Below are 144,179 nucleotides of genomic sequence, written 5' to 3' on the forward strand. Positions count from 1 at the left end.
GATAGATGGAATTAACATATAAAATGAAATTGAATAAAAATAAAACAAAAACAAGCTATACCACAACAAAATTATTATAGGTCGTGTGGCGGGCTGTCAATAACAGGGAGCAGTTATCAACAGATCTAGTGGGACTGTTTAATAGATCACAAAATTGAAATGATCCCTTTGAGAAAAATAAATAATAAGCAGTTTCTTTATTTATTTTTGGGATATATACTATCATCAATCAAACTTTATTTATATAGCGCTTTTCATACATAAAAATGCAACACAAAGTGCTTTACAAAAAATAAGAAAAATACTTTTTGTCTATACTATACTAGTATAGACAATATATATACTAGTCTCCAATGTTTGCTGCTACTGGTTTTATTTTGAAGGCGGTCTCCGGATGCTCTGTATCTCATCGCGTGCTCTTGCCTCCAGTGGGCGGAGCCTGCTGGTGCCAGTCGGCTCCGGGTCTGATGCGGGGATGAAGTCCTCGGTGACCAGCGTACAGCAGTCAGCCTTACGAGCGACTTCAGCGGACAACTTTTAGGATCCGCTGTCCGCCCGGTCCGCTGACAGACCCCGAGAATACAAGCCAGACATTTCCCCACAGTTACAGTCTCATCCCTGCCTCTTAATCCAGGCCAGGCTAGACGTGTCGCGCAATATCCCCACCACCTTTCGTGGATTTTTTCCTCTTTTTTTTTTTTTTAACCCCCGAAGCCAAATTGTCTGGTGCTTTAAGGGAGAAAAAAAAATCGGTGGATTGTTCACCAAACATGACGACAAGATGTGGAAGTAGGTATGATGCGACTGATAATGAGGATTATTTCTGCAACTAACACATATGCAGTGAGGTGCCCTGGTTGCGGATTGAGCCTGCTCGGTCATCGAGCTGAGGGGGAGAATTTGGGAGAAGTCGTGTGGAGCACAAAGAGCGTCTTAAAGCCGAGGATACAACAAGTTTGGAGCATGCACCCCCAGTGCTGACAGAGGACTGATGTGGTAGAGGAGTTGAAGAAGCTGCATCTTGTTTCTGTCTGTTGTTTTCACCACAACACAAAGTTGGACAATGCAAAGAAGTTTCCAGCCTGTCCTTGCTATTTAAAGGAGCTGCATCCAACCGGTGCTTTCATATTCCCAACCAAACCGCACTTAGACAAAGTGTATTTTTACTGCAGTGTTTTGACCACAGTGTGAGGCTCTCTGAACTGAAGTCCACTTTAAATGCGGACTGGTTTGCTGCCAGTGAGTGCACAGCCGAGCTGCCAGTGGCACTTGATTGTTAATTCAAGGCAAAACAAAAGTCGCTTCATTATTTACCTTTTAGTAACATCACTATGGAGGTGACATATGGGAGCATTATCCTGCTGGGCTGCATCATCCTGGACTGGGTTCTCCTGGCTTCTGCAGAGGAAGGTGAGTCTGGAGTTTTTCTTCTTAAATTCTGCCTGGACTTGTTTTTTCTGTGGTTACATGGCTGAGTGAGATCTCCAATTAGTATTGCATCCTGTTCCTTAGTGCAGTAAAGCCACACAAACACATGCTATGCAAAGATGCTCAAGAACTTTACCCAGATCTCAAGAAAATAGCTTAATCATTCAAAAGAAGTACTATATGTTGCTTTAATCCTAATAGTAATGGCACCATTTAAGTTTTTTCATTTTATTTTGAAAGGATTCCTTCCACAGATTTGCCAAAGAAAAAACAAAAATATATGTTCCCTCTCCTGACATCTTCAGGAAGTCAATTTCTAAGACCTAATCACTATCAGTTTTCACTTTAGAGTCTTTAAAAGGGTCCCCGGCTGCACCCAAGGGACCAGCTCACCCTTAAAATCAATAATAAGACATCCAGTGAATTGAGGCTAATGCAGGGCTGATGCTCATGTAATGGTAAGGAGATCTATGTGACACATTTCAGCTTTTTACGCTTAGAGGAAAAACATCAAACACTTTGCATCAAATATATAATCTGTATCATTATTCCTATGAGTTTCTGGCAGCAGACTTGACATTTACAAGCAATTTTTTCCTGGATCAGCTTTGTGAACCCCGGAGGGACAAATAAGACAGTCTGAAATTAGCTGTCATAATGTTAAAGAAAATGATGCTTTCATGATGTCTGGTTTTTACAGGCGAGTATAGCTCGGCATCATCAGCATAACAACACAACCAGTGTCTGGATAATTGGCTTAATGCAGGGGTGGAAGACTGAGCCTCAGTCAGCCGTAATTGATGAATCAGAATCAAGCAGAAGGCCGGGGTGTTTATTTAGTCTCAGTCGCCTGTCATGTCTTTTTGTCACATTAATGGGAAAATTTCACGTCTGTGGAGTAAACTTAGAGTTCATTAAATAATGAAAATTGGACAATATTCAGGCCTGTATTTTTTTTATTTATTTTTTTTACAGAGGATCAAAGTATGGGTTTCTTTAAGAGCTGTTGAACTGCAGGGTTTTTAAAAGTACCTTTCTGCTGTGTAGGCTGCATGCTGTTGTGTTCCTGTGAAAACTACTCTTCGTTCTCCATCATGCTATTCTTGGTTGGTGCTGTTTTCGGCTTCCACACAGCGGCCTAAGGTGACTTTGTGGCGTGAAAAGCATGTTTTGTAGAGCTCTATTCCCCTCACTGGGTAGTGTCACGATGTGAAGAAGAATGGACACAGATAGCAGGGGTTTCAGTCGAAAATGTATCAGTAATTGTGTTTGATTTCATTCATCAAAACTGGGTTTAGTGTGGTACTTTACAGAAGAATATGGTAAATACTACAATTGGCAATATATAGTGTATCTTTTTAAAAAAAGGAGAAGAAGAATTTGAAAATAAAATTGACAGTTGTCATGGTGTAAAACAGATAATCTGTTGATCTTTGTGTATCAAGACTTGTCGAACAATGGTATCAGCTTCAGTAATTCAAAACAGGAGAAACTTTGTGCATCTATTTGATGTATGAGAGGGTTGAGTGGATAAAAAAACCTAGAAGAGTCTCACACATTAGCCATTTTTCCATTAAATTCAAAGCAAATTTTGAAGCGAAATTTTGAAATGTCGCATTAAAGAACATGCAAATTAGGGACGTTTCCATCAACTGGTTTAGATCAAATAAACAAAGCTGCATGAACATACTTTGGTCAGAAGATGGCAGTGTAATGTATTGCTGCAGGCTAATCCGTCAGTAAACAGGAGAAGAAGTAGAGAGAAAAATACAACAACAAAAAAGAGGTTCTAAACGGACAACCCGCGAGAGAAAATGGAGAGAAGTCTTCAGGAATTGGAATTAATTGGGCAACTTATAATTATTCTTTCATGTCAGTTTGGAAACAGCTGATCAGTCATGTGAGTTAAATATTTGCTACTTCACAACTTATTTGGAAAATAAGTGGGGATTCTTCTAAATGCGCACAGAAATCCGTTGATGGAAAGAACTGTCTAACATGCCAGACATATATTTATTGCAAAGTTTTGGGTGCTAGACCTTCATCAGGAAAATGTTTTGAAAATGAGAAGTAAATAAAAAACATAATTTAGCATTAAATGACACTAGACAAGATAATCTAGGGTTGGTTAGACCGAACACTGTCTATCAAAATCATTAAAAAAAACAAAACAACTTAACCCAAATTCTGAGAATCTTGACACCCTTAACATATGTACATTAACTTAACACAACAGCCATTTCTCTGGCTGGTTCCCAGTTTGCACTGCTACATGAGCTAGGTGTTTTGTGACTAAAAAAAATAAATTTGCCATGAAAACAATGGGCTCTTCAACAATGAAACTTTTCCCCAAGTTTGTTCATTGCAATCAATAGTTGCTGTAAACAGGAACACCATGAACATGCATGACTTCACATGCTCTGTGGCAGGAACATGAATCTGTCAGCTGCTGTTGGTTGGAGTCTGGACGTCATGTATCCGCTGGTTCTAAATGTCCTTTCATGGAGGAGTGGTCTTACAATGTGACTTGCACAAACACATGCATGCAGGGTACAGTGTGTGGCTGCACCCTTGCTTTTCTTAGGCGTGTTTTGAAGCTTTCAGCTTGCACACAATCCCATCAAAAGATGTTAAATTACCGCAGCTACTGGGAGGCTGAATTCTTGCGGGAGAAACGTTGTTGACTTTGTATTTCAAGAGAGAGGTTTGGGATTTTCCCAGGCATTTAACATTAAGGCCGAGTTTTCTCAGGGCCAGACCATTAGAGGAGCTTCTTCTTCAGCAGGGGGCTGCAAGGTTCACAGCTGTGACCCCACTTCTGACTCAACTCTGAGTTTTTGTTCTTCTTTCTTTCTCTCTGGGACATAAGAGATGCTTAACCTTAGATCTATGTGTGGGAAGCGAGTGGCAGAATCATCAAACACGTCCCTTTAGAAAATAGTCTCAGTCGACTTGGCTCCGGTTCCCTGCTCGCTGATGTTTACAAGATGCTGGATCCAAACAGGTGCAGCGCAGGCTCAATGTGGAGGACTGAATTGTAGACGCGAGCGGAGGGGTCGTAGCGCTTTGCCGACTGACATCCCGAACATCTGTGCCTCGCCAAGTGTGAACAAGATGTCTGGTTTCCGTGTCTTGGGTAATGGCCCGATCCTCTGCCAGCGCACTCTGGATCATCCTCCCTCTTGTTCTCCACCTAGTAGGGAATTCTGTAATGAACTGATGGGAGGGTAGATGAAGCTCACAGCTGCCAAATCTCTCCTCCTTTTCCAACGAAAGGATAAATGAATCACTTACACACACCACTTGCTCGTTCAGCGCAATGGATCCCTCTTCCTTCTGTCTCCATGAAGATTAAAACGCAGACCTCTTGATCAGATAATTACTTTGGCTAGAAATTAATGACAAGCTATGGGTGGAAATTAGTTATGAGGATACACACAGAAACACCTTTTCCCTGCCTCGCCTTGGAAATAAAAAATGTACAGAAAGTAGAACCACCTTAAACTGAGAAGGCATAAGCTTTTTATCCAGTATTAATAATTACCACTAATGCAGCAGGGCTGCGTTTCTAAAACATATTTGACATTATAAACGTAAGCTATAAATGTTCCTTATCCTCCCACACACAAGCTCAACCTGTAAAGTACCCATTTTGTATTTCTCCCTGCCCCTCGTTATTCCTTGCACATACAGTTTCCCTCTCTCACAAATGGCAAGATGCAGCCAGTGACAAAAGCACTGCAGTCATCTCCACCTGCTCAGGTCCACATCTCAAATTATATTGTGATGCAAACTTGTCGGCACTCATCCAGACTGTAAGGACAATTATACACCCTGGTGGATGACATATTCTGTTCGGTCCTGTCTCATTTGCATGGCTCCAAGACAATTTTTTGAGAGCTAGTTCTGCCGAATTACCTGTGTGCTCATCTGAAGTGTGACTTAATATCAGTAGTCAAAGTTTCCATCTAAACGAAGCTCAAATTTTAACCAAATTTCTAATGAATCTGAAAAGGAAAAATTCTAATAAATGCACTTCTCCATCCATTACTGTTATGCAAATAATTGGAGCTGTCTGCATCAAGAAACAGTTGGTGGCGCATTCTCAAGTGGAGTGCCATGAATAATTTCAGAAGAAAAGGACGCAACAAGGCGAGAGAATTAAAAGAACGCCAGTCAAAGCTCAAATGAACAATAACAAAGTGGAAAATGTGATGGAAATACAGCATTTATTTTTCTTTCATATTAATTTGTGGAAGGTTACAGTTTCCTGATTGCTTCACACTGATGTGCCGTAGTTGTAAGTCTTTTCAGTGGAGTGGAAGCTATCGAATTGGTTTGCTGCCCATTTCTGCAGCAAATGAAAAAAGTAAGCCTTGTGATTGGGAAACAAAAGATCTCAAAATAATCACTAAGTATCTCAAAATAATGACTTACTAGATACTAACTATTGTTTTGGATAAAATAAGCTTGTTCCTTCCTCAGAATAATGTGAAACTTTCCAAAAAATAATTGATTTGAGAAAGTTTCTCATCATTATTTTGAGATTTCAGTCATTATTTCAGGAAAGTTTCTCATTAAAATTCCATCCTGGATTTTTTCTGTACAAGCGTAAAAACTTTTTGGGAATATTTCCACTTTTCGTTTTTCAATTTTCCTGCATTTATTGCAGATATTTAAAATGTGCATAGCACATAATTCTTTAAAATGCACCATGAGGCTCTTGTCATGTTGCCTGTATAACAGTTAAGGTGCAGAAACAGCTGAGACTGTGCAGTAGATGTGTGACTGTCTGCTGAACACTGCTATAAAATAAAGGCACTGTCTCTTTAGCAAAATTGATTATTTTTGGCCTGGAGGCTTGCACTTAGTGCTTATAGTTTTTACAGCGTTGTAAATCCATCTTTGTATAGACTTGCAATCTTCTGCTCCTGCAGTACGCCACGTTACTGCAGCTGTTACCTCGTTCCATTTACAAATCATCTTTCCACATAGTTTGCAGCAACAGAGTGCAGCTGCCAGCGCGGTTTGTTTAGCAGAAGCACCAACTTGTTGTTGGGTTTGAAAAAACATCAACAGCACTTTTTAGCCTCCTCTGATGGAACGAGGGGTGAAGTGTCATCCTGTCTCTGGCAGAAATTTACACACAGCAGAGGTTTGTTCCATATCGCACCATATCTCCCAAACAAAAGCCACCATATACAAAAGAGTTAACATCTTTTGTTCTACCATGAAATGACACGTGCTGCCTCCGCCCTAAACAATGAGCTCACACAGCACGTAGATGCAATAGGGGCCAAGTGGGAATAAAGATAACGGAGTGATAAATTCAATTTCCACGTAGAGTTACAGGTTTGAACCCTCTGGGGTCGCCACCAATCAAATCACATGACTTCTTCATGACGTCATGACCTAAAAACGAAGCAAAGTAGAGCCCTACCATCAAATTCCCTCTAAAGTTCTGGCTTGAAACTCCTTGCCAGTTTGTGTTTATTGGTGATAGGCCAGGTAAAACAGAGATATGCTAAGATATTGGAACATTTAAATTTCATCATTGAGCATTATTGTGTTTTTGAAAGTAAAACACATCCATTCAAAATCAAATTCTAGGTTGGTGAAAGTAAAAAAACAATTCTATGGGGTTTTTTGTTGGGGGGTTGTGTTCAAAATGTTGATCCAGTCAGTCAAAGTGAAAAAATAATTATTAGGGCATATAGGTGAGGTTGTGCTGTAAAAATGACCCCAACATGGCATGGTAAACTAGTGGTGGAGTGCAGAATGTCAAAATAAGTCCAAAAGGGCCAAAAATCTTTTTTTTTGCAGATCATTTCTATGTGCCGTTGTTGTCTTATCCCTTGCTGTGCTTTTCTCTAAAATACTGGCTTGAAACTCCATGCCAGTTTGTGTTTCATCATGATAGGCAGAGTCGAAACCAGAGATAAGGTCAAATATTGCAACATTTCAAATTCTTCATTGAAGATTCTTGTGTTTTTGAAAGTAAAAAAACAATTCTATGGGTTTTTTTTGTTGGGGGGTTGTGTTCAAAATGTTGATCCAGTCAGTCAAAGTGAAAAAAATATTATCAGGGCATATAGGTGAGGTTATGCTGTAAAAAAAAATAACACCAACATGTCATGGTAAACCAGTGACAGGATACAAATGGCAGGCAGAATGTCAAAATAAGTCAAAAATGGCCAAAAATCTTTTTTTGCAGAGCAAGGCATGCCATTGTCTTGTGCCTTGCTGTGTTTTTGTTGTTACATTCAAAAGTCTTGGAGAGGGGCCCAGTGGTAGAATGCAAAAGGCAGGCAGAATGTCAAAATAAGCCAAAAACGGCTTAAACTCCAAAGGGTTAAACCATAAAACAATATCTCCATATGCATTTGCTGCAGGTGAAAAATCATAAATGCTGATTTATCGCCAAGCTCTTATGTGAGTGGGTTGACAAACAAGCGCTGGCTCAGTGAGAATGTTGTGCATTGCAGCTGATTGGTGATGGTTGATCGGAAGCAATGCACATCTGTATGTTTCTCACTGAAACACTCACCAGTTGATTATATCTACAGGCTTATTGGCATGGAATCATCCAAGACTTATATTTATGCAATCTTCTGATAAACCGCTTTAAGGTGGAGGGAAAAGGTTGACATCAAGCCTCTAAAGTATCAAATATTCTTGCATTTTCTACACATCTGTACTCCTCCGTGACTTAACCAGCGTCATGAATAGCATGATGCTTCTCAATCTAAACTAAAACTCACTAAGTGTCTCACATGCAGAAAGGATGTTTTTATCTACGGGGCCTTACTTGAGCCTCAATCCCTTCTTTCACAGACATGTAGCCTTTTCTTTTGCTACTCTTTCCACGTCCTCTGTCTCCTTGATGTTTGACTGGTGCTATGCTGTTTTCTCTTGCTGACTGTCTCCCCTGCCGTGGAAATGTGGATCGTTTCCCAGAAATCCTTTTAAACGGAACCGATTTTTATAAGAAAGGGATTTGCATTTAAAGCAACCTCCCCCCTCTCTGAAAGCCTGTAGCCCATCATCCTCAGTACCTCAATCCGATGATTAGCTTCCTCAAGAGTTAAACAGGCATCCGAGTGCCACAAGTACTCTCAGTCCGTGTCTTTCTCCCTCTCTCTCTCTCTCCTTTCCCCCTCTCGCTGTGAAGGATGCATATGGCAGCCGGGAATTGCAGGTGGATGATAGTTTAGCTCGGTGAGAGGATACACCCCCAGCCCATACATCCATGTCAGGCATTCACTTTGGAGAGCCAGCCTGTCCTCCACCCACACGCTACTCTCTGAGAGTGGGACACAATGGGGACAGGCTGCAGCAGAGAGGGAATGAGGCCACAGCCTATCAGCCATAAGCACCAAGGAGAATGGCACTTTTAGAGGGATGGGGGGTTCTCTTTGAAGTGAGTCAAGGAGAGATGGGGAGACCGGCATGAGTCGACGAAACAGAAAGAGCAAGTGCAGAGAGGGCGAGGAGGGTGCACGTTTGCACACAGCATAATGAGCAAAGTATGTATATTTGCATTCTGTAATCACACACACCTGGGGCCAGATATGTGAGATATATGTGATTATAACAAAGGGATTAAAAAGGCCTTTAATTAGGAGACAACAGCTGAGAAGGAGCTGTTTATCTCAGGTCCATCGTTCTCATTTATCTCGCGCACTAATCATGGCTGTTATGCGAGGCACACGGAGCATTGTGTGGCAGACAAATCTTTTTTTGCGGCGCATTTCTACGTGTCATTGTTGTCTCGTGCCTTGCGGTGTTTTTGTCGTTACCTTCAAAAATAGAAAGAAATCTTGGAGAGACGTCTGAGGCTTGTTGTGCAAGAATTGATTAAAAAAAGGCAACCTTGATGTAAAAAAAAATTCCCAGCTTGAAGCATGCACCATCAGTAGGCTTGATTCGATTTGAGTCTGGGATATTTTCTTCCCTGCGTCATGGGTTGACCTACATCCTGCGTTTGATATACCCGTTTTAAGTTAAATTGCAATTCACTTGGTTTGACATCAACCTGGAGACTCACATGCATATTTCGCCTCCACCTTCATGCATGCACACGGCTTCAGCATGTCTCCCAGGGCCTGCTTTCATATACCGCACTGAACCAACAGCATAACAGAGACATTCCTGCGAGCTAGCTGCCCTCCTACAGCCTGCACACAGCTAAGAGCTTTAAGAGGGAGTCATGCTCTAAATAGGAGTGGGTCAGTTCAGTTAAAGAAGCATTGAACACCTTTTTTTGGCAGCTTGGTATCTTATTTTTAAGAAGTGCGGCACACAAAATGTTCTTTCCCTCATGCTCTTACATATCACCATTGCTTCAATGATAACGGATTGCTTTCTCCGCTCAACCCTATCCAATCATTTGAAGAAGAGTCATTGTATTATTAAACCCAGTCCATTTTTCAGAGATTGGACAAAAGTGTGGTTTTGAAATTCAGCTTGTAAACGACTGAATTCACCCCTCGCTGAAAACATAATGCAACCGGCCGATGATGGGAAAATGATGCTCTTTGTACTCTAACAAATGGTTTCACATTCAAAAAGAGGAATCTAGCTGTATTTTAGATATCAGCCACCGCCACACAAACACACAGTTGCATACTCAATGCATAGGATGATGAAGAGAATTAGCTTCCAGTGTTGATGTTTGAATATGAAAAAGCACGATGTGTCAGAATAAAAGAGGAAATTCTCGCAGAGAGTCTGTTTCCTTGTATCTCTACTTAGATGTGTCAATCCTTAGATGGTTTATTTAGCTGGAGTCTGCACTGTTAGCTTCAAGCTGTCCACCTCCCACTGCAGATTAGTCACTGAAAGCTGTGTGTGTGCGTTTTTCTTCGGCAAGATCCCCCCTCCCTCAAAAAAAAATGAATTGTAGATTCTGCTTTAGTAAAGGCTTTGATAACAACCCTGTTATAAGTACAGCAGTCGACATTTTTAGGGCTCATTGAGAGTTCGTTAGATGCATCACAGCAGTAGATGGAGCTATGTGGGTTTTTCATCTTGCCAGATTTGAAATAAGATAGGTCACCTGTCATATATTAGTTTATAAAAGCTGACATTTCCATGCCTTCTTTAGCTTTTAAATGGGAGCATAGTTTGCTGCTGCAACTCTATAGAATATAATTGGATCCCAGTCTTTTCTGTTCATGATGAAAGACAAACATGCTAATTATTAATCTACCAGTAGTTATCTATCTGGCAAACTATCTGGTCCAGTTATTGGAAGGCACAGCCAACACAGGGGTGGGCAGAGTCTCCTGCTGGTAAGGAAGATCATCCCAGATTTCAGCTCTGTGTGTCTCCAAAGTGTTCGCCCTGCAGGGGCGCCAAAATCTATGGCTGACCCCGACCTTTAGGCCTCCCTGTGGACAGGAGAAGACAAGACGATGAATATCCTTTTGAAGGGATTCGAGAGAAAGTGTTTGGAAAACAAGCACATAATCTGCACTTTCTCATGGTGTGATGACACCGCTCGGCTCTCCTGCTTCACAGACGATCAGCTGCCTTCAAGCCTTCTATAAAGGAGATTGCAACTCGAGGCGGGTTGGTTTGTAGAGGGCAGCTCTGACCACGACGTGTTGATGTATGATGGCTCGCAGCTAGAGAGCAGGAGAGTGTCTGTATAAAGTTGTCAGACTTGAATTTAGTTCACGAGGGTTTTGGTGCTGTGGTAGAATAAACTCAGACATATTGGCAGCTTTCTGTCTCAGTGCATGTTCTTTTCCTTCCAGGATGATAGTAGATCTTTGTATTTTATTACTGAATGAGCCACTTTTCTCAATCTAAACATTGTTTCCAAGTAGATGAGTGTGGCTTTGAGTTTGTGTTTAGCTCCTTTTCTCTTCTACTCTGCAGCTGCACAGATTACAGCCTTTGACAACATCTAACAAAGTCAAACCTTTTACCAAAAGCATGCCTATGAAGACCGTCATCACAGAAATTGTCTTTTAAAAAGACCAAAGTGCTGAAATGTGCTGTGCAGCCCACATCTGTTTACTAAAGCACTTGGCTTTCATTCTTGGAGAATCGAGGTCTCTGAAAAGAATAGAAAGATTTTTTTTAAAACTCTGTGGTAGTTTCAGCACAGGTTTTAAAGAAGACAAGATGGAACATGCTCATAAAAACAAGGCATTCCTGTTCTCTCTGTGTTTACACTTGATGCATGTTTTTGATTAAATAATAGAGAATAATATTGTAGAATTCCGGTGTATTGACATTAAGTCACTTCAGTCACACTCTAGATAGCAGCAGATAACTTCACATGAAGATGAATATAAATGTGTCTGGCACATTAATCAATACATGTGACCCATATTTCTAGGAATTTTCCTCCTCCTGTTTACAGCAGTGTAGGGGATTAAAGTAGAGCTATAACTACAGAAATACAATGAAATGTTTAATATTGGTTGGGAAACTTTGTATATTTATATAGTTTCACATTTAAAGCATTTAGTTGATATAGTTCAGAAGCATAGATTCTTATAATTGTCCTCAGACAGGAATTTTAGAAATGAAGAAATAATGGATAATAATAATAGAATGAAAAGAGAAAATTTAAAGCAAATTTTTGATATGTTGCAAAAGTATAATCCACCAGTAGTAGAGTAGGACTACAATAATGAAAACTGCACCTTGTGTAAATGAGGCACTATTTATAGATTATTTTAAGAATTATTTTAGTATAAACAGAGTTGCCTCTGCCGTCGCCATTTTACCCAAGAGAGAATTTGTGTTTCACGTCAGTTTACTGCTGTCCAGAGAAGACAAATCACTTTATTATCCAGGAGGATGGTGACAGCAGGAACACTTGATTAGTTATTTCAGTTCAGTGTTTGCTGCTCAGACCTTCTTTCAGCACAGGCGCTACCGTTTCCCATTATCGCATCAACTCTTTTTCAAAAAAAGGCAACAAAAAAAACAACACCTCAAATAAGCATAATGAGGAAGTTTTTCCAAATTTTGCCGTTTTCATTCAGCTTTTTCTCTTATGTGATACTTCAAAATGTGCATAGAAATAGGTGAATGGGAGCCCGGCTAATAAGAGAAGATGATTGAAAGTCTATTTAAAAAAAATATGAAGCAATTTTGATTGTCATTTTTCAAGCACAAAAGCCAAACATCTCCTGGTTCCAGACTCTCAAATGTGTGGAAATTATGTTTTTTTTTTGTCTTACATGATAGCAAATTGAATATCTTTGGGTTTGGGTATTCTAGTCTGACAAAAAAAGACAGTTTTATAGTTTAATGAGTCTTCAGTTTACAGTTTAAATGACTAATAGGCTTGGTCACACACACCACTTTCTACATCATGGTTTTCTTAATTTAAAGACAGCATGGCTTGTGGAAATGCAGAGGTCTTAAAAAGTGCAATATACCCTCCCAAAATATTCTGAGTTGATAAAAAGTCTTTTTAACTTTTCCTTTGTAATTCATTCCTCCTCTTATAGGATTCTGTATCAGGAAGCCACCAGGGAGTTGGTGTAGCCTGCAACAATGTTCTCAAGAAGCCTTTCAGTTTTTCACAGAGTCGGGTTATTTTTGAAGAGGGATTGAGAAAGCGGTGCCCATAATTGGAAGTAGCGGGAGGTGAATTCTCTCAGTGGCAGATCAATATTCCAAAGTAGCTCAAAATATGCTGTAGAGCACAGAAATGTAATCAATCACACTGTATGAGAGATAGTGCAGCAAATTATGTGTTTAAAGCTGCGGCGTTTTTAAATGTGTCTACTTAGAACTGAATGATTAACAATTTAACCGGAAAAAAAGAAGCACAATCTCTTTCCTTTTTCCCTGTTGTTGGATTAAATGTTAAAATCTATTGCCTTCACTTCTTCTTCTTCTTCTCCAGTATTAGTCAGTTCCTGTTGTACAGACAGTAAACACTTTCTATCATAGCACTCTAATCTATTGGCAAACAGTCAAATATGCCACTTCTCTGTGGATAATGTTCTTTTTTCATTTGCTATAGTCTCTTTGGGAGTATCTTTGGCCTGTTTGTCTGAGGGAGAAAGTCTGTTTGAGTCCAAGATGCACAAGTGCTGTTCAGCAGCCGACACCGCGGGTCAAGACTCATTACTCGTAGGCAGCGTTATAAAAAGTCAGCTTCCCATATCCTCTTAACCTCAACCTCTTATTTTATGTGAGGGTCAAAACTTTTATACCACCGTGATTAAAGTAAATATTCGCTTTGAGCTTGCGCTACTTGAATAATGCAACAGTTTCTCCCCTCCACTTTGCCACATTTAATTAAAAGGCAATGGCGATGAATCATAGATGTACCTCTGGGTGGGTGCCTGTATTAATCAACATTTGTTTTGTGTTCCAACACCACAGAGAAGCTTTTTTTTGTGTTTGTGTGAAATGCTTTCCTCTGTTATGAAACACAGATGTATTCATATTTAATAGTGTGCAACAATTACAAAAGGTGATTCGCCCGGGGAACAGAACATATGTTTGTGTGGAAACGGCTCGAAATCAAAAGAGTTTCAGTGTTGTGGTGAATTTATTATTAGAGGAACTGTGAGATTGATAGGGGGAAAACACACGTTTCACTGGAAATGTTTCTGTTTGCTGAGTCTCTAATGACTTGTACTTAATCCTCAGTGCTTTGGGTCAGTCAGTTTCATTCACAGCAGTGTTACATCTTTGGTTTCTGTCCAGCATGAAGCTCCCTCTTTAACTAGGTCACATCCTGTCCCGGGACAGAGACCAACCACAACACGTATTGTTGTGCGTCCTCACAGAAAAGTGTCAAACATTAACACCTTTTCCTTTTCTCACCTTCCCCCTCCTTCATCTCACTTCTCCAGTTAAAGATGAGCTCATCCTCACGTGGAGGCTTTTGTTATACAGTAGACCAGTAGTTCTCAACCTTTTTGAGTCGCGACCCCAAATTTAATATGCATGTTGTCCGCGACCCCCGCTCACTGAACAGAATCTCACACGCACAGTTCAGATCACCCAAAAAAGACACAAAATGACAAGAAAAGACACAAAATGACAAGAAAAGACACAAAATGACCAAAAAAAGACACAAAATTACCGAAAAGACACAAAATGACCAAAAAAGACACAAAATGACCAAAAAAGAGACACAAAATGACCAAAACAAGACACAAAATGACCAAAAAAAGACACAAAATGACCAAAAAAAGGAAACAAAATGACCACAAAATGACCAAAGAAGACACAAAATGACCAAAAAGACTAAAACACATGAACACTTTAACACAGTGGAGACAGAGCTGACTTCCAAAATGATTTGGCGACCCCCAGAAATCCTCTCGCGACCCCAATTGGGGTCAGGACCCCAAGGTTGAGAATAGCTGCAGTAGACGAGGGGTTAGAAACAGTGAGCGTGTGAGTGATGCACATGGTGGCAGCCGTCCCCTCCTCAAACCAGACCAGGAGACAGGAAGGGGACGGGAACTACAGGAAGCTACACTCTAATCTCAGTAGACATAACTCTGTCAAGACATACAAACAGAAGCTTGTCATTCACATACACACACCAACAGACGCTCACAGAAACAACGCCGGGAAGCTTCAGTTTTTCATTTGCATTCTTCACGTGCACTAGATAACCTGAGTGCCAAGGACGTCCAAAATTAGCATTTTTAAAGATTAACCATATTATTTTGTATCATGCTCACTAATACCTGCAGGACAATCACTCCTATCATATAATGAATACGATAATCTCGCAAAGGAATTATTTGAATACAAACAAAATGAACTTCACTCACTTTTCAAGAAGCAGCTGTAATCCATCCAGCTAATGTTGACACAGGCAACCTCGTTTGCGAGCCTTGTATGAGTGTTGGCCTCACTTAGAAACATCTGCTAATGGTAATTTTGGAGAGAAACCACACCATTCCACTGCTGAAACATGTTTTCTTTAAAAGACGGCCAAATCACTGTTTATCCTAGAAAGAAACTGTGAAAACAGGCATTATAGACGGAATTTGAACTTTCTGACGCTCCTTGAAGGGATCATAGGTTATGAAAGTAAGCAAAACAAAGCTTAAAATGGTGATATTTCTGTCAACATCACTAAATACTACATGTCATATTTGAAATATTATGAAAATAAACAGTTTGGAACATTAAATTCTGCTCCTCAGCGACACTGTGAAGCCATAATTAAATCTGCTGAGGAGAACGGTAACGTGATAAATACTCACTGAAAATCTGTTTACACAAAGCGGAGAGGAGAGGACAGGAGAGGTTGAAAAAATGCAGAAAGTTCACTATGTATACCATGTGGAGAGCCAATTTGTTCTCCCCAGTATTCATGATTCTTGGAAAAGTGTTGTATATGTACATTTTATTCCAATTGTTATCATGTACATAATTATAACTGTTATTCTGCACAAAATACATTTTCTGAGTTGTTCCTAGACATAATTGTGCTGATCACATAGAGCTGCAGGTCTTATAAACAGCTTCAGAGGCTTAACAAGCACCAAAAACTGACAATAAAGACCTAGTGGTGACGAAGGCAGACTGTTGGGCGAAAAAGTTGCACTTGAACACCGTGTTAGAAAAATTGCATGAGTAAACCTTGAAAATGGAATTATCTGACACCAACAGGAAAATACCTCACCAATTATTTCTGCGCAGTCTTTGATGGGGAAAGGATGAGCTGGAGACGTCTGAGTTCTCAGTTTAACATAGTTTTATTACAATATGTCAAGAAATGTGAATTACAGAGCTCTGGGATTCACTTTAGGAATCAGTTTAACTGTCCCTGATACACACAGACAGGTTTCAGGTCATGAAGTCTGAAAACCTCGTCTCTACTCCTGCAAAAAACCCCAGTTTTACACTAACAAAGCTTACACCCTCCGCTGATTCGCCAGTCTTCTTTCATTCCGTCACACGTCAGGCCACCTGGGCAACTCAATCACTGCTGCCCAGGACAAGGCCATGTGGCCTGCTAACAAACTTGTTATGACGAACATACTGCCTTGTTATGTCCTACAGAAATATAACAAGAGCCCAACTATTCTTCAATATCTACATGTTCTTTTAAAGTTTAAAAATATAAGACAGACAATGCTATTTTTGTGATTATAGAATCTTAATTAGTTTAAGCCAATGGAATATATGTAATTAAAGTAATCATAGTTTTCTACATCAATATTAACACAAACACAATCAATGTATCAAAATCATATTACCTGATTAATATAAATGCATAGAGATAGACATTATCAAGGTTTAGTGAATAGTGACCTGTGATGACTGTTGGGAGAAAAATCACAAAGAGGAAAAAGAGAGGAAGACAGTAACATTTCATTTTCAACAAGTATAATATTCAAATTATTCTAACAACCGCCTAGCATGTACATTCTGCAGCAGTGTGAGATGACATAATATCCATAGCAGCAGGTGGCTTTAGTCTGTTTGTGATTCAAAAAGGGAGGCGGGAAGAGCTAGGACTGTGGATATACCAATCATTGTTAGGATACAAACAAAGCAGGATTTGCCTCCCATTTTGACACAACCATGTGAAGTTATTTCCTGTTAGCTTAGCTTAGCATCAAGTCTGGAACAGACCCAGGCTAGCTGTTTCCAGTCGTTGAGCTAAGCTAACAATACAGACACGAGAGTGGCATCAATATTCTCATCCCACTCTTCCCAACATGTTGAACTATTTCTTCCATTATAATGCAGAGCATGTAGGTATTCAATTGCCCGAGGCACCGGAGCAGCCCATAAGCATGTCTGATTTCAGAGTATTGGCTTTGGAATCTTAAAACATGTGCTAGCAGTTTTACCCGAAACACACAAGGGTCTGAGTTAAACCTGAAGGAGAATTACTCTTCCATGATATATGGAGCAGCTTTAAGTCCCAACCAACACACGCGTTAGGCAAGCAGATATCATGATCGATTTTATTTAAGTGTTACATATTATTTGGCCCAAATTACAAGAAAACATGTACTTACTGAAACAAGAATAATATCAATGTTTATTTTTATGTTGAAATAATAAATGTGGTTCGTGTTTCATATTGTATGTTAGGAAAGTATTTAGCCCTCTGAAATGCATAACAAGTTGGCATGGGCCTGTCCTGGCTGACAAAAAAAGAGAGAAATTGAGATGAAAGATGACATTGAGAGCAAGTAGCTTGATGAACGTAGTTGTAATATTGGCAAACACACTGACAAGCCCATCCAGTTTTTATTCATTTGTCATCTGTGAATCCTTCTAACGTCTCTTCCCTGTCGCACATTCCCCTTTTTCATTATCCCTGTTCTTCCCCTCTGTCTCCTTTTCTCTAGGTGTATGAGGGTAATTGGCACTCTGTTTCTTTAATTAAAATGAGGTCTAATTGTAGCCGAAGCAGGGCAAATGTTCATAGGCCTATAATTTCCCTATCACACTCCAGAGCCACGGAGAAAGTGTAAAAAGGGAGGGAAAGGGCACACAGGCAGAGAAATTAACACAAAAGTGAACAAGATTCAGTGCAAATGGGTCCTGTTCTCGAATTTGAGGTGGGTTGTTTAAAGCCTGGAGATGGCTCTGTAGAAAATGAGGGTGTAATATTCGCCATATAGTGCCCCCTTTGTGAAAAATACAGGGTCGGGTTTTACATTTCAAAAGAAAACGGTGTAACAACACCCTCTATTGTTGTCTGCCTTTCATACAGAAAACGAAATACCTTCGCCTCGGCTGTGTTTCTCCGACATGGTTAGATTATTAAAATAAAAACTGTGTCTTTACCTCGGGGGGGAAATGTCTTATTAACAATATGTTTTAAAATGTAATTCCAAGGCTCAGATCAGGTCTTGTTGCCAGCTCCAGTATCAGTTTAGACTTCTCCTCTGTCTCCTAATGTGGATGATTGTACTGTAATTACTGTACAATTGTTTGTTTTGGGTGTTAAATATGGCCGGATGACGAGTTTTCATTGTTCCTCCATTTTTCTTGCGCTTAGGGCAATTTTCCGGCGGTGGGTGGCCCGCCGCTGCTGTAAGAATGCAGGGGAAACGCCAGCTTCCTCTAACGGGGCTTAAGTCTGAACCTACTTGAGTGAAAGGCAAGGCCGTGCATGCACATAATAGAAACACTCACCATGTCATCAAAAACACTCACGCTCACACACATCCTGTCTCGTAAACCTTAATGATAGAGCAGCGATAAACAGTGATTATCATGCCGGGGGGCTGGTGTTTCTTCCCTTCATGCAAGTAAATCGGAATATGAAACAGAGGCAGGTTTGTATATGATGGGTGGGAACATTGCACCCTGAGCATTATGAAGGGTTTTTTTTCTTATTATGCTGCAGTGAACCCGAGGTAGACTAAATGTGGAGAAAGCACCAGCCTGAACTTTGTCATCCAATTATCCTCCTCATCCACCTCTGTGCTCTCTTTCTCTCTCTCTCATTCTCTCTGCGACTCCTTTCTTCCTCTTTATCGCCTCAGATTGTTGTTAAAAAGCCGGTGGGCTGGTTTTTGAGGAAGAAGGGGAGAGAGAGGCATGTATGTTTCTTTACTAGGAGTTTGCACAGAGTAGGGCCAGGTATCGTCTAAATAACTACAATACCAGTATGTAATACCAAAGTGATACTGATACCAGTAGAGTACTTCATTTGATACCCGTCATGTGAATGGAAGCATTCAGCTGCATCAAATGCCACCACCACTCCCCAAACAAATTATTTAACACAAATACATTAAGCACTGAACTGCCAATTCCCTCAAATACACCACGCTTGACTTCACAGCAACAAACTCTGTATACAATGCAAAAAAAGACATACAAATAATCATTTTTGGAGAATACAATACTACTTGGTACTGGGTTATTTTGGTTCATAACTTATGCCGTTTTGGTGCGTTTGGTGAGTCTGAATCAGAGTGAAACAGATACTTTTGGTTCGTTTTTGATTTTAGGATTTACCTGCACCAGAGTTCGATTAACCCATTGAAGCCTGGAAATCGTTTACATCGTTTTGTAGTATTTTGTATAAGCTCTCAAATACTTTTTGAATTTCATTTCTATCTGCTACAGAGGCTGAAAAATCTATTATTTAGTAGAAGAGTTCACACTTTTTTTTCCAGAATTTTTCCAGAATTTCCAGAAAATTTGAGGCTTATTTTAAAATCGCCCAGCGGTTTTTCAGGCCTCAATGGGTTAAAATGGACTGAACTTTTGGTTGTGAAAGTGCCCTTAAAGGTAAAAGTACAAATACCCAGCCCTGGCACAGAGAGGACCTTAAGGAGTACATTGTATAAGAGAGACTCCTAATAAATAATACGTTCTTTGCATATAATCTCATACGTCAACGATACCAGCCAAATGTTTATGATTTATGCTGTTTATGGCTGTTTAAATCCGTCAAATCAGGTGACAAAAGGGCTCATTTAAGTCCCTTAAATAGTAGTACATAAAGGAGAGAAGGAGGGGGAAAAAAACTCTGGCAGGAACAGCAGCAGATGTGGCTCAGAAACCTGTAATGTTAAGTCTGGAGGAGTGGAGTCAACTAACATTAAGTTCAAGTATTGCATTAAACACATCTGTGTTGCAATTATAATGTGCTGTGACTTCTCTTTTGTTTTAAGACACAACCAGTGTTTAACCAGGCCTCAGGGAGAAGTTCAGGTAAAAAATAACAGCTGAAGTTTGCTTCTGAAGCATCCTTAATTGAGGTGAAATAGCACTGTAAGAAGACTGTTAATCCAGGCTCCTTAACACACCAACCAAGACTACTGTGGTTCTGTTGTCGTGGATGCAGCTGCACACCAAATATTTATAATTCTTTCTACTCTTGCACACTTTCATCTGGCTTGCCATTTAACGTCCAAATATTATTGTACCGTAAATTGTGGGAAAAATCACTTTCTGATGATAGCTGCTGCATGCCGGCTCATCCAACCCTGTCATGTATAGAGCGACCTTATTCAATACCCTATTCAATGTTTGAGCCCGATACCGATACTGATTTTAGAGCGGGAATATTCATTGATAACCGATAAGGCGGCCGATGTAGTAATTTTCTTGAGATAGAATGAAAATAGATCTTTTTTATGTGGATTGTGCACTAATTTTCAGAGCTACTGTCTCAAACAAAAACACTTGTGTTTTATACAAACAATGCATTCAAATGAAAGCCATTTTTTAAATGATAGCTAAGAGAATAAAGAATAAATAGGAATAAAATAAATTAGTTACTAAGTTTAGGTCAATTGTTGACTATTAAAAAATGATCCATAGAATCCATAGCTAGCACAATTTCTAAATCACGGCAAGCAACATTTTCTGCATTATATAATGTATAAAAAAGGACATATTAGACAGCATATACACTGACTCTGATAGGCCTTTGATATCGGCCGATAATATCAGTCAACTGATGTATCTGTCTGGCTCTAGTCATGTAGTCGCTTTCCTCTATTTCTAATTCAGTAAATATGGATTTATCTGCCTTCCATCAGAGTTTCACTTGTCATATTGACGTCACTACAGACAAGCTATTGATTAAAGTCACTTTTCAGTGTGATATCATGACGAATCTGCAGAAACCCTGATATCAAATCGTTGCTTTCATGAGCCGAGCAGGAGACAGGTCATCCACATGATGGGAACGAGGAAACGCTACGAGAAAGATTGAAATTATTTGGCTGTACGGGAGTGAAAGTGGGGTTGAGAAAGGGATTATTACTGAGTGTGTGTGTGTGTGTGTGTGTGTGTGTGTGTGGGTTGTTAACAGAGGAAGAGTATTAGATTAGCAGAAGATGAGAGCAGCGGTGGGCGTGATCGAGTGATCATTGGAAATTATTATGGGAAAAACGAGGATATAAAGACTCATATTTATAGATGGCACTAGATGTTTCCCACTTGTTCTTTTGCTGCTAATTATTTGCATTATAATGCAGTTTAACATGTTTTTTTTCATCTATGAGATGAATTGCCGTGCTGCGGTATATTTTTTTATAGTAATTACACTGTGGAATGTAGCATAATTAATTAAAAAAGTAAGGACAATAAAAAAGTTATGACCTCCATGAACCACACTGCAACAACAAACTGATTTAACCATGAACTATATGCTTAGAACATGCACATATTTCCCTTTATATTTAGTTTTAAGCATGTAATGATATTCAAACAGCCCATCCCAAGTGGACTGAGCTTGCCCGTCGTATCTGATAACCTAAATTTAACATTCATTAGTGTTTAACAAAAGTGTCAGCAGTAACATTTGTCTCAGCAGGAAGCAGGACTCAGACTCTGCTTTATTTCTTTGTGCCTTCATGTGTATTTCATTGGGATGTGGGCTGCTAAGTGGTAAATGTGATTGCCTCTCACTTTACACAGGATCACAGAGATTAGTAACTGTAGGCGTTGTGGTTATTTTTGTAAAATACTACAAGTGTTGGTGTTGAAATATATTCATAGACTACAAGGAGTCCCTGGAAGCTTTCAGAGCTTCATAATGTTCTGTGTAAAAGATGTTTCCTAACATCCTTTTCTCCTGTTTAGAGTGTTTCACAGGAAATCATTGACATGTGTGTTACGATAATGATTCATTTTCATGGTTCTGGTGGTATAATTTCTCACATGGACACTGGTAGGCGTCAAATGATTGGAAATATGTTGAAAAACTCCATTTTATTGATTTTTTTTCTCATAAAAACCCAACGCAATTTCCCAGAACCCATTTTGTTTCCACAGTGTTTCATAAATATGTTCAATTAACAACAATATAAAACAGAATAAATGAGGAAGTAGAAATTTGTTGGTGTTCTTTTTTGTTTTTCAGCTAATCAGCTCATGATTTAATTATGTCACCACTTCTAACTGAAGTGCCAGATGATTGGGCACATACATTTATAATTGAAGTGTTGTTTTTTTAGACTGCCAGGCCATATCATTTAATTTTTGTTTCATAATCTTCATGATTCTGGTTGTATAATTTCTCACATTGACACCGGTAGGCGTCAAACAATTGCAGATATGGTAAGAAAAACTACATGAGATGCATGGATTTGTCTTTACATTAGGGTTTTCACCAATTTCAAACTTGATACTGACACCCAGAAAAAAATATACTATTAGCATACCATTTTCAATACCACATGGGAAACATGACAAGAGGCATCATTTATTTTTATTTTTATAAACATCAGAACAATACAGATTACATCAATGACAACACAGTGCAAAAAAGACAGTAACACAACTGTAAGGTATGAAAAAAACTGATAAATATAAACAAAAAACAAATACCAACCCACTAACAATGACAACTATTTCCCTAGGTGGTCTGAGGGAGTGAAAAATAAATTAATAAATAAAATAAATCAGAACCCCAACGACGTTCAAATCATAACAATATAAAACTGGAAAAAATGAGGAACTTCTCACATTTGAAATGTTTGAACTAATCAGTTAAGGGTTTAATTATGTCACCACCTCTTAACTGAAGTGCCAGATAATTAGGCACATATATTTATAATTTAAGATGTTTGTTTTTTTAGACTGACTGGCCACATCCATTTTTTTATACACTTAATATATGGTTGTTTATTTTTAGCATTAAAGGATTATGATACACTCCATTGTAGATGTTCAAGAGAACTTCTGTCAAAGACATTCTGGCTTCTTCCTTTCAAAAATACTTTTCACATCATTGTTCAATGTTAAATGTAGCATCAATTTATTATGAGGACAAAAAATAAAGCTAATATTTTGTCTTAAACCCCCAGCGTCATACAACTTTAATTTTTTTTTTTTTTTTTTTTAACAGTGATGTGTATTAAACATCAGTTGCAATACACACTAAGATTAACCATGTTTGATATCAATTAAACGTCTGAGCCCCAAGCAGTTTTAGGGCTTTATTAGTTTTTTATGGGCAGGTCTGAAGTGCAAAAACATTGACATATTAAATGTGATCAAAAATGTCTTACGTGCAGAATAACACAGACTAACACAGAATTTCTATAATTTACGAAAGAAAGAAATTTTTAATTAAATTAATTAAATTTAATTAAACATTTTTAAAAAAAGAGAGAAAGAAACAAAGAAAGTGAATTATGATTCCAGTGCAGTTTTGGCATGGTTTTATTATTTATATGAAGTATGGGTGAAGGGTTGCAGAGGGATGGAAAATTTCCAGTAAATCTCCAGAAACTTTCCATGGGAAGTTCAGCTGGGGAATTTTGGAAATATTGAAAAATGTTAATTATGGGAATTTATGGGAAATATATGGGAATTAATTATTAATTAATTCTAATTTATTTATTTAATTGAAATTTACGAAAGAAAGAAAAAAATGCAATAGTCCTGAGACTCTGGTCGCTCAAATCAGGTTTGAAAGGGTCTTTGGGTCCAGCACAGAGCAGCTCAACGTCACCCGGTGCATTCAAGAACTGACATGCCACCTGTCGCGCCGTGTGGAGGCACTACAACACCTCTGGCTGCACAGCCAAGCCCCCCACCACTGCAGCACAGAACATCACAAAGGATACTAACCTTCCCTGTGGCTGACTTTGTGTTGAGCATCTCAACTTTACAGCCTGATTGTTTGGAAGCTGAAATGAAGCATCTTTTTTTTTTCTTTCTCATGCTTCCACGTTACGTAGCTGCTGATCTGAATCACATGAAACAAACATAAGCTGCCAGTCTGCAGCCTTAGATTTCATTCGGTGTAATGTACATTTCAAAGGAAATGACTTGATAGCAGTGTTGTCTCTGTTATTAAACCAATAGAAGAAGAACGGGGCTCTGTAATCTCCACATCTGAATGAATACAGATGGAATCTGTGTGTAAAATGAGACACTTGATTCTGGCGGGCACGTATTCAGAGCAGATGTTTCGGACGACAAAGCAACATGTTGATGTAGGAGGTGGAGACGACACATATCAAACAGCTGAGAAAAGCAACACTCTGGCCTCATTCAGGATTCAGAGGGAAGCATTTGTCAGATATTTATTTTATGAATGTTAACCCATAAGAACCCAGACCCAATTGTCCTTAAAGGAAAGTTATGGGGGATATACCACTATAACACTATCCCTAAATGTCAAAGATCTGTGATGTGACATAAACATTACATTGGGCGCTTATAGTATTTATGTTTATAATATTTAGCATTTAAATTTTTTTTTAAAATAGACACAAATTTGCCTTTTTCTCTGCATCTCCACAACATCTATCAAAATTGTGACATTATTAGTTCTGTTTAACAACAAATTATTTTTTTAGATTTGTTTTTAAGTAGCATAATAATAATAAATCGATAATAAATAAATACAAATAACCATGTGTCTTTTTGTTTATCAAAATTGTGACTTTAATTTGTTCAGGAAATATGGTCAAAACAAGTTAAATGCAATACTGGACACCCTATTAACGGATTAGAATTGTTAAATGGGTTTAAACTTAGCCTAGTAACAAAAAATAGAAGATTTAACATGTTTTATGGGTTAAAATGTCATTTACATTGGTAGCAGAGTGGTTGCAGTGCATGTCATGTCAGTGCAGCGTGGCTGGTTTGATTCCAGCGGGGCGACCTTTGTTGCATGTTGTACTATACACACTTCCTGTCTCTGTTTTAACTGTCAAAGTGTCCATAAAAGGCAAACATGCCCAGGAAACATTTTTAAAAAAGAGAGAAAGAAACAAAGAAAGTGAATTATGATTCCAGTGCAGTTTTGGCATGGTTTTATTATTTATATGAAGTATGGGTGAAGGGTTGCAGAGGGATGGAAAATTTCCAGTAAATCTCCAGAAACTTTGCATGGGAAGTTCAGCTGGGGAATTTTGAAAATATTGAAAAATGTTAATTATGGGAATTTATGGGAAATGTATGGGAATTAAGGGGAATTAACTGGAAATTGGGGGTCATTTAAAGAAACTATATCATATCTAAACGTTTCAATATATTTATTTGTAAGTAGAACTTTATCATTTTAATTATTTTATTGAACATTTCTTTCATTGAACAACAACAATATTTAAGTTCCCTGTTAAGGGCCAAACTTCAATTTTGTAAATTCTTTACAAATTATTGCGGTTTATTCCCATAAATTCCCATTAATTCCCAAGGAAAGTTTCCAACCCTATATGGGTGTGACGATACATGCATCTGGATTAATATATCGATCCAATCACCAAATATTATCAATGCAAAAGGAAAATATGGATATGCATTATAAATCTCACTTTATTTTTATTCTTTTTCATCTAAATGTCTGGAAGACCTCAGTAATAACATTGTTAAATCATATTTTTTTTCAGTGAAACTGAAATTGATTTTATTGTCAACGTCATAATATAGAATCAATATTGTATTGTGGTAAAAACGTAATATTTACCCTGAAAATGAAGCATTATCACCAAAACCAATAATGTGATGGGAAAAAATATACTACTATACTATACTATTTATATTAATGATGAAACCTAAATTGGATAAAAATGAAAAAGTAAGAGAAGATGTTTTTTTAATGCACTGTGTGTGTGTGTGTGTGTGTGTGTGTGTGTGTGTGTGTGTGTGTGTGTGTGTGTGTGTGTGTGTGTGTGTGTGTGTGTGTGTGTGTGTGTGTGTGTGTGTGTGTGTGTGTGTGTGTGTGTGTGTGTGTGTGTGTGTGTGTGTGTGTGTGTGTGTGTGTGTGTGTGGGATGCCAGACTTTACTGTTGAGCCTTATATTGGGAGCCTAATTCAACAAAACATCTTAATAACCTCAATGATAAACTCACAGTGAAACGCCCATTTCCTCCGGCATCTATTTTCATGCAAGTGCTCTCCTTGATCATGGCACACAGGAGAGCCGCATTAAATCCTGTTTATTGGTAAAACCAAACTGCCTCACCCTTGAGATGAGCTTCTGTGGGGAACACGTAGGGCTCTAAAAACCGGTCTGTGACACAAACCTCATCCCATCACTATGAACACTAGTCACAATTCAGCAAAGACAATCTGCCGAGACAGCTGGGGGGGAGAAGGATGTCCTCACATGAAAAGAAGTCCCTTCACCCTCACCTAACTCTGCACCAAGTTGCATGCAGTTCGGGTTCCCAGATTTTATTGGGATACTGAATCATAGCAGAACTGCTCAGATTGTTTGTGAGCTGGCAGCCTGCCCCTCAAAAGATTACAAAAAATCAATTCTATTGTAATCACAGATCGTGACTGGAAGGGCTTAAATCTTTTTATTTGTGTGTGTTTGAGTGTGTATTTATGTAAGTCTGCTCTGTTCTCTTGTTCCAACTGCTCGTCCCTTCTCTCTCTCTGGACCAAGGCGGGCTCTTCAGCAGGTTTAGTGTGACCACAGGCATGGTGTGTCTCTGGGAACACAAGGGACGTGGGGGGAATAAAAACAAACATGAGAAGAAAGACAATTTTAGGGTAGTGGGGATGTTTCTGTGGACGTAATTGACTGGTGAAACTCCATCTTCTACCGTAATCCCAGTGTAAGCCATAGCTGATACTTGGCAGACAGCTTGGGACTCGAAATATGTTCACTCTTTGATTTTAAGTTCACTCGTGTGTTCCTCTGAATGTAAATGAGTCTTATGTGTGTCATTTTTATAGTTCCTGCTGTGAGTGATATTACATTTTTTTATCTTGTTTTTCTTCTTCCACAGAGGTCCTGATGAACACTAAGACAGAGACTTCTGATCTCAAATGGACAATCTTTTCACATGCCAAACCTGAGGTATGTAACCCCTGCTCCATGTTATCTGTATTACTAACACAGACCTTGTGGTGACGGGGGGATTTTTGGCTTCCAGCTGTGCCTTTGTTACTTTGGCTATAAAAAAAGCTCCTTATATGGCAGGTAACTGACAGAATAAAGGAAAACGCCGGAGTGAATGTGGGTTTCAAAGTACATTGAAAGCAGATGCTTTGATATATCCCATCAACCTTGGAGTTGAAGTTTCTGGCTGCCCACAATTTTGAATACGGCTGCCAGAAAGAGACATATTTGTAATTTGATCAACTGAGGAATGGCTGCTTGGGTATTTTTGCCAACAGCGTCAGTGACCAAAAATACTGCTCAACTGGCTGATTCCTCTGAAGGAAAATGGTTGCAGTGATGCTGGCGAGGAGTTTTCTAGAATGAGAATGCTCAACAAATGCGTCTTTTGATTAAGATGCAAAGTAAAAAACAGGCCGACAGTCCTGTAAATAGTCTGCACAGGTATTTTCATTTGAAGCAGCTCATCAAAAAGCTTCACGTTGTCAGAAAAAATGTCAGGATTGTGTTTAATATCACTAACACTAAAGAGTATAAAAGTGTGATTTAGTCAGTAATGACAGGCAGCAGTGTGGAGGTGCCACAAGCTGTCTGTGTCACAGTTATAAAACACTTAATATATGGTTATTTATTTTTAGCATTAAAGGATTATGATACACTCCATTGTAGATGTTCGAGAGAACTTCTGTCAAAGACATTCTGGCTTCTTCCTTTCAAAAATACTTTTCACATCATTGTTCAATGTTAAATGTAGCATCAATTTATTATGAGGACAAAAAATAAAGCTAATATTTTGTCTTAAACCCCCAGCGTAATACAACTTTAATGATTTTATTTTTTTTAACAGTGATGTGTATTAAATATCAGTTGGAATACCCACTAAGATTAACCATGTTTGATATCAATTAAACGTCTGAGCCCCAAGCAGTTTTAGGGCTTTTTTTGTTTTTTGCTCCTGTTACATTTTGCTCACTGTGGCCTTGTTTTCAACTGCAATATATATAAAATATACATATAATATAATAGTTCCTGACCCTCTATGGAATCACCACAATCAAGTGTGGACTACTCAAAGTTGTCTAATGTGCAAAATATCTCAGTTATATCACCAGAATTTACAAAAAGAAAGAAAAAATGCAAGTTCGATTGATATTTACGAACACTGGGGGGAAAAAACACAACATTTTTCAAGTGAACACAAGTCTTTCCAATATTGGTTGGAAAATGGGGGCCACACACTATACATATTGAACTATTTTCATTTTTATAACTTTTACTTACAACCTCTCTTGTCCGCTCTACTCTGCTCTGTGTAAAAAAATATGCAGTTCAGCCGAAGTTTCACAGAATTTTTGCTGAGGGGCACATAATTTTATGTTCTTTTGCAGGATCTGGTTACTGCAAATAGCTTATTTTTTATTTTCATTTTTTTTTAAATCAGACATGTTGAATGTGAATCATTTGAATAAATTTAGTGATTTTTCCTGATAGAAGCATTCCTTACACATAATTTGTTTTTGCAGGATCTGCTTATTGCAAACAGATTATGTTTGGCAACATTTTAAATGAGACATGTAGAATAAAATGAATAAATTAAATACATTTAGGTAATTTTCCTTAAAAAAAAGCCTTCCTCACACATAATTTGTTAAAGTACAGTTAGAAATTTGAAAATCTGATGATAACTTTTGCTGTTAAGAGTTCCTGACTATGATAAATGGTGTAATTTTGGTTCATAGGGTGAATGCATCTGTCTGCATAAAACATAGTTTGTGTGTGAAATTCGTGTCATTTGCTTCAGTCAGGTCCATGTAACTCCATCAGTCTCACTGTATCTCCATCTGTATGTTAACACATCTCTCTGATTTGCTTCCAGAAACCCATTTTTAAACATTTTCTTTCAATGATTTCTGTCAAATTCCGATGAGCCCTGTGGCTTATTCTGTGCATCTTCATCACAGAAAACATTTTGTTCGGAGAAATGTGTTCTGCCAAAGTCCATAGTATTTATTTTTTGGGATTAAAAGAGAAATTCTCCCCTCGGAGAAATCCAAACCTGGCTCTCAGTGCTCTGCTGCACTGTAATTCATTCAGACCAGTATTCTGCCTCACTCAACACATCATCTGCAAATGGATTTTTAAAGATTTACATATTTACATAACTGAATTTCTGAGCCTCAAGTTCAGCAAATCTGCTAAATTCTGCCCCAAGTATGTTAATTTCTTGCTTGTTTCCCGCTCTTGGGAACATAGTGATGGTGAACATGTTTGCTGTTGACTCAGAAGTCAAACATTAAAGCCTTTTTTGTTGCATTTGGCTCCCCAACAAATGTAGATTTCTGCGGAGGGTTTTCGCTTCATACATATTTGTGATATCCCTCTCTGTATTTTAGTCTAAAAGTGTGTTTGAAGGGTGAAATCTGTGTCTGTCTCGGATGCTGTGTGCAGCAGTGTGCTCTGTTTGACAAGTGAGACTTGTATTCCCACTAGCTGGGCTGCAGCGCAGCAGGAGGAATGATTTAACAACCCAGATTCAAATTTGGGCTGGATCTAAATCCACAGCAGGCCAGATCTGTCCCACGGGGCTCTGACAGGTGCGGAGCAGCAGAGGGCCATCAAAGAATCGCAACATTATTATGATGAATTGGACTCTTAATGTGACCAATATTTCTTTACAGGAGAATTAAAAAAGTTTTCTGGGTCAGATGTCGTTTTCAACCTTTGACAGCTCTTTGTTCTCCTCTTTGCTCTCAGTGGGAGGAAGTAAGCGGTCTGGATGAGGAGAACAACAGCGTGAGGACCTATCAGATCTGTCAGACCGGCAGCGCGTCCAGCCATTGGCTGCGCAGCGGCTTCATCCAGCGGAGAGGAGCGTCGCAGGTTTACGTGGAGCTGCGCTTCACCATGATGGAGTGCTCGTCCAGGAGCACCCACCACCGCAGCTGCAAGGAGACCTTCAACCTGTACTACTACCAGGCCGACTCCAACGAGGCCACGTCCTCTTACCCGCCCTGGATGGAGAACCCGTACACCAAGGTACGCCCGCATCAGTGGTAGAAAAAGTATTCAGATCCCTAATTTAAGTTAAAGTTTTTTCTGGATAAAAAAACCTTCTCCTTCCATATCTGCAAGACCCTTAAAAAACATAATTTTTTTTGTTTTTTGCTCCTGTTACATTTTGCTCACTGTCGCCTTGTTTTCAACTGCAATATATATAAAATATACATATAATATAATAATTCCTGAACCTCTATGGAATCACCACAATCAAGTGTGGACTACTCAAAGTTGTCTAATGTGCAAAATATCTCAGTTATATCACCAGAATTTACAAAAAGAAAGAAAAAATGAAAGTTCATTTCATCAGTGGTAGAAAAAGTATTCAGATCCCTAATTTAAGTTAAAGTTTTTCCTGGATAAAAAAACCCTTCTCCTTCCATATCTGCAAGACCCTTAAAAAACATAATTTTTTAAGTTTCCATCATTTTCAAACTTTCCGATTTGCTTGTTTTGTATACAAGAGTCTCCATGGTCTAGCTCCACCGCCGCTGAATGAATGTATAAAGAAAAGGACTCTGGGAGGTGTTAGCACCAGGGCCCGTGTTAGAGGAGACTGGGAGATTCCCCACAGGCGCACTACGTTCGGGAGGAATTAGTTATTTGTTGTGGGGGGGGGCATTTGGAACAGTCTTCCCTCCACAATAAGGGAATGTCCAACTTACTCTTCTTTTAAAGGAAATCTGAAACAATGGCTCAAATCACATCAAAGGTGTGACCACAAACTGGACTTGAGACGACTTGAACATGACTTTTTATTGCAGTTATATCCTGTCTGGGTCTGCTATGTGTGTGTTGTCTCCTCTATTTGTATCTTACCTATGTACTTGCTGTCTTTTATACTTGTATTTATTTTTAATTTTTTAGGGACTACGGATGCAAACTAGCAGCCTTGCTATAATCCGGCATATTTACAAAGATGTTTATCGATGTTCATTAATGTGCACTGTCCCTATCCAAAAATAAAGTATTCGTATTCGTAAAAAGTACTAATACCACACTTTGAAATGACTCCACTACAAGCAAAAGTCCTGCATTCAAAGTCATTCAAGTATCAGCATCAAAATGTACTTAAAGTATCCAAAGTAAAAGTACTCATTATTCAGAATGGCCCAACTAAAATCATTTTTATATATTCTAAATATAATATTGGATTATTTGTATTGATCACCATTTTTGATTATCTCAAGCTAGGGCTCATTTACTCAATTACTTAGTATAGTACTTTAAATTTTTCATGTTTTTCATGTTAAATCTCAACCTGAAAAGTGTCAGCTAAAATGTGGTAGAGTAAAAAGTATAATATTTCCCTCTAAAATGTAGTGAATTAGAAGTATAAAGATATATAAAATGGAAATACTCCTTAAAAAATGGAACTTTAGTACCGTACTTGAGTAAATGTACTTAGTACTTAGTTAGTGTAGTTATTAGTTAATGTAGTTCCATTCCACCACTGGTCCACACCCTTGATCATTATTCATTGTCAGTATTGTATTCAAAAAGACACTTTTTCTCTCTGCGGTTTGCTTAAATCAAGTTATTTCTTGATTTTTAGCCATTATGTTTCCTTGCCTGAATTTGAATATGCTCCTTAAAAAAAAGCTTGATTTTCAACTTTATCTGGTGTTTAATGTACAAATTCCCTCATGTAATATTTGTTCTAAAACAGTCACGTCATCATATTGTTTGTTGTCTCCTCACACCACACGAGCTCAGCTAATTAGTATAATAGCTAGATGAGTCGTCTGTTGATCCCTTACTCAGGAAATTAGAAAGCATTAAATAATAATGATCAAAACATACAATCTCATGTTAACTAGGGTTAAGTTAATATAAACAGGGGCCACTAAGGCCACTTTGGACGCAGGTTTGAATCCGGCCCGAGATCTTCCCCTTCCATTCCCTCTGTCACTGTCATAATCATAATAATAAAGCTGAAAAATGCCACAACACAGATGGTAAAATAAAATATAAAGTAACGGTAAACATTGATTAGTTTAGATTTAGATGTAAAGGCTTTGAGAGTCTGGAAATGCTTGGTAAGAACTTTTAGGCACTTTTTTTCACAAATTACAGGGCTCTAAAACTAATAAAAAATAATGATACTGTCAGAAGTTAATGCAGTTTATTTTCTAGATTAATTAATTAAGAGTTTAGTTCTGTTTAAAAAAATGTATTCTTAATTTCTTTAAAGTACACAGTGATGCCTTGAATGAGCTTTTCCTCATCTGAACAGTCCAGAACCTAAATAATTGACTTCTCTATATGAGAAAAACATATTGTGGTTCCAGCTTCTGAAATGTGAGGACTTGTTGCCGCTTGACTAATTAATTGATCAACTGATTGCTCTAATTCATAGTTTAATTTCAAGACAACACTGATGTCATCTTGTAGCACCAAGCACCATTTTTAACGTTACAAACTGCAGGTCTGCAGCTTAAAAGATTAAAAAGGTTTACCAGGCAAGGAGGGAACAATAAAATTGAGTTATTGAATTGCATTATAGGAAGTGTACAATCCAGTTTTCTTCATACTGGGACTTAAATAATGGATCTCCTGCGAGTCCATCAACTTCATGGAAGTGCATTATTAAATCACTGAAGCACCCTTTTAATGCATTCAAGAAAAAAAGAACAGCAGTGCATAATTTCCATCTCACTAAGAAGTGTGACTTTGTTACAAAGAAATCTCCATTAATGATCAAAGTTCTTGTCTTTCCCTTTGGCAAAATTAGTCCAAAACTAGAAGAGGATCTTTAAGTTTCATTAATGGACTTTACTGGTTGTTTTGCATCTCAAAAACGTTGCGTTAGTTGTGTATTTATTAGACACATTTGATCACTTTTATTTCTCATCTGAGTCATGTTATAGTCCCACGGGAGCGAGAAACTCTCCTCATCGCTGCATTCAATCTGTTTCACAACCTGCATGTTTGCTTTTTGTTTATCGTCTTGCTTTCATTTTCCAAACGCAAAGCTTGTGAGTGAAGTGCTTTTTTTTCTGCATTTCAGTGTCAAACCTCAGATGTTGCGGCGTCCTTGAATGTGCTGCCAAAAAGAGAGGGGTTGAAAATAAAGCCTGCTCAACAACTTCATTACCACTAAATAACGTAACTTTGACAGAAAAATAAAAGTGATGAAACGTTCGCTATGATTAATTACCTTACTCCTGAGCGTGTTTTAAAGTTGAGGTTCAAATCGTACTGTAGCAATTGAGAAACAATGGCTGCCAGGAAGTTAGGAAATCAATCTGATCTCACAGTGGTACGCTTTGGAAAATGCTCAATAATGTAAAGCATATGTGATGTCTACTTAATGGGCTGGAACGGATAAAACATGCACAACCGCACAAGTCTGGTCCCTTTGAAGAGTGAATCCTGTGTGTTGGACTCAAGCCATTACATAAGATCTTTTCTCTTTCTTCCTGTCTTAGGTGGACACAGTGGCTGCAGACTTTCTCCTGAGGAAGGGCGGGGAGCGGAAATTCAATGTGAAGACCTTAAGGCTTGGCCCCCTGTCTAAGAGAGGCTTCTACTTGGCTTTTCATGCTCAGGGCGCCTGCATGGCCCTGCTGTCCGTCAGGGTGTTTTTCAAAAAGTGTCCCCCACTGGTCAGTGTCCTGTCCTCTTTCCCCGAGACCGTGCCCCGCACGCTGGTGCAAGAGGCGCAGGGTGTGTGTGTGGAGCACGCTGAACTGCAGGGGCCCCGACCTCGGCCACCTAAGCTCTTCTGCGGGGAAGATGGCCAGTGGGTGGGCCAGCCGACCACCTCCTGCGCCTGCATGAAAGGATATGAACCCGCTGAAGGACACACCAGATGCACAGGTGAGGACATAAGCACAAGTATGTATTAGGGTCATCCAATCCAATCCAATCCACTTTATTCATATAGCACAATTTTAGCAAACACAAGGTTTCCAAAGTGCTGCACAAACAATAAATACATAACACAATACAAAGAGATGTAGTAAACAATAGATCAGTAAGATGCAATAAGATAAAATAAATTAAAAATGGGATTAAAATAAAATGTAAAATGTACTGCCCGCACAAAATAAAATATGCATGAATACAATAAAAACAAATAATCATAACGATATATGATGTATCGATTCATCGCTGAACAGACTGCATCTACGCAATGCCCAAACATCAATGCATATCTTTAATATATGCTTTTATTTTGACAATCTCCCTGTTTTGTTTTGAGAAGAAAACTGAGCACACAGACAGAACCAATCTTGGGAATATATTTATAATTGAAAGATCCTCTCGGGCTCTTTAAGTTAAGCCATAAAAAACATTTGCACTTAAATGCACTGTGGCACTTTATAGTGAACAGAAGGTCTATTTTTATTCTTAGTATTAAAAATGAATGGATTTCTTTTCATTTAAAGATCAGGAAGAGCTCAGAAATATAATAATCAAATCAGATTTTAGTTGATTTTTATGTGTTGTGATAAATGGGCATATGATATTATCTCATAGCTCCTGAATCTGAAACTGTATACAGGTGCATCTCAATACATTAGAATATGATGGAAAAGTCAATTTCCAGCAGTTCAAGTCAAATAGCCCCAACCAAGTATTGAGTCATATAGATGGACATACTTTTCAGAGGCCAACATTTCCATATTAAACATACTTTTTAAAATTGGTCTTTTGTAATATTACATTTTTTTGAGACACTGAATTTTGTGTCTTCATTAAACGCAAGCCATAATCATTATAATTAGATAAATTAAATGAATTAAGACATTAAATGTTCCATTCTGTGTGTAATGGCTCGATGTAATGTGTTAATTCCATTTTTTGAATTTAATTACTGACATAAGTAAAATTTTCTATGATATTGTAATTTATTGAGATGCACCTGTAGAAGTCGCACCGCTTTGTCCAATGAATCGATATATATCGTGTCGTGATGAAACCCGCAAATTTACATCACTAGTATGGATATTGACTACGCCCTCATAGACAGCAGAGCAGGCAGACTAAACAAGAAAACAATAAGATGAGGGTGGGGTGCAGTGAGGATACACTGGAGCAGAGAGACGGAGGGAGTTAATGAGGCAGGGGACGGCTGTAACACGGAGCGGACAGAGAGAGGTCAGGTGGAGCAGCACTTATCTCAGAGAGGAAGAGCGGGGTCACAGGCGCACCGCTGCGACAGCTCACGGTTCAGCTAAGTTTCAAGGAGCACAGGGGGACGGGAGAGGTGCAAGGAGGGGGAACGCTCGGGGTAAAGATCATATCACTTTGAGAACATCAAAGCAAAGCAGACGAAAAAAAGAAGCAAGAAGCAGGATGATTCTCTCAGGAGCTGTGCAGCAGCTCAGTTTAATGAGTCCAATTAACAAGCGGCGTGCGTGAACACCCGACACGAGCACACACACACACACACACACCGCATCAACACGGATAAATGTTGAGCGCTAAAAACACAGAGACGCAAAAGGAAATGCAACATTTTCTTTAAATAATGTCTGCTTGCATCCGTGTATGTTTGAAGGTATGATTCAGTTTGATCTCTGTGGGAGGTATAATGACTTTTCATAACAAAAAAATAATTTCCGACATTTTGCTGCTGGTGAAGTGAGGGTTGGCATTTCCAGCGTTCTGTCACTGAACAGAGCTGTGAGGGGAAAAAACACTCACCAGACCATAAAGGGAAATTGCCTTTTATAGCAAGATTGAACAGTTAATTTGCTTCATAGGCCGGTCACTTCAGAAAACCAAATTGACGTCTATGTTTAAAATGAAATTACTTCGGCTATAACGCCATTATCTCCCGTAGACAATACATATATTTTCTGGGTCAAGCACAACTCTTTAACGTAAAACTTATGAATGCTGTCAAGCTGATTTAGTGTTATAGGAGAGCTTCATTAGAATATTTAAACACGTCTTTGAAGTAAAGCTCCAGCAGGCTATAAATACTGCTACATGGGAGGGGTGTATTTCCCCATGTGCCGGTGCTCTACCACTGTTATATAACACAAAAGGGTACAAGTTTACGCCCTCAGTATTCCCAAATAGATTTGAAGTTGAGACAAAATGTGAGCAGCTGTCAACAAGCTCCAGAAATTATTAATATCAGTGTTCATGCTTGAAAGCCACAGCCAAAAGAATATCTTTATTATTTATCCCAGATCGTTTTTAGATAGAAGAAAAGGTCCAGAACAAAAAAGTCACTCAAATGAGCATTGGGCTGCTAAATATTCAGCTGAAGTCATTGAAAAACACTGTGTGGTGAACAATAGTAACAGGCTGTTGCTGTGAATCACAAAGTGTCATTTGTGGGGAGCTCAAAAGCTCCCAGGTTCGTTTCAGACATTTGAAGAACCTTTCACAGGCGAGACATGCAGCAGCACCACTCTCACACCAATACGTTTTTTTCTCACATGTGGGGAAATCCCCTACAGGCAAAATGTCGGGAGGGATCGGCAGGAGCGTGTTGACCCTTTAACAATGCTGCAGTCGGTGTGAAAGTTTATTGTTTTATTCCTCTCATTCAGCAGGTGGAGCTGGACGCTTATTGTAAACATTTTGATGACTGTATGAGCTGTTATAAGACGACACGTCATTACACATTCACGTGTAGGAGAAGTGTGAATCTGAAAGAAGAAGGGGTATTCAGATATCTTACTTCAGTAAAAGTACTAATACCACACTGTGAAATGACTCCACTATAAGTAAAAGTCCTGCATTCAAAACTTACTGAGGTGAAGGTACAAAAGCATCAAAATGTACTTAAAGTATCAAAAGTAAAATGCATAATGACCCCACTCAGATTATTTTATATATTCCTAATATATTATTGTATTATTATTATTATTGATGCATTTATGTAAGCATAATTTCACTGTTGTCCAGGTAGCACTGATTTTAACTACTTGATATGCTGTTATGTTGTTTGATTTAAAAACATGTGTATCATTTAAAATTTTAATGTTTTTATGTCAAATCTTGACCTGAAAAGTAACTGCCAGCTAAATGTAGTGAAGTAAAAAGTAAAATTTTTGCCTCAAAAGTGTAGTGGCGTAAAAGTATAAAGTTGTAAAGTACAAGTACCTCAAATTGTACTTAAGTACAGTACGTAAAGTAGGTAAATGTACTTAGACTAGCGAATATTATGTTTCTTTACTTCTATTTTTATTTGATTGATAAGTCAGTTTTGAAATGTGATAGTGATCCATTTTCAGTGACACGAAACAGAGAAAGATGGTCAATTCACACATTTGAGAAGCTAAAACCAATGAATTGGCATTTTTTAACTGTTTGGCAGTTGCTTTTTCTGTCAGTCAACTAATCAATACTAGTTTAGGCTCATTTCACAGTTTCTTTACAACTGAAATTTCACAGTTCTGTTTTTGGTTAAGAGTACAAAGAAAGTTTATGGCCCTCATTACATGCTTCAGTCTGTCAATCTGCAGCCCATTCTGCGAATGTTTGGTTTAGGTACCTTGAAAGTTGAATTTTACTCTTTAAAAGCTTTAAAAAAAAAAACCTGTGTTAACTTTGAACTTTTAAACCCACACACAAAAAAAACAGAATGTAATGATTTGCAAAGCCTTTCTCTGAGCCTGTGAGAACCCCTGTATAATGTTTTAACTCTTAGGAAGTTCTTCACTAATGGCCGTGCTCTAACAAATAAAAAAGCTAATGTTACTGTTTTTACACCTCAAATTTCACAGTGCTGCTTTTGGTTTCCGACATGCGAGTACAAAGAGAAAAGAGTTGGGTTTTTTAGTGTTGTTATTCAGATATAATCAGGTTGAGTCAATGATAAGTAGCAGGTTAATGTCAATCAGGTTTGTACAATAATTGACTATTTCTATTGGCTCCGTCACTGTGATTGTCTTCAGTTTATGGCCCTCATTACATGGTTCTGTCTGTCAATCTGCAACCATCTGGCACCTAAGCACCCTGAAAAAAAACCCGGCAATGTGTTTGCAAATTCAGTCTGACCCGAGTTTGTCTGGAACACAGTAGGCAGAAGATTTCCTGAAGTATTCACATTACATTTACATTACATTACATGTCATTTAGCTGACGCTTTTGTCCAAAGCGACTTACAATAAGTGCATTCAACCTGATGGTACTAGACATAGACCACAGGAATCAAGTAAGTACACAACTTTAAGAGCCAACTGTCATTACTAAGGAGTGCTATATGTTAAAGAAGAAAAGAAGAGAAAAGAATAAGAGTTTTTTTTTTTTTTTTTTAGTATATCTGTTAGGTGACCATGACTTAACCGAGGTATTGTTGGAAGAGATAGGTCTTCAGCCTGCGGCGGAAGATTCACGACAGGTCATGTCCTGAATCAAGATAATTAATTTGCCTTCATTTGTCCTCCGCAGCTTGTCCTGTGGGTCAGTTCAAGTCGTCCTCGGACGGACAGTGCAGAGGCTGTCCAGGGTTCAGCCACGCCACCACCGGAGGAGCGTCGGAGTGTGCGTGTCGCTCCGGATACTTGCGTGCAGACTCGGACTCTGCCGACACCCCGTGCACGAGTAAGTAAACAGAAAACGGGACTGTATGCAGGCCACATACATCTTCTTTGTTTCACTCCATCTCTGCTGCTGTTTCTCTTTTCCCCCGGTGTCATTTAGCCAGAACTCCTCTTAATCTGCTTTGTGTCCTTTGTCCCCCTGCTGCCCATTCACATGCACATCCTTTGTGACAGGTTGTTGGGGGGGTAGGGCTTCCCACTCCAAAGAGGAGTAGGCATTGATGGTCTCAAGTGACACCTCCATGCGGATTCAGGAATTTCAATTCAGCCACATGTTAGATGTGTGAATGGGAGGGACTTTTTAATTAGGTGCAGTCTTTTGGGGCCATAAAGAGGATGTGAACTAATGTGAAACACAGTCTGGATGTTGACGGTTCCTGTCCTCTGCAGGTGTGATATCAATACCGACCAGAATTAACATCCAATTTCTACTATTACTGATTATTTTAATTACAAAGGATTTATCTTAATTATTCATCACCTAATTAGGCCATTCCTTTAATGTGTTCGGGAGTGCTCGTGCAATTCAGCATATCACTTAATTTTTTCAATTTGTATGCAAAATTGCAAACGAACTGTGCCATCTGTATATCACGCCGACCTTTCCCCTGAAAATAAGTGTTTTTACGTTATGGTGACAGCTTTGGTGATTTTAATAAATTGGATTCTGATTGTTTGGTCGTTAAAAACGGATCACCTCTGAAATATTCTCAAAGTTCAGGATTCATTCGCACCAAGGTTGCCTATGTTGCTGCCCCACTTGGGCTCCCAGTGAGAACACTATTAGCACTTAGGTTAGCTGCAGGCTCAGTGACAAAGCTTTGTCTCCTTGGCAGGAGCAGAGACTCATTCACAGTGGCTGAGTGGTACTGCTGTTTAGTTATGCTTGGCTTGAGGCAACAGCTATCTTCTTACAATTTTCAGACTGCGATCATTACCATCCAGTTTTAGACAAACGTAATTGCATCAGTTAAATTCTGCAACACATATGCTCCCGCTGTGACGCAAAGCCACTGCAGGAGCATTGTTCTGCTTCGTGACTACATGTGCAGACTGAATAAAATGTGTTCAGCGCATAGGGGAAAAACGTAACAAATGGTCTGTGTGGGTCATGGAAAGGTAAGGCGGCAGTAAAGTGACGCAGAAGAGATTAGTCTGATATGATTTTTATACACTATGACTGCCTCAGGGCTAACCAATACAATTTATTACAATGTGATAATATATGTTGGATGACTGCTGGTGCTTTCTGAAGAGTCACAAGAAGAGACCAGCTTCAGACCAGCATTTAAATAAATAGTTTGACATTTCTGGAAGATTTCTTTAGTATGCCTAGGAATCAATACCTCTGTCATGCATGTGAAAAAAAATATAAAATATCCTGGAAATGGGGACAGAGCTTGCCTGGTTTCGTCTAAAGCTAAAAAGAAAATCCACCTACCTTCACCTCTGAAGCTCACTTATGAACATGCTATATCTCATTTGTTTAATCCCCATGGAAAAATGAGTGTAAAAATGGAAATTTGTGTAATTTTTTTCTCACTGTAGGACCTCCCTCGGCTCCACGCAGCATCGTCACCCAGATCAACTACACCACGATCAGTCTGGAGTGGAACGAGCCCCTGGACAACGGCGGCAGACTAGACCAGAGCTACGCCGTCAGGTGCTTCGTCTGCAGGCCGCCCAAAGGCCAGTGCCTCTCCTGCGGGGACAGCGTCAGCTACCGGCCCGCGCAGCACGGCCTGCTGGGTCGTAGGGTGGAGGTGTGGGGCCTGCTGCCTCACACCACTTACACTTTCACCATCCAGTCCCTCAACGGGGTGTCTGATGTCAGCGGCAAAGACCCCGCCAGCGAGAGTGTCAATATCACCACAAACCATGACGGTAAGAGAGGTGACGGGGAAGAGTTAGGAAGGTAAAAATAGTCAGAAATCCGTGTGGTATTTATAATTCTTCTGCCATCTGTGCAGTGCCATCGCTGGTGTCTGTGATTCGGAAGAGTGACTCCACAGAGAGCAGCCTGACTCTGCACTGGTCAGTCCCCGCTCAGCCCCACTACACCATCCTGCAGTATCAGCTACGCTACTGTGAGAAGGTGAGAGCCCCCTGGCAGCAGCTCTCAACTGTCTGGCTTAAAGGTCACACTCTATTCAGGTTTTATGGTTTTATTTTCAGGCGAATTCACCTCAGGATTAAAAAAAGACATGCAATATTTTCAAAGGAATGTTCACAGGGTGGCACAGTGGCTTATGTCTGCTTCACACTACACAACTTTAACCCCTCTAACCCTCAAGCTGTCTTTTTATTTGCTCATTTTACATTTTACTCACTGTGGCCTTGTAATATAGTCTAAATCCTGCAGCAGGGTGAACAAGTCAAAAATGTCTTTCGTACAGAGTAACACACACACACACACACACACACACACACACACACACAAAAAGAAGAATTTCTCTGGGAAATAATGTTTTTAAATCTGGAATAAAATGGATTTTATATATACAACATTTTTCCATGTGCCCACAGGTGTCATAAATGTTGGGGGAAAAATAATATTATTTACCGTACATATTGAATTATTAGAATTTTTTCAACCTCTACTTACAACCTCTCCTGTCCTCTCCTCTCTGATCTGTGTAAACAGATTTTCAGTGAATATTTGTCACGTGACCGTTTGTCAGAATCAATCATGACTTCACAGTGTCACAGAGGAGCAGAATTTAATGTTTCTAACAGGATCTAGTTATTACAAACCGTTTATTTTTGGCAACGTTTTAAATGAGACATGTGGAATAAAGTGATTTTGACAGAAATATCACAATTTTAAGCTTTGTTTTTGTGATCATCACACATGACTCATCAGAAAGGTTAAAGTCTAACATTATTCAGTTTTTGTCGATGATAAATGGTGTAATTTGACTTTTTTCATCAACTTGAATTCCTACAGATGACCCTTTTAAGCTTTTTTTTAGCAATCTTTTTTTTTAAATTCCCACATTCATCTCCTTCGTTTTCTAACTTATTCCTGCTTTATGCTCACTTTTCAACCTTTAGGAACGACGCAGTGAAGATCAGTGCCACTACACAGAAAGTGACAAAAACCAGGCGGTGCTGACGGACCTCCGCAGGGCCACTCAGTACGAGGTGCAGGTTCGGGCGCGCACCATGGCCGGTTTTGGCAGCTTCAGTCCTGCAGCCCTCTTCCGCACGCTGCCTGATGGTAATTTTGCCCCTGAAGAGGGAGTTTCACACACATTTTTTTTCTTCTTTCACACATTTTTTTCATTTCCATCGGGAAGGTTTTTCAGATTCTTTTAAGTCGCTGCACAATTTCTTGTTGAATGGATGCCTTGCCTGTGCCCTTGCATCGAGTTAGTGTCCTTGTATTGAGCCTCTTTAATATTATAAATTCCTGTCATGTTCTTTCTTTCCTTCTCATACTTTTCTTCAACCTCCTGTCATGGCTTCTGTCATTACATTACACTCTGTCATTCTGTCTTCTCTCTCAGGTCACGACTCTGCCGCCCAGTTCTTAGTACCTGGCATCCTTATTGCTGTTGGGATGCTGCTGCTTGTCACTTTTGTCTTAGTGGCCGCCTACTGCATACGGTGAGAACAACGGAGAGGGGAAGAAGGCAGCGAAAAAGACAGATTTGGATGGGAAAAAAGCTGACAGAATAACAGGAAACGGGGGAAAAAGTGGCAGATCGAAATCCAATAACAACCATGACCCCAATTTTACAGTTTTGCACCACTTTGTTCTTCTGTTTATATAAATCATATCTTATCAACAGTGGATTTGCACTCTGTTACCCACACCATTTTTTCTGCGTGAGGCAGTTCACACACAAAGCAATGCTCATGAAGTCTTTTGCTTACCCAGCTAAAAGTTATCCTGCTCATTAGAACGTTTTCCTTAGGCTTCATTGTTTGAGTAAATAGTGTTGGATGCCATCACAGGGAGAAAGTGTGTGTACGTGTGTGTGTGTGAGAGTGAGAGAGAGAGAGAGAGAGAGAGAGAGAGAGAGAGAGAGATGACGATAGAGGTAGAGGGCAGGGAGAGACAGGATGCAGGCGTCCCAACCCTGTTTCCACAGGACAGGAGAACAATAGCTGTGACCTTGTGACACACACACACACACTTACACACACACAAACCAGTGGCTGAGGCCCAGATCTGCCACTAACCGAGGGTGGTGCATTATTGCTATTTTAGGCTTATGAGGTGGGAGCAGGAGAGGAATGGAGGAAGGCAGGGATCCAGTAGCTACAGGGCTGTTACAGTCTTGCAGGGATGAGTTTGCAGCAGCAGAATTATAATGGAGCTGCTTGTGTCAAAGAGCGAAACCATAAGAGAGTTGGCTCAGGTATCCACCGTTACCACAAACCACCGCTTGAGATGGTTGAGGTTCGTTTTACGGTCGACAAAAAGCCGTAAAACAAAGCCGAGCCAAGATGAGAAATGATGGAGGTGTTTTTGGACCAGAGAGACTCTGTATCTCTGCTGGCTGGAGGGTTTTGGCCTATAGCTGAACTGACCTCTGACCTCTCTATAGATGTAGAATATTCCCAGTTAGGATCAATAAATTATCATATTTTGTTATGCTTGCTTGCATGCTAGAAATTTTCAACATCAATAAAAATTATGTGGGATGTGGGATTTTTGTTTGGCTCATTTTTTCTTTTTTTCTTTTAGTCACAGAGGCATCTTATTCCTGTCATTGCGTGTGAACAGTCACAGTGTAGGACCAGGTGTTTGCAGAACATAAGGGCTGATAACACATTAGGAATGCTTGCCAGATAAAACTCTATTCGTCAGATAACTGGGCTGCCAATCCTAATCTTATTTTATTCATCCTGATGTCTTTCAACCTGCAGCAGACACAGCCGAGTGAAGGATCCAGAGATAGGCGACAAAAACAGCCAGTACCTTGTCGGCCAAGGTAACGGATCAAAGACACACACGCACACACACACACACACACACACACAAACAAACCTCGGTTGTTATTGAAAAGTCATGCATATCAAGAAAATCATTTTGAATGTGACCTGGCTCAACATTTCTTCTTTTCCTTTCCCACGACTCTGTTTGTCTTTCTTTGGCAGGGGTCAAGGTTTATATCGACCCCTTCACCTATGAGGACCCTAATGAGGCCGTGCGAGAATTTGCCAAGGAAATTGATGTTTCCTTTGTCAAGATCGAGGAGGTTATCGGTGCCGGTAAGCCCCAGCTCTCGTTATTTGTACTTTATTTTCCCTGCACTCACAGACTTTTCTAAGTGTCCTCATTCGACATGACATTATTAAGAATATATCCAATTTACCAAGTTAAATTGATTTTTAAAACCATTGTCTGTATTCCCTTTATCTGACAAAATTCAATATTGCTGCGTCAATAAAGCAATTAACTGATAAATATGTTAGTTTTATTACCAGCCCTTATTCAATCCGAGGGCACCGCTAGCTGCAGGCAAGCTGTAGGTTAGTCTTCTTCCTAATATGGTGGGAAAAAACAGCCCTAATGTGTGTTTATGTGTCTGCAGGAGAGTTTGGGGAGGTGTGTCGAGGCCGGCTGAAGATCCCGGGGAAAAAAGAAAACTACGTAGCAATTAAGACACTAAAGGGAGGCTACACTGACAAGCAGAGACGGGACTTCCTGTCCGAAGCGTCAATCATGGGTCAATTCCAGCACCCCAACATCATCCACCTGGAGGGGATCATCACTGCCAGCTGTCCAGTCATGATCCTCACAGAGTTCATGGAGAACGGAGCTCTGGACTCTTTTCTACGAGTAAGGAAAATACACACTGAAACACACACTGGAACACTTCAATCGTTCTCCAGCTGAACTGTTTTTCTCCTCCGTAGCTGAACGACAGCCAGTTCACTCCCATCCAGCTGGTGGGGATGCTGCGCGGCATCGCCTCCGGCATGAAGTACCTGGCAGAGATGAGCTACGTCCACCGAGACCTGGCTGCCCGCAATATCCTGATCAACAGCAACCTTGTGTGCAAGGTGTCCGACTTCGGCTTGTCGCGCTTCCTGCAGGAGAACTCCTCTGACCCGACCTACACCAGCTCTCTGGTGAGATGACGCTCCTCTTCACATGATGCTCAAAAAAATCTCTTTCATTAAATTGGATCTGAACATTTGGAGAAATTGGCAGCCATTTTTTGGTCTTTGGCAACCAGTTTTACCATATAAAAATAAGGACAGCAAACAGCGAAGCATGCACCCCAAAATACATTTAATTTAATATTAGTTGCATTTGTGATATTTAAATATTGCCAGAAGCAGATAACACATGTGCGCAGGCTTCTGTTTTAAGAGACAATGGGGGAAATAATTAAGTTGGTGGACTGTGGGGACAAAAGTTTGTTTTAACTGTAAACGGTGGTGAAATGTAACATTTAACAGTACATTTAATGAAGTAATGTACTTTGATGCTGATGCTTTTGTACTTTTACTTAAGTAAGTTTTGAAATCAGGACTATTACTTGTAGTGGAGTAATTTCACAGTGTGCTATTAGTACTTTTACTTAAGTAAAATTAAGTTAAATCTGAATACTTTTTCCACCTTCCACTTAATTACTGGAAATATACTGTAAGTGAACTACACATTTTTGGCACACGAAAGCTGATGCAGACAAAGGTAGTTGAACCCAGACATCTGCCTGTCATATGGTATTTATACTGCTACATTTCTAGAATATAATCATATTCATAATATTAATTCTAAACTAAAAATCACTGCAATAATCCAAAAACAGTCATATTGAGGCTTCAGCAGGTGAATGCATGTTTGGGACAATGATTTGACAATTTTTTTTTTATTATTGTTTTACCTCAAATCCGCCATACTGATGCATGCATTGTTTGCATTGCAAAAGTTTATTTTTGCCTCTACAAGTTGGAAGTTGCTTCTTAACTTTCCTTGTCAGAGCCCTGTCTGACCGTGTTTATTTGAAGTTTTGCACTGCTGACTGTTTCTTTTCTGTACAGGGAGGTAAGATCCCAATCCGCTGGACAGCACCGGAGGCGATAGCCTTCAGAAAGTTTACCTCAGCCTCAGATGTGTGGAGCTATGGCATTGTCATGTGGGAAGTCATGTCTTTTGGAGAGAGACCATACTGGGACATGAGCAACCAGGATGTAAGTTTGAGGACCATTCCGGACAATGACTAAGGTTTTCTTTGGGACAGTGCAAACCAAGCTAAAAAAAAAAATAGATGTAACCTTTGCTCTCTGAAAAAAAGAACAGTCTGAACTTTTTAGATAACCAATAAAGTGTATAGAGTGTGTATGATTAGTTGCTTAACGATAAGACTGCCAAGCAGCACTGTTGTACAGAGCAAATTTAAGTTCAGGATCTCCTAACTTTTTCTTCTTTCCTCTGCATCATTCATTTTTTTCTTCCTGTTTGCATCCTCCAAGCAGCTCAAAGTTTATTGAAATATCATTAAGCTGATGCATTGGTTTGACATTTTTCCTCCTCTCAGGTAATCAATGCCATAGAGCAGGACTACCGGCTGCCACCGCCCCCTGACTGCCCCACCCACCTGCACCAGCTGATGCTGGACTGCTGGCAGAAGGACCGCTCGGCGCGCCCCCGATTCGCGGACCTGGTCAGCGCTCTGGACAAACTGATCCGCAACCCCGCCTCGCTGAAAATAGTGGCTCAAGAAGGAGCGGGGTGAGTGCAAGATGTGTTTAAGTGATTGACAGAAAAAAAACTGCCTGATTAGGTCACAATGGCGGCAAATAACCAGCTTAGGAATGAAGAGAGAAAAGGAAGCATGTCAGGCATTTCTCTTTTAGTGTCCATTGTAACAGTCACAGGACAGTCACTGTCCTCCTCCTGCCCAATCTTATGCACCACCCGAATGTCCTGCTGTGGCCTGTCAGCTACTTGCTGTGCCTATTTCCCTTCCTCCACATTCTGCCTGTCAGCTGGTCCCATACAGACGCGGACACTCCACCCCTGACAAATCCCATTGTTTGTCCCTGTCAGTCACTCGGCCTCAGATTATACCTTTGCATGTCGGCTGGAATGTTGCTGCAGGACATTTATAAGCTCCTTCTTCTGTTGTTTCTCCACTCTGTCCTGCAGGCCGTCCTACCCCCTGCTGGACCAGCGTGCACCTTTATCCCTGTCGTCGTGCGCTTCAGTGGGGGAATGGCTGAGGGCCATCAAAATGGAGCGCTATGAAGACAGCTTCCTGCAGGCCGGCTTCAACTCCGTGGACCAGCTGGCCCAAATCACCACGCAGTCAGTTCCTATCTCCATCTTTTCTTATCTAAACTGACCCATTTTTACTTTTAAATGCATGCTACAAGGTTAACTTTGTAGCTTTTAGTTATGACCACAATTTAACTCTTTCTTTCCAAGGTCTTTTTTTCATTAATTGTCATAATTGTAACTACCTGGATGAAAACAAATGATCACAGAAAAAAAAATGATGGACAAAAAAATGTGTTTACCTGGAAAGTGCCAGGGAAAAGCAAAGCAAAAATAAAAAAACTAAACTAAACACAAATAATAATAAATATAGAAATAATAGAAATAAAGTACACATATGAATAAATAAGACAGGGGAAAGAGATACATAAATAATAATAATAGTGGAGAAGACAAGAAAAAAGCATTTCTTATAGTTACTTAAAGTTTTTTTTTTATTTAAGTGAGCAAGATTTTCATGACTGAAACATTTTCTTAATCTCCATGACGTCTGTGCCTCTTTTTTTATTTCTATCCATCCTGTTTTTCGTTGTTGTTGTTTTTTCACAAAAATGATGATGTCTGATCATTGTCATTCCAGATCATTGATAATTAATGTTGTAAAAAAAATAAAGGATCTCATTCTAAATAAAGTAGATCCACTTTCATCACTGATACTGGGTGACCAGACTCTGGAGACAGTTTGGCATCAATGTGTGCTCCCATATACTTAAAACAGTCAACAGAGTTTGTACAGACATTGTTGATTTTATTTGTAAGAAAGCTAGTCACAGACAGGGGTCTAACTCAGTCTTGACGTTTTTAGAGAAAGTATATATCAGCCTGATGGAGAGCTTCCTTGTTTTTAAAGACTGTACGGTATGGGCCCTAAGCTGAGCAGGATTGTTACAAGACAGCAGGGGAGATAGTCGGCTGCCAACAGAAGCCCTTACATGACCTCCACAGATCAGCTGTACACAGGAAGGTGCTGTCAATCATCAATGACAAAACACATCCCCTTCACCCTGAGTTTGAGTTGACCCCCTCATGGTAACGCAACAGAAATCTCCTGGTAAAGAAAATGATCTACAAGCTTTATTTTATCCTAAATGTAATAAATCTGGACAACAAGCTACAATAAATATGAGCGCGTAGGCTAAGTTTGTTGGTAAGTTATCCCACAAAATCAGTGGTGGAATGTAACTAACTACATTTACGCAAGTACTGTTTTTACAATTTCACATTTTTTTTTTAGAATATTGTGACTTTATTCTTCTACTCTACACTACGTTTAGCTGCTAGCTTTATTTACTTTTCAGTTACCGTTAATAGTACTTTTACTTTTGATACTTCTAGTACATTTTGATGCTGATACTTCTGTACTTTTAGTTCAGTAAGTTTTAAATGCTGGACTTTTACTTGTAGGGGACTAATTCTGCAGTGTGGTATTAGTACTTTTAATTAAGGAGGCGATTTTTAATAAGTTTCACACAAAATGTTGTTGCATTTGGACCATTGTGGGAGGGGAGGTGGATGCACAAACGCAGGGCTTTGACACAATTTGATTTTAAGCCTTACCTGTTAACTCTTTACTTGCCTTAAACAAGTGTTTTTGTTGACTAACTTGAAGTACTGCTGCATCAACATGTTTAATACAGCGATCATTGAAATAGTCACTTTTTCCAAGCTTAAACTAAATAAATTTAAGAAAATATTGCAGAAATGCAAAGTATATATTTCCCCAAAACGCCCTTGTTTTGTTTAAATATTTTTCCATATGAATGCAGGTCTAGTAGTATATATGTATGGGTATGTCTACATGTTAGATTTTTATATTTTTATCCTCTTCTAAAACAAAACACCCCATGTTCTATTATTTACATTATTTCATAGGATATTATACGAACTGTTTCACAAAAGTTTTCATAAAAACACCATACGAACTCATTCATTAGAATAATTTGGGTATGAATACAGCGACTGTTGTTCAGTTGAGATATTTCTGTTCTGTTAATGTGATATTTTTATCTGTGGACATGTTTTGTGTTTTTCTTTTTCTTTGGTGGGACCAAAGACAATTAATATTCTTATCTAATTAGGGATTTTTCTCGTCTATGTTCAGGGATCTGCTGCACATGGGAGTGACTTTGGCCGGGCACCAGAGGAAAATCCTCTCCAGCATCCAGACTATGACCTTTCGGAACAAGAGCACGGCAACTGTGACCTTCTAGCTCACCTGTCTGCTAACCTGGACGTGAAAACACCAGCACACAAGTGCAGCAGATGTACTGAGAGCTCTCCGGATCCTCTCCTGTGACCCATTTTAAACACGGACTCCAACGGAGATTGGCAGAATATACTAATGACCAGAAAAAAAGGAAAATAAACAACTAATGATGACTTTCCCCATCGGGATGAGAGAGTCGTCCAGAGACAGACGAGTCCCTGTCGCCCGCAGAGACCAGAGGATGGCGTTTGTGTGGATTCTGCCTCATTTTTACAGTTTGTGCTCATTGTTTTTTATATCTAACTGAAGTTAGGACCCAATTAATGTGCTAAAACCAGGAGGAGAGACGGATCAGAATTTACATTTTGGAAGCTGGTTTGTTATCCCAGTAAAAAAAAAAAAAAAAAAAAAGCCACCAAAAGAGACGAAATCCGGTGCCAATCCAAGTTTCATATTGTTGTGTAATTATGAATGAGAACTGCTTTCACCCTAAATCTATCTGGATTACATTACTGCAAAGACATTTTTCACATCAAGACTGAGCATTTTAACTGTTGGATTTTACTTTTTCTGTTTGAGTTCAACATTACCTCCTCTTTACTCAGGTGTGATGTGTAATGCAAACTTTGGAGAGCGCTGTACTCATCCTAATCAGACATTTTTCATTTTTTTCAAGTCTCTCTCTGCTCGCCGGCTCCGTGAGAAGAGACACGCAGAGACATATCAGCACTTTTGTCATTTCAGAGTGAATTGTAATCCGCAGTAACTCCATGTGTTGCTCTTGAGACGCTGTTGGTTGTTTCTACTGCCTCTGTTCCTCCTGGCAGCTCAGTTTTTCTTTTTTTCATAAGCAGACTAAACAAGGACCAAGTGGACTGAGAGACCAGAGAACACTGTAGAATTTCTTTTTAGAAAATTCACCAAGGAAGCTATCTGGCCTGAAACTTGTTTTTCTTGATATTACTGATGCATTTTTAATTCTCTTATGCTGTATTCTCCATCTTCCAGTGCCATTCAGTCGTCTATGTGGACTAAAATGCCAATTTTATAAAAGCAGAAATATCTCATGAGTGATCTTGTCTCATTAAAATGTACCTCAAAGGGTTACTTTGACATTTTGAAGTTGAGTGTATTATGTTCCTTCATGCTGGTTGTGCAGTGTGCAAAATGGTTTCTGCCTTTAAATGAAAGCTACACATAAATTCATAATAATAGCACTGAAAACGTACAGCTTCCAGCTAAGCTAACACGCTAGCATAAAGTATCCACAGGTTTCAGGGTGGGATCTAAGCTGCTGTTTGATTGGCATAGTGAATTATTTCCTTTAAGATCCTGGTTGCTCTTTTTCCCCCCAAAGCTTAAAAAATATCAACATTTTGCATCGAAAAACCATGTAGAGCTAACATGCTAGCATACATTATCTTCTGGTTTCAGGGTGGAATGCTAACACTGCTAAGCTGCTGCTCGATTAGCAAAGTTAATTATTTTCTTTCAGATTCTGGTTGCTGTTTTTTACGGAAGAGGATTAGGGCCAGGAGGAAAAAAAATAATTATGCAATAAGAGATTTTTTTTTAAATAGTTTAGAATAATGCCAACTTTTTTAGTTTGGTAAAGCAGACTGTAAGCTACAACCTGATATTCCTCAATATGTCTAATATATTCACATGAATGACATAAAAGCAGATTTTCCCAAAACAATAGTTGTGGTAGCTACTACCAAGAATATCTATATTTATGTGTCAGGGGATTTTAGTACTACTCCACCCTTAAATATCGTGGTTGTAGCTCATTTTTTACATTGATGAAAATCAGGTTGTAGCTTGCAGTCTACCGTGTTGCAGTGTTTCTCTGAAACAATGTTCCTCTGACTTATTGACACAGGAATCAACCAATCTGTGAATACTCTCCAACTTTACCGAACATAAAAAGTTGACCTTATTCTCAAACTATATAATGAAAAATCCTCATTATTTTTTTTCCTCCTACCATTCCCCAATCATCTTCTGTAGATTTTGCCCCAAAGCTTAAAAAATTCTTATCACTTTACATAGGAAACCATACGGAGCTAACGTGCTAGCTTGCAGCCAGCAGTATTCTCTGGTTTCAGGGTGATAATATTGTCGAGCTGGTGGTTGATGAGCTGAGTATCCCCTCACACATTATTACAAGTGGTTGTTGAAGAACAATAACAGACTGGAGTTCAAAATGTCAAAGTATTTGCTCAAAGACTTTGCATCTCACGAAGGATAATGCCAGTCTTTTTGACATTTAGGTCGTGCATAATATCCCTTCAGTGAATCAGTGAAATGAAGTTTAAACAGCTACTTAAACATATTGTGTTGAATGCAAAATGCTATGATTGCTTTTTCTTAATGCCTTCGTGCCATAGAGCCCATTTATGAAAGTTTTTTTTCTGTATTCATTTTTGTTAAATTTATTTTTTTTCTCAATTGGCAGTTTCCTCCTTTTTGGACATTAACATGGCGTTTTTTAAATATGTGATAATTATTGTTTCAAGAGGTTTAAAGTGTAATTCATACGCATTCAAAGTCCATTCAAATGTGATGATTAAAAGTGAGGTAGAGACTTTAATATGTGGTGTCACTGGGCAAAAATATAATAACCTGTCAGCACATTGTAATTGAAGCAGTCTGAGAGAAAACTAGACTTCCTCGCTTTTATTTAACCTGCATTTATCTTCGGCCCTAATCAGAAACACTGGTATTGTCATGCAAGAGTCTGAGAGACCCTTTAAGGATTATGGGAAGTGTGGTCTTCATATTGAAGATCTCAATAAAATCAAACTTTGAAATAATGAATAGATAAAGTATGTTTTGATTACTGTCCTGTGTGTAGGCTAATCTGTATTCAGTATTCATAATAAAGATGCACACCAGTGTTTACCAACAAGTACCGACTCATTTTTCTACTTAATAAAAATAATACTATACAATAACGTCCTATTTTCAAAAGTTTTTTTAGTCAGTATGGCGTTTTCTCCATTTTTGGACATACTATGATACGGTGATTTATTGTATTTTTTGGACATACTATTACCATCAACATACTATTCTATGGCATTTTTAAGCATTTTTGGTCAAACTACAGTTTGACGGTTTTTAGACATTTTATTATGTAGTGGGGTTTTTTGTTTTGTTTTTGGACATATGACAGTTATCATCATCAACATATTCTAAAGCTTTTCTTTTTTCCCAAACCTTTTTTTTTTACATTGTTCGACATACTATAGTATGGCAGGGTTTGTCTGTTTTTTCTTGGGCCATCCTATAACATGCTGTTATTTTGATATTTTTGGACATACAATACTATGACAACGATCAACTTACAATTCTATGATATTTTTTGGATCTTTTGGACAAACTACACTATGACTGTTTTTGACATTTTTCAACATACTGTACTATAACCATGGTAAATGTAAAATTTTACGGAATTCTGAACAGAAAAGTTCTGCTTTTGAAATATAATTTAGGTTTAACTTTAATGGGGATAATATACTTAAAGTAAAGTAAGTAAAAGTACTCGCTCATGAAAAATGGAAAAATTACTTAATCAAAATAATTCTGTTAATAATCAACTATTTGATGAATCGGCTAATAATTTCAGCTGTGCTTGTAAACCTATATAATGAAGGGTAGTTTAATCTATCACACAGGAGTAAAAAAAAAAAGCCTTAAAAATTTGGAAAATGCTTTATTTTAATCAGAATGTTTTCAAGATGAGGGATATGTATGTATGTATATACTCCTTGAAAAAAATACTTGATTCTTAATATAATCTGGTGTTAAATCTTTTCATCTCCATCACCAAAAAAATAAATCAAAGTCACCATGAAATGCTGGTTAAAAAAAACAAAGTATCACATCTGGGTATAAACAAATGTTTGCATTCATAGTAACAACCTGGATGTGAAGATAAAGGCCTCAAGAGTCAAGAGAGAGGAAATATTTCATATTTCAATATTTCACAAGTGCTTGAATGTCACTGTTATAAAGCTGTACGAACCCATCATGTTTTAAAAACTGTTCATATGGTTGGTGTGCAATTATATTAATATTCAACTCTGAAATGTAGGGTGCCTGAAAGGCGAAGTGCAGCACTTGAGTAAATGTAAAGTTATATTCCACTCCTGTTAACGTGTCTGGCGATCTCGGTAGAAAATTAAAGTGACTGTGACTTTAAGTGGAGCATGAGTATTGCACAAACATAAGTGGATGTTATTGTAAATATGCCAAAGGATTCTTCTGAAAGTGAAAATCCACATAATTTACCTGCCTGTGTCCCTGTGACCCAGCTGAAACTCAAAGCAAAGCAGCTGCACCTTTAAACACAAAACACACTGCTGCTTCTGGCTTTACCCTTTCTATTCTCTAATTGAGTTGTATCCCGGTGCTCACACATGTGAAGAAAATAAATTGTTCTCTGTTTTTATCTTTCGTTGGATAATGTTTTTCGTCTGAACTGTCTCCGATGATAGAAATGTGTAGTAAAACGTCTAATGGGTTGTGTTTTTTCTGTCTTCTTTGTTACTCTTGTTGCAAACATGCCTCTCATCTACCCCGCCGAGCTGTTTTTAATAATGAGAGAGGAACAGGAGACTGCGAGAGCGAGAATTGAGTCTCACTCCTCCTATATTTCCCCACTTTGCCTTCTGTTTCTCCAGAGAGCCTTTACCCCTCGAGGGCTGGAAGCTTGTCCTCTCCTATGTTTCCCTTCCTGGTCCTCAGCCCTTTTAATCATGAAGAGATGTTCTTTTCTTCTCCTGCGCCTCGGGCTGAGAGCAGCTTAGAGCGCAGCATAAGCTTAAACTCTCTCTCTCTCTCTCTCTCAAACACACACACACACATTTTTCTCTCTCTCTCTCTCTCTTCTCCCATCTCCAAAGCTACCATCACCAGGCGAAGCTGCCAGGGCTTCAAGAAGTGTTTAGGTTCATTGATTAATGTTCTTTGATTATCTCTGTGTTACTGACTCATTCCTCTTGTTCTACTGCTCTCATGTGGCCCACAAAATACAACCTGCACAAGTGGAGCTTCAATGTAGTCGAGATAAATATGTTTTCTTGTAAGCATGCTTTTTTTTGTGTGTGCGTGAATCTCTGTGTCGGGGTGATTCAGTGTTTGAAAGAGAGAGACAGGCATTCATCTCTGGTTTCTACTTCTGTCAGTGCTTTGAGTGACCTCTGACCTCAACATATAGTAGAAATCTAGCCTCAGCTTTGTCTGTGTATCTGAATGGCCATTCATTAGGTCTGCTGTCGAGCAAAGAGCAGACCAGGTTTCAGCGTATGGCGGATTGTGTCATTCCCCTCGCATTCCTGTGTGCATTCAAGTGTGGAGTGTGTGTGGGTGAAAGGCAGGGTGGGTGGGGGTTAGCCAGTGGGACAGGTACATTTGTGTTTGCGAGCAAAGGGGGGCAGGGAGGGAGAGACAATCTGAAATGGTTTCGCCCCGTCTGTGGCATTAAAGCTTTGGAGTTTGGGGCTTTTGGACTTTTAATTCTGCCTGTATATACCATTCAAAAAAGTTTACCATGCCATGTTGGTAGGATTTCTCACCTATATGACCTGATGAAGCATTTTTCACTTTGACTTTCTGGATCAACATTTTGAAGCCGAACAAAAAACATACATGTTTTTTCCTTTCATAGCACAATCATGCTCAATGAACAGTTTTAAATGTTGCAAATGTGAACACAGGTTATACATATAATATATTAGAGATAAAATGAGGATAACATCCTGTTCTATATTTCATTTTGAAATATATTTTGCCTTATCTCCAGTTTTACTTGAACGATCATCATCACACAAAAACTGGCATATAGCTTAAAGCTAGAACTTTGGAGGGAAGTTGACAGCAGGACTCCACACTGCTTCATTTTTATGTCATGACGTCACGAAGAAGTTTGATCAAAATCAAAGTGTGTTGTTAAAGGTGTATTGCAATGATTTACTGTTGCACTTTCATAAAAGTCTTCAGACTCTCGGTTTTCAAAGAGCCAAATTTAAAACAGCTGAAACCAAAATATCCTGAATTTTAGCTTCTAGTCAAATCAAGCTAAAAGAAACAGACTATTCCCATTTAAGAATGTTTTTCATTAGACCCTCACTAATGCCATGTTTCCACTGCAACTCTGCTTGACTTGACTTGACACACTTTGTTTCAGATCTTGTTCTTTATGTTATTTTCACTGCACATAGTACCCATGGAATGATTTATGCTAATTATACTTGACGGAGAAAAGTTCCTGCATGGAACTACTTATCAGAAGATCTTTAGATTATACTCAGTAACCAGGTCAGGATTTCTGGAAAGAGATATTTGCCAATATCTCCAACATTCAGCAACTTTACACCCATACAGTCTAGATTGATGAAAAGCCCTTCAGGTAAGAGAATAAATATTTAATTTTTGGATTATGGGTTAAACTTTCCCTTTCATTACATAACTGTTAACCCTGCATTCGACTGTCGCCATTCGAAACAGCAAAGAATACATTTGCTTTCCAACGAGGTCAAACTACACATCGTACAAACTGCTTTGTGCACACCAACATATAGTTTGAGACTGCAGCTTATTACGACCAATATTTACGTTCATTGAGGTGTTGACCTCCAGCGGGCAGAGTAAGAAGGAGGTCGGGAGCATAGACGGGTCAGACAAACACAGGACTTAGACCCAGGAGACTGTGGTTTGTATTCCATATGAAAGACAAATTCAGCAATGATTTACTTTAACACAAATAAGTTCACATACAAGTTAAGTTATATATTTTAAGTTATATAATTTTTGCATATCATGTTGTGTATATTGTATTTCTAATATGTTAATATGTTAACTTGGCCAGGTCTCTCATGCAAAAGAGATTTTTGATCTTAATGGGACTTCCTGGTAAAATAAAGGTAAAATAAATAAATTAGATATATGTGACTATCTTACACAATGTTATGGTACAGTACGTACACAACTATGTGATGTAGCAAAGGTGTTTATTTTAAACCATTTAAACCATTACCTTTTTCTAAACCTAAGCAAGTTGTTTGATTAGGTTTAGGTAACAAAACTGAGACGGTTTCACAACTTTAACCATCTAAATGGGACCATAATTTACGAAATGAACATCATGCTCTATGAAAGAAGACATTAAACTAGTGATTGTGACCATGAATTCATTATGGGAATGCTTACTGAGGTAATATATCAAGTGAGAAGTAGAATCAGTTTCCTATTGGCTTATATAAAAACAGACTTATTTTTACAGCGGTGGTGTCGCCTCCTGCTGGCCTTTAGAAAGAATGCTGGTTTAAGGCACTTGTGCATTGGCTTCACTTATCAGACCTGAAGGTTTGACAGCCTATGTGGACAAATAGTTTAGAGGACTTGTTGTGACAATTTAATGGAATGCCCCGTTAAGATGAAAACTAGATCTGGTTTTGAAAACTACTGCTGAACTTCATGTCCGATCACTCTTCTTTTTGGATCTGCAGCACTGCTTTGAGCAGAAGTTTGAAGATGAAAAGTTTGAGGATTTGAGATTGTCATTCCTCTCCCTCCGCTTCAGCTGCCAGATTTCCTCCCCAAGATGACTTGCAGACAATTTGATCGAAATGGCCCAATATTTCTGAGCAAATCCACCGAGCAGCCAGCTAAGATTATTTTTCACCTGTGTACGCAGCGTGATTGTGCTGAAAGATGGGAGGCACATTGCGCGGCTGAGCGCCTCCACTCTGTTTCGTATTAAATCTGATCACTGGGAAAGTTGTCCCTCCCCGCTGTTCTACAGCATTTCTGTTGACTTTTCTGCAGCTTCTGCCAGGACATCGCTGTAAATAAGAGTTTGTTCTTCACTGACCCACCTGGTCAAATAAAGGTTGTCAGAATTTAATTATACTTTCATGCTGCAGTACAGTTTGATGAGGAATTAGTCTTGTACTCTTCATCATGCACTTAATCCAGCTAATCAACATAAACCGTCAGATTACAGCCCCCTGCTGTCCCCTCACTGTCATTATTGTTATTATTTGTTGTAGCAGAGTATTCAAATAGTTATGTCCTTCCAGGCTGTCAACTCCAGAATGAATTTATTTTGTTGTAATCTCAATGTATTTGAATATTCTGCGCTTTTTTCTTCCTTTTTTACAGTTATAGATCCACGTCTGTGTCTGTTTGCTCATAAAAATTGATTATTCGTAAAGCCAAATGGTTTTCCATTACATATTACGACTCCAAAACAGTCATAACACATACAGCTGGTATCCCACCGCTCCTTCACCAAACTTGAGGGGCAGATGGAGGTGTTAGTGGGATGAAGAATGCAAACAGGAGCACCTTCAGGACGAGCGACTGGCCCCTCCAAAGGTGTTTGTAGGTTCCTGCTCTGTCTCAGCTTTCAGTACACACACAGCAGCCATCCATCTCCCCTGTGGCTGCCTTTTGTTTTCCACTCCGCCAAGATGTGCTCGTTGGGAGTGTGACCTTCCCTGCTTCTTATCCTCACTGTGCGAATCACCCGCTATTCCGAAACTCAATCCACGAGGACCACGACGCCGAAAGGGGGGAATTAAAAGTAGGGAAAAACTATCAAATTGCTCGAAAAGTCAGAAGAAACAGCGAGGTGTTGTGTGACAAGAAGGATTGTGTGTTCAGAAAAGACCAGCATCTCATCTTAAACATGTTTCTGATCAGTGTGACCGACATCCTGGTTTGAACTTGGCTTATTGAACTCAGATTGATGTGTTTACTGTTCAGTGTTGTGCTTAACCTCTCACTCAGGACTCACCTTCATGTCCTAACTCAACTTAACTCCCCCACACCCCTGAACCCCACAGGTATAAATCTTTCACATCAGCTGAAAAATGCATCTCAGGCTGAAAGTCACCTCCTCACAACCTGACAAACAGCCTTTTCTTTCCACGAGACATGTTTTGAGGTTTCATCAGGCACAGTTTGTAAGAACTTTCAGGATTTGGAGAAACTACCAGATTACATCAGTTTAACCTATTTGTGCCCAAAGGCAAAAGAAAAAAATGCCTCAACAATTCTTCTGATTGGTCTAACAGCTTGAAATCTGGCACAGATGTACTTTGGGCAAGTATCTTACAGTATAAATAGTTTTAGATCACATAAAGAATCAAACTTTTATCAGTTGTCAAAGTCAGGATTTATGAAAAGAGAGGGAATAAAACAACATTGGGTTGATAAAATGTTATCCATATGTGTGCATATCTTTGATATTGAACTTGTTATGAGATCAAAAATACCAAATATTGTGCTCTTATCATACTATATTTAGTTTTTGGGCACATGGGACAACTATTTTTACTTAAATATAATGGAAGCTGTCATCTCATGTGGTCAAAGACTAAGTATAGAATTCAATAAAAAAGAAAAAAAAAACACTTTTCAACTAAACAGATTCTGAATCTTTCTTCCCAGTAAACACTTCCACTGATGGGAAAAAAACATTTCAGTTACATGCATACATAGGTTAAATCATTTAAGTTTATTTGTGCTGCAGTAGAGCCCTCCATTTTGTCTGTTTCCTCTGTTTTACATGATTACAGCGAAGCTTGGTCTTTCTATTTGTGTTGTGGCCGTAGATGTTTACCTTAACTGGATGTTTCCCCTGCTGTTTCTAGCTTTAAATTATGTAGTTTGGCAACCAATTTCCTAAATGAGCTATTCTCATAGATGTTTACAAAGCAAACGAGCAGAAAAAAACGAAAATTCAAATAAACATGTGAGTTGCTGCACTGCGGAACTGATTTTGCTCTTAAATGTGAAGTCTGAACTCACTTTTTGGGGGCTGCGTGAATGCAGCTCCTGACACAGCAGGCCGACAGATTAAAGCACCCCCTTCTGTTCCCCCGAGGCCCCCCAAACCTACACCCGCTGCTCAATCGTGGTTCGGATAAATGGCAGTCCATCACAACTGTTGATTATACTGTAAAAACATGACCACTCACGTTCAATAGTGACCCCCTGAATAAACTGTGTTCTCTGGGCTCGCATTGTGACGGTCTGCAGGGCGGTCTCCGTGTGCGTGTTTGTGTGTGTGTGTGTGTGTGTCTGTGTGTGTGTGTGTGTGTGTGTGTGTGTGTGTGTGTGTGTGTCACCTTTGTTCACCATGTGCAGAGCCCACTTAGAAATCTGAGCAAGGAGCATATGGTTATGATTTAATCAGCATCTGGATTCAATACAACCAGGTTTACAAAGTATGAAGTGTGTATGTGAGTGAATGCGTACTGAATACATAGATGTAGATTTTTTGTGGGGCGTCGGGGGCAAAAAGGACAAGTCTCCCTCAGTATTTAGAACACATGCATTTGCCTCCTTCACCTCACTTACAAAGCCCTTTATGGACAACATCGTATCTTAACTGCGCTCCCAGAATGCAGTTCTACTTGTTCGGAGAGCCTCCAAAAAATTGAATAGGAGTTTTCAAGCTCCTCTCCTGTGAAACCATCTTCCAGGAGGCAGATACCCTCTTCACATTTAAGAGTAGGCTTTCCTCTTTGATAAAGCATATAGTTAGTACTCAGGCTTGCCCCTAGTATTGCCGCTATAGGCTTCAGCCCCGTTCACACCCGGAATTAACCTGTCGAACTGGGTGATCTGATCACAAGTGGACAACTCTTAGTACAGGTGTAAACACACTCAGGACGCATTGAGGACGCATTTACAATCCAGTTGCTGAGACCACATTCAGAGGTCATCTGGGCCGAATTTGGCCACATTCTTCCAACTGTGTGTAGCGCTACACAAGCACACTGTAAAAAGAAAAAGAAAAAGAAGCATAAAGCCTGTCAGTTCCTTTATGTTGCAGCAAGTGCTCTGTCAGTCATGTGTTTATCCGTGTTTATTTGCATATTAAGCAGAAAAATTAGATCTGATCATGAGAAGTGGTCACCCAAAAAAATGCATGCTGGAGATGAATTGTTTTGGTGACACTTTACAATAACCATCATTTATAAATGGTAAACAGATAGTTTATTAATGTTGAATCATGATTTATAAACCGTATGTAGGCCTTTAAGAATGGTAAATACATAATTTATTAATGTTTAACTAACTAAATAATTTATAAAAGGCTAATAGATGGTATATTAATGTAAGTTTATGGTTACTTTACCATTAAAAAACAATTCAATTATAATGAATAGTTTATTAATAGTTTTAGTTGCACTCATTTTAACATTTTTAACACCATATTAAGTATGTTAATGATTTTGAAACGATTCATAAACCTTTAAGAAATTGGTTGGAAACATTTAAAAATTAAATATGTATAGCATAAACCATCTATAAACATTATTTAGTTGGTTATTGTAGTGTTACCATTGTTTTTAGTTGTTTCCCCTTATCCAAAGTGAGGGTCAAAGGACAGAGGGTGTTGTATGCTGTACAGTAAAGCCCTCTGGCAAATCTGTGGTTTTGGACTATAAAAAATGAAATTGGCCTCCAAAATGGCTGGAGGGAACCCTATGCCCTTGTTTGATTGTATTTAGATTACATAAATAAACTGTTACAAACCCTATAATTTAACACAACAAGACCACCACCCCTCTCAAACACACATGTCCAGGATACACATTTACTCCCAAAAAAAGAAGGCATTTATTGTGCTATGAGCTCCCTCTAGTGTGCAGAAACTATTATTTTCTAATACAAAGAGAAAAGAATCATTCCTTTTACGCCTCCTTTTAATAAATCCTCATACATTCAGGTTGGCAGGGTTGTGGGAGGAATATAAGTTATTGGAGTATGAAATACACTTTCTGCACATCAGACATTCACACATATGAGCTGCTGTCTGTACAGAAACGAGTGCATGCTCCGTCCATTCAGTGTCTCGGCGTATTTTTTAATCCGAGACATCAGTCCAACTTCACAATTAGAAGAACCTGCTGCTGTCTGGGTCGATAAACCTCGTGTCACGCAGACATCAGGGCGTGTTTGGTGAATGCTTGATTATTTTCTTTCCCTACAGTGTGCTCTCTTAAAACTACAACACAGCGTGCAGCCTGCGCCATTGCCTCCACATGCCTGGATTCAGGGGTAAAATCAGACGAGAGGGAGCAGCATGTGTGAAATGATCAGGAGCTCATGTCAGATACACGTGCTGCACCTCCCGGGTGTTTTATTACTGAGTTTTAAAAGGTGGGGCGCTAAACAGCGTTTTAACTGTTGGCGACAATGTCTGTCTCACAGGGAGGAGTCGTGCACGGTCTCTAAATGAACTGAAATGTAGCTTTTACATGTTTCCTCCACGTTAACTTTGACTCTGTCTGATTTAGCCGCGCTGCTCTGTCGCCCCCTAGCGGCGAAGGCAGGATGCGACACTATTAAGGGAAAAGGAGAGTCATGATTCGCGTGGCCGAACACAGGTGGACACACACGCGCGCACGCACGCGCGCACGCGCGCGCACACACACACACACACACACACACACACACACACGGTCCTGGTCCACATTTTAATGACTTGATTTGCTCTAAAGCACAAAACACGTTCGACCTTAGAGCTCTTCTCATTAGTTTATTCTGTCAAATATTGTTCTCATGTATAATAGATAGATAGATAGATATACTTTATTTATCCCAAGCTGGGAAATTACAGTGTAGCAGCAGCATTACACACAGAGACAATAACAACACAATTAAATAATTAAATAAAAAGAACAACCTAGGCATACTTCAAGCAATAAAATATAAAAATACAATAAAATGTAATGTAAAAATAAAAATAAAGTGTCTAAAGAAGGAGTATGTATTAAGGAGTAGAATTCCAGTGCAGAATAAATATGAATATGCAGTATAAAAATGTGGGTGCTATGAAGCAAATAAGGTGCAATGAACAGCGTGCATAAAAAACACATAAAGTGCATAACGACGGTATGTAATGAACCAAGCTATTTGTTATTGTACAGTGTGATGGCATGTGGCAGGAAATATTTTTTGTATAAGTGTATCCTCTTGGCGTTCAGGCCCATTTTTATAGAGAATTGGTGGTTGCGGGCAGTGGATTTTTAGGGGGAGATAGCAGGTCAACAGTTGATGTCACATAGAAGTGGTGTACATCATCAAGCTCGAATCTGACGTTTAATTTGAGATGCAGCCCAGCACTGTGTGTCAAGTTGTTTTCATAAATCTGTAAAAAAAAAAAAAAAAAAAAACATTACTTAAATCAATTTAACATATTAAGGTGTTTATGGGTTCAGAACATTATGATATAAATATATAAATTCATGCTTGGATGGTATTTTTTTAATATCAACAATGGATAAAAATGGTCAAAACTCCCTCCAGAATATTACATCAACACACCAAAATCTTTGGAACAACATGGACACATCCATGCTGTGATTTGGTTTCAAAAACTTTGGAACATTTGGAGATTTACATATTTTTTTTGTGGTAGCCGTTAACCATAAATGGATGTTTCTGGAAAAAACCCTATATATGCTGCATGTATTTATTTCCTCAGCAACAAAGCCTGAACCTGGACAGGGGTCACAGGTTGTAAAATGGGCCCTTTGGGTTCTAAAAGGTGATATGAGAATAAAACTCCCCACAGCCACCCACTGGTTCTATGAAATCAACTAATTTCTTGAAAAAGCTTGATGGAAACACAAAAATCTGATAAAACTGTGCAAAAAAACTCACGCTTGCTTGAGGTGGTTTTTGTCATTTTAGTAAAATACTTAATGCGCTAAACGGGAGATAGAAACACTTTTTCTGGATACGTTCTGACTGAGAACATTTCCGAGCTGACATGAAAGAATAATTATAAGTTGCCCAATTGAATCCAATTCCTGAAGACTTCCCTCCATTTTCTCTCGTGGGTTTTCTCCTACTGTTTACAGTAGTACATTTATGCAGCTTTGTTTATTCCAGTTGATGGAAACGACCCTTTAATGCAACATTTCAAAATCGACTTTAGTGGTTGCAGTGGATATAAAATGACAGCAGAAGTGTCTGTAGCAGGAGAAATGATAACAAACGATCTAACTAATACTGATGAGATAATAGTAGTGGGTGTCTAGCAGGACTACAGTACAGGATCATAGTAGAAGTAGTTATAAAATAGTCATACACACTGTGTTGTAAAGTTAATGGGGCTAGTTTTATCCTGGATGTCACAGCAGCTCAGTTTAAACCATCATTTTATTAATAAAATGAATCTGACAGGCATCATCAGTGTGACAGAATATAAAGGTGTCAGAGAAATACTGTGTAAGAATCCTGAACAGCGGTGACATGATTTCTGATAAAGAGTTTGGTTTATTTCTGCCTCCATCAGCAGTTCTTCTCTCCCGAACAGTTGAGCTTGCCACCCCTACATCGCTGTACAGTACAAGATGGCAAAAAATAGCATGACTTTATATTCCTGAGTTACTATACTGTCAGTCTGACTAAATCTATCTTTGCACAGTTATGCAACAGTTTACTAAAAACAAACTGTTCTAACCCAGATATCTGACAGTTATACAATATGGAGACCAGGATTACTCACACAAATGCAAACATATATTTTTCTCCTATGATAATCCCAACACTGAGTGCTGGTGGAGGCCGCCGTGCACCCCGGAAACACTCAGGGCTGCAATTTATACCGAAGATCAAGGCTGACCTCCAGCAGCTGCCTGCAGGACTGTGGTCAATCGAAAGAGCGATTATCTGGGAGCTTAATCCCAGATGATCTCTGCTTTAAAAGTCACTGCAGCAAAGTCAGAAGGGACTGCAGTTGAGGAATAGCGCCTGGCCGCCATGACAGCTGAAAGAAGCAGGAAGAGAAAGGGATAGACAGATGCATGAATGGATTCTCGGCCAGTCAATGAACTTTCACTTACTGGCCCATTCATCTATTACGTCACTCATTTAATCTTATGTTTACAAACCTTTAGAGCTGCACGTGTGATGAGCATTTTTACTCCTGACTCATCAGATTGTTTTCTTTTAAATTTAAAAAGAAATCCATCAAAATAAAATCCTGCAGCTGTTTCACGGAGCATGAATTACATATTTTTTTAATGCAATTTTGGTTTCCGGTGTTGGTCTTTAAACTGGGATTTAACAGGCATGCATGTAGGAGATTAGAAGGTGGATTTCTTTGCATGCACCGTTGAGATGATAAAATAATCCTCTCGATCAACATCGACTATCTATAAAGTGCACCCTCATGTGTTTACATATGATTTCTGGCAGTTGGTATTCTCTTTACATTTCATTTTAGCACCCAGATGATGTCCAAGCTGCTTTTATGAACAGGACATCAGTGGAAGAGATTTTATTTTCCCCCTTTAGTGCAAAGAGCTTCACACATTTTTTGCTGCTTTGTGCTTTGTGTGAAAATCAGGCGCTAGGGGTTTGCACATTAACCCAGACCCGACAGTAACACTCAGCTCTGGCCTGAAGCCGGTGCCAGGCTTTTGCAAGGATGCCACTTTCTTTTTTGTTTGCGCCAACAGGAGCTGAAAGGCGCTGAGGCTCTTAGTTATGATGACACTGCCCCTGAAGATGAACTGATCAACTTTCCATGTAGGTAAAAAAAAATTAGAAAGATGATTACTACTCAGTATCTGAAGAAAAGGTCAGGGAAGTGAACTCCCACTGCCTCTGCTATATCAGATTATGTGGAAGCCACAGAAGTACAGATAATTCATCCGGGCGCTCTCTTAATCTGAACAAATGTAAGCTGGTGGGGCTTCAACACAAATCCCTCTTTTAAGAGATAAAGAGGGAAAGATGCTGATTGCTTTTCCTATCCATTTTTGCTCAAAGAAGCACCTCACATCAGTACGAGTCATTATTTGTGACTGGGTGTTGCTGCTGACATGTTGGGACTGGCTTTGTTTTATTTCAGATTTAGACTCCACAAAGGAGCAATCAAGACTTTTTGATATTTTACAGGTGCTTTAAGTTCTTGTTTCCAGCGGTTTGATGTCTGACATCCCCGGGCCGGATGTTTCAAATCTCCATGAATCTCTATCAAAATAGCTCTGCCTTGTTGTTTTGTTTCTAACTCAGAAGCAGCTTTTGCCTAAAGTAGATGTAGCTGGCAAAACCGAGCAAAAGAGAGGAGCGATTTTCATCAGTTTGCAGCACTTGATTTACAGATAGCCATGTTTGCCAGCCGTGGTGGTTCTGGAGGAGGTAAAGGGGGGAAATACTCAGTGGAAGACCTCTATGGCATCAGTAAGAAGCCCAAGGCGTCGTCCTCCTCGACGAGTATTGTGGCCAAAGCTGGAGCCCGGAGCAGCAAGACCTCGGACCAGAGGACCGAGTCGGAGGCCCTGGCCTCTCAGATTCTGGAGGCGGCTCACAGGCTGGTGGAGCGACGCCGACTGGAGCTGTACCTGAGAGAATGTGGCCTCTCCCTGGCCGAGTGCGAGGCCGGGCGCTCTGCAATGCCATACAGGTAAGAGGAGGGAAAAATAGAAATACTGCAAAAATATAACATGAAACCACAATGCAATTAGATTTTCAGGAATAAAAAAATGACCGATAGATGCATGTAAAACACCTTAAAATTGAACCTTTCTGTGGCATTCATAAACAGTGATTATTAAGGCACTGATTATACACATAAAGCTGCCATACTTACATATTGAATAAGAACTAATAAAAGCTTCCAAGACGGAGAGACTTCAGAGACTGCAGGATGAATGTCAGACCATCTTAAACCATCTGTGCATGATCCATTTAAATAACATGATTAATATTTCTTCTAATATATTACTAATGCATGAATGTGGTTGAATGTTTGAAGAAGGCTGCAATTGAATGCAGTGAGTGGAGACATCATTCATGGGTGGGAAAAAAAGAAATATATTGCAGTTTTTTTTCCACCAGTGACCTAGAAAGAAATATCACGCGTTTGATGAGATTTCAAAGCACAGCAGTGCTGAATAAATGTGGCTGGACTGCGGGAACATCTGGTTGTTCAGGATCACTAATGTTAATACAGTAACTTACATGGGACTTGTATGTCAACCATTGTCTAATTTTTATCTAAAAGACAGCTTGCTAGGGTCAACATCAGTAGGGCATAAATTTAGGGTTAATGATGCGTGATTAGACAGCAGGGGACAGGCAGTTGGTTGTTACTGTGCTTGTTTAAAGTGCTCAGTGGAGCTTTTTTGGGAGGCCATAAAGGTATTTTCACATAAAAAAGGTGCAGAATGAAACTAGAGAGCATAAACATAGAAGATAAACAGCATATTTCTTGCACGTTTCATCATTGCAGATGCATGTGTATTGAATATCTGTCGTTTCTTGGCTTTTACATATAAAAGTACATAAATCTCTTTGTAAAACAACATTTCCGTGACACAATTTGGCATTTTGTTTGATAATGTATGTCTCAAATAGACTCACACATTTATTAAGACCATAGTAAAGTTGCCTCTAGGTGGCAGCGTCACTCTGGTGTGAAGACAAGTTAGCCCCTGTGGCTCAATGACTCAAAACCAGAGAAGGAACAAAATCTGCAGCTTAAAGAGCATCATTGGTATGAACAAGTGACACTTACAATCTCAGAGAACATGCCTCATTTACTCCCAAATCTATTTGCTGTGTTTTCTATCAGCATGCATTTGATAACTGATAGAAATGAGTGACATGACAGAGTGTAACACACTGACAGCTCAGCTTCCATCACTGGAGCTGTGACTTTGCTCTTACACTTCATGTCAGCAGCGTCTATACAGCCTTGTGTGATATGCTGGGTTCATGTGTAATGATGCATCAGATTTGATCTCCCTTGTGACTGAAAATCATTACTTGTAATCAACACAACAGCTAACGATCTACCCGGCGTGCTGTCTAATTTGCCGGTTTTTGCCGGAAACAACAATTTTCTACATCTGCTGATCTCCTGAGTGCAGAGCGAATTTGGGGAAAAGTGAGGCAGACACTTCAATTTTGACAAACAGATTATGAGGACTAAAAGCATAATCTTGCCTTTTCACAAAAATAAAGCTTAAAGGTTAGACATATTTAAACAAATTACACTTTGTCGGATGGATTCAGAATTTTGATGGATTTAAGTGAAAAGCAATCCTTCTAAAAGCATTTGATAACCATCCTCTGACTGGCCTCTTTGTGACAAACTTTCGTTTTAAGACGAACCAAAACCACAAGAAAAACAACATGTCTGAGGGAATACTTCAAAGTTACAGTTTCAGCGAGGATGAATGCCCTCAGCTTTGCTAAACTACATGCACATTTCATAGAAAGGCGCCCAACAAACTCAAACAAATCTCTGCATGCTTTATTTCTCCTCCAATTTGAGGAAGTTAAAACCAGCTGTTAGCATCTCTGCAACCACCAGAAAAATGACACTCCATCTACGTTTCCTCCAGGGCAACATCTGTGCATGTAAAACCGATCAATTTTTTATGTGTTATGTCATTTTATTTCACCAATTGTTACGTAAAATTGTCAAGTTTTAAAGGTATAATATGTAACTTCTCTGTGTTGAAAAAAAGACAAGTCTTATGATATATGTTGTTTTTGTTATGTTGATGATATATGTAACATTATCCTAAATATTTCCTACAATTTTCAAACCTGTAAATCATAATTTTAATCAAGATAACAGTCTGTTTGGTCACCTATCAGTGGCGTCATATCCCCTTCGTGTATGTGTCAGCACTGCGGTAATCTGCAAGAAAATGTCATAAATAGACCTTTTTTCCAGTTCTGAGGCCAATTTTTATGATACACTGTTAAGACCTTGTTCGTTTTTAACTATATATTTTCAGTATTTCAGTCCTCAGATGTCTGATTCTAAAGTTATTAGATAAACACACCGATCAAACAGCTCACAACCCCTCTGTCCCAAACACCATCACAGAAACACATTTTTCATGTGAAGCGGCTTTTTGACCGTTTTCATCACCTGGTCAACTCCTGAATGATGTTATGACACTGCAGGTGTTGCACTTAAACTCTTTGATTGAGAGACGCCTAGCAGCAGAAAACTACATATTGTGCACTTAAATAAAAAAACACCAACACAAACCTTGATGATACATATCTATAACAAGTGAGCAATCACCTAAAACTGCCCCAAATCATGACATAATCAATATTTAAAATCAGTTATTGGGCCTATATTGATTTGCAGAAAATAAAAACATTTGCTGCATAAGAAATATCATTATGTAAATTATCTTGAGCATTTAAAAAAAAAAAATCAAGGATGGAGACTTGGCAGCTTATAGAGGATCGCCGTTAAAAGAGAAAAAAGCTTTGGTGCCAATCTGATGGCAGAGTTGTATAGAATATCTACAGTTTGGAAGACATTCTCATTATACAATCTGTTATATAACGCACCTCCATAAGAAAGATGGTTATTTATCTATTTCCTGAGACTGCAATTTCATGCAGCCTTCCTTGTTGCAGGAAAGTGAATAGATGCATCTTAAAAACACGTTCATTTTTGATTTCTATCATTACAGAACTCCTACTAAGTGCTGGAAGCAGAATGAGTGCATTAAAGTGATGATGATGGTGGACATAGTTTGAAGTGAAGGTGAGGGTTAAGCCTAAGCTTAAATGAGGATTTAGTCATTATGTAGATTTGTCTGGAACATGTCTGGAACACAGAATAAAGTCATTCTTGGAGAACTTGTGGCTGCTTCATCCATGTATCCGTGTGGGCGCTCACTGTGCTTTAACAGGACAGGAGATCATTAAACCATCGTCTCTTTTAAAATGTCACAGTGGGTGGCAATCACATTTTCTTTCCGCCTGTGCAGCTGGAAACTTCCCCGTCCCAACATGCAATGAATAGCTCTTTAAAAAGAGCTGATTGCCAGCTCCAAGTTACATACTGCTGGCAGCTGACTGCCACACAATCTGCTCCGGGATCATCCTGGGACTGCAGATTGCTCTTAAGCAAGATTTCATCAGACACGACTCCTGAGAACAAATTGACAGAAATGATGAATGTTTGTATGTGTGTGTGTGTGTGTGTGTCTGCATTTTTTATTTGCACGAGTAAAGTACTTTTTGCAGCTTGTCCCGCTGTGTGAAGCAGAGAGAGCAAACACACACAGAGAGCGCTGACTGAAACTTTCTGGATTGACAGTCTTCTCTAAGGATATGGCAGCATAGTTTAGATTGTAAACACAGCCTTGCAGGAACTATTATCATTGCCTGGCCACCAAATGACACATCAGTTTTATTTTAACATGATGTGATGTGAGGCAATAGGATATGATATGCCACGCTATTCTCTGCTATGTCCTGATGTGATGTGAGGCGACTTAGAAGCCATGTATCTGCTCTTTGTTGTGAGATGATGAAGATACACTGTTGCAGTATGATTTTGGGGGATTGGATGTATAAAAACAGAGCAGGGGCCTGCTCTTTAAAGCAAGTTTAACAGATAAGCCATTCTTATTTTGGTTAGTCTGGCCTGTTTTCAGCAACTCTGATAAGTATGTTTTGTTTAAAAATGCACCTTTTATCATAGAAAGGAACTGTAAAAACAGGCGTTATCGTCTGAGTTGACACTCCTTGAAAAAGGTTACAAGTTTGGAAGTTACAAAAGTCACCAAAACAAAGCTGAGAATTGTGATATTTCTGTAAAAATCACTTTATTATACATGTCTCATTTAAAAAGTCGCAATAAACTGTTTGTTAACTAAATCCTGTTAAAATATTAAATTCTGCACTCTTCAGAGACACTGTGAAGCCATGATTGATTCTGCTGAGGCGAACGGCCATGTGACCAATATTCACTGAAAATCTGTTTACACAGAGCAGAGAGGAGAGGACAGGAAAGGTTGTAAAATGCAAATAGTTAAATATGTAAAGCATGTGGAAACCCAATTTTTCCAATATTCATGACAATTGTGGGCAGTTGGAAAAGTGTTGTGTACATAAATTAAATTTTATTCTTTTTTAAAAAATATATATATTTTTAATGATTCATGTCATTATAACTGTTACTCTGAAAAAAAAATCTTGAGTTATTCACACTGCTATCCATGATTGTATTGATTCTATAGAGCTGCACTATTACACATTTTATATATTGCAGTGAAAACAAGGCCACAGTGAGTAAAATTTCAAAAGAGCAAAAAAAATGCCCTGAAACAGCTTGTTGGGGTTCAGAGGGTTAATTTGGTTCTATAAAGCAAACTCAACTAGTTTTCCAACACAACTTGCCCTCAGGGCTGGGTAATATACTGATTTTATATTGTGATATATACGAAACTAGATATTGTCAGTATTGTCTTTTCCTGCTTTTAAAAGCTGCATTACAGTAAAGTTATGTAATCATCTGAACTTACCACTAGTTCACTGTCACTATCATTTGCCTTTACCCACCATGTCCTTATATCCACATTACTGATGATTCTTTTTCATAAATCTCACTGTTCAAATATGTTGTAAAAGCACCAATAGGCAGTAGTGGAATGTAACGTATTACATTTACTGAAGGACTGTACTTAAGTACAATTTTGAGGTACTTGCACTTGAGTATTTCCATTTATGTAGCTTTATACTTCTGCTGCACTACATTTAGCTGCCAGCTTTAGTCACATTTCAGGTCAAGATTCAACATAAAAAACATGATATATTTAAAATGATTATGCATTTTTATAAATTTAATCATATACATTGCAGTATATTAGGTAGTTAAAATTAGCTTTACCTACAATATTAAAATGCTTCTTACATAAATGCATCAATAATAATAATAATAATAATAATAATAATAATATTCCAATACTATATTTGGAATATATATATATATATATATATATATATATATATATATATATATATATATATACAATGTTAAAATGTTATATTGTGTTAACATTAAAAGTACTTTTACTTTTGTACTTAATAAGATTTATAATGCAGGACTTTTACTTGTAGGGGAGTAATTTTGCAGTCTGGTACTAGAAATTTTACTCAAGTAAGGGATCTGAATACTTCTTTCACCACTGCCAATAGGGAACTTAACAATATGTTGTAATATCGATATTGAGGTATTTGGTTAAAAAAAATGCAATATTTGATTTTCTCCATATTGCACAGCATTAGTTGCAATACATTTGAACATTTGGTTGAATTGTGTTGTTTTGTTTTATGAGACCAAATTAAGTGAAAAAGCATGGTTTTATGGAGCAGATGTGATGAAATAAGACTGGTTGGAAGGTGAAAAAATGGGTGTGGTAGAGAGAAGGAGACCCCAGCATATGAGAAAGGAAAGAAAAATGATGCTCTGGAGAGTTAATGCCGGCCTTAAGTGGAAATTAAAGTGATATATTATCATTAATATCATATCAGGCCTAATATAAAAATGTTTGGGTCCATGGGGGGTTATTTACCCCCCCCCCCCCCCCCCCCCCCAATTCAAAACAGAAGTGTGTGTGTGTGTGTGTGTGTGTGTGTGTGTGTGTGTGCGTGTGTGTGTGTGTGTAAGCCCCGCTAACATAATATGACAATGTGATGAAATGTGTGTACATCAGTGTGATGAAAAATGTAGAGATCACACCCGAGAGAGAGAGAGAGAGAGAGAGAGAGAGAGAGAGAGAGCATCTTGAAAACCCCCACATTGCTTGTGTGTCGTGAACATTTTTGGAGCCTCTGGAAAAAGGAAAGAAGAAGAAAGAGGGGAAAAAAAGTGGGACTGTGTGTGAAGTGACAGGATGATGCTGAGGGAGGGGGCACCGAGCGATTGAAATGCCTCATTTTTGGGCTAGTGTGCCGGCGTTTTTTTCAAATCTGTGCACCGTGAGATTGTGTCGAATAACGGGAGACCTGCACAGCTGCTGCCGGTATGTGAGCGACTTCACACACTGAAGGTAATAAAAATAATAGTAATAACAATAATAATAAAAACCCGGCTCGGTGTTATTTGCTTCTGTTTCCTCTCCCTCTCTCTTTTTCTCTCTTGCATCAATTTGATGCTGCGTGAGGCTGCTGGGCGATGATGCATCGGTGTGGTTTGACTGTATGAATTCGCTTCATATCAAGTCTATTTACTCTGCTCGGACTGTTCGCCTCGGCGATGTAAATTCGAGCAATTAAGTCTTTTTTTTTTTGTTTCTTCCCGACCCACCTTGCGACAGAAAAATATGCCTTATTTCGACGCGAGGTGCGAGGATGCCTGTAGCTGTGATTGTGTCATTGCTGCGGCACACTCCGGAGCTCCTCGGCTCAAGACAGACACAACTAACCTCAGCTGAAGAGAAGACAGCCAGCTACCAAGTGCTTTACCACCCAACATAAGCCATACGAGCCCGTGCATGTATGTGGGAGAAGGCCGAGCTGCTGACACTCTCCAGGGAGACTTCTGTTGCACTGAGGTTTGGGAGCTTCCCAAGAACTGCCACATCCCCAAATCCGTCTGAGGACTGCTGTGAGCTTACAAGCTTCCTGATGATTTTTGGAGGGCAGCCCCGATGCATCTTGTGAGTGTGAAAACTCAAAGAGCCCTTTTGCCAGGTTTGCATCACCAGACAGGAGCAGACGGTAACTCTGTGTGTGTCATGTTAGAGGCTGGACTCTTGCCTGCTCCCTCCAGCTCTCAGCCAAAATCTCTGACCTGCCCTGTCTGAGCCCTTTTTGTTTTGTATGAGCATCACAACAGCACAACGGGAAACAGTGTCAAGCAGCTCCAACAGTTTGTTTGTGTGACTATCCCACCCTATTCTATCAAAATAAAAGCCCCCCGGAAACCAGGGTCAGGATGCAGGTGTCTTTCGCCTGCACCGAGCACAACCTCAAGAGTCGCAGTGAGGACCGGCTTTGTGGCCTTCGTACCGCTCCACCTCCTGGAGGAAGCAGTGGAGGAGTAGGGGGAGGCGGCGGTGGAGGAGGAGGAGGAGGTGGCGGTGGCGGTGGAGGTGGTAGTGGAGGAGGAAGTGGTGGAGGAGGAAGTGGACAAGGGAGTAATGGCAACTACATGTCTCAAGGCTCCGTCAAGACCAGGGAGGGGCCCGGGTCCCGTCAGACTCCACAGGGCCATGCCCACATGAAGGAGGCCATCGGGCGCCACACCAGTATGAAGTACAGGTGAGTATGGGGATCATTCGCCTCAGGGGGTTGAGGGTTAATCCACATTAGTTTCCATTTCACTGTGATTATCACAGCCTTCTGACCTCCAGATTATCCCACAGCTACTAGATTATCACACCCAGAAATCCTCTGCCACGTGACGAGGTGGCAGGTGATTTTAACCAGCTCTGTCCCTGATTTCTTCCACATCCCTTTCTCGAGATGTGAGGAGAATTTAAGGGTTAGTTGAATTGTCACCAACATGCATCCTGTAACATTCTGTGCCGGCTGCCTACAGACCCATTAGCGAAGATGAAAAGCACCTGAGTGCACACACAGCAGTGATTTTACTGACATCATAAAAGATGACATTAACACTTAAAAAACGCTAGCACTGGTGGATTTAAAAGTGCTTATATAATCCATACTGAACAGCCGTATTGTTATCACAATATAGCAGACGCAATGCACATAGGAGAATCTGCCATAGGTGTTTTATGCAGATTTCACCCTGGCCTCTTGCTCTTCACCACTGATTAATAAAAAGCCTGCCTCCAATAACAGCCATGCTAAAATCACCCTAGGTCCCTCACCTTTTCCTGGAAAAGCATTTAATTTTCATAAAACAGTGCTGCCGCTGGGGATCTTATGCACAGAAAATCATTGTTGCACACACCAGGTCTGAGTCATAATGTACTAGATAAACAGCAACAAAAAAAGGAAAGTAATTCTGTTTCTCTGATTCAATTCACCTTGATGGATTAGAGCTTCAGCTTGACAAGGACAGCTGTTCATGCAGGAGTTCTCAGAGAAGTGGACAATAATGCACATATAAAAGCATGCAGATTCTTTAAGATTCTATATAGGATTCCTTCATTTAGTCTGTAAAATCCAATAAGTAGGAAGAGGCTTTTAATGACCTGTTTTCCTGGTAATCAGGTTGATTGGATGCCTGCCATTCTCTTCAGTCAATTTAGTTTTCATTTAATAGGATGTTTAAAAAGGGAATGAGGCACAAGATGAAACCTGGATATCTCCACTACTGTTTTATCTTCCTTGATAATTGTGTGCATTCTTCTGATTGGGTTGGGTTATTCTGGTAGCTGTGCCGTCTCTGGAAAAGTGTCACTAATAGGGAGTGCAGCAGCACAATAAGTCTATACAGCATATGGCCAGCTCCAGTTGCCAGTGGCAACACCCCAGGCATTGCCTTTAGTTTCTGTCTGTCTTATTTCCTAATCAGTCAGCACTGCTGTCGCTTATCAGTCCCCTTTCTGTATCTGAGTCCTCTCAAAGCCCTGCCCGCCACCCGGACCACAGAGTGCGTTTGTGGCAGCGCAGTGGTCGCGCATTCTCCATTTTACACTGTTGTCACAATCCAACTGAGGTCAGGAAGGAGCAGAGATCTGCATAAAACATGTCTGCATGCTGGAGGAATGAGACCGTGTGTGTGCAGGGAGTAAATGTTGGATATAATGTGGGCGAATACCACAATAGAGCAGAAGTTGTGAGTAAATTTGATCTCCAGATGGCACCTATCGTTGCCACGATTTGCCCTGTTTGACGACATGTTTCCTGATCCCCCCCTGCTAACTCATTAACCTGAGTATTCATCACTCACCGGCAGGCCGACACCGACGACGACACCTGCTGCCAGTTATCACACCCATAAGCCCCTGCTGTCACCCCCTGCCCGAACCCTATCTGCTGCTCTTTAACTCCTTTTTCTAATTTCATTCAATTAAAAACTACAGTGAACTGCAGCATTTGTTTAACCCTCTGAACCCTGAAGTCTGATTAAAACTTCTTTAGAAGATCGCCAAAAATACTAGAAATGATAGAAAAACCAGGTATTATCATTGGAATTTGAACTTTAAGCCAGCCCTTGAGAAGTAACCAAAACCAAGCTTAAAATTGTGATATTTCTGTCAAAATCACTTTATTCTACATGTCTCATTAAAACTTGGCTAAAAATAAACCATTTGGAATAACTAGATCCTGTTAAAAACAATAAATTCTGCGTCCCTTAGCAAAACTGTGAAGCCATGATTGATTGTGCTGAGACGAACGGTCACATGACAAATATTCGCTGCAAGTAAAAAAAAAGATTAGCTTCATTTTGAGCATGTGTGCGCTGCATAGGAAGTAATTGTTACAATTGTTAAGCCAATTCTAACCATGATTGTGCTGATTCTACAGAGCTGTAGGACTTACATATTATATATAAAATATATATTGCATTGTCAGTAAAATACCATGGCCACAGTGAGCTGAAACAGCTTGGGGTGTGTGTGCATGTGTGTGCGAGTGTGTGTGCATGCGTCTGCTTAAGATGAGTAAAAAGGTGATGAAAATGTGACTTTTTACTCTACCAGATGTATCATTTTGCAACGAACGAACGTGAACTGAGCGCAGTGTTTCACAGCATCTAAGGATTTAGTGCACCCAGCATGCCGGTGCCAAAATCTGCTCTCCTGTCCAATAGTGTTTCCCTTTTGGTAAATGATATTTCCTGTAGTGCTCCCTCCGTGGTTAGTGTCAGGGAAAAAGGCTTGGTTCAGATTTAGGTAGTGGGGAAACACATAAACAGGGAAAGAGACTTTGACACAACACTGGCATGGCTGGCCTTTAGTATTATTCTTTTTCTCTAAAACTGTGTGCCCTGCAGAACTGAAATCTTAGCACTTCTTTCAGCTATAGCGACTGTAATGAAGCCAGTGGGGGGAGGTCTGTACCAGCTCGTTCGGAAGCATATGAATCTTTTTTATGCCTCTAAACTGCTGCATAATTTGGTTCAGGCAGGCTGAATAAAATTCCCCTTGCATATATACAGTGTATCTTTACTGCAGCTCTTTTTCCCATCTTTCTGCTGAATATGAAGCATTGTTTAAGTGGTCAAACATATACTAGCATTGGGTGTTTTTTTGGTTGTTAAAAGTAAACTCTACCTGTGATTCTGTAGCAGCATGCAGTAATCCGTTTAGTTTGGGAAGTGGGCACTGATTGGGGGCTGGGGGTGGATGATAGGAGTACAGAAATTAAAATCGTGAACTATGAACGTGAACAGTGGTGTAATGTAACTAAGTACATTTACTCAAGTACTGTACTTAAAGGAACACTCCACCGTTTTTTCATATTAAAACATGTTATTCGGTCAAGTAAGACGAGTTGATACAGACCTCTTGCGTCTCAATGCGTGCACTCAATCGCCCTGGCGCGCGGAGCTACTTGGCTAGCACTTAGCTTAGCCCAGTTCATTCATTAGGATCCAAACAGATGGACAGTTAGAAGCGACCAAACTCCTCCACGTTTTCACTATTTAAATACAGCTACACGAGTAGTTAAACGACCAAGTATGGCGACACAAAATAAAACGTGGTGCTTTTCTAAGCGGATAAAAAGGATAACTATAATGTATGGCGGAATAGCACTTGGGAGCACTTCGACTCGGCGCAGTAATATAATCACTCCTGAAAAATCTTCTCCCCCTCCCTCTCCCTCTCCCTCTCACTTCCGCTCCCTCTCACTTCCGTCAACAGAACAACTTCACTACTAGCTACTATACTAGCAAGCTGCAAGCGATCATTTGCAATGACGGACTTTGTAGACGATGACGACTGGTTAGTAGCTGACCCAGAGCCATATCTGTTTGAACCCGAGTACACAGAGGAGGAACTAGCTCTTATGGGCCGTGAGAGGGAGAGGGAGAGGGAGGTTTTGTGGTACTTGTACTTTACTTGAGTATTTCGACGTAGTTTATACTTCTATTTCACTACATTTTAGAGGCAAATATTGTACTTTTTACTCCACTACAATTAGCTGACAGCTTTAGTTACTTCTCAGGTTGAGATTTAACATAAAAAAATATTCATTTGAAATGATTGTGCATGTTTAAAAATGAAACCACATAAAAACACATTAAACAATTAAAAAGAGTCCTACCTAGACAGTAAAATGCTGCTTACATAAATGCTTTTGGTACCTTATGTACATTTTGATGCTGATGCTTTTGTACTTTTACTTCAGTAAGCTTTGAATGCAGGACTTGTAGTGGAGTAATTTCACAGTGTGGTATGACTAGTTTTACTTCAGTAAAGGATCTGAATACTTCTTCCACCACTGAACATGAAGTAGTTCATTTTAATCTTTTCCAACTGAACTTTGAGCTAAATTAATTTTAGCATTTTTAGCAAAGCAATTTTAGCAAATAATTTTATTCTATTTTTCAATCATCTGTGAATAATTGGGTTGATCAAATATCATTATAACTGTACAATGAGTGTGGAATTTGCACCAATCAGCTCACTGCTAATTCTTGAGTTCCAATTTTCTCTTTAAAACAAATCCCTGGATAAACCTTTATAGGCACATAGAAACAGCAGCAGTAGAGTGTTTTTTTGTTCGGGACCTGTGGAGGTGAGGTGAGTCTCGAAGTCTCTCAGGCGAAGTTCTGTCACTCAGCAAATTGGCCGTTTCTATGGTAACCCGGCCCTCTCTTTTCACCAACAGCAACCTGGTAAGCAGGTCAGATATTTCCAGGATAGATTTACCTGCCAGTGTTGTACATTTCTCATGGATTTCTGTACGGTCATGGCCGCAGGGTGCATCGTGTCAGCTGCAGGCTGCTGGATGCAGCTATCCTAACTTATGGGTGAGAGGAGCAACATGTCAATACTACTGCATATGAATATTTCTGCATACTGGGGTCACTAAACAGCCTGTGAATTGCATAAATTGGATATCACTGGAAAGCTGAGACTCTTGTGGATTCAATGAGCCCACATTAATTTATGTGTGATGATGTTAATCAACTAGCTATTTCATTGCAGTGGGAGTATTTCTTGAATCTTGACCTCACTATATAAAATGAGCTGCTGTGACCTCCAGGATAATCACTCCCTCGTGAAACATTACAACCACAATCTAGAGACCTAGAGCATCCAGAGGATGTATAGCTTCCCTAGGTATGTTGAGCAGAAGTGCGCATCCAATCGCAGAATATTTCCAAATATCCAAAGTTTTTTAAAACAAATTACAGCATGGATTTTTCTAAGTTGTTCCAAAGGTTTTGGTGTATTGACATACTATTCTAGAGGGTTTTTTGATTAATTTTTATCCATTCTTGAATTTAAAATAAGTCTAATTCAGCAACAAATGTGTGTAACAAATGTTATCAACCCATAAATTGCTGCAACAACTTATGGGACATAGTTGAGCAGGAAAATGGACTTCAGAAAGCCAAACATTGATGTTCTGAACTATTATACACTTTAAAAGGTTTGCTTAATTGATTAATTAAGTCATTTTTATTAAAGGTCTATCACCAGAACCACTTGACACAAAGTGCTGAGGTGCATCTCAAATTAATCTTCAGATCCCCAGCTTTTAGACAATATACACCAATTCTATGTGGCATTTATTCTTAACCTACCCACAACCCCCAATTCTCAATAAAATGGGGCAATTGATAAGGGGCTACAGAACATTTTGCTTTTACGCTGTAATATAACATTTAATGACATTAGGAGAGACAGGGATGTGTTCAGAGATGTCATTCTGCAGTTTCTTGGGGACTAAACTTTTGGTTCTGTGCAGTTGAATAAGCTTGTAATTTGTCAAAGGAATAGTTCAACGTTTTTGGCAAATGCACTTGTTGGCATTCTTGCAGAAAGTGAGACGAGAGGATCGACACCAAGCCTTGTCTGCTGGATCTTCTCATGTAGCTCTAATGTTAAACCATTCCTTTAAAGACTTCCTCCAATGAAAATCACCATCATGAAAACCTTAAACGTTTATGTTCATATGGGGTTTGTTTTTTTATCATAAGCAAAATAAGCAGCCATGACTGAACATTTCTGCCTTAGAACTGCAGTGTACCAGTGAGTTTAAAGAATTAATCATGTCAACTTGTGTTGTGCTGCTTTCACTATTATTAACATACTGCTACGGTGAAATGAGGAAGATCAGAGGAGAAGCCAGGTGCATAAGCAAACTAAATTTCTCTTTTTAAACAAGAGAGACGTAATATGAATGTGGCTACTTGGACAAACTGTCGAATCGTAGATATTGTTTGTTGAACAAACACTAACGCTGTGTAAGCCACTGCCAGTTATAAGCTAACAAGCTACCAAACAGAATAGACAAATGAAAGACATTCAGATGTGCCACAGTACAGATATGGGCTGAAACACTAACAAAATGTCTGTTTCTAGCTTAAACTTTTAGATTTAAGCATATCGTATGTTTATTTTAGCACATTTTCTACCAGTAAGAACACATTAGCTGTTAGGAAGCTATTGTTGCTATGTGTTCGCAAGCTAAAGGACTTAACACTGCATAGCTTTCTGAATTATCCACAATTTACTTCACGAGTTACATAATGTCAAATGCTTTAGCTTAACTAGCAAAAATGTAGTTAGCCTGAAACTGACTTTTGATATATGACTAAGTGACAAAATGCACTGCATATGTAAATAAATATACTGAGTATCAGGATCACACAGTTTCCCCGTTATAACTGCTGATGTCTCACATCTGTTTCCACTTTTGTCTTCTAAAAAGTTCAGTTTTTCGGTTCGTCAGATTTTAAGTTCTTGTTCTTTTTATTTAATTGTGTTGTCATTGTCTCTGTGTGTAATGCTGCTGCCACACTGCAATTTCCCAGCTTGGGATAAATAAAGTCTATCTATCTATCTATCTATCTATCTATCTATCTATCTATCTATCTATCTATCTATCTATCTATCTATCTATCTATCTATCTATCTATCTATCTATCTATCTATCTATCTATCTATCTATCTATCTATCTATCTATCTATCTATCTATCTATCTATCTAAAAAACTTATTTATGGGTTCTTCACCTTGTTGGTAGTGCATTTCATCACACAGCAGCTTTAAGACATTTTTCTGTTGTTTAGCAGACACAATTGTTAAGGTTGCTCCTTCATTCAATACAAATTCAATGCAGAGTGAGGGATTGTTTTCCCCTCCGGCAGGGGCGGGGCTTAAGTGTGCTCTGTCAGACTCCCTCTGGGTTTGAATGAGCCTCAAACTTGTATCCCTGATGTACAGTAGATGCGCTAAAGTGGTAGGTTATTGTAAAAACCAACATTCTTGTAAATGAGCTAAGCTTACAAAATCACAAGTTTCCTCAAATGTTGTGATATGGTAGAAAACTCTGGAAAAGTTTGTACATTTTGTGGTACTTGCACTTTACTTGACTATTTCCACATAGTGTAAACTTCTACTTCGCTACATTTTAGAGACACTACAATTAGCTGACAGCTTTTGTTACTTTTCAGATTGAGATTTAACATAAAAAAGTATGACTAATTTGTGCATGTTTAAAAATGAAACCACATAAAAGTTCATTGAGTAGTTAAATGAGCCCAGCCTGAGCAGTGAAATGCTGCCTACATAAATGTATCAAAATATTAATACAATAATATATGTAACTGTCTGAGTGGGTCCATTCTGCATAACAATTACTTTTACTTTTGACATTTTAAGCACATTTTGATGCTGATTCTTTTGTTCTTTTACTGAAGTAAGTTTTAAATGCTGGACTTTTACTTGTAGTGGAGTAATTTCACAGTGTGATAAACTCTGGGAAAAGTTTATCAGTAAATGTTGAGTTCATATAATTTTTTACAACTACAATTTTTAAAACAATATACAATATTGTTCACTAAACATTTAGGACTTCCTGCTCCTCCAATGGACTTTAGTTCACTACTATTACAGTCAGATGTTCACAACCAGATAAAAATGTCCCGTGAAAGGTGATATTCTACAATGATGATAATACTTTTTAGCTGGAGAGCAGGGCTCACATGTATTTTCTGTGTTAATATGAGGATTTGAAGTGTCCTGACATTCAGCCATGCAGAGAGGTGCTGTTCTCTAACAGAGTACACTTGAACAGTGAGTTTTGAAAGCCTGAACTCTCAGCAGCTGATGAAGCAATGATCGAGTCATACTGATGAACAACCCTGTCAAGTTGTACAGATATATTGTGGCCCTTTAGTGCTATGAGACGGTGACCCGGCCCCAGACTTATCACTCACTCAGTTACCCTTTTACACACACTAAGGGCAGCTTTAATTTGATGCCAGACTATTTACTTTAATGTGATTTTACAGTTACCATGTAAATTAAACACTAAACAGCTGTGGAAAAAATGAGCAGGCAGACTATTCCCACTTTTATAAAACCCTATGGACGCCATATTAAATACCAAACAGTGATAAAATGTGGACTCCATAGAGCGGAGTCGTGATGAATAATAATTAAGTGGTAATTAAGTGCTTTGGCCTCATATTGTTATCATGATTAATAATCATTGGAAGCAAACGGTTTGTGTAGCAGGGAGGAGAACAAGGACGGCGAGCTGCAACAACCTTGACCTTCAACTCTCGTCTCGCTGGGATCTTTGAGTTTCCAGTTGATTGAGCAGATTAGTGACATCACTTTGAGGTCCTGCAACAAATTTTAGGCACTCTGCATCTCCACTTGTTTGACTTCAACCTGGCTACAAGCCCAAGTATATCAAAACGTGATCTGTTTTTGGCTGCTAAACTGCAAAAATCTGGCTGCTCGTTTCATCTGCCACCTTCCAATATGTATTAACAAGTTGTTGTAATTACAAATCATGCAATAGTACGTGCTTCAGATGGGTATTTGTATAGCTGCCAGTTTGAGACCTGTGGGGTTTTTAAAAACTTGTACATAAAGCAGATAGGTTAATCTTTTCAAAATGTGAAGCGACTGCTGGGTCAGTGTTGTTTGACAAGGCTTACATTTGTCAATATTTGCCTGCGGATGGAAGCGCCTGTTATCAGTGTGGTCGTTCTGGACAGCGAGCGGCGTAATCAGGGCAGAAAAACCCACGTCACGTCCTCTGAAAAGACTGTCTAGTCAAAGTCAAAGTCTGATGCTGTTTTCTGGCAGAGACGAGTCATCATTGGATGTCCTTACATAAGAGCAGCTTAATGAAACAGACACACACGTTCTAGAAAAGTCTCAAAAAGTATTTATCTAAATTTCTGATTACATTTTTATTTATCTTAAAGTTACTTTCAATTTAACCCAGTTTTCACCGTCTGGAACACTGTGAAAGTAATTACAATATTTACCACAGATAGACTGTATAAATGTAGTGGACATAGTGGGTGTCTCCCCCTTAAAAAACGACCCTGTTGGTCTTTTGTACAGGCATCAAGATACTACCCATATTTCATTTAAGACTGTCCTCCACCGCCCTCTAGTGGCTGTAATAATTATGAATGACGGCTATGCGGAGTTGCACGTTTTGTGCGTCATATTTTTTTGTAACTACGTCACTTCCAGCAGTCACGTCGTCCTCCTAACTACTACAATTCTGGCATTTACGTATATTATATTATATTTAAACTGTCTTTTATAGCGCCTCACCTTAACGCTCCCACCAACCTAGATCAGCCTATTTTCACAACTGCGAACCGTACATGTATGTATAATGACCTGTGTGGTATTTTTTTCTCTGTTGGGTGACATTGAAAAACGACCTACCTAACTCTCGTTTCGGTTCTAGATCTTGTTGCCATTGGTTGTGTGGTGTGGTCTACCTTGGAAGCCTTGAGTTTGCCATTTTGGCTGTCGGCATCTTGTATCTTTGCACCAGAACAGAAAATAGAAGGAGAGGATGAAGCTGGGAGGGGGATGCTAAGTTAACTGAACAGCCGACTTCTTAAAATGTCTTTTAGTACAACCATTTACTGGACTTTGGGCGACTAAAATGTTACAATCAACTTTCATGAACTGAAAACACACTTTGAAAAGGTCAAAGATGGAAACATGCTGTGGTAGGGACGTGTCAATCAAAAGGTATCCACTTCCTAAGGGGTACCCTGCTTTATTGTCTATTTGATATTAAATGGGACCATAATTTACCAAATGAAGATCATACTGTATTGAAGAAGACTTGAAACTAGTGATTGATACCATGAACCATTGTTCACTGGGGGGGTTGCTGTGGCTCAGTTGGTAGAGCGGTCGACTGGAAGGTCGGTGGTTCGATCCCTGACCTTGTGAATGAATTCCCAATGGTGGCAGGTGGCACCGTCTAGGGTAGCCTCTGCCACCAGTATGAATGTGTGAATGGATGAATGATCACAGTCTGTAGTGTAAAGCGCTTTGAGTGGTTGGAAAGTGACTAGAAAATCGCTATATAAGTGCAGCTCCATTTACCATTTAGCTGATAGACCAAATGAGAAGTAGGGTCTTCTACGTACTTCCTTTTGCAGCGATTGGAGTCGCCCCCTGCTGGCCAGTACAAAGAATGCAGGTTCATTGCACTTTTGCATCAGCTTCACTTTTAATTTTCAGACGCGGAAGTTGTCCCTTTCAACAAATTTTGCCAATGAATTCATTGTGACAAAGGATCAAAGTAGTTGAGATGTTTGAAATGACAGAAAAGAGAAACTAGGTAAAGTGAGGGGCAGCATGATAATCAAAAACACCTCAGCGACTCCATTTAATCATTTTAAATTCATCGAGCTGTCAGAGTCTATATTTAAGGGGCAGCAGAGCAGGAAACTGACACATCATTCGGCTTCATCTCTTTCACAGCAGACATAAAGCAGGCTGGCAGGTAACGGTGCAGTGACCTTTTCAAGCAGCAAATGTCAGTAATAAACTCCTTTTTAACACGTTTCGACGGCACAGGTTCAAACTATTTTAGCATTCTGTCCTTTTTCGGTCAAATTTTGAACCCAGAAAACAAACTTTGAACAGAAAAACACAGAAATATTAAAAGGTACACAACTTAAACACCAACTGGTAATCTCTGAGCTCTGCCACTTCATTACGTGCAATTTTAGTTAATAGGAGAGTCACAACCATTAATAAAGTGTTGGCAGTTGATATGCAGGAGCATCTGAGTTTGAGTGTGCGAGAGTCTGTCTTTTTTCTTTAACGTCCGCACAGTATGTGTATTTTATAATTAGGACAGACCTACTTTCCCAACTGTTTTAATATAACTCAATTAAAAACATCACATTAGATGAAAATGTCCATTGTTTAGCCTAATTCATTAATAATAGGTGAAGGAAGAATTAGAGCAGAGTCAATTCTCATAATGTACATTTTCTCACCTAGAGTTGAATTTAGCAGTGCGGATAGTTTTTGTTTTATTTGTCCAGGCTGTGAGATATTCTACCTCTGCCTCTGCATTAACACAATGGAAGTGAGAGGAAGTATTCCTGTGTTCAAAGCATTTAAAATAAATAATTTTTTCTTAATTCAGCCGCAACAGAAACAACGTCCCTGACCCTGTCTTTCAGTTAAACAACTTTATACCAAAGAAATATCCCCTTCGGATTATCCAGAGTAACAAGGACACTGATCATAAAAAGATTTTGAGGAACTGTTAAAAATATCAGTTACATTTTGGTGCTGTGAGCATCACAGATAAAAAAGGCATTAGCTTCCATTGTACTGAGGCAGAACATTCTTTAGGGTGAACTGATGCTTTAAAGCCCTGAATCAGTTTATACAGCATTATTAAAAGAGAACAGACAGTCCGCCAGATTTCCACAGTTTGTGCTCAGAAAATGCACGTATAAGCACACACACACATGCGCGCACACACTGACGTGAGTGTTATTAATATCTAGGTGTGCTTCCCTCTGGAGAAGAGCCTGCTCAGCATGTGTGTGGCATTTTATGACAACTGCAGGGAAAAAAACCTCCATCATTTGCAGCTAACCATCTGTATGTAGTGTCTCCCTCCTGTCTCAGGTGAAAACTAACTGTAAATGTCAGCACAGGTTAAAATGCTGACTACACCATGACAGAGCACCTGTGCACCTCCTTTCTCTCCCCCATTAATAATGTATGGAACAACCAAGTCCCTATAATCACCTTGTTTGGAGTTGATGATTTATGGCAAGAGAATAAATAGACAACACAGGAAGCCCTACTTATAAAAAGCTCGAGAGAAGCATCTGTGTTTCTGTGTGCCTCGCTCACGAGTGCATTCATGCGTGTCCGTATGTAGATCTGTGCCTGTGTGAGAGTGTAATTCCCATCAAGCGTGAACGTTCACGTGAAAGCATCGACAGGCCCCAGTGTCGCCAGCGCAGTATAGATCTCGTCAGTATTTGTGCATAACTCCCCTCAAATCCATGTCAAATGAAATATAGGCCGAGTGTCTGTGTACATGTGTTTATATCTGTGTGTGTGTGTGTGTGAGAGAGAGAGAGAGAGAGTGGGAGAGCCTGTCATGAGGGAGATAGTGAGAGGAAAGAGAGAGCATGTGTCTCTCCAGACTCACTGATAGTAATTTAGCAGACTGCAGCACTGCAGAGAGCGGTGGAGTTGAGAGCGGGGAGGGGGCGGCCAGTTGTCACACAGAGAAACAATGACATCCTCCATTGCCCAGAAACAAAAAAAAATGTTTTATGAAGCAAAGCAATCATGAAATTCACCCACTAATGCACACTGCTTTTGCTTCTCTAATGACTCGCTCATAGAAATACAATAGTGTGTCAGCTTTTTGCATACAAAAGAAAATCATATTGGATAAAAGCTCTGGAACAGAAAAATAATGCATGTGTGTAACAGTTGTGGATGCTACCGGATGCTTGGATTTCTTTTTAATGCTGACTCATGTTTAGTTGTTGCATATTTTATTTGTCACACATAAGATGTGTAATGTAACACATAGCATTCTGTTTTTCATCATGGTACTCTTGTGTTACTAAGGTGGTAAACACGGTTGCAGCTCTGCTTAATTAACCCTCTGAACCCCAACAAGCCATTTCAGGGTGTTTTTTTTTATCTTTTTACATTTTACTCACTGTGGCCTAGTATTTCTCTGCTGTATATTTGTCCTGCAGCTCTATGGAATCAGCACAATCATGGCTAGAAATGGGGACAACTCAGACTTGTATTTTGTGCAGAATAACACAGTAATAATGGCATAAGTCTTATAAAAAAAAAGAAAACATGCAAGTTGAATTTCTCTGATAAATTATTGCTAAAAAATTGAATAAAATGGAATTTATACATAAACCTTTTACAAGTGCCCAAACGTGTCATGAATAGTGGGGGAAAAAAGGCCCTCCACATGTCAAACATATTGAACTATTTACATTTTTACAATCTTTACTTGCAACCTCTCCTGTCCTCTCCTCTCTGCTCTGTGTAAACAGATTTTCAGTGAATGTTTGTCACATGACCGCTTGTCTCAATCATAAACAGTTTATTTTTGGCAACATGTAGAAACAAGTGCTTTTGACATAAATATCAAAATTTTAAGGTTGTTACTTTTTCTGACGGAAACTTTTGTAACCTATAATCTGTTTAAGGACTGTTGGGAAGTGTAAATTTCAACAGCAATGCCTGTTTTAACAGTTTCTTGCCACGATAAACAGTTTATTTTTGGTGATCTGTTTTCCAACATTTGCCACTTTCACTAAGACACATCAGTCCTGATCATTTCTTACAAATAATAATTCATTCTCATGAAAAAAATGAATGAAATGCACAACAATGGTGAATTGCTGACTCCATACTTAATACTTTAGGGATTTTTTTCTTTTTTCCAGCCTTGGATATGTCTGTGAACGTGCACTGCTCCAAATACAACAGCAATAACCCAAAAAAACAATGGAAATGACATGTATTTACCCCACAGGGCAAACATGAGAAAATGGCTCAATCTGGTGGAAAATAGGGAAAACTGCAATTTGAAAGCCATGGCTGTATACTGAGAGCCCGATATAACAGAATGCATCATTTATGAGAGTCTGTATTTTGAACTAACAGTTTGGATCTGAGGTTGAACTTCCAATATTCAAAGAAAAACTCACACCCTCACCAAAATTGATGCCATATGCATAACCACAGCCAACATTATGGAAATATTAAACATGGAAAAGCAAAAATGTGGGATGCATAAGGGTTAATATAATTTTCTTTTCCTTTTTGTAAATACGGGCCCAGTTTGAGACACAAAACGTCATTAAAATTCTCTCAGTGTGCAGGTACAGTTTTTTTTTTCTTTTTAACTTGCAGGTGATGTTGAGACCTAAATGCTTTTTGATGAATTTCAAGCGTTTCTTTTTGTTTTGAAGCTGAATGAAGGTGTTTTTAACTAGCAGGGAATATTTCTGGGTTACTGTTATTGGTCCAACCTTGTCAAATGTTGCTAGACAAAAAAAATTCCTTGAACTTCCTCTGACTGAAGCTAAGGCAAAAAGGCACAATTTGATGGGTGTCACACAAAAAATACCAGTAAAGCAGTATAAAACAAATGGAAATATTTGTCTCTGAAGTGTGTTTTTTTCCCCTGTGCCTCATTTATATTTACTCCCAGTGTTCAAAGTGACTGTCAGTGTGTGAGAGCAGCCAGAGCTGTCATTGGTTGACAAACGGTGAACGGGAGCCAGATTACCATACAAGGAATCATCAACATCAAACCCCACTTACAGTTTTTCCCTCGATGTAACATTCCTGACCTTCCACCTGTGTGCTATTTTGACAGAGTTTAAAAGGAATGACACAAACAATATGCGTTTCACACCCACACGCAGTGCACACATGAACACCAACGCCCCCAACACAGCAAACGCGCACACAGCGGGACACAAATGCTTACATATGCAGTATTCTAAAAATAGCTTAAGGTCAGGCATTAAAAATAGACCAGAGAAAATAAAAGCAGGACTCGTTCGACTGAGTCTAAATGCTCTGACAGTCTGTCTTTCTGCATTTGGCTATTTGTGGCGGACGCAGGCAGGCAGACAGGCAGAGAGGGGAGGAGGCGCTGGAGATGAAAAGACGGCGAGCAGCGAGTTGCACTGCAGTTCTGCTGCCTCTCCAGCTGGCTCCCCGGCTAATTAGAATGGGGGAGAGCGCGCATGGAGGAGGAGAGCAAGCATGAAGCCCACATCGTTTTCAGCTGTACATGCTCCTGTGGTCAGAAATGCAGCTCTGCTTCTCCCTGCCCGCCCTTCAAAACTCAGCTGTCTGGATAATCAGATGTGGCACGTTGGGTAATGGACTCCTCTAAAGCTTATGGAACATTTTGGAGCATTTACCGTGCAGACCGAAGAAGCTTTTAGCCCATCTGAGTCGAGCTCTGTTCCCTCCAGCTGTTTCACTGACCCAGTGTAATACACTGAACTGTTAACATACGAAGGATAAAAGGTCAATTGTTCAGAAATAATTAGACACAGGCAGTAATTTAACCACGGGCGAAAAAGACTTTTACTCAGCAGCAGTGGAGGAGGAAGTACTCAGGAACACTGGGGGAAATAATTACACTACACTGTCATTTTCCAAACATTTACTGTATTATTTTACTGGGGTTTTCTCGTTTTTTTCTACATTAAGTGTATTTGCCAACAATACTTTTATTACTAATATCAATCATAATATTGATGTTGAAATCTGTATTTTAATATAATTGGACATTATTGATTATTTTTTATTGTATTATTCAATTTCTTAATGGTCTTGAATGTTAAATTACAGCGAATGTTAAAATACATAAAATACACATCATATTGATGAATGTAAGATAAAAGCAATGTTCTGTTATCTTACTGTAAAATTTGACTTAACATATATATATATATATATATATATATATATATACAATACAGATATTTACATGTACATTGTCCATCATTTTAAAGAAATTATCTTTAAATCATAAAAAATTGGTAAAAAGATATTTTCCTTTTTTTCATTTTTACAGTGTATTTTAACATGTATTGGTTTTATTTTGTGTTATATCTCAGTTTTATGCATAACAACCTGTGCGTGGTGCATTGTATTTACTTTTAATATTATTATTTTTCATTCATTTATTTATTCATTTTGGTTTTGGTATATTTATTTATTCATTTTGGGATTGTTGTTTTTTTACAAAACCAAGTGAAAGTAATCATTAACGAGTCACAGTATCAAATGTCGAAATAAACAGAAATTCCTTTAGATATGACACAGTATAATTAGCAAAATGTACGTAAAATAAAATATATGAACATGTTACAGCTGCTAAAGGTGGAGCCACCAGTAACTCTATAACATTGGCTGCCTCATATTTCAAAAGATGATCATATGTTTGGGACATAATAGCTCATTTTTTTAGGTTCATTCCTGTATTTTGGGTTTCTGCTATAATATGTTTACATGCTTTAATGTTAAAAAACCCCACATTATTATTTAAATTTAATTTCACAGTATTTATACATTATCAAGACCTGCTTCATAATTAAGAAAAATGTGGAAATCTCACGTTTTATAACATGGGACCTTAGATTTACAGCTGTCTGTAAATGTATCGAAGTGAAGAAACAATATTTGCTTCACCAATCTAGTGAAGTAACATTGTAAAATAGCATGAAAGAGAAGATGTGAATAACTTGGGTGCAGCACCTGTCACTCAACTACTTAGTTTTACTGTATGATGGAATATTTTGTGCACATCGTCCTTTTAATTCTGAGCTTCACTGACTGCTCTTTCTGTCTTTCTTTCTTCACAGGAACCTTGGGAAGTCAGGCCTACGTGTTTCCTGCCTCGGGTTAGGTGAGTTGGTTTGAAGGCTGGATAATATTCATGTCTGTTTCAACCCCTGAAACAAAACAAACTCTGCGTCTCTCTTCTCATCCAGGCACCTGGGTGACATTTGGATCTCAGATTTCTGACGAGGTGAGAGCTCTGTTTTCTCTCTTGTTTCTGTGAGAAGTCGATTCCCGAGCATCTCTGCTCATATTGCTTTTGTGGAAAACACTGTTTGTTTCAATCTCAGTGTTTTCAATTATAGAAATGATTCAAAATCCCACAGAGCTGGTACCCAGAAACTAAAGTAGCTTGGTGAGAGATATTATCCTCCCTGCTTCGTGCCCTTCTCGGACAACCTCTGTGTAATTGGAATTTGTCCACCTACGTCCACCTTTCTCACTCTCAATTTTTTTTGTTCCCTCAGATGGCCGAGAACCTGATGGCCATAGCTTATGAGAACGGAGTGAACCTGTTTGACACGGCAGAGGTGTACGCCTCCGGAAGGTCAGGCTCCACTTCTTCCACTAAAACTCCTGTTTTTCTTCTTGTTGAATGTTTTTTCATCACCAGCTTTAGGTTTTCTATATAACCACTGATCAGTGGTAGAACCTAACTAAGTACATTTAATCAAGTACTGTACTTAAGTACAATTTTGTGACCATTTTATGTAACTTTATACTTCTACTCTACTACATTTTGAGACAAATATTGTACTTTTTACTCCACTACTATAAGCTGACAGCTTTAGTTACTTTTCAGGTTAAGTTTAACATAAAAAATATGATTAATTTGAAATGATTGTACATGTTTAACAATTAAACCACAAAAACTTAAAAAGCTGCTTACATAAATGCATCAAAAATATTACATACTAATACATACATAGTAACATATTTGGAATATATTAAACATTCTGCATAATGAGTACTTTCACTTTTGATACTTTAAGTACATTTTGATGCTGATACTTTTGTACATTTACTTCAGTAAGTTTTGAATGCAGGACTTTTATTTTGAAATGAGTAATTCCATAGTGTGATATTAGTACTTTTACTTAAGTAAGGGATCTGAATACTTCTTCCACCACTACTACTGATGCAACTTTTATTTTTTTTTAACATGTCTGCAGATTTCCTCTATGATTCAACATTTTAATTCTAACAGTAAATTACGTGTTTCTCCACAGAGCGGAAATCACTCTCGGGAACATCATCAAGAAGAAAGGATGGAGGTATTACTCACATGCATGTGAACAGCTCTCAAACTCTCTAAGATTATAAATATATTTCTTAAAAGTTCAATAATCCCAAATAATCCTCTTGTTTTTCTGATATGCACTGCTTTCCACGTTTTTTTGTTCATGTTGGAACAGGCACGCCATTAAATTATCTCAAGGGATATTCATACTTTTTAGGCAAATGAAGAGCTTTAGCCTCAGAAAGACTATAAAAGGATTAAAATGTGACCATGTGAAAGTAAACACTGGTGGCTGTCTTGCCCAGCTGCCAAAGCTGCGTGGGAAATCCTTGAGATATTTCTAATCTATATGGATAAATACATTTCAAAGGTTAATGTAAGAATTTGTAATCTGCCACTACCTCTTTATTTTTTATCCGATTAAGTTATAGATATTTAAATAAATACAATATTGGTCCAATGATGGTTTACAGATGGAGAGAAAACTACTTGCCTAATACTGCACAATGATTTCTGACTAAAATTCTTGTTTCCCATTAAAATTGTGCTCCTAAACCTCTTTTGTCCTTGCCAGGCGTTCCAGTTTTGTCATTACAACAAAAATATACTGGGGAGGCCAGTAAGTATAACACAATCATAATCCTTGTTTTCATTTATCCTTTGAATAAAACATCAATAATTTGTGTTTTCATGTCTCCACAGAGCAGAGACAGAGAGAGGACTCTCCAGAAAGCACATTATTGAAGGTAGAGTATAATGTTTTGTTTCACAGAACCTTCAATACCTGGAATTTAGTTATAAAGAGTCCAGGCCTTGAAACTTGGGTTTATTATTCAGCACATAGTATTTTATGCTTCATCTGAAATACATTGAGAGCGTTAAAACTGTGTCAAAAATCAGGAAAGGAGTAAATCAGAGATGTGTATTAACCCTCGGAACCCCACCATTTTGAATTTTGATCGCCAAAAATACACCTTTGACTGTAGAAAGAAACTGTAAAAACAGACATTATCATTAGAATTTGACGGATCATAGGTTACGAAAGTTGTCTTCAGGAAAACTAACCAAAACAAAGCTTAAATTGTGATATTTCTGTCAAAATCACTTAATTCTACATGTCTCATTTAACACATTTATTAAAAAAAAAAAAAATTTCCTGTATGGAAAAAATAGATCCTGTTAAAAACATTAAATTCTGCTCCTCAGTGACACTGTGAAGCCATCATCGATTCTGCTGAGACGAAAGGTCATGTGACACATATTCACTGAAAATGTATTTACACAGAGCAGAGAGGAGAGGACAAGGGAGGTTGGAAGTAGAGGCTGTAAAAATGAAAATAATTCAATACCTATGCATGTGGCATATAGCATTTGGAGACCTAATTTATTTTCCAGTAATCATGACACTCATGGGTTCTTGGAAAAGTGTTTATATGCATATATGCAGGACTTATATATTGCGGTGAAGGTCACTAAGTAAAATTTAAAAAGAGCAACAACAAAAAAAAGCCCTGAAATGCTTTAAGGTATAGAGAGTTGATATTACATTTCTATGTATTTGCTGAACATTATGCTTTCAGCTGATGGAAGTATAAAAGACTGTTTTATTGGGATGTTTGTTATTTTAAATGTATATAAAATGTTATCAGTTTACATTATATCTACCCTTAGACAAATCTGAGCCTGAGTTGCGATGAATCATTTGATGACCCTTTAATCTTTGAGTGTGTTTGGCTCGCTCAGTTAGAGCCACTTCATGTCACGTGTCATAGTGAAGACATCAACATCCCTTAAGATCAAATAAATGACCATGTTTCGTAACAGCTGAAGAAAAGAACAAGTATATTTGTAGCAGTTTGGGGTTATGGCCGAGGACGTGTTGACGGACTGTTTAAAGTGCAAGATGTTAGCGTAGGTGAGGACACTGAAGGTGAAGAAATACAGAGTGAAATCAGATGAAGAATGTTTTGGTGGATTGTCTTAAGTTAAGTCTGTCTGGGACAAAAGAAGACAACAGTACAGAGGGTCAGATGAGGGAACATTGGGATGAAATTTTAAGCGCAAACAACATCATGGATTGTCTTTCCATCCACTTATTTGCTTCCCCCTCTGACAAAATAATCCTAAAGAAAGCTTTGAGGCTGTTGGCCTTGTGCACAGACATCTGCTTTGTATGTTTTGTAAGCAGCGTGGCCTTGGGGAGACCATTCACAGAGGAGCTGAACGAGCTGATGTTTGACCGTCATTGTCATGAAGCTTTTGATTTCAGGCCATTACGTAATGAGGGAACTGCACGCAAGGACAGTGCTGATGTTTGGACTACATATTTCAATTCAACCTCTGCATCGATTTGCTAACACACTCAAGGTTGGAAAGTTGGCCCACAGGGAGACGTTGATGCAAAACATTTCAGAAGACGAAAAATATATTGAATAACATTTCAAACACATTATCCCCCTCTAAAATAATAGATTTTGCCCGTCCAGTAACGCACTGTTGAACGTTATAGTTCGTCAACTTTTTATTGGGATGCTGTGCAGGACTTCATATATTGCAATGAAATACAAGGCCACAGCACTGCAAAAAAGCCAACTTGTATATTTTGGCCTAAAACAGTGATTTAAGTTGGTAAAACTTATAAAATATAAATTATTGACATTTAGGGCAATAATGTAAGTTAGCACAACAAAGGAAGCCAGTTGTCTGCTCAAAAACAAGTTAGTGAGTTGTTGTTACTTATATCTTTAAGTTGGGGTTCACAACAAGGGACAATAGTTCTGCTAACTCTTATTTCTTTGTTGTGAAATGCGGGAAAGCGGTGAAATTCGGTCATTAGCGAAAACTAGCGGCTAACTGATGTTAGCGGCTAACTGATGTTAGCAGCTAACTGATGTTAGCGGCTAACTGATGCTAGTGGCGCTGCTTGTTACAGCTACAAGAGTAGCCATTAGCGTATCAATGCTAACTCAAAATTGTGGTCGCAACATTAGCTGACATTTCATAGCGGTGTTACAATCGTGCCAATTCAGCACATTGCAGAAGTAAGGATTAAAAGTTATTACAATGTTAAATTATAAGTGAGTACAATTTACAGTTGAGTTGACAAAAATCTGAATTCAGAGTTGAGCAAACTCAAAAACAAAAATGTAAATATTTAGTTTAATTGTCCAACTTAAAATTTTATCTAAGTTTGTTGCCTTGAAATTTTGAGTTCACCCAACTTTTCTTTTTTTGCAGTGAGTGAGCAAAATGTAAAAAGAGCAAACAAACCCCCTGGAACTGCTTTGGGTTTAGAGGGTTAAGCAGCAAGAGTTGAAGGAAACGACTACAGCTTTTGAGAAACATTGCAACGGGTTGCCTTGATATCACGAACCAACTGTTACACTTCTTTGTTATTTTAGCATAATCTTGAGTACTGCTGGTTATAGATGACATGTCTATATGAACAAACTGAAAAATTTGTCAAATTAGCTGGTATCTTTAACAAGCGTAATGCATAAAACTATTAATCTATTGAAAACTAAATGACTATGTCACATACAATAACAACATTTCTATCATTGCTGGATATGTGCAAACCAGTCGTTCTCCTGTAGTGGACAGTTGGGCTGGAACATCCAGAATTTAATCTCTCAGTTGCTGTCCCCTCATCTGTCTTTCCTTAAAGTCTGTCGGTACACCACTTTGATCCAGAATGAATAATCTCAGCAACAATATCGGATGGCTCGATATAAAGTTTTGTACGAATCCTAGGCAATAAATCCTAATGATTTTGGAGATTCTAATTTTCCTATAGAGCCACCTTGATGTTAAAGATTGGTTGTTGACACTTTTGTCTAAGTCTACGTAGTATCTGAGGCATTCTCATCTGGCTGAAAGAGTCTTTTATAGCATAATAATATATATTTGAGTCAAAATGCATCAGTCATCCATGATTAATAGAGGATTTAAAATATAAAAGCCTTGGATATTTCTGAGAGTACCAATTCACACTGTGAACTTGGACTAAAATGCTGTTTAATTCATTATTGACCCCTCGCCCTATCCTTGAAGAGGACCATTTTTTTTCACTTTAACTTAACCAACATTTATTTTTTCCCCCATTGCAGCGCTGTATATTTTCTTACCGATTGCCTTGACATTTGGTACACGTTTATATCTGGATATCCACGATCAGATTACTGGCATATGAATGCAGATACATTTTCTCAAAAGTGAATCAAAAGTTAAATTAGATAGCATTTCAGCCAATGCCTTCCATGTCTTTTGCTCTCCGGCAAGCAACCAAAGCCCGCTCAAATGTGATTGGTCAAGTCAATTATTTTGATTTATGAACAAATATCTGCAGAACTAATGACATTTCTGAGTACATCAGCTTTGATAGTAAAGTGCTACTTATATTAGCATATTAAAACAGTAGAAATTAAATAAATGTCTAATCCGTGACCACTCTTTATGACAGGTTTAAGAGGATCCTTGTCAAGACTGCAGCTAGATTATGTGGACATCGTTTTTGCCAACAGAAACGACGTCAACAGTCCGATGGAAGGTCAGTTACAGACGTTTGTAACGATTATTCTTGTTTGCTGTAATCAATCGCCTTGTGTAACGTAAATGTCCTGCTATTTACTGTAATGTGCAGAGATTGTACGGGCCATGACGTTTGTAATAAACCAGGGTATGGCCATGTACTGGGGAACCTCACGCTGGAGTGCCATGGAAATCATGGTGAAAGCTCACTCTTACACAACAAATTAAATGCAGTCAGGTTATGGCATGAATGCTGATTTTGTTTCTGTCTGTTTGGCACCAGGAGGCGTACTCGGTAGCACGCCAGTTCAACCTGATACCACCTGTGTGTGAGCAGGCAGAGTATCACTACTTCCAGAGGGACAAAGTGGAGGTGCAGCTTCCTGAGCTCTACCACAAGATCGGTCAGACATCCACAGTCTTGCAGCTCTTTTTCATTTCTTTTTAATTAATTTAAGTTTCATTCATTTTCATTCAAACGTCTACACTTATTCCACTCTTTCAGGAGTCGGAGCTATGACCTGGTCCCCACTTGCTTGTGGATTAATCACGGGGAAGTACAGTGATGGTGTGCCAGAGTGCTCCAGAGCAGCAATGAAGGTCAGTTTGATTTGACTCACACTCCTCCGGGATTTCTTTCACTAGAAATCAGCCTCAGTGTAATTATCTCTCTGATCAGCGGGGTACTGCAGTGTGAAATCAGGACTGTATTAAACCTTTTCTCCATTTTGCTCCCGGTGGAAGGGATACCAGTGGCTGAAGGAGCGAGTGAACAGTGAGGAGGGCCGCAGGCAGCTCGCTAAAATCAAGGAGCTCCATCTACTGGCGGACAGACTGGGCTGCACTGCTGCACAGTTAGCCATAGGTACGGCCCACACAAAGTGAAGAGACTTTGTATGTTTGTTTTTTTCCCACATAAGATTGATTGTACAAGGACAGAGTTAGGCAACAGCTTAACCCTATAAAGCCTGAACCATGAAATAATTGCCAGAAAATTCAATTTAAAAAAAAAACCTGCTGACAAATAAAAATAATATATATGAATTTGCATATATATGAATTCTAATTTGTATCATATTTGATACATTGGGTCTTTTTGTGCAATTTGTTGCTCACAGTTTGTTTTTCTTGAACTAACAAAAACATATAAAACCTAATATTTTTAACCAATTAAAACTTTGACTTTCCTTTTAACATTTTCCTCAAACATACAAAATATTTTTTTTTCCATATAACACAACATCATACATCTGCTGATATGAAGTTTTCATGCAGCAATGACAGATCCACCAGTGGAACCAGCATTTCATTTTTGCTACATCTGTTATTTTTGTGCAATTTGTTGCTCAGTTTGTTTATCTCCAACACATCATCAATGCTCAATTTTCTTGCCATCTAAAAATACACACCCAAAAAAAATGTATTTCTTTGAATTATTCGAGAGATATCTCAATTTTACTATTAATATACCTAATTATGTTAAGTTAAACCTTTACCTAGTTTACCTAAATGAGAAAAAGACTGTATGTTGCTTTATTTAATGCATAATGTATGAAATGCAATAAAATGACAACTGACAAATTTTCAAATAAGTTATTGTGTAACAAATATGATACATTTGGCTTTATAGGGTTAAGTGCTTCACAGACTGTGTGCAACCACTTTACTCCTCATAATACTATGTCTTTTTCTCATATTTGTGTTTTATAATCGTGTTCATGTATTGTTTAGAAAGCATGGTTTGTCCACCATGTATCTTATCCTGTCTACTATTAAATTAAGTTGGGTAGTAGACCAAAATGGTCCTTAGGTCAAGATTCCTACACATATATTTTGTTTAATTGGCCATTTTGCACTGTCAAATGTCTCATTCCTGCTACTAAAATACTAAAAATTACCATTTGTCTTTAGTTATCACTCATAAAGAACAAGTTTAATTGGTTTTCTTGCTTTTTTACAGCCTGGTGTCTGCGCAGTGAGGGAGTCAGCTCAGTACTTCTGGGTGTTTCTACTACAGACCAGCTACTTGAGAACCTGGGTGCCCTACGGGTACGATTTATTTCCATATTTCCTCATAATCATTTTACCTAACATACTGAGGACAAATAGATACGCTACTTTATAAGCAAAGCAATGTGACATAACTGACAAAAAAAACCCAGCATCAGATGACATTTTAAACTGATTGCTGTCCTTTTCCATGTCCTTGTAGATTTTATCCCAAATGACCCCTCAAACCATCACTGAGATTGATGCCCTGCTGGGGAATAAGCCACACTCCAAGAAAGAGTTGCGTGCTTGAAGATGCAAACCTGAGTGACAGATGATGTTTTTCGAAGAAGATGAAGACAACAATGACATTGGGAAACATCGCTTTTTGCTCTGCTGTATACTCAACAACTTGCATGTCCTCAGCAACATTATGCTTCCAGTATGTGCGCATAATCCATTTTGCGCAGTACATTGTATCATGTATGAAAAAAAAGAAGATCTCTCAATTGTGAAAAAAAAAAAAACCCAACAGGTCATATATTGCTCACTGCCGATTGTTCACAGACTAATTATGTCTACAGAGGGGGAGGATGGTTGGAGCTCTGCCATCCACAGAGACCAAGAGAGGTTGAAAGATATTCAACTGCTGTCAAAGCAGATTTGACTCTTGTTAATCAAATGTTATAAAGTGAAGAAAAAAAAAACACCTCTGTGCTAAAATGCAACTTTAAAGTGTGAATGGTGCTTTCATTGGACATTTGAGTCTCCTCCCCTCGCAGCTGCCTGTTATTCTGTATGATGTTTAGTACCCAGCAGCCAGAGAGCCAGAGGTTAGTACTCATGTGTCTAGCCTAACATTTCCCATAGTGTGCATGTGACTGCTCTGCCACGCTCACTGCTTTACAGGGTTGGGAACAATGGATTACTTGTAAAATGTGGAGAAAAAAATGAATCAAGCCTGGTGCAAGTCTTAAAAAAAGAACAGATCACATGCTTTAAAAAAAAAAAAAAAGTCAATTTAATTCATTGCTTTGAAAGAAACAAAACATTTTTACACATTTTGGCATAAATTGCTTGCTCTAAATGAAAATGAATGAATCGTACTGCAACAATAACTGACTGGCTTTTGGATTATAGTGCATAATATTAGATATTACTATCTAAAATTGGCAATCAGTAAGATTTTTGAAAGTAACTTTCCCAACCCTGCTGCTTCCTCAGCAGTCTTTTTGCCTCTTCTGTTTGTAAACTGTGCGCATGTCCCTTTAAGAGAGAATATCCCTAACAGGGTGTAAATGTGGCATGGCTTTTATGGCTTATGTAGATTTGCAGTGCCCTTGTAAGCCATTTTTTTACTCGAAATGGTCTGGCAGTTTGATCCAGGATCCACGCTGGCGGGGCACTCTTGCTTTAAAGACTCTCTGCAGTCTGCAGACACGCCTGTGTGTCCATCTGACGTATAATCTTTGTATTGTCCTAAACTGTATCAAAAGATGTTGACATCACTTTGACGATGCCGTTCTTGTGAAGAAGCATCATTGTTCCTAAATCAAAAGGTTTGAGACAGTTGGACTGTGTGGAAAGGTCACTGAGCATCTGACACAAAGATTTGGACACACTGTGGTGTAAAACTAGTAGTTTTCAAATGATAGGACATAAATGATAAGTATGAGTTTATCAAATGTGATATTACTCTTGCCACAGGTCACTTGGGGTAAGATTTAGCAAATGTAACTTTTTTTTGTGGAAGCCTAAAAATATAGCTTCTCTGCTCATTTCTCTGGGAGTTCCCTCTCTCTGTATCGTTTGTTTCCATGATTCTTGCACACATGCACAACTCGTTTTATACTGTGCATTTCATGTTTTTTTCCCCTTTGTATTGATTTCAATACTTTGTAATGTGAAGAGGGGATTTGTTCCTTTTGTGAGTTATTTTCCCCATGAAAGCAGCACCAATCTCCAGAGCGGGGGTTGTGTTTTGATACATGAAGTTGTTTAAGTTGGTACAAAGTTACATTGTACTGTAAATAGGCTTATCTGTTTGGCAGTGACATAAAGAGATAACGGTTAAATATATGAATCATGAAAGAATTCTTTGTACAGTTGTTGATGTACAGTTCGACCGAGTGTAGCTTCCAGTGTACATAGATACTTCAATCAAAACCTTGAAAATGTATCTTTGCCTGCATAACTTATATTTTACTGTCTTGCAACAAAGAGAAACCAAAAGAGAGAAGAGACAACTCATACTGAATGTATCATGTCTGTTCCTCAAATCTACCCTAATGGGACGAAGCACATTAAGGGTTTTAAAGGTGTTTTTTGTGTGTGAACCTGCAGAACTGCCATGCAAACATTTACATTGCAATTGGGAGGAGAAGGTTTAACAATCAGAGGCTTCATGTACACACACCATACTGAGTCAAAATGTTTATATAGAAAGGCAGATAAGATTATGTATTCATAACGGAACCTATTAGCTAATCATAGCTGTTATGTTAAACTCAGCTTACCTTCCATGTTCCAGTTGTTTATTTGTGTATGTGTACAGAGAAAAAGTAATGAATGAGCTGCATATAACCTATACAACCTATCCCAAAAATACTCCAAATAACATACGGGCCATTAGCCACAATTAGTTATAGGCATATTCTTGAAATGTATGTTTTAAAGGTGTGTTTAGACCAAATGCAAAGTTAGTTTTCTCCTTGTGTTCGTCATACAGATGCAACCACTGGGCAAAGCTGCAGCTGTGCTGCTGGTTTCTGCTTGGTAACTGGGGAAGGAAGGACATGTGACTCCAGATCACAAGTCAAGTCACAGGTTATGCCAAAGTCCCAAATCAGTTCACAACATAAAACATAATTATTCAACAGATAACGGCCGTTACTTCAGCATTAAATTGCGTGAAAATTTGCATACACTGAAGTTACTTCATTTAGAGATGGGTTTCAAAGGATCTGTGTTTTGAAAACTTCAGGTTACAATGCCAAAGTTGGATTCTATAATAGCTTGCTACAGTGTAGCAAACATTGAAAAACAAACTGAGGAGATCTCATAGTTGTATGCCCCTGGTCTCAATTATGTCTGAGTTATTTTGAAGGAGAATTGAATTGAGACATAATTGAAATCAGGGGTATTCTGTACATCTATGAGATCTCCTCAGTTTATCCCACTTCTCAAGTATTGCTGAAATGGTTTTCTTAACTCAACCTCCTTTGTCTTAGTGATGTCTTGTTTCTTTTTTAGCTTATCTCTTGCTCCTAAGGGACCCTTAAGAGAAGTAATTCAGAAACAAATTATCACAGAATGATACGAATATGAGAAGCTCAACCTGATCTCAGAGAAGAGATTGAGCAACACATGAGCATCTCATTTTTCCTCCCACATCATAATGCAAACCTGTAAAGCTTATCAGGCACTGAGTCGACCTTGAACCCTGAACAGGTTTTATATCTCCATTTCTGCACCCAGTGAGGCACTAAATGTGCCTCAGTGTCTGCTTCCTGCTGTGTTACGCTAACATGAGTTTTTCTGCAAGTCTGCACTGAGAGTGAAAGCAACAGGCGTGGAAACAGCACCATGATTCTGTCTGTCTGTATATCGAAAGACAACTATTCTTTCAAATCTTCTGGCTAGAGCTGGCATGTGAAAAGTTTGGTAATATGCAGCCCTTCAGAAGGAAACAGAGCTGCTTGTGAAGTCTCACACTGGATACTGTTTGTGCATGTGCAGCCTGTGATTAAGCTGTTACTAACTAAGTGGTTCTCATTCTGGCAAAGACAGCACCAAACTTCTGTCTTTCTTGTATTTTTTGTGTTGTGATAAACAACTTTGTTTTGCGAGCTCACTCTTTATACAGTACAGGCCAAAAGTTTGGACACACCTTCTCATTCAATGTTTTCCTTTATTTTCATGACTATTGACATTGTAAATTCATCAAAACTATTAATGAACACATGTGGAATTATGTACTTAACAAAAAAGTGTGAAATAACTGAAAAAATGTCTTATATTCTAGTAAGCAAAGGGTGGTTACTTTGAGGAATCTAAAATACAAGACATGTTTTCAGTTATTTCACAGTTTTTTGTTAAGTACATAATTCCATATGTGTTTATTCATAGTTTTGATGCCTTCAGTGAGAATCTACAATGTAAATAGTCATGAAAATAAAGAAAAACGCATTGAATGAGAAGGTGTGTGTCCAAACTTTTGGCCTGTACTGTATATGTAACCAAGTCTCAGACTTACTAAATATCTGTGGGCACTTAAGGTTTGAAATGGTGCTTTTGAGTTATTAATAACACATTGGTATACAGTTGCATATAAAAAATAAAAAACACATGCACTTAAATGTTATAGCAGGATATATTTTGAGGCTTTGTAAGTAATGCCTGGTATCCTTGGTGATATTTTGGGGGGAAATAGCTGCTTTACAATGAGGCAACACAAAGGAGGTAAGAGCTAGTGAGGCATGCAGTATATTTTCCCCAGAAACTAAAAGGACTCCTCACATCCTGGCAGCTCCACCTGAGGGGCCTTGGGGTCATTCAAATGGATGGTTCAAGAACAATGTGACAGCTGTGTGTCCAGCACTGTGCTGCTAAAAGAGCAGAGCCTGCTGGGACGCCACACGTGCTTACCACGAACACAAAACATCTGTGACGCCGACACCGCTAGCCTCACCGTCGCTGGGCTCCCAAATGTCATCGGAGTGATAGCTGAAACATATGTGTGTGTTGCAGAAAGCCACCCTCTGATGGAGATTATCATATGTGCTGGAAAACGTTGGATGTGTCACCGCCAACACTGTCGGAGAAAAACAGGTTTCACCGCATGAATCATCGTTCTTGTGAAGAATCTGGTTGGATAAGGTGATGAAAAACAGAAAGCAAGGAAGTAGCCGGCCACTAGATGAGCACATTTCAGATTTACAAGCCCTCACGTCTAATAAAATGCACTTCATACCTTGCCAGGTAGTTGCTTTATACCAGTTCAGTGCTTATACAAATGATCAGCAGCTGCAGATGCGTACCAAAGGGCAGAGGGGACAGATTTCTACAGAAATACATTTAACAGAAATCTGTCAATAAGAGTATTGTATTGTGTTGTGACATTTAAATAATCACATCGGTGTGCAATCCCACTGGGTGACCCCCCTGCTGCTGCTAACAGGGTATCGACACCTTTTCCAAGGTCAAATTCAAGCATTTTCAGGTGCATTTTCAAGCACTTTACAGCTGTTGTAAGTTCCATATTTATATACAGAATATAGAGAGCGCTATAAACAACAAAAATTACGTTTTGTGACAGGACGACAAATTTAAGGAAAACAGTACAAAGTTTCTTGTTTAAAAATGTGTAAGCTGTTTGAAAGTCGATTTGGCGTTTAAATCTCAAGCGTTTTCAAGCACTTTGTTTCAAATCTAAGCATTTTTCAAACCTTGACAAGATTTCCAGCACCTGTAGGAACCCTTTTTGTATTAATCCGCAGCTGAAAATAGTCCCCAAGAAACGAACTGTTTACTTCTGTTTGAGGTTTGATTAAAAATACAGTGCCCAGCTGTTTTTCTTTTTATTATTTTAAAATGACTAAGCATTTTTAAAATAATGTATTTTGTGACCAGCTTTTAATGTTTTATTTACTTTAGAAGGTGCCAAGAAACATGTCAGAAAACACACAGTGCTTCCATGGGATTTGTTTGCAATAAGGAACATTTAAATAACGTAAGGGTTATCATTTGAGCTTTCACTAAGGATGCAACTTTATTGTGGTGGGCACTGAGTTGTATTGGTGAATTTTCGCAGTAAATCATGTCACAACACAGGTAGTTTTCATTTGTTAAATGCAATTTATCAAAATCTACCACTCCTGTAAGTGTAGAGATATAATATTATTTGAAAAATACTGAATTTCTACATTCCCTCCTTGACCAAAGCGCTCCTTCCTGTCCTTAATTCATCCCGGCTGCCTGCACATCTGCTAAATCACATTCATCTCCCCACAGGTCGCTTTACAACAAAAGTCCTTCACATCATTTTAACATGCCCTAAGCCTCCTTTAGCTGCTGAGGGAATTAAATATCCCCTACAGCCGATAAAGTGTTTTTCATCACTGCTTTTAAAGCCACACCCATGGTCCTATCCCTTCTTTAATCCCCTGTCCCCGCTTGACAGATAACTATTGTTCAAACTTGTCCTCTTAAATGTATCCCAACAGTCAGTTGTTGAAAGCAATAATTACTGTCATCACAACATAATGAGGAAAAACTCAAATGAGTTGAGTGATCACAGGTTACTTTATTTTCTACTAAAATACATGTTTCATGCAGGTTTTGTCACTTTCCACAACAGTCAACAAAAACACAATGAAACTATTAAAGAACCACCTGGAGGCTTTTTGCCTCACAACATTAGGCAAAGACGGATGTCAAAGTCGCTCGGTACAAGATTTTGTGTGTGCAAATTCCTAGTGATCCTAAATAGTGAATCTTCTGCTGTCACATGCTCTCACATGCTTTCGCTTTATAACCAGCAGCAGGCCAATCATACCTGCTGATGATACTGCACTAAATGAATGATGCCAGGGGGGAAAGTATCCTTAATGTGCAGGGAAATGAATGTAAAAAAGAATATAACAAAGTAAAATATTGCTTTTTAAAATAAACATAATAAAAAATGCAGTATAAAGTAGCCTAAACGCTTTTGCTAGAAGTATCTCTCTATGATTCCGCCTCTTTACACTTTGATCGGTCTCTTCATTGATTAGCTGGAATAAAAAGTAAATGTTTTTCTTCTCGGTTCAGTTTTGTTGCTAACCCTGTGACGCCCACTCTGACCCACAGATAAGAGTTCCTACTGACAGGCTGCTTAAACAGTGGAGAAAAAGGCATATACGTAAATCAGAGTATACTAAATGTAAAGTAGCAGCAGAGCATTGGGGAAACTCTACGCTCTACTTCACAAGGCCTGCTATGATCTTCATATGAAAGTAAAAAGAGGTAGGCAAATTCTCTCCACTGCTCAGAATATGCTGACAGCTTAATAAGATGCAGAAATGGGCATGAAGTATTCGTCAAACATGCTACACACAAAGCCTGTTTTAAAGATGACAGTCTTGCACAGCATGCTTGAAATCAGCCACCCAACCTATTAAAAATAATGTCCTTCCTTACACAGCTGCTTGCATATTAATACTATTAAGACTTCAATTACTTTTTCATGTAAACAAGGAGACAACAAAACACACGACTCATGCATGCATTATCATCTCCAGACTGTAGAACAGTAAACACAGACAGATGTTACTGCACAGCATATTTAGTGGCTTTTTCTTGGATTTTTAGGTTTCAGGAAAATGTTAAAGAGCTTTTGTTGATACATAAATAAAGCAACTGCAATTCAGCGCATCTTCTTGTCTTTCTTACTGCCCGTCTGCATGACATCATTAAGGGTAAACGACATGAACGCTATCTGCTCAAGTTCACTTTCTTTCCCGCACTCCATCAGGCATGAAAACTGATCCTTGTCTTCGTTGTAAGCCAGGTCTGAGTAGCCGCTGGGCCCGTTGTGGATGATCCGGGGCTTGTCCCAGCCTGATGAGTGCAGAGGGGATCGGTTCAAATACACGCCCATGTCCCTTCTGCTAGACTTGTGAGTTGGGTGGATGAAGAGGAGCCAGGTTTGTGTGTCTGGAGACAGGAGCGACGTGCCACAAGCTTTGCTTTCAGCATCATCATTGGGGACAAATTCAGGAGCGGGAAAGCCGATGACGCTGCCTTGACAGCCTGAAGGTGGTTCGACGAGCTCTGGAGCAATGTGGGGTTTGTCAAAAAACACACCGCTGTTTTCACTCAGGGCCTCACACCTGTGGCCTCCAGTGTTACGAGCATTGCAATAGAGATGACTCCTGCCCTCGTGGTCTATAATCTCTGCCATTTCACATTCACAGGATTTTCTTCGGAGCATCTTACCTATATGCCACGTCTGGCCAAAGTCTGCGCTATATATTGACAGAGAACGTGGGTAGACCGTAAAAGGGATGGGGAAGGAACCACATCTGTAAGGGACATAATAGGCGTACGCTGGGATGATCAATCTGCCGTTCTCCAGCTGAACACCGTGGCCCGGCCCCACGGCGAATGTGGCCCACTTATGGACAGTTTCCCCAATCACACTTTCTGTTAAGTCTTTCGCTTGGCTCCAGGTTTGCCCATCGTCACTGCTGCTAACACAGCAAAGACGCGCCTTGTTCTTACCTGTGATGATCTGCCTGAACTCTGTGGTGTTTCCCCAGACACAGATGAAAAACAAAAATAGTGTTTTGCTGTTTTTTTCATACACGGGGCATGGATTCATGGTGCGGTGGTTGGGTAGACATGCTGTTGACAGCTCCTGACTGGATGACCACTGGGAAAACACAACAAAAAAGGCAACAGTTAATAAAAAAGATGAACACAAACTATGTTGACAGTATTAGAGCAAAGGCCAATATAGTTATGGGCAATAACCTCAACAGATCCATCATCTTTCAGCGTTCCACTTCTCATAACAAGAATTTTGGCATCGCTGTCACAGGGTGAGGATCTTTTCTCTGCGAAGGCAAGGAAGGTGTGACTGTGCCTCAGATAAAGGAGAGCAGGAATCCTGTATGTTATTCCACTTGGCTCCTTTTCAAACAAAGTTGTTTTGACCGGTTCCTCTCCGCTGCCACTCTTGGATGGTGTGTTTCCCATGGTGGATCCTGCAAATTGAAAAAAATGCACTAAATGTATGACAAGTACAGGCTTGTTTTGTTTTTTTTAGTCTTGGTATAACAATCTTAACACAGAAAGAGTTCACACTCCAACAGCTCCTCATAGACACATATGACTGCAACGATACAAATCTAACGTACACTGTGCAGGCATAACAAAACCCTTACCTTCACTTGTGTCTCTTTACATCTGTCACCCTTGATCTCTGTGTGAACGACATTATACCGTCTAATCTTACGCCACAAAAGGGACCTCTGATGTTCACGACACTGATGCTATGGGTTCATCGGAGAAGAAGACGACGCGGAAGCGAGAGACAAACCCGCGCTCACTTCCTTCTTCGCTTAGACGCATCCGGACTAAACTACACGTCGAGTTTAACTTACGACATTGTCTAGAGCTGCCAGTGTTCATTTCAGTCAGACATTGCTCGTTTTTATCGAGCTAACATAATATATAAATGCCAGCTTCTAGCCGTTAGAGGAGAGGAGTTATCAGAAAGATGCCGCGACATCGGCTTCCAGCTTCACGCATGCGCACTGTGGTAGCTAGCTAGCACGACCGTTAAAACGAACACAGGTTGATTCATCTTGGAGAGTAGTTGTTTGCCTTGTGTTGTAAGCGGCGCCATCTTCATAATAATATACATTTAATGGCTTGTAAAGTTCCTTAGCCTGGCTAGGGTGGAGTGGTATTCTCTCGTTTTTTTATTATTATTTTTTCTTCTTTTTTTATTTTTTTATTTTTATTTATTTATTTATTTTAAACTTTATTAAAGCAACATGGTGCAATAAAAGACAATACACCAACAAAAGGCTGTCAGGGGTTTTCAACAATACAGCGGCAAGCTTTCATACAAAAACAATGTAAAGTGTACATAAATTCAAAGTTTTTATAGCTTTCATATTGGTAGATTTCTTAATAGACTTAATATATTGTTTGGTTTCATTTTAAAAGACAAGAAAGAGAGGTTTTTGATTAACGTAACAACATTTATGGATATGCCATATGGCTAACTGTATCATGAGATTGATGATATAGTATTGTTTTTCTTTTGCAAAAGGAAAGTCAGTGAAACCAAACAGTACATGTTCAAAGCACAGGGACATAGTATCATCTCATTGAATTTAATCTTTGACTAGCTAGGGATTTCTTCCGCCTCCGCCTGGTAAGGTGTTTACTTCGCAGCGCCCCCTGCCGGACGGGAGGAGCAGCGCCTCGTCTTTCATGCTGTTGCTAGGATACAGTGCACCACAGTGGCAGGCAGCTCCAGCTCAAATATATTATAAACAAGAAGTCAAGCCGGCTCACCTCGTAAAAAGCGCATTCAACACATGCATAAAAAGTAGTTTGTGATGAATGCGTCTCACAGGCAAACAAGATGACTGCAGCTTCATGTAAACTGGATGATGGACAGAGCAATCCTGCCAAATGTTTCCCACCCCGGACATTATACCGGCCAAGGAAAGAAGGTATGGAAGTTAAATCAGCCTGTTAAAACTTACATTTTTATTTTTCAAAACCCCATACAAGCATTGCCAATCATATTACATTGTTATTAAGCAGGGTATCTGCAAACAATATTTAGTTTTATTTTTCCTTACGGGCAGTGGTGGACAGTAACTAACTTTAGAGGTACTTGACTATTTGTAATATCAGCCAATATATCAAGTTTACTGATATACTGTGTGTTTTATGTGGTAATTACGTTTGATGTATGTTTTTTGTGTATTGTTTTAGTTTTGATGTGTTAAGGTTCTTGTTTATTATTGTGGTTTTATTTATTTATTTGGGTTGGTTTTGTGATTTTGTTGTTGTTGTGTTTTTTGTTTTGTTCTTGTTTTTCTCTGTTTGTTCATTGGTGATTTGTGTTGTGTTTTGTCTAAATTAATAAAAAAAAATAATTATAATAATAATAATATAAAAAAAATAAAAATAAAAAAAATATCAGCCAATATGTGCAATATACTTCAGTTAATTAACTGCCAATTTCCTTGTGTAGGTGTCTGTACAATGACAATAAAAACGATCTATCTATCTATCTATCTATCTATCATCGTTGAGAAACTCCTAGTTCTTGATAATCTAATATAAAATGATACATTGCTGTGGATTAATCTACCTACATTTTGAATGCAGGACTTTTGCTTGTAATGGATTATTCTTCAGTGTGATATTACTTATACTCAGCGGTGGAAAGTAACTGAGTACATTTACTCAAGTACTGTACTTAAGTGCAATTTTGAGGTACTTTTGAGTATAGTAGGTACATTACTTGAGTATTTCTATTTTATGTGACTTTATACTTCTACTCCACTACATTTTTAGGCAAATATTGTACTTTTTACTCCACTACATTTAGCTGACTGCTTTAGTTACTTTTCAGGTCGAAATTTAACATAAAAATTTAAAGTCATGAGACATTTTTTTTAAAGTTAAACCTCACAACAGTATATTAAGTGGTTAAAATCAGCCCCATTTAAAAAAAAAATAAAGCACTACTTGCATAAATGCATCAATACAAATAATCTAATAATATTATAGATAATACATTACAATGAGTGGGGGCGTGCTGCATAACGAGTACTTTTACTTTTGATACTTTAAGTACATTTTGATGCTGATACTTTTGTACTTTTGCAGGACTTTTACTTGTAGTGGAGTAATTTCACAGTGTGGTATTAGTACTTTTACTTAAGTAAAGGATCTGAATACTTGTTCCACCACTGCTTATACTTCAGTGAAGGATCTGAATTCACTGTTGCTTGTAGGTGCTGGTCATTGGCTCGTGGCCTACAGAAAGGCAGAGGAGCAGAGATATAGGAATGTGCACCAAAGGAAAAAAGGGGCTTATAAAGAATGTGAGAACAACAGGTGGGCAGATTCTCCTCATGCTAACACATTAGATGGACCTCTACTGGTAAGGAAATCTACTTATGTGAAATGTGCTTATTTGACAAGATCAGGTGACCCCAAATAAAAGAAAAAAATCTTTTGCAGCTCCATTTACATTGTGTTGATAAGCCGTCTGAGCTCTGCTCTGTCGACATCAGTGAGCAGAAACTGGAGGCTGTAAGAATCATCTTTCACATTCTTATTACAATTATTTGGTAATCTGCAGGAAAAAGTGATTATTTTTATTATTTCTTTACTGTGCACAGGTGAAGCCGGAGGAACTTAAGGAGTTTGACAATGTAGCTTACATCGATGCATCTGTTAACTCCCTCTCTTTAGGTGATTGTTTTTGTATTTCCTGCAAATTTTTCTCGGTACTATTTCATGCCTTTTCAAAAAGTGCTGACTTCCAGAACATGTTTATCCACAGCGTCTTTCAGCAGCTTTGTGTCTTTAAGAGAACTCAATCTGTCATTAAATGGGCTTTGCCGTATGACGTTTCATGCTGCTGACTTCCCTCATCTCGAGGTAAGATGACTGACTTTGACATACTAATTAGCTACACTAGAGTTACTATTATTTTTAATATTCTTTATTTGGATTATCTGCATGCCATATGGATATTATGAAATTTTCCACGTCCTGAAAGCTTTTATTTTCACCAAAATGGTTCAATTATGAGCTTCTGCAATTCTTTCAAAATAAGAGCTTTAAGATTAGATTAGATTAGATTCAACTTTCTTGTCATTGCACATGTCACAAGTACAAAGCAACGAAATGCAGATAGCATCTAACCAGAAGTGCATTAAGCAGTAATTGTGAATCATATTGCAATATATACAGGATGAATTGTATAAAAATGCAGTATATATATGTATAGATTATATAATAATTAATAATAAAAATAAATAACATGAACTGGTGGCATACAAAGATCCCTTGTACTGCCAATTTAAATTGTGTTTGTCTTCTGATTGAGTCTGTTTAAAAATATAATTTAAATATCAGTACTTGTTTGATGTCTGAACAAATTTGATGATGATGGACGGAGGGTAAAATGTATAATGAATTCATGCAGGCGCCTGGCAGAGCAGCAGCTAATCTGGATACATTTTAAGTGTGTTACATTCATGTGTTTAATTGCAATATCTCAGGCTTCTTCTCTGCTAATGAGTGCTCAGAGCAGTAACTCTTCTGTGTTCTGTTTCATCTCCATGATATGTTTACCTAAATCATTTCTGTAAATCCTCACAGGTTTTAGATTTGTCCTACAACACTTTGTCAGCTGATGATATTGTTCTGATCGGTCGGCTTCCACGTCTAAAAGTCTTTCATCTGACTGGAAACCAGCTTCAGCATCTTCCTCCTAATCTGGGATCCTCCAACTTTGACTCAACTCAACAGTGAGTACCTTATTGTCAAGGTCTCAGTTGATACATTTGCTCCTCTTTGCTAATAGCTTTTGTCCATCTACTTTGATTTTAATAAAAAATAAAAAAAAATAAACAGAAAAAATCCACTTCTCTGCTAATATTTTTGCTAATTTGTTCTGGGGGAAAAAATCAAGTATGGAATTGATTAAGTTATTATTATTATTTTTTTAAACTTACTTTTTATTGATTTTTCAGTGAAAAAAATAAGCACAAACATATAATTATACACACAGAACAGGTACATCAGACAGGGTCATCCATAAATACAGCAAAATACAATGGCAAAATACAATGGCAGGTTTTGTTCTAAACAAAGGGCTGACAGGTTATCCACAAGGTCACCGGTACAAAAAATAAAATAAAAAAGAACCCCATAACAAGCGGAAATGGAATTTATATATACATAATTATACTCGGGGAGAAACGCTCCTGACCCAGAGGAATAATACAATAATATAAAATAAAAAGATTTTGCCACACAGAATATGTAATCACCTCTCATATATGTAGTCCCTCCATTTCTTCCAGTATTGGTCCCCTTTTTCAGTAGATTAAATTATTTTTGATTGTGGTGTTGTATTTCTGTTTTACTGCTCTTTCTAATGGCTGTTTCTTAAGTGACACAGTGGCAAAAAGCCTACTTTCCATATGAAAGCCTTTGATATGAGTCATGGAATAAGTGGCAGAATGAAAGACAACTAATCTGTTTCATAATATGTTTCAGTAACATGCAAATTCATCCTCTAACTACAGTCTGACGCTGCCTCCAGTCTGCTTTTCACAATGGTTACTGCAGAAAATATCTTTGATTGATGTCCTGAAGCTAGCACACAACACAATACCTTCCTTAAAAAGTATTACCATGCCTTTACAGTTATAGCTCATGAGTTAGAATGAATAATTGTTATATAATCAGTAATAAATACATTGGTATGATTTCACAGCATGGATTAGAAACAGTTCACCAATTGACCAAGAGGGGGTGCACACATGCTCCAATTCACACTTCTCATTCTGGAGAAGCACATAAAATGACATTTGATACACCTGTTTTACAGCCAGGTATATAAACTCAAGCATAAAAGTGGTGTGGTTTTTTTACTTCTATGGAAATCTCCTAAGGCTCTGTTTATTTCTCTATTTCCCACTCAGATATTTTATGTCTTTCTCTCAGTGAAAGGCAGCTCTGTTCAATGTTTTCACAAAGGAATTATATTATATACTACTTTAACTCTTTGCACACCATCCCACCTGACTAGTTGCCCTTCCTGTCTTTTTGAAATTGTTTTTTTATAAAAAAAAAATATTATTAATAGCACTTACAATATTTTCTTTATTTCATTTTTCATTCCTAATTACTGTGTGTTTATATATTTTAAATATTTAAATATATTTTTAGTTTTCTTTATTAATGAATTTGTTTACTATCTATACATTTCTAATTATTTGTATGTTTATATATTTTAAATACTAATATGCTCATACACTTGTTATTTTATATGTAGAAACAATTTTTTGTTGTTGTTGTTTTTGTTGATGGGTGGGGCCTCTGAGGATGTTCATTTAACAAAAAAAATGACAAGTACATGTAATTTCATTTTTTATTTTTTATTTTTTTTCACTTTATATCTTTATACTACTTATCATTTGTATATTTATATATTTTAATTATTCATATGCACTGTAATTGTTTTCTTATCATTTTCTAAACAGAGACTTTTTTTTATGTGTGCGGTCACTGGGGATGTTCATTTAACTACAAAAACGGGAAATATATGTACTTCTATACCTCTTTATTTTCTTTTCATATTCCCAATATACTGTAACTGCACAAATTTATGTATTTATGGATTCCATGGCCTGTTTCATGATGTATATTGTTTTTTCTTTTTTTGTCCAGGCCGGCTAAAGAAGAAGAAGACACACGATTCAAAGCTCTTGAAGTCCTGATGCTTGACGATAACAAACTGTCCTCTGGTGTCTTCAACAGTCTCGCAAACCTCAAGAGGTCATGATTTGTTTATTTATTTGTTTATTTATTAAGGATCCCCATTAGCTGTTACCTTAGTAACCAGCTAGTCTTCCTGGGGTCCACAGGAACAACACAGAATATACAGAAAAAACATATTCTCAGCATATCAAACATTTACAGGTAAGGTCAATCACAATAAACCTAAAAAGGGTAAGAAAAGGAAAGAAAAGGTAAGAACAACATTTAAAAATGCACAGCTTGTATAAAATAAGATTTCAGTTTCTTTTTAAATACCTGTTTACTTTCAGTGCAACAGAGGTAGTGAGGCAGATTATTCCACAGAGTAATGATGTGGTTTAAAGTTCGTAGTACTGTGTTACCTAAAAAAAGATCACTTAAATCCTCTTATCTGTGGTGTTATTTATCACTCTAGATTGGTGTGTTTTGGAAGCATCGAGTGGAGAGATGTCTGCATTCTCTACATTCAGATATCCCAATGCATAACAAAGCATTTATAACTGTCAATTACAGGCTAAGGTATTTAAACCTACAAGGGAACCGCATTTCTGAGATACCATATTTGCAGCTTGCAGTTCGGTCCAAACCTTTGCAGACTTCTATTGAAGAGCAAGCTGAAGAAGAGGGATTGGGTAAACGCTCAACATCTGCTTGATCATTTCTAAACTGCATGACAGAGTTTCCTCAACATGCTCAGGGAAAAATATGAAATATTTATCATTTTTTTATTCTCAATATCCAGCCCACGCTGAGACAAATTCCAACATCACTCAACAGGTAATTACTCTTAAAGTACACTACCGGTCAAAAGTTTTAGAACACCCCTATTTTTCCAGTTTTTTATTGAAATTCAAGCAGTTCAAGTCAAATGAACAGCTTGAAAGGGTACAAAGGTAAGTGGTGAACTGCCAGAGGTAAATAAAAAAAGGTAAGCTTAACCAAAACTGAAAAATAATGTACATTTCAGAATTATACAAGTAGGCCTTTTTCAGGGAACAAGAAATGGGTTAACAACTTAACTCTATGGAGTCTTGGGCTATTTTGTCCATTTTTGAATTCTTTTCTTTGTCTTTGTAAGTCATTTTGTGTCTTTTTTTTGTAATTTTGTGTCTTTTTTTGGTCGTTTTGTGTCTTTTTTTAGTCCTTTAGTCCAACATAAAATGTGATTTTGAATCTTTTTTTTTACTTTCAAAACACTATCATGCTCAATAAAGAATTTTAAATGTTGCAAATGTGCATTCATTTCAGAGTACAGTGAGACATTAAACTGCATCATTTTCAATTAAATTCTGGAAAAGTTGGTGTGTTCTAAAACTTTTGACCGGTAGTGTATGTGTTTGAGATGTTCCCGCACAGTGCTTCTCATATTTTAAACCTCAACATCCTTTATCTCTCTCAAGCAAAACTGGGAGCAGAAAACATCCAGCTTCCCACTACCACAGCTTCAGGTCCTCAATTTATCCGACAACAAGGTACATAAAAATAATGATACAAATACATCAACCACTGCGCTTTTAGAAAAAAAAAAAAGAGCTCACATATCAGTGTTTCGTCATCAGATTTCAGAGGAGGAAGCAGTGATGGCAGTCGCTCTCTTCCCAATGCTTCAAGAAATTGACCTTCACTCCAACCCTCTGACCACACGGAGGAGTGGTAAGCCTTCTCTTATATGAAGCTGTTTTTAAATATTTGTTCTTCAGTTTTTAATTCTGAAGTTGATTTGATGTCTATGAGCACAGGAGACCCTCCTTTACTGACCTATTACCTCCAAGAGAGACTGGGGATTATGATAAAGCGTAAGAAGACTGAAGAAGTAGTGAAGCTGCCTCTGAAGGTGTCTACGGATCCAAAATGGAAGGTTGGATGTGTTGGGACGCTCAAGATTTCACTTTACAAAAGATAAACGGTTAAGATTCAGGTGCTTTGTGGATTAGTTGAGTGACAGGTTGATTTGGTAGTTCTCAAATAAAGATTTATTTAATGCTTTTTTTATTTTTTTATTATTTCTTATGCTGAATTAGTTATTTTTATAAAAATTAGGAGCACAAAACTGGTAAACACCAGATTTAAAGTGACACTTTGCATGATTATTTGCGGAGATACTATACAGATCTGTTCATTAACCCTTTGATGCACAACATGGGTCTAAAGTGACCCGACAGAGTTTTTATGTTCAATATCTTTGCAATAAATTATTTTCCTCATTCAGTATTCCAGGTTTTCCTCAATTAGTTTGTTTTTGATCATCATACATCCTAATTTTTATGTTTTCCTTTATTCATTTTTGAAATGAAACCCTTTTTGTGTCACTACTCTTCTAATGCACAGCATGGGTCAAAAATGACCCAAATAAAAAATTTTTAGCTAAGTAGCTTGTTAAACTAACTACTGAGCTAACGTTTTGGCTAAGTATTTGGCTAAGGAGCTTGCTAAGCTAACTACTTAGCTAACTTCTTGGCTAAGTAGTTAGGTTAGCAAGCTACTTAGCCAAGTAGTTAGCTATGTAATAATACAAAAACTTTAAATAATAATGAAATGTTGATCTCAAAAACAAGATATTAAAAGAGCACTTGTAATATCCAATCATAAAATAAGTTGATATTAAAAGATAGAGCACAGAAACACACAGCAAGCATAAGATAACATGGGAAATGAATGAGGGTCATTTTTGACCCATGTTGTGCATATGTTGTGCATCAAAGGGTTAAATAAACTGATGGATAAATCAACAAAATTGTGTTTCGGTAACTAAGAATTTCTTGAGTGAAAGACAGCACATCTCTTTGAAATGCGTTCATCGCAGGTGGAAGAAAGATTCCTAAAAAAGCCCATGTTAATGGATGCACCGTCTCCTGCTGAAAGAAGTGAAAGAATACGAGAATATGAGGCGGAGAACAGCGGAGAGGACACCTTCCATGAAGATGCAGGGCACTTCTTTGTCACTCAGGTACATACATGTCCTGTCTTCGTGGTTTTCATAATCTTTCTCTTATTTAGTCTCAACGTTTTCTTGTGTTATTTCATGTTCAGGCAACAGATGGTCATGAATATGATCTTCCAGCTGATAGTAAAGAAACGGCAGAGAACAAGGATGATGACATTGCTGAAAGATTCACACTCCACAAAATGTCGATGAATGCAAAATCAAACCCTGATGCGGTGGAGCCCGTTGGTAAATTTCACCTGCAGCTATTTTGTTTTTTGGACATTTTGGAAAGAATTTTCATGGGTTTTTTGTCTTCGACAGGAATTCAAACCGCTGTTCGGATGCTGGAACACACACTGAAGAATCTTAATGTTTACAGAGAATCCAAACCAAAACTTGATAGCATCCAGACGCCTTACAGAGAAAGAGAGAAAAGGGTGCAGAGTTAGCATTCACACTCAATATTACTGTCAAAGTATAATAAATCTAGCAAGAATTGTAAAGATGAAAAAAAAAAATGTCATCACCTTTGTGTTGTGAGTGAAATAATAACTTTTTTTGTTCACAGATTAAGGAGCTTCCAGCTGTGAAGCCAAACAAGCAGCCAACTGAAAGGCTTGATGAAATGATCAAGGAAATCAAGGAGAGTAGAACAATCAGAGAAGTCCCCTTAAGTATGCACATTTCTGACACAGTGAATGTCTGGCTTTACCTTTCATGATCTTTCTTTATATAACATGCTGTTCTCCGTACAGGCAGAGCCATACACGGCAGCGGTGTTAACAAGCAAGAGCATAAGGAAGCTCTGTTGCTGCTGAGGGACATGAAGGCAAAACACAAGATGGTCCATAAGAAAACAATGGAGCAAGCAGCCAGCCTCGAGTCTGGTAGAAACACCAACCAAAACGGAACTGAACCTCCACCAGCTGAACTGTGATATTCTTCTTACAACTTGTTAATTTGAGAATTGATCAGGAAAAACAAATATAAATAGTGGCTGCGCATCGTTGAGGTTGATTCCTCATAGCTTTTGACATTAAACTGTCTTTAAAAAAAACTGGATTAAACAAGAAAATATTCTCCATGATGTCAACCACCACAGGTTTCTGAAGAGCCGAAAAGAAGCTCAAGTCACCATCTTGGCAGCTTCTGACTGCTCCTAACTCAAACTAATGCGAGGAAACTTTAACCCTTTATCAGGCAAAGAACTATATTTGGTAACTTCAGGTAATATTTTGAGAAAAAATTATTAGATTAAAGTGGCAAATCTACAAGAAAAAAAGTCGCAGATTTAAGAGATTTCTCCTAAGGCTCTGTTCATTTCTCTATTTCCCACTCAGATAGATCAGAGTGGCAAATCTGCGCGAAAAAAGTCGCAGATTTACGAGAAAAAAGTGGGGAAAAAGCAACTTTTTTTTCTCCCAGATTCACCACTTTAAATCTCATAAATCTGTGTATTTTTTTCTCATAGATTTGCCACTTTAATCTCTTAAACCTTTTTCTCAAAATCTTATTTTCATATGTTTTTTTTTACACATTCTGGCAGTATGTAATATCCTCCAATATTCTCTAGGGTTGAAATTTGGAATTTGCAAGTATTTCAATGAGTGTCCTATTAAGGGTTAAAGTGGTGAATCTGGGAGAAAAAAGTAGCTTTTTTCCCACTTTTTTCTTGTAAATGTGCGACTTTTTTCGCGCAGATTTGCCACTTTAATCTAGTAAATTTGCAACTTTTCTCTCGAAATATTACCTGAAGTTACCAAATATAGTTATTTGCCTGATAAAGGGTTAAAGAGGTGGAGCGAGGGTGAGCAGAGGCGGATTGAATGCATCGTGAGCTGCCTATTGTTCAAGGCAACCATGCCCCTATTTATTTATTCTATTTATAGCTTTGAACCTTTATATAGATTAAACAGGGAAATAAATTCCCCTCACAGTATGTTTATTTCTGCTGTAAAGTTGGCCATTTAAACATGGAGGTCAATGAGGATTGCTCCCATTTTGGAACCACCAGTGGCTGTTTGAGGAACTGCAGTTTTGGCTTCATTTTCAGTCCGTTTTTTACCACTTGATAAAAACACATTTTATTTTGAAGTCGACCTACTAAAACACTTATAGCCTAGGTCATAACAGCCAATAGACCATAATGTAGCAATATTTGATTTGACTTTACCATATATAACTTTTTATGGTTTGGGTAATGGCTGATAGAGCGGTCTCTATTTGTGACACGCTTGGTATAGTTTAATTTTGAAAAACTTTGATACCATTCAGTGAACAACAATTTTTTACAAAAATAAACTACAAAATTACACATTATGATACAATTTTCTATTTTTCAGCTCCTTTACACCTATTTGACAAAAGTAAGGCCGTAACGATTTATATTAAGGTCCTTGTAATAACCATTAATTAACAAGTAATAAGGCCCTTGTAAGTCCTTACAAGATGCTTATTAACATTATTGTGTGTTTATAAGCTTATATAAGTGTTAATAATGGCATTATAATACAGCTAATAGCAGGCTATAAGCGATTTATAAGCACTATTAAAAAACATGTTAACAGTTTGCAAATGCTTAAGAACATTAATAAAAGCCTCATGAGTATTATAATTGTTCATAATGGCATTACAAACACCCATGACCCACACATTATGTCTTTGCCATGCCTTTATTAATCTTATTTTGTTTGCTTATTGATATTAAAATATACTTTATTGCTCATCCATAATAAGTTAAATATAAGTTAACTATGTTTTTTGCAACTACCGGATCTAAAGCGAGAACAATGCCTTATTACTTGTTAATTAATGGTTATTAAGGCCCTTATTATAAAGCGTTACCAGTAAGGCTTCTCAAAATACAGCACACACACAAAAGCCTCATCTCTGTACGTAACTTAGTTTTTTCCTGCATGCCTCTGTTCCAGCCTGGCTCAAAGATTGGGAAAGAAGTGGAAGATTCATAGCCTGACTAACACCAGACTATTCTCAAATGAGGTCTAGTCTGGCAACCAACAATGCATTTCTCCGTAGAGGAGGTGTGGTTTACGATCCTCCGGAGCCGTTTATTTGTTTGGTGTTTGCCGTTTATTTGTTTTTTTGGTGCTTAGAATATCTATCAAAAGCGTCTGTAGGTAGCTCTTAGCCAATCAGATCAGTTATACCAGATGACTTAGGAGAGCAACAGAAATGGATGTTTGTTGTGTGTGTGTCTGTGAGAGAGTGTTGTTTGCTGCTTTGCTCCTCCAGTTCTCGCTTTCTGCAAGATTATTTATTTTCACGCTTTATTCCCCCTCTTGTCCTTCAGCCACACACATCCACTGGTTTTATGGGCAATAAACAAGCTGCTGGGGGTCTCTGGGCGACTCCGCTGTCCCCCGGCTCGTAGCCAGATCACCGGCGAGACCGCCGGCTCGTAGCACTGCTAGCGGCGCTAATCACCGGCACTACAGGTGATCTCGCTACAAGTCGGGGGACAGCGGAGCCGCCGAGAGACCTTTCGCCTTTCAACTTTCGCTCTAAACTATTTAAAACACCATCTACAGCTAAAGAGAGTTTCGCATCTGCAGCAGCCATGTTGGATCCGTAAGAAAACTACAAGCTTCCAAGTGCCGAGTAGTACGCGTCATCGTCTCCCTCCCCGCTCTGTGATTGGATCCCTAAAACAGGGCTAAGAAACTACCCTGGTTGCCAGATCACCTGGAGGTTCGAAATTCAATTTGAGCGTGCAAGGCAGTCTGGGTATACCCAGGCTAGAAGATTCATAGATATACTACAGAATAAAGGGATTTGTTAAACCAAAAAAAACATATACAAAAGTCATGGGAATAATCTGTAAAGTCAGTCGTGTAAGATGTGGATTGTTGTAAATGTGCAGCATGAGTATTGTGGTGGTGTAAAAACAACGGAAAGTGGAAGAAAAACCACAAAGCAAGCTGGTGAAAGGAGCTCTGGCCAACACAGACTGACTGCTGCTGCTGCTCTGGTTTTTTAATGGAGGGAGCACACCAGGCCCAGGTGTGTCCAATGCTGCTGATTGCACTCAATCAGTTCTGCAGCCCTGCAGAGAGAAAACACAGCAGCAGGAGGAGAAACAGGCCAACAAGCCTCTAGATTTGCTCGATCTTCGTGCAAGAATGCTGCAAGCTTATTGGCTCACTGACGCTGAGGAAATGTACTCCTAAGGTATTAAAATATGTGGTATGGACTGCATTTTTGATACTTAATACTATGGAGTTAATTCATTCATTCATTCACTGAAATGACAGTGCTTCTGTTCCTGTGACTCTTTCTGATTAATACTGTAACAGATGGTTTTCAGCAGCTGCAACACCACTGCTGCCATGACCCGAATTAATCCAGCATGCATGCATACGCATCAAATGTTTCTCACTGGTGTTCAGCTGCAACAATAAAAAGTGAACTGAGTACATTTGTATCTTTAAGTGTTTTCCAACCACAATGTGATCCATGAATAGTGGAAAAATATATACATAAAGCTGCAGATATAGCTAAGGGAATTAATTGATTGATTGATTAACTATGTTTAACTGATAATGTCATATTTGCACTGTAAAAATAAATAAATCCTTTTTTTTATTGTTTATTGTTTTATTGTTTATTTTTTTTTTTACATTCAATTTGAAATGTGACAGTAAAAAATTTAATTTTACATTTAGTAATATTTTTATTATTATATATATATATATTTTTTTTTTTTACATAGAATTCCCTGTAATTTAACATTCAAGACCATTAAGCAATTGAATAATACTGTAAAAAAAAAAAAACACATTTGTAATAAAAGTAATTTACTTTTTATGGCATTTCCACCAAATGTAGAAAAAAAGATGAAAAAAAAGTGAAATAATATAGTAAATTTTGGGACAATAATTTTTTTTTTTTGTCCTTTAATGAAGCTATGTGTGAGTGTTCGTACTGGGCAGGAGCAACAGCATTTAGTGCAGCAGTTGGACTTTCTCAGTCGACATTCCTGAACAAGTAAATGATGATGTGTTGGTATATCTGATACATCATATGTGACATTTCCTACAGGCTTTACAATAAATGCTTTTTCACTTCCAGTCAAGTTCTTTTCTGTTTTTGGTTCATTCCCATTTTTTATTTCAGGCTCTCATCGTTCATCAATAATTCTGCTTCAGAGCAGCTTGCAGATGTGGAATGCAGGTTCAGCCCAGGTGGAATAAATCAAAATGTACTTTGAAGACATTTCATGGGGTTCTGTATTGCCTGGATAATAAAGGTCCTAATAAATTGCACCTACTGGATCAGGATTATGTGGGTTGTATATGAATGTTTATTGCATACAGTTAGTAAATGGCTTTATTTATTTATTTATTTATTTATTTATTTATTTATATTATTTATTTGTTGTTTGTCGAATTGTTTCACATGTTTCAGATTTTAATTTAAAGTAATAAAAATAGAATAATTTTATTTAAATATTAATCATATAAATAGTTTGGAATTTTCTTAATTCATAATTCGGATTATTAATATAAAATTATTCGAAAATTTATATAATAATGTGTATTTCCTACAGTAGTAAAAGGCTGAATTTGAATATTTTTCAAGTATTTGTTTCTTCGTACAATTGTGACATGTGTTTTATGTTTTAATTTCAAATGTTTTTTTTTAAACATGCATTATCTAAATACATCTTGATTTATAATCTGGATAATTAAAAAAAAAAAAGGTTGTCCAGGTTGTCATATAACCAATTCAATAAGCAGTAACTTTGTTGTCAAGTACTTTGAAAATCTGAAATTAAGCTACCTGAAAGGGTAAAGAAAACAGTGTCTTTATAGAATATGAAAGAAACTTGGTTTAATCTAACAATGAAAAGTGTAAAAAGTGTGTTTGCTCTGGTAAAGAATTTCACATTTTAATGATCAACACTACCAGACAATCACCTGGACTTGGGATCTTTTTTATCTTCAGTGGTATATTTGACGATAATGAGGACACCGTGCCAAATAGAAGAGAGATTTGACACGCTGCAGAAATAATTTATTTTCCAGTCCGCTGGAGCTCAGCTCCACTCAAAGAGCTTGTCTGTGTTGCAAAGATATCCCTCAGTGTTGGACACCACAGCCGCTAAAAATATCTGCTGCTCAGTGTGATTGAATTGTGATAAATCTCTTCAGAACTAGTGGTTATTTCCACAGTACATTCAGTGCTTTATCCAGGCTTTAGTGCAACTGAACTTAAGGTCTTCTGAGGATTTGTTGTTGCTTTTAGTAACATGATGGAGTTTGTTCTGCAGCCAGTGAGCCCTGGCATTAATTTATTTTCCCTGACCAGAATGCTGTTACAAAGTAATTTCAAAGTGATAATGATTAGTACCTCAGGCACCCCACGGTTGCATAAATGCCGTGTGTTTTCATGCTGGAATCCTTTGATGTGAGAGAAAAAATGGACATGCGCTATTGTGCAAGAGGTCGTCATAAACATTTTTTCACAGTTTTGGGCAACGATCAGTCACAGTAATGCTTGTTATATTGCAGGCAGTCAGTAAGCATTCACTGACTCACAAACTCACAAAACTCCTCAGTTACAGAAAAACTGAAACATTTCTCTCGTTTTCAGTTACTTTCATGTCTGCTTGTGTTAATGCAAACTATTGAAAACCTGCTAAAACCTGCCTTGGCTCTCCCTCCCTAACTTATTAATCAATTAATGAATCAAACAAATACACCAGTGTCAGTTAAAGTATAACTTTGAGGTACTTGCACTTTACTTGAGTCTCTTCTTTATCATTCTTCACAAACTCAAATGATTGCAAACCAAACATACGAAGGGTTTATGATGTGTTTTGTTGTAAATTAAAATAAACAACAGTATATATAAGTAGAGCTGCAACAAGTTAGTTGACAGACAGAAAATTAATAAATAACTATTATGAAAATTGTTTAAATCAAAGTCACAGAGGCCACTTCTCTGCTTTGAGTACATAAATACATTCACAATTTTAACACAGGACTTTAACTTGTAAAGTTAAAAGTCCTGATACCACTTATAGTATTTTTTTTTTTTAAATCAGTAGTATCACTACTTTTAGTTTGGTAACCCTGATAACATCACTATCACATCATCAGGGTTTTTTGGGGTTTTTTTTTTAACAGATTTCAGAGGACTTCTCATGAGCCACAGGGATTATTGTACAACCATAGTCATGGTAAAACCGATCTTGATGCAGAAATTTTGGTGGAATACGATTTAAAGATGTTTTGTTGATGTTATTTTAACTAGCCTGGAACATCAGTGGCTGAGTGCAACTTATCCTCATACAACAGTTGCGCAATCACTGTTGGTCAATGTTGTGAAACTGAACTACTTGGTTAAGTTTAGGCCCCGAAACTACTTGGTAATGATTTGGGTTAAATTAACTAGTTTTGTGTTGCGTTCATCGGTGTATGGATGAACTCCCAATGGTGGCAGGTGGCCCTGGTACACTGCAAAAAAGCCAACTTCTATTTTTTTGGCCTAAAACAGTGATTTACTTTGGTAAAACTTGGAAATATAAATTACTGACATTTAGGGCAATAATGTAAGTTAGCACAACAAAGGAAGCCAGTTGTCTGCTCAGAAACAAGTTGGTGAGTTGTTGTTACTTATATCTTTAAGTTGGGGTTCAACACAAGGGACAATAGTTCTGCTAACTCTTATTTCTTTGTTGTGAAATTCGGTCATTAGCGAAAGCTAGCGGCTAACTGATGCTAGCGGCTAACTGATGCTAGCGGCTAACTGACGCTAGCGGCGCTGCTTGTTACAGCTACAAGAGTAGCCATTAGCGTATCAATGCTAACTCAAAATTGTGGTCACAACATTAGCTGACATTTCATAGCGGCGTTACAATCGTGCCAGAGAAATTCAGAGTTGAGCAAACTCAAAAACAAAACTTAAATTATTTTGTTTAATTGTCCAACTTAAAATTTTATCGAAGTTTGTTGCCTTGAAATTTTGAGTTCACCCAACTTTTCTTTTTTTGCAGTGTAGGTATGTGTGTTTGAATGGGTGAATGAGTGCAGTCTGTAGTGTAAAGCGCTTAGGATAAAATCACTATAAGTGCAGTCCATTTACCATTTTACCATTTAACTACTTGGAGTAGTTATGCAAGGTGACATAGAACATGACAGAGCTATGTACGGAAGTTAATTTATAGCTAAACATAATATAACAACACTGACTTTTGGCTTCATGGGGGAGACAAACAGCAGTAAGAGCAGTGGTGGAATGTAACTAAGTACATTTACTCAAGTACTGTACTTAAGTAAAATTTTGAGGTACTTGTACTTTACTTGAGTATTTCCATTTTATGTAACTTTATACTTCTACTCCACTACATTTAGAGGCAAATGTTGTACTTTTTACTCCACTACATTTAGCCAGCAGCTTTAGTTACTTTTCAGATCGGGATTTAACATGAAAAACATGATCGGTTTAAAGTTTAAAGTGACATTTTCTAAATTAGACCTCATAAAAGCATATTAAATAGTTAAAATGAGCCCTACCTTGAGAAAATAAAATGCTGCTTATATAAATGCATCAATAATAATTATCAAATCATATATTGAGAATATATTTAACAATCTGAGTGGGGTCATTCTGCAAAACGAGTACTTTTACTTTTGATACTTTAAGTACATTTTGATGCTGATACTTTTGTACTTTTACTGAAGTAAGTTTTGAATGCAGGACTTTTACTTGTAGTGGAGTAATTTCAGAGTGCGGTATTAGTACTTTTACTTAAGTAAGGAATCTGAATACTTCTTCCACCACTGAGTAAGAGTCCTGTGTCCTTTGACCCCTGACCTTTCCTCCTCACAGGCCAAGTTCCACCTCTGCTCCTGTCATTATTACTATGGCCACTGAAGGCCACCACCCAACAATAAACGTTGTAATAAACTGCAGCACTTGGCTCAGGATTACTTGGGTTATATATGCATTATAGTGCATTACTTTAGTTAAAACAGTAAAAACAGTGAGTAAGATCAGCCTGAACAGTGCAACATTCTGTTTCTGTTTCAGTGATCTACACTGAAGAAAAGATAATTTTGATAAAAGTATATGTACTGTACATATGTACATATGTATGTATGTATGTATGTATGTATATATATATATATATATATATATATATAGAGAGAGAGAGAGAGAGAGAGAGAGAGAGAGAGAGAGAGAGAGAGAGAATAACTAAAATTTCTTTTTTACTTTAATATGATAGAATGATGCTGCCAGACTTTTTTCGTTTTTTTGTTTTTTTTTACGATTTCTTTAAAGCATTCAGCAATATGATGTGTATTTCCTGTATTTTTACATTGTAAATCAATGTAACAGGTCATTATAGTTTATTTTTCTTTTAACAGTATTCTATTTCATTTCTTTGAAAATACCTTTTTGTTTTTTCAATTAACAATGAACTGACCTCATCGAGGCATCCATGCTAAAGAATTGAAAATGGCCTATTAATATGACAAATCACTTCAAGACTGAAGATAATTACACAATCCACACATGTCTGCAATTACTTTCCTACAAATATGTTGTTATTCTGAAGGTTCGGTTCGGTTGTGATAAGCACAAAGGAAAAGTTGTCGAGAATAAGAAATTCATCTCTTGTTTTATTTTCATTGGACTCTTCTTCGCATAAACATCAACACAGAATAAACAGACAGAAAGGCTTCGCTTTTCCTCTGTAAACTCTTTTGTTCATGAAAAACTGATGAGGTGAGTTATTAACTGAAAACACATTTTCATCCGTGCTCTCAGTGATATAACAAACTCTGGCAGCAGGGTAAGATACTCTGTCCAAAAGCAAAAAATAACAAAAGGCATGGACGGTCTGTGTCTTAAGCAAGACGGATCTGTGTTTATATTTCTATAAGTGTTTTTTCTGTGTGTGTGTGTGTGTGTGTGTGTGTGTGTGTGTGTGTGTGTGTGTCTGTATATATATTTCAATGCAGCACATTCTCACATCTGGAGCAGTCATCGCTGCAATTAAGCCTTGAGAAATGTTTGGGTAAGATTTGTTTGACTCTCAAATTGAGGGCCAACAGTTAAGCTTTGAGAATAACCCTGTGAAGACTCAGACACCAGATTTGGCTCAGGACGAATAGGCCTGAATACCTCATCAACACTCCTCATTACTCAAGTGCCAAATGAGTTCACTGTGGAGCGGACCTATTCATTATTTCTTTTGATGGGACAATTGAACTGTAACACACTTATCATGTAATCCTGGAGAGGCCTCGGATACCGCGCCTGGCATCTGAAAAGAGGCCGTTATTAGTTACAGATCATAACCGTAAAGTTGTTGTTGGTCTTCTGCATCCTGAGGGACAAAAGATCTCGCTGTGATCTGTCTTTAATAGTTTGCACTCACTTGGAGCACGTGTTTAAAATTGTGACCTTTAAACTGAGCCTGACCAGGATAAAGGGGATGAAGACCAAAGTGTTCATGACATGCATCCCTGTATTGTCTGTAGCTTCTTGGCCGGATTCCAACCATCAGCTAAAATGATCAGGGCCAACTTAATTAATGAGAGGGTAAAGGTGTAAAAAACAGAGCCCTTGATAGATTTCGGAAGTATTTTGATGAAGTATAAACTCTGGGGTTCTGCTGAGCACCTTAATCAGCTATGAAAGCAAACACATCTATCAGACGTAATTAACTTAACACAGTTTGGCTCCCTTTGAATCAAAAGGCTGCCTGATTGATTTGCAATGCTTCAGTTCCTCACAAACACTGTACGCATCAGCGAGGAACTACCTGCTGTAGCACACGAGGAAATGTTTTATGGAAATTAGTTCAACTCAGCTGCTTTCCTTTGCATGATTACTGCAGTGATACAGATTATAAATCTGTTAAAATCCTGAGCTAAGTCTTTCCTGTATGAATTGATGTTCTCTGACATATAAAGCGACAGCAAATTAGATTTGTGAATATCAAAATAATGGCTCAGGAGTGCTTCCAATCCCAGGCCGAGTCGTGACCCCGAGTCTCACATTTTCTTCCCTTCTCGCTGAATCTGGGCTACATGGGCAGCAGGGCGGAGTACACATACACAGAGAGCTGACCGACTGCATGATTTATACCTACTGACTGCCCCCAGCTGTTACAATTGCCAGAGCCAAGACTCGCATGCATAGCTGAATTGGCCCGTGAGACGAATTCAAAGATGCACAAAATGAGCACTGATAGGATTTTCTATCAAAAAAGACAAAGATATCAAAACATTGTCGGCTGCAGCCTGTTTGAAAACCAATCCCAATCTGGATTTGTCATATTCATCATTTAATGACCCGCATGGGAAAGTGGCAACGTGAAAATGTTAATTACTAATTTAAGTTGGCAGCAATAAAGTAGAACAACCCTTTCTCACCCTGTTGACTGGAACAGCCTCTGTGGACAACTGAAGGGGGAGACTGTTGTAAACTGTCAGGTCCAACAGCTTACACAAAAATGTGACAGCCTTTTTGTGAGAGTAATGAAGGCGTACAAGCGGAGTGCGTCCGTTTCAAAATATTGTTTCATGCCTTCAGTGAGAGAGAGAGAGAGAGAGAGAGAGAGGAAGAGAGAGAGAGAGAGAGAGAGAGACAGAGCTGTCTGGCGCAAAGTGTGAAAGAAACACAATGAGTCATTGTGGAAGGGGAGGGGACGCGGAGAGCACGTCGGGAGTTCACAGAGAAGGGAAGCAATATTATTCTGAAGCGCCCACTCAGTCTACCAAATCTGCAGTTGCACACTGACTGAGTCATGGGAACCGCAGTGATAATTTGACACCTGTTGATCAAACAGGCCTGCGGACAGACTGCACACAGTGCTATTATGATTACATGGCTTCTGCCGAGCTCATTATTTCCATGACATATTTTGTGGAAGTGGTGTTTCCGTATTATCTATCACCTTTCCTCTGTGTTAGATCAGAGTGGAATCACTGCCACACAGATTCAATGTTAATGTTTATTATTTTTGGAGTGATATGATTTAAGTTTCCATAGGACCCTCTGATACACTGTAAAAAAAATGGTTAAAAAAATAAAATAACAAAAGCAACAACCATAAACTAGAGTGTAAGGAGAGTAACCACATTTATTTTATTTCATTTTGTTTTATTTTATTTTATTTTGTTTTATTTTATTTTATTTTATTTTATTTTATTTTTTTACTTTAAGATGCCGGTGTGTTTGACAACTTTTGCTGCCAGACTTTTTATTGTTTCGACTTTTTACTGTTACAATTTCTTTCTTTTTTTACATTAAATTTTATGTTTAAGTGTGAGAAAACAGGAAGCTGCCTTAATTTTACATCCAGCAATATTATATGTTACATAAAATTCACTGGAATTTAACATTCAAGACCATCAAGCAATTGAAAATGTGAAATATTCTCGCATAGCCAGACCTCTCTCCACAGCTCTGTGTCAGCAGTGTCTGCGCCCATTACAGTTGAGCTGAAGGGGGAAAACAATGTCAGGAGAAGGTAGTGTGAGAGGTCAGAGGTGACCTTTTGGATATAAAGCATCATCACTTCATCATTGTATCCTATCAGATATTTGTGTTCAATTTTGTCATGTTTAGAGTATTCATTCTTGAGTTATGGCTAAAATGTGTTTTGTGAGGTCACAGTGACCTTTGACCTTTGACCAAGAAATTCTAACCTTCATCTTAAAGTCCAAGTGGATGTTTTCGCCAATTCTAGTGTGTCCTAAGATATAATTGAGAGGGATTATAATTGTATTACATTTTTTAAGAAAATCCAAATTTTGCCTTTAAGAACAAGTCTATTGGCGGACATGAAATCTACAGTAATTTACTTTTTGGCCACTTTGGGGCAATGGAAGCACAATGCTGATATAATTATCACCCCTTAAGTTGACACATGAACATTTTAATGCACAGTTTCTTATTTACACACATTGCAGATACAGAGGAACATTTGCATTCATTCATTTTTGACCTCATTTACTCTCTTTTTATCTCTGTTTTTGGTCTTCTTCTAAATGAAATTTCTGTCTCTTTAGGTGCAAAACACTGCACTATGTTCACCCGTAAGTTGCTAACTTTCTTTCTGTTGTTTGGTTTAACTGAATATTGCAAGAGATTGTTGTTGCTTTTCACTTTAAAGGGACATTTCTTTATGGGAAAGAATAAGAAGAGAATACTGTTCTGCCAGTGCACGTGCAGATTTTTTGCAATATAAAACGCCCATCCTGAATCACTGTTACTCAACATACAGTCATGGAAAAATGATTAGACAACCCTTGTTTTCTTCAATTTCTTGTTCATTTTAATGCCTGATACAGCTAAAGGTACATTTGTTTGGACAAATATAATGATAACAACAAAAATAGATTATAAGAATTTTATTTAAGAGCTAATATCTAGCCATTTTCCATGGTTTTCTTGATAATGATTTTGATTATTATCAAGAAAACCATGGAAATCAGAAATCAGCTCTTAAATTAAACTCTTATGAGCTATTTTTTGTTGTTATCATTATATTTGTACAAACAAATGTACATTTAGTTGTACCAGGCATTACTGAAGAAAACAATGGTCTAATATTTTTTTCCATGACTGTATAAGAGTAAGAATGAGGTGTTATGGGTAAAAAAAAAAAAATCTCATAAACTGACCCTTTAATTTTGAGGAAGATGTAGAATGATAACACAGGTGTGAGACAGATGTTATCAGAACATTGGTCTCCTAACTGCTAATGAGATTTTTATAAAAAATGCTGATGTTGAGAAAATATTCTGTGTGCGAGTTTGGGTGGGTGGATGGAGTTTGAACTTCTGCTTTTCATTTCCATGATGCCTCTGATAACATTTCATCTCCAGCGGGAAAAGAAGTTTATCCGGCCTTCCGGAGTTCTGTTTAATGGAAGCCTCCAGGCGACGACAGCGTGAGGACCACTCTGCTGCGGCCGGCGTGCACACCATAAATGAATCAGCAAATCAAAGACAGCTCTGAGCTCCATGAGCCACATCTTTAGCCTGTCTCAGGTACGTATTCTCAGGATCTGAGGGTGCTTTAACATATAAAATCTGGTGGACGATTCAGTGGTGAACTTGCAACATTGAGGCGCTTTTCATTTGGTTTGGTTTGCTTCCTCACTGCATATCAAACGCACCAAGTATTGGAAACAATGTCCTTTGCCTGTTGGACAGAATATGTGGGGGAACTTTTTCTAAGCAAGTTGCAGGTTTTAATATACACTCAAAAAAAGAATTAAGCCAAAAACGTGGACTTTATGTAATTTAATTACATGTACATTTTCCATGTAATTTTGTCACATACGTTGAATGTAAAAGGTCAAATTAAATGCAATGTTTTTCTTTCATTTAAAAGTAATATAGATAAATTAAATAACTTTAATGCAAATTTCTACATAAACTTAATGTGTAAATTTACTTAAAGTTTATTTATACTTTTACATAAACCTTATGAGTTCATTCAATATTACAAAAAAAGTTAAAGAGACATAAAGTCCATACAAAGTAAAGCATATTAAGATCATAACTCATATACAACAACTTCCTTACTTACTACTAATAAGCAATAATTCTGAGGTTATTGAGGGAAAACTCTTAGTTAATGTCTTACTGGTTGTATAATAAGGCCATGCAGAATAAGGCATTAATAACTACTTAATAATGACTAATTAAGAGCCAATATGTTACTTATTTGCATGCTAACAACTAATTAATGTTGAATATGTGTTCCCTAAACAGTAATCTGTTGCCCCAATTTGGTGCTTAATGTTAATAAAGAAACTTTTTCATAACTGCTTGCGTATGAGATGCTTGAATAAACTCATAAGGTTTATGTAAAAGTATACATAAACTTTAAGTAAATTTACACATTCGGTTTATGTAGAAATTTGCATTAACGTTATTTAATGTATCTATATTACTTTTAAATGAAAGAAAAACATTGCATTTAATTTGACCTTTTACATTCAAGTTATGTAACAAAATTACATGGAAAATGTACATGTAATTAAATTACATAAAGTCCACGTTTTGGGCTTAATTATTTTTTTGAGTGTGTGTTCTGGTTTGCTTCCTTCCTTTGGTTAGGACTGCAACAAATCAAGCTCTGGTGCACTTGGAAGCGCCACGTGGCCCCATTTTTTAGCGGATCACAGTTTGGTTCTTTGTTCCGCACCGGAGTTTGTTTGATCGTTCACACCAGCAAAAAGTAAACAGAGTATCAGAGTTTGTTTCAAACGGACCAAGCAGCTCAGGTGTGAAAGCCCTCTAACTGTGTGCAGTGTAAATGATTCCACTAAACACAGGCACTACTTGAAAGAAAACTTTATGGGTTAAAATTGTGAGCAGAAGTACAGAGTGCATTCAGCTACATCATCTATAATGACTTTAAAATACAAATACTTCTGGTATGTGGAGTTGTTGAATGTCATGAGGCTAAAATAACAAACCAAATCCTGTGGCTGCATAAAAATGAGCTACAAAACGTCTTTATTTTCACATCAGACAGAATTAAGAAGGCTGTTTGCTCACTATTAAACACACACTTGTGTATTTTCTGGTGGATTAAACTTCAACGCCTCTTTCTTCATAATGCAAAAAAACAACAACATTCAGACAGTCAAATGTATGTACACAGAAATCATACAAGTACTGATACACTTTAAATAAGGTGACAAAACCTCAGTTTGTATTTACAATAAATATGCTGTTGATCATAAAACATCCTTAAAAAACCCTTAACATTCTGAACAGAAGGTGGCCCCTCACCCAACATATTCTAAAATACTGATTATTTTTCATATCTGTAATGTTTAAGTCATGAAAGACATGACGCTGCTATAGCTATAGTATTTCGTAACCTAATAATTTACATTTTAAAAAATGTGATGATTAAAAAACATGATGGAAAACAATCAATAAGCAGTATTATAAATGGCAAATGTATCACTTGTATTACAGGAATGATGCAGAACATCCAGATGCATGTATGGATAAAGTATTTACTGTCTGTTAACCATGCAGTGATTGGAGATGTTGATATAAAGAGAGAGTTAACACCATCATGGTGAACACAGCTCTTCTATCTGCTTGGGGTTTAGGAAAGTCACCATCTCCCGAATGCCGTCTTCACAGATTGTAGTCTGAGGAGCTGCACTCAGCTTCTCTCCCTCCTCTTTAAATTTTCTCCACGTCTCTGGAAAAAAAGAAGGAAATTCAATTAATATCTGGAGGATTTCTGCAAATTGTAGTATTTAAAAAAATATATATATATAAAGTTATAATGAAACAAACCTTCATCAAGTGTTGTGAGTAAAGTGTAATTTTCTGGATGATCCACAATATCTTTTCTTTGAACGTCGCCAATTTCCATTAATTGTAAAACACCTTTATGAATCAAGAAATCAGATTAGAGTCAGACATTTGTGCTGCAATGCTTTATAATCTTTAAAAAAATCTTGTGGACATTTTGGAAAATACTTTTTTTTTTGCAAACATATATTAAAGCACATTATGGTTTCTACAGACAGACAGCTGTCAAATTTATTATTATTATTATTACTTATGTACATCGTAGTTTGTACTGCATCCAATTCTGTGAAATATTATTAATTACATTATTATTTCTTATTATTACCATTATCATTATTTATTTATTTATTTTTAACAATCATGTATGCAGTAGTATGTACATTGCATACTATTTAAGTGAAATATTATTAATTACATTACATATAAATTACATTATTGTTATTATTATTGTTAATATTATCATTAATATTTATTGTTTATTGTTATTCATTAAAAACGTAGTATGGAAATTGCATACTATTTCAGTGAAATATTATTAATTACATTACATATTAATAACATTATATTATCATTTATTATTATTAATAATAATAATAAATGATAATTATAATATAATTATTATTGTTATGTATTATGTTTGTAGTAATGGGTAAACTGCATACTATTTCTTTGAAATATTACATATTGCAAACACGGGACAGTACGCCAGCATAACTATCCCACAATGCAATGCGGTAGTGAGGACAGTTGACAGACAATGGCAGGTAGCTCTGTAAGGTTAATAATGTTTAAATTTAAGAGCCACTATGACCATATGGCATGCTGATATAGTGGAGTGCATCCATAAAAATGTCTCATCATGTTTATTCATGCAACTGTATGTTAAATGTCAAACTATTCCTTTAATGTCGTAGTCCCAGTACCTTCTACAGTCTTCCATACTTGCACTTCCACCTCAGAAGTACTTTGTCTCTCAACAGCGATGATCCGAACTGTGTTGGGTGGATCGACCCTCAAAGACGAGTCCACTTTATACACCAAGAGGTTATTTTTGTATCCAAGATAGCACTGGGTCTGGTTATTTTCAGTTTTATCCTCTGGAGAGACAAAACAGACAGGTTACGTGGCTGGTGTTAACAGCCAATCAGCATAGTGTCAGTGTAAACAGTTCATTATGCTATGAGCCAGACTACCTGGACAAGTCTTGCAGCACTTTCCTGCTGATTTCATAGGATGTTGGCATGGGTACTGGCTGGGACACGTGATGCGTTTGCAGTCCTGGAGGCCATCGGTACAAGTGCACAGGATGCATTCCAGGACCTTACCCAAAACTGGGTGCCACATGTCTCCATGAGAGTACGTCTTGCCATTGTATAAACATGCTGCGAGAAATGGAAAACATCTGAGCGTTGTGCTACATATGGAAGCGATTGTAAAGTTGTGAGGAACATGTCTATAAAATTGAACCTATACAGGATCTTTCTGTTTTGACAAAGTCTCACCTCTTTGGTGTTTCCTCTGCAACAGAATCTTCACGGTGGTCTCCGAAGCCCCTTTGAGGTTAAGTTTACTGAGGCTCAGGCCTCTGGGAGAAGTCCTGACCCTGGGTGGAGTGGCACGGTCGGACCGCACCCTGCTCTGCTCTCCAGAACACTGGTCCACTGAATGCCTCTTTTGTAAACACAGATATAATGAAAGCGTTATCTTTCATCTATTCAGCTCTTGGCTCCGCTTGCTTGTCCTCCGAGTGATAGCTGAAGTAACATCTCATCCCGCCATAAATCAGAAAAGTTCTGGCTGCAGATCTCTGAATCACTGCGATCTTTTCAGCAAGTCAAACAGAACAACTTATTATCAGCCAATGGTCTTAACCCACTGAACCCCAACAAGCTGTTTCTGGACTTTTTTTTGTTGCTCTTTTTACATTTTTACTCACTGTGGCCTTGTATTTCACTGCAATATACAAGTTCTGCAGCTCTGTGGAATCAGCACAATCATATAGAAGTGAGAACAAAATGTATTTTGTGCAGAATAACACAGTAATAATGACATAAATCATAAAAAAAGAAAAAAATGCAAGTTGAATTTGTCTGATAAATATATTTTTTTAAATTAGAATAAAATGGAATATATATACAACACCTTTCCAAGAGCCCAAAAGTGTAAAAATTTGATCTCCACATGCTATACATATTAAACTATTTGCATTTTACAACCTCTCCTGTCCTCTCCTCTCTGCTCTGTGTAAACAGATTGCAGAGAGGAACAGTGAATATTTGTCACGTGACCGTTCATCTCAGCAGAATCAATCATGTCACTGAGGAGCAGAATTTAATGTTTTTAACAGAATCTAGTCATTCCAAAAGGTTAATTTTTGGCGACATTTTAAATGAGACATGTATAATAAAGTGATTTTGACAGAAATGTCACAATTTGAAGCTTTGTTTTAGTGTCTTAGTTACATTTGCCTTTGAGACTTGAAACCAAGTCCTGTAATTAAAGTTCAGCTGCACAGCTGATAACACCATATGGCTGCTATTCACTGCATTTAAATACATTTTTAAAGATAGGCATATGAAAGCAATCTTCATTTTATGATAAATATGCAAGAACGTACAACGCCTCTGTTCAGCTGCTGGTTTCCATCCTCAGCTGATGACGACCCACTGGTGCCATGATCTACAGACCAAAGAGGAAAAAACAATGAGCAACAATGAAATAAACATGGATAATAATAATAATAATACAATAAAATAATAAAATAATGTGAAGGTATTGTATATGAACTTTTAGCTGAATTCTATTATGATGGTATTGTGATGTTTTCTGTATTTTGTCTGATTAAGTGCATTACAGTAAAACAAAATGCATTACATTTAATATTTATTTGATTATCTTTTTGCATTTATTTGCATTTTGTGATATATTATCAGAAATATGCTCAGGCCTAATCTGCATGTTGAATTCCATGTAATTGCAGGTTGGAAACAGAATAAAGCCATTTTGCAGCTTGGAAGAGTTTAACTACCTTTACACACCAAACAGCACGTATCTGGGACTGAGACTGGAGAGGAGCAGGTGATCGGTTGGCATGTTTTCAGAGCGCAGAAGATGTTTCCATTCTGAGAAAAGAAAGGGAAGGAAAATGTCTTCTTTCCAGAAAGCATGTGTGAAGTACTCTGCAGGTCTCTTTAGACCTGTTTATGCACTTTTTATGGACTGTCCACAGTCTCTCTCTGTCTTCTTACATCTAATATTCTCACTGTCAACTTTATTAGCTGCAAGGTGTACATAATAAAGTGGCAGGTGTGGTCTTCTGCTGCTGTAGCCCATCATGTTGTGCGATCCGAGATGGTCTTCTGCATACCTTGGTTGTATATTGGTGTTATTTGAACTACTGTTGCCTTTCTATCATCTGGAACCTGTCTGGCTATTCTTCTCTGATCTCTGGCATCAACAAGGCATTTTGGCTCACTGGTTATTAGTGTACCTAATGTAGTGGCCGTTAGGGGTGTGCCATACCGTATCGTTCACGATAATATCGGTATATTTTTTTTATGGTTAAAAAAAATGCATATCATGATATTGGCAATGTTCCTACTTCTTGATGTAGTGGTAAAAGTTGTTGTAATCATCAAAAGCTACTTACTCCCTCTTGCTAAACACATGCAGCTGTCAAAATAAGAGGACAGAATCCACCACATAATTTACAAGAAGACTGTCAAAATAAGATGCCTTAAATAAAACATACAAGAACCTTTATTCTCCTTTACAAAATTAATTAAAATATGCCCCCGAAACCCCTAAATGGTTATTTTTATTATTGCTGATAATCAAGAGTCAAGAGTAATTTTTTTTTTATTTGGCAACTGTTGAGATTTGCACTTCAAACTACATGTTAGATTTTTATTTATTTATACTGACTAAAAAAAAATCATATTTTCTATATCTTTTTAAGTATCTCCTTATATCGTCAAGAATATCGTCATCGCAAAAATAGCCTGAAATATCGTGATATTCTTTTAGGGGCATATCGCCCAGCCCTAGTGGCCGTGTGTATTTTGCTTTTGTCAAAATTAACTTAAATATTATTTTGCCACACATACACACACAGTAGTGGCTGATTTTATGAAAACAACTACATATACCTACAACCAGTGTACAACCTGTTCAACTCAAGGCAAAAAACAAAATACAGAAAAACTGCAGTAAATCATCACAACACTGTCTGTTTGTAATAAGCAAATCTGTGAGGATGTTCCAGTAAAATCAGACCTCAACAGAAACTGCATATGAAGTTAATATTAACAAAGAAATCCAAGAATTTTATGATGATATACATGATTTTTGCTTTTTACTAGGAATCTTCAGTATATTACGTGTTGTCTCCTTGGAAACATCTGTTAATGAACCCTACTTAACAACTCGTAAAATTAACTTCTCTCATCATGCAGTCCTTTTAAAGGACAGGGTGATGTCAAGTTTGGCTCCACTTCAATGTTTTCTCTGAGATATCTGCCTTTGGTTTTCTAAATTAATCGTCCATTTTCTCTTGCCGATCCCGTCGAGGTGAGTCAACCCTCAAACCAAAGCAAGACGCTTTTAACAACTTCAGAATTTGAAATTAAATATTACACTTTAACTGCATGGCATTAGCAGCAATACTGTAAGTTAGTGGGCAGACATACACTATACACATCAATGTAACATTACATGCAACACAATACCACAAACACACACTTTAATTATTGAATTACTGGATTTCTATACATGAAATATAAGACATTTGACAACTTTTATGTGGCACTAGTGGCTCCAGCAATTTGTACAGTATTTAGAGAGCATAAACATATTTATTTTAATTCTAGAATAGAGTAAACTCTTTCCTTTCATGTGCATCTAGTAATTAAACATACTTTTTTCATTGATTTTTCTCCACTTTTAAGCTGTGATGGCTTCAATATGTTGTTCAAGAGGAAAACAATTCCCACTGAATGGAGAATAGTGATGAGAATATTCAAAAATATGTTTTTTTATTCCAAAATTTCTATTGGCAAGGATTGGGGTTTTATCATTAAAAAAATCTGCTATTTTCCTTTTTTATTCTTTCACATTTCTGTTTTTTATTGTCTGTAAACCAGATAAGTTTACTCTGAAAATAGTAAAAATAAAAGGAATTTCTCAAATAGAATTTTAAAAACATGTAAAATGATACAGTCTTAAATTGTGCATGTGTTTAGATTATGATATTTTTTCACCAAATCAATAAAAGTAGCTACTTACAGAGCATGTGCACATAACACACTGATTGCTTTGCTTGGATGGGAAGAGGTCCAGCTTAGTGAAGGTCTCCCCTGGCTGATAAACACTTCCATTATACCTGCAGGATTTCACTGAAGCTCTCAGCCCTGCAGGGATCTTGGGCTCATCTGAGGAGAGATCACACATTACACAGTCATAAAAAAAATCTCCATTTAACATTGATTGCTTGTTAATAGAAGACAGTCTACCTGTGCATCTTGGACAGCACTGCTGAGGCTCAGCAACTGGGTTTTCACAAGGCAGAGCGGGACACTTGATAGTGTTACATTTCACATGGCCTGTCTAAGAAAGAGCAATATTCAGAGTTTACAAGCACCTTTAAATACCAACCACTTCAGACAGCCGAGTAACTTGAGTTTTACTCATTTGGATGCTTGTTTAGGGCTGATAAATAAATGTTACCTCTGTGCAGACACAGCGCATGCAGAACATGAATCCAAAGGGCTCCAGATAGGGATGCCAGCTGTCTCCTGGACTGTATGTCTTGTCTTTAAAAGTACAAACCACCCCAGATCCTGTAGGTATCAGAAATGAGGAGGATGAGCTACATGTGGCGCAGATAAACCAAACTGCAAAAACAAAAGCCTTTACATGTGACTAATACATACAACATTTGCCAAAGACACTAAGTGAGCTCATAGTAATGCAAACCAGGAGAAACCACTAAGAAACTTATCCCACTTCACTTCAGACCATTAAAAAAACAGAAGTTTAACTTTTTTTTTTGGCTTCTGTGACAGAATTACTTAAACCACTAAACAGCAAAGTTATGTTTGGAGCTATAGGCTTTGGCACACTACTCTAAAAGTAGCATTCAGTTTTGGTTTAGTACGACAAAACTTTCCTTTTAAAGTCACATTTTCATGCTTTTTCCTTATTTTAAGCTCCACACACGTTTGGTGAGGACATAACAAGCATCAGCAGGGTCTGGGTCTTACCTCTCCGGGGTTTTAGCTCTGCATCTGCAAACCAAATAATGAAAAAGAAGAAAAACATGGACTTCATTTTTTGCATGTGCGTGTCTGAGTCTTCAGCGCGCTGTAAGTGTGTTTCTGCAGGACAGAAACTGCAGGACAGTGTGAGGCAGGCGTACAAAAAATGCAACTCTGCTCTTGGTTGATCTATGGCGCCTCCTGCAGGAGAGAAAGGGTAGTGCAGGCTGTGAGACATTATAGTGGAGTGATGGTATGACCCCAAAACAGATGTGGAGCAAGTGTTGTGTGATTATAAATATGATTATTAATATGATTTCCACACTAAATAACTAGATCATAAGTAAATCCTGCATTCACAATTTTATTAAAGTAGAAATAAAAAATAATTGGCATTCTAAACTTTAGTCTATTAATAAAATAAAAATACATATGTGTTGTGTATTTTACGAAAAATATGATCTCCACACTAAATAACTAGATCATAAGTAAATCCTGCATTCACAATTTTATTAAAGTAGAAATAAAAAATAATTGGCATTCTAAACTTTAGTCTATTAATAAAATAAAAATACATACATTAACCTCAATATAAATATATAGATGAGACAATATAGTTCAATAAATAATTTTATTTTAAAATTTCACGTTTTTCAAAGGTCTATTTTTTTCAACACACTTTTTTCCCAAATTTTTTTTTCTATTATTCTGAATTAATTTATTAAATAGGTCTTTTTGAGAATAAAACAAATACACACCTTTTTATTTATTTAACTTTACTGAATAAATCATATATATTTTTTGGCTTAATTTATATATTTAATTACATAATTATTGCACAAATGATCTTTAAGGATTTATTTCAAGGTCATACTTATTGAATAGTATAAATGGCCCCTTTCATGACCATTATTATTGACTATTACTTCTATGGTGCACTGTAATGTTGTAGCTGGTTGAGGTGGGTTTCTTGTGACCAAGAAATGAGGGCAACATACAGACAAAGATCTAACACTGTTCTCTGTTTATTAACACACATTGGGGGATAAAACAGTCCAACCATGTTAAAATGGACATCAAGATGCCACAAAACTGACTCGAAGATATGACAAACTAAAGAGATGCGACCCATATTCCTACAATGAGTCTGGTACTTATGCTCCCTCCCTTTCTACTGCAAACCATCACCTGGCTTCATTATAAAAGAGTAACAGCTTAATTCACAGTCAGTGCAGATGAACTGAAACAAAGAAAATCTCACGATTTAATCACAGATTCCTAAAATCCACAATACAGTAAAACAAGAAAAACAGTAAGACAAAAAAATGGCATGCTTCCGACTTTACAAAGATCTGAAACTGTTGATACTAAGAAAAAAAAAGCTGGTAATTAGACTGTGTCCCTGTTCCTCTTTTAAAAGCTGTACTGGATAATTGAAACACTGACTTTTCAGCCGTGACTTTTTTCCTAAACGTTGCTTTAAAAACCTTATCCAGCCTGGCTGCGGATCAGAACATTTAAAAATACTTTGATGTTAAAAATGTCACTTACAACTGTAAATGCACAGCTGCAACAAACCAGCCAATCACTGTCCTTTTAAAAACTGTGCATGAAGATATCGGCTGTACAGGGTCTTCATACTGTATAGGGTTCGATCATGTGTGAGAAGCTTGATAATAGACAGAAGCAAATGTCTAACACGTACTGTACAGTAATCCAGCTCCTGGATCACACTCACCTGAGCATCCTCCACTTAACAAGATTTCATGATTTTAACAAGACAGAGAGCAGCATACATACTGGATTTAACAGATGCCATTTAAGTTATACTTTTAAATGTCTGAAGTACAAGATATTGCATTATAGGATGAATTAAACTGTGCACACAGACACATTAATGCACCCAGACACACACACACAAAAGTAGACAGAAAGCTGGTAGAGACTCATGAACTGCTGCTGTGTGCCCCCGAGTCGTCCTCGATCTTCTGTCGTTTTTTCGCTCTGATTTCGTTCATGGCTTCCTCTATGGAGCGAGTGTCTCTCTTGTTAGCCACAGGCACTGTGAGAGGAAATAATGAGTAAATAAAAAGTCGTAAGAAGAACCGTGGTGTGAATTAAGCGAGGCAGTGCAATGCAGTAATCAGTGTTTACGACGTTTACTCACCGCAGCCGTAAGCACTGTTGGCCTCCAGTGTGTGTGCTGCATCTTTTGCAGCCGAGGTGCCGATCAGGTGACTGTACTTGTCTCTGTAGTTGGAGTTGGGACATGTTTCTGGCTGCTTTGTCTGACTGGATGCTGTCTCTTCCAATGCTGCCTGTTCCTACAGTGAAGAGGGGGGAAAAAAGTCAGACTGATGGAAATCAGACCTCCGAAGGTGTTAGCGAGCCACGATCACTCGGTTCCCTCATTACGCCTCTGGGACATGGTCTCACAGAAATCCGTGAAATAGCCACGGATTTCGCTTAACTCAAAATCCGTGGAATAGCCACAGAATCGCTCAAATTTCCGTGAAACTGGCGCGGATTTCGTTACAATGCAAGTTAATGATGCAAGTCATATCCCGTGGCTATTCCAACATACAAAGTGATTATGTACATTCACTGAGTGAAGATTTAGAAAATAAAACATATATTTCTCGCTAGAAATGTGATTAAAATCCATTTTTATGCAGAAACTAAGTCAAAATATTGATTTTTCACTAAAAATGAGAGAACTGTCCGCCATGTTTTTTGTTCTGACCGCTGGGACCTTGAAAGTCACGTGACTTGGAACAAACCAATAGCTACGGGATATGACTGTCATTAACTTGCATTGTAGCGAAATCCGTGTCAGTTTCACGGAAATTTGAGTGATTCCGTGGCTATTCCACGGATTTTGAGTTAAGCGAAATCCGTGGCTATTTCACGGATTTCTGTGAGACCAGGTTGTTCAGTTCAGTTCAGTTCAGTAGTCCCTTTATTGTCATTGATCAAGTAACAAGTACCATTACAACGAAATTGGCCATCATCCTATCCAAACGTATACAACACACACAAACAATCAATATGACGAAGGTAAACAGGACAGGACGACAGGGTGAGAAGAGAGAGAAATACAGCACACGTGAGGAGAGGAAAGGAGGAAAAAAAGCATGAAAAAAACCTCAGCACATGAGCATAATAATACATTTTCACAACAACATGAACAGGCTTTTGACATGCCACATGGGAAGGGGGGAACCAGCATAGCCAGGCAGCAGACTGAAGGCGAATCTGAAAGGGGCTTAAGTTGGATATCATCAATGTGAAATGCATTCTAGCTGAAATGCGAAACATACATATATACCTATAAACTAATTTTAACATCCCTTCTAATGGCGCTTGTAACAGTCAATGGTAGATTCTGCATATAAAATACATACAAAGGAGACAAACGATAAACCTTGTTTGATCAATGCATTCTATGTCACAGTGTAATGTGATTTTCTTTGTGCTCCATTGAGGTGAAAGCAACTAAAAATAGGTTATTTTAAATATGTTTTTATGGGTTATTGAACTTATCAACTTTATGTTCTTTGTGCATAACAGATGAAGACTGAGATAACAGGGAAATGCGCAATGCAGTCAAACAATCTTGATTCATATTTAAATTTATTTGACAGTTTGATCGGTGTTCGTGAGCTTCACTGGATGCTGGTCGTTGTATGAAACGCGGCCAGATAAGATAAACTGTTACGATTGTCTGAATGGGAGAGGGATCAGACGCATCTGCCACAGCAAATAAAACATGAGCTCTGCAGATCTGACTGGTTTCCAGGCTGTTAAAGAGGAGTATGTCTGAAAGAAGGCTCAATGAAAAAAAAAAAAAAAAAGAGCTTACTTTTAGCCTGCGCCGCTGCTCTGCCAGCTGTGGATCCCACTCCTCTCCTTTGCGATAAGCTTCCAGCTCCTCATCTGATGGAGCAAACTCCTGCAACAACACATGGAGGAAATAAGTCACATGTTCTTCAAGTTATTTTAATATCCAACTCTGGGATTCAAAACTTACAAATTACAATTACTTAAAATTTACACAGAATTAGTGACTCTACCTGGAACAATAGTAACCTTTAAGTGGCATGATCTCTTTTTTGGACTACTTCATTCAACACCCATAAATATAAAAACAAAGCATACTCAGTGTTGCTGGCAAAAAGGCCATTACAAGGAAATGTCTTACTCCATCTATAGAGGAATGGTATGATATGTTTCATGAAATTTCTGCAAAAGAAAGAAACACTTTCTCCTTGAAGAAATATGGCAGAAATGGAAAGTGTACATTTCCTCAAAAAAACCTTCTTTTGTTTAAATCTTTATCCATGTGTGTGCAAGTCTAGTAGTATGTATGTATGGATATGATTGCATTGCACTGCATTTAAAAACAAAACAATTTTACAATTTTTTTTTCAATTTTACTGCAAAAAGCTTTTTTAAAGTACACAGACCTTTTTGAAAAGCATGACGTAACGGCTCTCCTCGTCCTCCCCGAAAGAAAAAGAAGTCAGACCGGCCACTTCTGCAACATCATGCCTGTGAAACAGGAAAAAATGAAATGGCAGAATATAACCAAGCATATCATGTGTTCTGCATAATGCAGCTTATAGTAATTATCTGAAGTAATCACTACTCACAATATACTCCTTTCAATCTTCCCCATAGGATTGTATTTTCGTTTCTGTTGGGAACTGTCTTGAATGAAATCTGACACTTCTTTCTCCATCTAAACAGGACACATAGGGAGTCTGTGTGAGTTTGATGTGATTAATGTCAACAGTGGTAAAGGAAGAATGCTGTATATAAAGCGCAAGCTCTCACCTTTTTCCTGAACTCGGCTTTCTTCCTTTTCTCATTTTCCTCCATCTTCTTGAGTCTCGCCGCTTGCTCTTAAAAAAAGGACAGAAATTAAAAGTTTTAATGTGGTTTGTTTGTGTCCGATAGCTTTTAAAAGTTTCCGTTGTAAACCCACATCACGTAGTCTTACAGCTCCAACTGGGCAACTTATATTTTTAAGACTTCAGTCACACACAAAAAAAAGGCTAATCAAGACATAGACTTCCTGTAAACCCCAGACCACATTTCCAGATCATTGAGGGCAAGTACTGAGTGACTCAATTCCTATTATTTCTTGCATGTGTCTACAAGCGGCCAGCCTCTGATGTTTTATTGGTAAGCATACTCATAACAGTTAATGAAACGGATTTGGTCACTTTTAATCACCGCCGTCTTGTGGTTATGTCTTCACAACAACTGAAAACTGGATGGCTTTTGTTTATTTGCAGACACTCAGCAGTACCATAGTATTACAGGTTCAGTCTGAAAAATAACTGTTTTCAGGTGCAGACAGTAAAAAAATCAACATATTCCAAAACAGGTTCCTTCATAAGTTTTCAGTAACTTTTAATGTGTAAAGTGTTTACCGTCTATCTCTATGTGGCTTCATTATTTAAGTAACTCCCAACTGAAACACACCTGGTTTGAATGATCTGCTCCCTATAAAGCAGCTGAAGCTTGTTAAGGTCTTGATAACAAGCAGATCATTCAAATTAGGTGTGTTAAGAGTATGGAGATACATAAAGCATGTAGGTCAGTAGCTCTCCAGGAGTATGTTTACTACTGATCTACAATTTACATGAATTATGTGCACTTTTAATTCTGTTACATGATTGGATATAAAAGGGGGCTGCAAGAAGTTGATATGTAAAGGTAGATAACTATAGATTCTCAGAGGTAACTTGTTTTATATGTCAACATCCTGCATAATTTAAGTATCTCCCTACAGTTACACACCTGATTTGACTGACCTGGTCACAGTAGAGCAGCTGAAGCTTGTTAAGGGCTTGATAACAAGCGAATTAAGTGTGTTAGAGTATTGAGATATTTAAACCATGCAGGTCAGTAGCTCTTCTGGAGCAGGGTTTGTGACTACTGATCTGTAATTTACAAATATATAAATTATGCACACTTTTTATTAACATTCTTCACCTTTTCTACATATAAAATGTCCATAGCCTGTGCTAATAGCAAAAATGATTGGTTT

At 38.1% G+C, this 144,179-nt stretch overlaps 6 protein-coding genes across 12 annotated transcripts in view; 3 read left to right on the plus strand and 3 right to left on the minus strand.

The window, feature by feature from the left end:
• Window positions 1-516: 516 nt before the first annotated feature.
• On the plus strand, window positions 517-52,110 carry ephb4a (eph receptor B4a). The gene is made up of 17 exons (XM_059351239.1): window positions 517-1,410; window positions 27,069-27,139; window positions 29,936-30,217; window positions 33,670-34,060; window positions 38,600-38,752; window positions 40,300-40,635; window positions 40,722-40,846; window positions 41,806-41,971; window positions 42,261-42,360; window positions 43,630-43,694; window positions 43,861-43,974; window positions 44,298-44,545; window positions 44,623-44,838; window positions 45,757-45,906; window positions 46,254-46,447; window positions 46,865-47,023; window positions 49,095-52,110. The coding sequence occupies exons 1-17, from the start codon at window positions 1,332-1,334 to the stop codon at window positions 49,201-49,203; spliced, it is 2,958 nt and encodes a 985-aa protein (XP_059207222.1). The 5' UTR covers window positions 517-1,331; the 3' UTR covers window positions 49,204-52,110.
• Window positions 52,111-71,822: 19,712 nt separating this feature from the next.
• Window positions 71,823-99,318, plus strand: LOC131986448 (voltage-gated potassium channel subunit beta-2-like). Of its 2 annotated transcripts, XM_059351414.1 has the most exons (15): window positions 71,823-72,058; window positions 72,326-73,271; window positions 89,794-89,837; window positions 89,923-89,960; window positions 90,238-90,317; window positions 91,000-91,044; window positions 91,585-91,629; window positions 91,713-91,756; window positions 95,473-95,559; window positions 95,653-95,738; window positions 95,824-95,944; window positions 96,046-96,140; window positions 96,285-96,405; window positions 97,501-97,589; window positions 97,753-99,318. In XM_059351414.1, the coding sequence occupies exons 2-15, from the start codon at window positions 72,946-72,948 to the stop codon at window positions 97,840-97,842; spliced, it is 1,311 nt and encodes a 436-aa protein (XP_059207397.1). In that variant the 5' UTR covers window positions 71,823-72,058; window positions 72,326-72,945; the 3' UTR covers window positions 97,843-99,318. The 2 variants fall into 2 exon arrangements, with proteins under 2 accessions (XP_059207397.1, XP_059207396.1); XM_059351413.1 differs by having other exon boundaries at window positions 71,831-73,271.
• Window positions 99,319-103,820: 4,502 nt separating this feature from the next.
• Window positions 103,821-106,807, minus strand: neu3.1 (sialidase 3 (membrane sialidase), tandem duplicate 1). Its single transcript, XM_059351415.1, has 3 exons — window positions 106,457-106,807; window positions 106,044-106,276; window positions 103,821-105,942 (listed from the first exon to the last, which is right to left on the minus strand). Exons 2-3 carry the CDS (start codon window positions 106,266-106,268, stop codon window positions 104,935-104,937), a joined length of 1,233 nt encoding a protein of 410 aa, XP_059207398.1. The 5' UTR covers window positions 106,269-106,276; window positions 106,457-106,807; the 3' UTR covers window positions 103,821-104,934.
• A 727-nt stretch (window positions 106,808-107,534) lies between these two features.
• On the plus strand, window positions 107,535-116,790 carry xrra1 (X-ray radiation resistance associated 1). Its single transcript, XM_059351870.1, has 17 exons — window positions 107,535-107,761; window positions 109,061-109,209; window positions 109,290-109,361; window positions 109,451-109,523; window positions 109,615-109,712; window positions 110,439-110,587; window positions 112,518-112,625; window positions 113,121-113,239; window positions 113,350-113,384; window positions 114,008-114,079; window positions 114,167-114,260; window positions 114,347-114,465; window positions 115,411-115,554; window positions 115,638-115,779; window positions 115,855-115,970; window positions 116,102-116,207; window positions 116,289-116,790. Exons 1-17 carry the CDS (start codon window positions 107,671-107,673, stop codon window positions 116,468-116,470), a joined length of 1,869 nt encoding a protein of 622 aa, XP_059207853.1. The 5' UTR covers window positions 107,535-107,670; the 3' UTR covers window positions 116,471-116,790.
• Window positions 116,791-131,030: 14,240 nt separating this feature from the next.
• On the minus strand, window positions 131,031-138,368 carry chrdl2 (chordin-like 2). The gene is made up of 11 exons (XM_059351189.1): window positions 138,128-138,368; window positions 137,592-137,704; window positions 137,378-137,471; window positions 137,151-137,296; window positions 134,896-134,989; window positions 134,485-134,546; window positions 133,370-133,538; window positions 133,061-133,249; window positions 132,791-132,964; window positions 131,850-131,942; window positions 131,031-131,751 (listed from the first exon to the last, which is right to left on the minus strand). The coding sequence occupies exons 1-11, from the start codon at window positions 138,357-138,359 to the stop codon at window positions 131,618-131,620; spliced, it is 1,500 nt and encodes a 499-aa protein (XP_059207172.1). The 5' UTR covers window positions 138,360-138,368; the 3' UTR covers window positions 131,031-131,617.
• A 756-nt stretch (window positions 138,369-139,124) lies between these two features.
• Window positions 139,125-144,179, minus strand: part of spag7 (sperm associated antigen 7) — a 6,160-nt gene continuing 1,105 nt past the window's right edge. Inside the window, exons 1-7 of one of the 6 annotated variants that reach the window (XM_059351196.1) lie at window positions 143,560-143,630; window positions 142,958-143,025; window positions 142,774-142,862; window positions 142,588-142,672; window positions 141,984-142,073; window positions 140,289-140,445; window positions 139,125-140,183 (exon numbers count right to left, since the gene is read on the minus strand). In XM_059351196.1, the coding sequence (XP_059207179.1) occupies window positions 140,068-140,183; window positions 140,289-140,445; window positions 141,984-142,073; window positions 142,588-142,672; window positions 142,774-142,862; window positions 142,958-143,002 (582 nt within the window). In that variant the 5' untranslated portion in view covers window positions 143,003-143,025; window positions 143,560-143,630 and the 3' untranslated portion in view covers window positions 139,125-140,067. Of the gene's footprint in view, window positions 140,184-140,288; window positions 140,446-141,983; window positions 142,074-142,587; window positions 142,673-142,773; window positions 142,863-142,957; window positions 143,026-143,108; window positions 143,321-143,349; window positions 143,631-144,179 lie in introns of those variants that run through there. The other 5 variants (XM_059351195.1, XM_059351197.1, XM_059351194.1 and 2 more) reach the window with 5 other exon arrangements.

The sequence above is a fragment of the Centropristis striata genome, chromosome 15, assembly GCF_030273125.1.
Source record: "Centropristis striata isolate RG_2023a ecotype Rhode Island chromosome 15, C.striata_1.0, whole genome shotgun sequence".
NCBI lineage: Eukaryota > Metazoa > Chordata > Actinopteri > Perciformes > Serranidae > Centropristis > Centropristis striata.

Bases quoted from the DNA above. Each gene is read 5' to 3' on its own strand.
- ephb4a (XM_059351239.1), top strand. From the start codon at position 1,332: ATGGAGGTGACATATGGGAGCATTATCCTGCTGGGCTGCATCATCCTG. The intron at 41,972-42,260 runs GTAATTTTGCCC...CTTCTCTCTCAG, and splicing joins CTTCCGCACGCTGCCTGATG to GTCACGACTCTGCCGCCCAG. The intron at 44,546-44,622 runs GTAAGGAAAATA...TCTCCTCCGTAG, and splicing joins CTCTGGACTCTTTTCTACGA to CTGAACGACAGCCAGTTCAC.
- chrdl2 (XM_059351189.1), bottom strand. From the start codon at position 138,359: ATGTCTCACAGCCTGCACTACCCTTTCTCTCCTGCAGGAGGCGCCATA. The intron at 137,472-137,591 runs GTAACATTTATT...GCTCTTTCTTAG, and splicing joins TGCGCTGTGTCTGCACAGAG to ACAGGCCATGTGAAATGTAA. The intron at 137,297-137,377 runs GTAGACTGTCTT...ATCTCTCCTCAG, and splicing joins GTGCTGTCCAAGATGCACAG to ATGAGCCCAAGATCCCTGCA.
- neu3.1 (XM_059351415.1), bottom strand. From the start codon at position 106,268: ATGGGAAACACACCATCCAAGAGTGGCAGCGGAGAGGAACCGGTCAAA. The intron at 105,943-106,043 runs GTTATTGCCCAT...GTGTTTTCCCAG, and splicing joins AAGATGATGGATCTGTTGAG to TGGTCATCCAGTCAGGAGCT.
- xrra1 (XM_059351870.1), top strand. From the start codon at position 107,671: ATGACTGCAGCTTCATGTAAACTGGATGATGGACAGAGCAATCCTGCC. The intron at 113,385-114,007 runs GTAATTACTCTT...ATCTCTCTCAAG, and splicing joins ATTCCAACATCACTCAACAG to CAAAACTGGGAGCAGAAAAC. The intron at 115,780-115,854 runs GTAAATTTCACC...TGTCTTCGACAG, and splicing joins TGATGCGGTGGAGCCCGTTG to GAATTCAAACCGCTGTTCGG.
- LOC131986448 (XM_059351414.1), top strand. From the start codon at position 72,946: ATGCAGGTGTCTTTCGCCTGCACCGAGCACAACCTCAAGAGTCGCAGT. The intron at 73,272-89,793 runs GTGAGTATGGGG...CTTTCTTCACAG, and splicing joins CACACCAGTATGAAGTACAG to GAACCTTGGGAAGTCAGGCC. The intron at 96,406-97,500 runs GTACGGCCCACA...GCTTTTTTACAG, and splicing joins TGCTGCACAGTTAGCCATAG to CCTGGTGTCTGCGCAGTGAG.